General features: G+C 42.8%; 3 protein-coding genes across 5 annotated transcripts; 2 read left to right on the top strand and 1 right to left on the bottom strand.

Moving 5' to 3' along the window:
* Positions 1-5819: 5819 nt before the first annotated feature.
* On the top strand, positions 5820-21985 carry grhl3 (grainyhead-like transcription factor 3). 2 transcript variants are annotated; one of them, XM_071327035.1, is made up of 15 exons: positions 5820-5983; positions 9121-9232; positions 9340-9404; positions 10247-10523; positions 10712-10797; positions 11034-11184; positions 11838-11949; positions 12249-12343; positions 14019-14177; positions 14356-14437; positions 14956-15086; positions 16208-16334; positions 16463-16548; positions 16685-16749; positions 20610-21985. In XM_071327035.1, exons 1-15 carry the CDS (start codon positions 5967-5969, stop codon positions 20725-20727), a joined length of 1683 nt encoding a protein of 560 aa, XP_071183136.1. In that variant the 5' UTR covers positions 5820-5966; the 3' UTR covers positions 20728-21985. The 2 variants fall into 2 exon arrangements, with proteins under 2 accessions (XP_071183136.1, XP_071183134.1); XM_071327033.1 differs by having other exon boundaries at positions 5838-5983; positions 10709-10797.
* Positions 21986-23681: 1696 nt separating this feature from the next.
* On the top strand, positions 23682-38494 carry cldn23l (claudin 23-like). Its single transcript, XM_071327036.1, has 2 exons — positions 23682-24077; positions 36446-38494. Exon 2 carries the CDS (start codon positions 36661-36663, stop codon positions 37324-37326), a length of 666 nt encoding a protein of 221 aa, XP_071183137.1. The 5' UTR covers positions 23682-24077; positions 36446-36660; the 3' UTR covers positions 37327-38494.
* A 4654-nt stretch (positions 38495-43148) lies between these two features.
* Positions 43149-121472, bottom strand: LOC139530547 (connector enhancer of kinase suppressor of ras 1-like). 2 transcript variants are annotated; one of them, XM_071327056.1, is made up of 21 exons: positions 121127-121471; positions 118020-118177; positions 112780-112982; positions 111752-111836; positions 90425-90466; positions 86304-86423; positions 76655-76714; positions 73977-74045; positions 73747-73875; positions 72017-72117; positions 70744-70886; positions 69832-69983; positions 69608-69641; positions 69265-69440; positions 68231-68304; positions 63564-63635; positions 57421-57494; positions 53377-53447; positions 52870-52999; positions 45676-45857; positions 43149-45278 (listed from the first exon to the last, which is right to left on the bottom strand). In XM_071327056.1, the coding sequence occupies exons 1-21, from the start codon at positions 121176-121178 to the stop codon at positions 44856-44858; spliced, it is 2550 nt and encodes an 849-aa protein (XP_071183157.1). In that variant the 5' UTR covers positions 121179-121471; the 3' UTR covers positions 43149-44855. The 2 variants fall into 2 exon arrangements, with proteins under 2 accessions (XP_071183157.1, XP_071183158.1); XM_071327057.1 differs by lacking the exon at positions 86304-86423 and having other exon boundaries at positions 121127-121472.
* Between the last annotated feature and the right edge of the window lie 11741 nt (positions 121473-133213).

A 133213-nucleotide genomic window follows, 5' to 3' on the forward strand; every position in this document is an offset into this window, starting at 1 on the left:
TATTTGCTTCTCAAATCAATCTACCATCGGGAGAAAAAAATGTCAAACTCGCCATCTCTTCTCATCAGAAGTTTCAAGAAAGATGTAGGATTGAGACAACAGTGGGAAAGTGTTGAGGCTAAAGGGTGGTGGGTGTCTGACAGTATGCAAGGTTGCTTTGACAGTAAGTTGTTATTCTCTTTGTTGTATTTCTCTTTGACTCATTCCAGCTTGCATACCTGATTTCATATGTTATGCTTCATCTCCACTGAGGGGTTGAAAGTAACTGTAAAGGATCCTGCTAACATCCCATAATGTTTTAAAAATATATATATTTTATAGTTTTTTTACAAGGGGTAAAAAAAAAACCAATTTCGTGGTATTGTTATAGTCTTGTCCCATCGCTTCAACTCCCGTATGGACTCCAAAACACAACCCAGCCAAGCCGCACTGCTTCTTGACAATGCCTGCTTAACCCGGAAGCCAGCTGCACCAATGTGTCGGAGGAAACACCGTACACCTGGCGACTGTGTCAGCGTGCATTGTGCCCGGCCCGCAACAGGAGTCACTAGGGGGCGATTGGACAAGAACATCACTGCCGGCCAAACCCTCCCCTAAGCCAGACGACGCTGGGCCAATTGTGCACCGCCCCATGAGTCTCTCAGTCACGGCCGGCTGCGACAGAGCTTGGACTCGAACCAGGATCTCTAGTTGCACAGCTAGCACTGCGATGCAGTGCCTTAGACCACTGCGCCACTTGGGAGACCCAACATCCCATAATTAAGGAAAACGGCTTAGTGAAAGATAAACACGCCGTACAATAATGTCTAGCTCAATACAGGCCCTGTAGAAACATCAATTCAGAAGTAGGCAAAGTGATTGAACGGAAACCAGATCACTAGTTGGCTGAATAATTGCACACAGATCTGTGGAGAATTCTCCATGAACAATCTATGTTCAGGCATCTTTACACGGTATGCCACTAACAAATATTCTGCTATGTAGAGAGCCCTGTCGCGCCATACATTCAAAGATGCTACAGTATCTAATTCAAATCAGTGTCTGCAAACAAAAAATTATCATACAGTGCAGTGGAGACTGGTGACTTGGAAAATTGAGGAGGAAGGGAGATCTACGGTACAGGTGCAGACCACTGAGACGGCAAAGCGTGTTTCAAAAATCGCCAAAGACTAATTATCTTAACCTAAACAATTGAATAAAGACATTAGTAGTACAATATTATGGGGAATGGGAATGAGAGAGCTTCTTACACAGTGTTGGGAAGGGATCACAGCAGTGATTGAATGAGGGTATGAGGCATGCGTTGAGGTGTTCAGAGGCTTGACTTCAATGCAGGACAGGGTTTGAGGTGTTCCTTGGCTTCAGAGCAGGACAGGCTCGTCATGGATGGATGGTGTTGAAGAAGAGCTCAACTTCCACTGAGGGCAGGACAGGATTTGACTGGGAAGACAAAGAAAAAACAATAACACAACGCACTACACAGTTAGACAAAAGAGCTAAGAATGAGTTAGTCCAAGCAAGGAGTAAAATTATTGATGTGTAATAATGTGATTGTGTTTGCGAATGTGATTGACCACATACAGTGACGAGAGAAAATGGACAGGTCTACTCACATTCAATGTGCCAGTGGATGAGCAGGTACATGAGACGTGGCTTCAGTTCATGTCAGGAGAGAGTTGACAGTGATAGTGGAGTGGAGTGGTCATCACCTCTTAATCAGGGAACAGGAGGGGACTTAGCTTTCAATACAAATAGCAGATACGTTCCATTAAAGCAAATCAAATCAGTACCCTCATAGGTTTGGGCAACACGTTTCTCCATGAAGTTAAAACGCAGACATCTCAGATGTCACAATGTCAAACACAGACCTGCACATCTCACCCACTTGATAGATCAAAGGAGCCCAAGAATTGTTCCTGAATATAGCCATGATCATCCACATACCTGACAATAACTGACAACTGTGAGCAGACTGGTGGCACCGTTGGTCCCAGAGTGGTAGGGCAATTCCCCCCCCCCCCCCCCCCCTTTTTCTTTATCTGGTAACCTAACCAGGAAAACTCTGGACCCTATAGGGTATTACATTGATGAATTAGTTGTTAAAAGGTTTTATATGGGCTATGATAGGACCAGTTTTTCTAAATCAGGTCACATGGTTTAAAAAACTCCTGGGGAAAACTCCTGGCCCTGGGGAGGATGAAAACCCTGTCAAACTGCAGCAACCTTATACTAGTTCATATGAATTATATTTAGACTAGACTAAGGGCGGGTTTCCTCTACCCAGACAGAGAGACAACAACTGATAGACAATTTAACTCACAGGGCTGAGCTTGCTTTATGCACGTTTGCATCATGCTGGCCTATGCAATAACATGAACTCACAGTCTATGATCACTATTATGTTGACTAATTCCAGGTAATCATTTTGGATTGAAAAGGTATAGGTAGCCTAGGCAGCCCAATTCTAAATGGATCACATTCACATTTTCTCATGACAAATAAATGGAGTATAAATACATAGAGTTACAAATTTGTTTACTCTGACCAGATGGACAGGGCGCATAGGCTGTATGCATCTGCTCTTATTAGTAGCCTACAGTTGATCAGACTGAAAAATTGTCTTGTTTTCAACCAATACAGCATGTCAGATCTCTAATGTTTAAGTGTAGCCTCGGCCGCTGCAACATTTATGAAATGAGTTTTTGCTTTTGTGTCTGTCTGGAGTAATTATGTGTTGTCACCTTTGCTAAATAAATACCAGAGGGAAGTGGAAAGCCTATGCGCTGCGTCAACCTCTTTTTAATCTCACTTTTAATGGATGATGCGATGGAAGCGGTCAAATCACTCTGAATTTGTTTTCGACACCCCAAAGAAGACATTAGCAATGTCCATATGCTCAGCAAGTAAAGCATCGTAAAACGCAATTACCTCTGCAAGTTCCTTGTAGTTGCCCTTGTTAGCCGAACTTTCCCTCTCATTGTGGCCCTAAAAGCCAACTCTTGCCGATAAGCTGCTTGTGGCCGTTTCTTCTTACCTTCTCGTTGTGTTGCGCAGTTTGAATATGCAGACATTCGTCCATTACATGATCGATGCAGCTTTTTCCAAGAAGCTTGAATCTGATGTGGGCAATGAATGGGGTTCTTCAACAAAAAAATCCAATACATTGTTGTTAGCGTTAGCTAGCCATTCTGGCTGAGAAAACTGCACTCTGGTAGCTAGCTAACATTAGCAATTGCTACTAAAGTTAGCAATGCAACTTGAAATAAATGGCACTAACCCGACACAAAAATAAAACTTCAAAAATCAAGAAAACAATATTTAATCTACCTCCTACATCTCCTGTAGTTTGAACAAACTAATTTGAATTGAATAATATCCTAAAAATGCTAAACTATCACTCTTCATTCTCAATGTCTATCCAATATGTCACCAACTCACCAAGCTTCTCAACACATAGAACCCCCATAATGCTCTGTGGTACAACCCCAATACACCACACTAGGTTCGTTCATCCAATCCTATGATTGGATGGACAACATGTCAGTTCATATCGCAAAATCTTTGATTGGTTGGAGGACGTCCTCCGAAAGTGGTCATAATTACCATGTAGGTCTATGGAAGGGGGTAAGGCTTACGAGCCTCCTAGGTTTTGTACTGAAGTCAATGTAGCCAGAGGAGGACAGGGAATAGCTGTCCTCTGGCTACACCATGTTGCTAGCCTAGAGTGAGTTGTTGAGACTACTTTAGACCTTCATTGCAAAACAGTGTTTTAATCAGGCATTTGGTGAAATGTGAATATATTTAGTATAGTTTTATCTTAAAAGGATAACTTTTTTAAATGTTTCATAATTTCTTATTTTGCTGAACTAGGGAAAGTAGATACCTAGTCAGTTGCACATCTGAATGCATTCAACCGAAATGTGTCTTCCGTATTTAACCCAGAGGTGTGTCACTCAGTGCATTTTCTCTCTTTCTCTTTTGATCTGATTTTACATCCAACTTGCCCTCAGGCCTCGGTGTGTGTGAGGGTGTGTGTCTCTGTGTGTGAGAGGGTTTGTGTGTGAGTGGGGGGCGGGGGGCGGGGGGGAGGGGCAAGTCTCAGAGCACACACCCTTATGTGTCTCCACGCCAGATGCCCTGAGGTCCCAGGAACAGAAAACACACACAGACACACGTATACACACACAAAAGCACGCACGCACACACACACATGCATACACACATACAGACAGAGGGACACACACACATACAGTATACACCCTTACAGATGCATGCATTACATATTAATTTATCTTCAGTGCACAGATGGTCAGAAAGGCATGTTTACGCCAGAGTCCGGATCAATTACATTTTAATTCCATCCATCCATTAATCATATTTATTATGATCTAAAAGGCACAGCTGATCCTAAATCAGCCCCTCTACTCTGAGATGCCTATGTGTTTTTCTTTTTGGTAATTCAGAAAGGAACGGAAACTGTGTGGGTGGATGAGGCCAGTGCACGTTTGCTTGGAAGAGCCGTATCGTTGTAACAATCTAAGAAGATCCTGATAAAAACACAGATTTCTGTTGGTAACTCAATTCATAACTGATTGTGAAATAATTGTGAAGAAAGTAAGGTATCATATCATTTGTATATTGTGGTCTGTGCTGGATGGGCTGACCCCCTTTCTTATTCATCTGTCATTTAGTTTCCTCTGTAATCACATGGTAATAAGCCTAAAGAAATACACTACATTCAAATATAATATACAGTACCAGTCAAAAGTTTGGACACGTACACATTCAAGGGTTTTTCCTTTATTTTTTACTGTTTTCTACATTGTAGAATAATAGTGAAGACATCAGAACTATGAAATAACACATGGAAATAATACATGGAAACATGTATAAATCCAAATATATTTTTGATTTTAGATTCTTCAATGTAGCCACCATTTTTTTTGTTACTACATGATTCCATATGTGTTATTTCATAGTTTTGATGTCTTCACTATTACTAGAAAAACCCTTGAATGAGTAGGTGAGTCCAAACTTTTGACTGGTACTCTATGTTTGTGATATTTCATATTATATGTGAAATATGTAAAGATGTACTGCTTTTGAGAATCATGAACTCTCACTCGGATTTCTTTCCAGATTTGAAATAATACATATGTCACCTTTATTGAAATGCAAAATTCAAACCAGAAAAAATCCTAACCTAATTCTAAAAAATGTAAATCAGCAAATGTTTTTAGTAAACTATAGCAGAAATTCACTAAGCACATGAAAATGACTTTCTTTATAGGGAACATATTCTAATCTTTATTATGTGCCTCTTTTGGATAATTCAATATGCAATGTAACACATCCTTACAAATCCTACTCAAATATAAAGTATTGAACCACTACCCCCAGCTACTCCCATCAAATAGTTTTGCCAATGATAATGACAAACACAAGGGCACCAAAACCACCAGTTCACAACACTGTAGACTCAGAGAGAGAAAATAATGATACTGAATTAACGTTACCATTTTAAAGCCTAGTTCCTGCAAAAACTCTTTGGTTTACCACTCTAAATAAGAAGCATTTCACACCTTGGAGAAGCCAATCTCACTATTTTCTTTAACTCTCAATGAGATGCGTGAAACGCTGCCCAGCATTGTCCTGCTAAGTACCCACCACTCACATCTGGTTTCTCACCAGCACTGAAACAGTTAACCCATCCACACCTGTCCTATCAGGCACCTGTCTCCAGAGCCCTCGGCCAATCAGGAGTGAGTGAGGAAAGCTACCTGTCGGCATGAAATAAATGTTGGGAGCCGGTGTGGACTGGAATCAAACAAGCTCCCTCAGCGGGACAAGTCTGCCTCTCTCTGCTAAGACTGACTGACAGCCTTTCAAAAGATCACACAAAAACATACACACTAGAGGAGACTTTACCTAAAGAAGCCTGAGATCTACTGTCTTGGAAAGGAGTCATGACCAAAGAGATTGAGTAAGTTGACCATTTTTTCTGTGACATGCTATGGGGTTGGAGTTGGTGTTTCATGCCAGAATGTGTTATTTAAGGGAAACGTGTTTGGAATTGTAATAATACATTTTATTTAAACGCTTTTAACGACACCCAAAGTCACTTTACATACACAAGAAAATCAGCAGGATAAAAATAGTTAAAATCACACATTAAAATAAGTAAGTATATAAAAGAACACTAAACATGAGGACAGACTAACCAGGGAGAACACTAAACATGATGACAGACTAACCAGGGAGAACACTAAACATGAGTACAGAATAACCATGGAGAACACTAAACATGATGACAGACTAACCATGGAGAACACTAAACATGATGACAGACTAACCAGGGAGAACACTAAACATGATGACAGACTAACCAGGGAGAACACTAAACATGATGACAGACTAACCATGGAGAACACTAAACATGATGACAGACTAACCAGGGAGAAGACTAAACACGATGACAGACTAACCAGGGAGAACACTAAACATGATGACAGACTAACCAGGGAGAACACTGAACATGATGACAGAAAGTGAACTAGATGGAGGATTAGAGCTAAGACGACAGAGAATCCGGGTTAGCAGGTGTGAAGAGCTGTGTCTTTTAGTGTGGACTTGAATTTATGTATGGATTGCAAGGTTCTGACATGGAGCGGGAGGGAGTTCCAGAGTTGCACTGCTAAAAGCCAGGTCTCCCATGGAGCGGAGACTGACGCGAGGGATGGTGAGGCCAGTGTCAGAGGAGCGCAGTGAACAGGTGGTAGTGAAGGGGTGCAGGAGGTCAGTAAGGTATGTGGGCGCCAGTCCATTAAGTGCTTTGTAGGTGAGCGTGAGCAATTTGAATGCGATCCTGATGTGAACCGGGAACCAGTGGAGTTGAGGGTGATGTGGTCCCCAAGGTTTGGTTTGTGTGAGGACCCGTGCAGCTGAATTTTGATATGTTGAAGTCTGCCCAGTGGTTTTGGCGGGGAGTCTGTAGAGAATGGCGTTGCAGTAATCCAAGTGTGATAAAACAAAAGCATGAATGAGGGTTTCAACAATGGGGTCAGTGAGAGAGGGTCTGAGTCGTGAGGTGTTGTTGAGTTGGAAGAAGTCTGATTTTGGTGATGTTCCGGATGTGGGGTTGAAATGACAGAGTGGGGTCAAATAAAACACCAAGGTTCCTGACTGTGGAGTTGGAGTGGATGGTGCAGCCCTCGATTCTCATGTTGAGTTGACCCAGTTTCCTGATGAGGGAGTTGGGGGCCCATGAGCATGATCTCTTTTTCTGTCGTCGTTTCGTTTTAAAAACTTGCTCATCCACGTTGACATTTCAGATAGTCAACAACAGAGGGGGGGGGAAGTAGTGGAGTTAGTTTTTCATCTGGCCCCAATCTGACTTGTGCCTTGTGGTTTAACTTCCAAGGTGAAATGCAACCAGTCGTATAGTCAAGTGTATTGGTTGGTTAGAATGACCAGATGTAAGGCCTTTGGCTGAAACTGCTGTTGATTCTGCAACATTTTTCCCTTCCTTTTATAATTTTCATCTAATCTTTTATGCTGAGGGCCAGAATCGAAAATTATGCAAGCGTTGACTTGTTCATTCATCTTCTGTTGTACAGTAGTTTGAGCCACTTAGACTTCCAGCGAGAGGGTGAGAAATCAGGCACTCGGGGGCCCCCCTTCTCTTTCTCTCTTTACATTGTGTAATGAGACCCCCATGTGAAAGGTGTGTTTTCAGAAAAGTGTGCGTGTGTGTCAGGTTTCTCCATTTTATATTTGACATTCTCTCTCTCCCCACTATGTTGTGAATTTAAGCCGGCCGGTGATTTAAACTGGCCTGTCATAAGCCGTGTTGACACTAACCCAGGGGGTACAACACACAATGGGTAGAGAGAAACGGGTATCCCCCGAATGTGTTAGAGGGGCTGGTTAATGACAATGTGTAATGAGTTGAATTACATAACAGTGTAGTAGTGAAACTCTAGACCGGGATTCTCTATTGTAACATCTGTATTGAGCATTATTTAGGGAAAGGAGAGTAGCTAATGAGATATATTGTGGTGTTACAGTGTACTGAGGTGAGTGAGCGTACAGGGAGAGACAGGTGTATCTTAGAACAGTGGTGGGTTGCAGTTTTGAGATGAAGCATTTTAGTAAACAGTTGTATGGAATTATATAAGACGTATAGGTGATCACACGGTCTTATTTGATGCTAATATATCTTATTGTGACAGTCATTAAGAGTTTGAGTTGGATCGTAATAACTTAGGTATTTTTCTTTCCATTCTCCCTCTCTCCTAATCGAACATAGTCGGGTGTCAATGCCTGGAGTCTTCCTCTGTTGTTAGCACATGATGTGGTAGCCCATAGGTAAACCTGCACTGTTTGCATGCTGGCCATTTCAGGACAACTTACAGGAGAAGGTTTATCCCATTCCCAGTAGCAAGGAAATTCCCAAAACAAATCCTGCTTTTCTCTCTGTTTATCCTGGTCTGAGGAGTAACTCATCCTTCCCCTAAATCCCTTGTTTTGTTTCTGGCCTTATGGAAGTATTGAAACCCAGGGACTCCCAGGTGAGCGCTCCGGTCCTGAAATGTTTACTTTAGAAATCGTTATGCTCCCAGGAAGGGAAAGGCTCAAATCAAATAAGTTGTTTCTTTCTTTCCTAAAAAAAAAAAAACACCATACAAGTTCCGAGGTAACTTGATCACGTCGAGGTCGTACAAGGCATGTTTGTGTGTACATGAGCTCTTGGCCCCTGGCATGTTGAACTTCTCTGACACTTGCAGCCAAATCTTATTACGATCTGTGGTTTTGCAATCGAAACCCTCCAGAGGCAGGTATGTGCAGTACTTAAGGTTGTTATTACCATGCAGATGATCACACTGTAAAAGCCTTGCATTTCTAATGCACAGGTAAACAGGCCCTTCTATAGCCAAAACATGCTCATTGTTGCCTTTCTAATATATTATTTTACAATTTTAAAAAAAAGAAGAGGAATTGAATTACTAAACCCTTCACTGTCATGCCACATTCTGAATGGGAAGCCTACCATTTTGATTTGTAATAAATCTATAATGTAAGTTTATGAATGTGATGTTTCTCCTGGTCTGTTCGCTGCAGGACTCTGGGACTGGTCCTTCAGAACGAGAGCTTCAACTACCAGCGCTACAATAACTACATCATGGACTCCTGGGCCTACACAGACAGCCTACTCACATACGACCAGTGCAAGGTAACTGTGTGTCTGTGTGTTATACCACCTGTTTAAGTTCAACTTTGAGTCCTATGTATAGATATTGTGCTGTATCAGTACTCACGGTTGTTGTTTCACTTTCACAGACACCCAAAGAGCAGAAAATGGTTGCATGCAGCCGAGGCAGTAGTATGTACAAGCCATCGGAGAGGTAAGATTGACTTCTGAGCCATTATTAACACTACCAAGAGTATGGACTTGATTGAGATAGCCACCTGTCAATCTAGGGAGAGAGGCAGAGACTAAAGGGGTGTGCTTATGGGACAGATAAAGGGGTAAAGGGATTTTAAGTGGTTGCCGGGTGGTATTAGGAGTTCCCATGTCATGAAGTCAAGCCCATTGACATGGAGTCAAGCGGTAGAGGCAGGGCAGGGCTTTGGTGAGGTTAGAGTTGGGTGAGCTGGTGGCTAATCCCCATGTCAAACAGAGCCCCAAGGGATTATGGGCCGTGGTACACCTCCTTCTCATCATCCTCCTCCCTCCCCCGAACAACACTCTGACTCACAAAGGAGGAGAAGCAGCCCCAGCTCTGCCGCTCTCTCACCCTCTCTTTTGTCTGGGTTGGAAAATGGCCGTCGGTGGGGCACGCTGTTGTCCCGTCAAACACAGCAGTCAGTCCCACAGAGAAACTTATAGAAAGAGAGAAAACATTCCAGGATTAGGCAGTAAACAGTTCCTGCCCAGCCCTGTTTAGTTCACTTTCAGTAGCATTGTGTGCTTAGTGGACTCTGAGAACTAAACTGGCTTTCTTCATGTTTTATTGACTTTGACACATATTTTGAGTCTGTAATTGTGTGCATGTGTGCTGCTGTATCTGCTACTGCATAAAAGAGCTGGAGTTTATTCGAAAGAAGGAAGTACTATTGACAATCAGTGTTTCTCACGAGAGTACTATTTGTCAAACAACCCCATTGATTTCATTGAGTGTCAATCAAAGGGGTGGCGAATTGGGTTGGTCCTGTATCTAAACTCCTCCCCCTCCCCCCAATCCAGGACTATGATTGGCTCCTCCCCCGAGCTCGTCTCCCTGGAGACGCCAGCCAACATTATGAAGCTGCTGCCCGAGAACATTTCCTCCAACCACCCCCAGGAGGCGCTGGAGCTGAACAGCAAGCTGTCACCCCTCTGTCCCCCCTCTGTCCCCCAAAACCCTCTCCCTCTCACCCCCAGTGCCGACACCTACGACAAGCAGGTCATCAACAACATCTTCGACTCCTTGCTCTCCCAGAAGTGGTCCACAGAGACAGCCTTCCCTGAGGCCACCACTGAGGTAAGAAGATTAGCCATCTTGTTTTTTTTGTCTATATCACAACTGGTGTTGTCCTTTGTACATTTTCATCTCTGGCAATGTCTCATCTCCCCCTTCACTTCTAGTTACCCTCCCTCCATCTCTCTCTTTCTTTTTGTCCTTTTCATATTCCCTCTTCTCACATTTCTTCCTGTGTTGCCCTGAAGCAGACTCTACCCTACAGCGATCCATTTGCCGAGCAGCACAGCCCAGTTTACTCGGACTCTTACAGCAAATCTCCTCCAGAGAGATACAGGTAGCTATTTGCCCCGAGAGTCAGATCAAACTAGAACACCTGTGTGATGACTTCGAAGTCATCACGTCAGCTTGAACACTGAACTATTGTACGTCCAGTATCGCTAATGCTTATTAAGCTAAAGATAATTCATATAATTGAGCTGTGTATAAATTATAAAGCAACAGGGGTCAAATTCCAATAGCAAAGCATAATGCTGTGCATTAACAATCTTCTCTGTTCTTTTCTGTCTCCAGGAACAATTTCCAGTTCATTCTGGGAGCCCCTCAAGCCATCCAGCACAAGTCGTCCGAGCTGCCCATGGTTTACCTCAACAAGGGCCAGTTCTACCCCATCTCCCTTCAGGGGGTGGACAGCTCAGCCAGCCTGATCTCCAACAAAGTCAAGGTGAGTCAAGCTTTGATGACATCACCCAAGAACATTTCCTCTACCCATAGGATGTTCTGTCGGACACAACCCCAGTGAAAGTATGTTCCTTAGGAATCTCCTGAGGAAAAAATTATATCTCGGTTCAACATTGTTGACAGTCTGAACCAAGTCGTGGTGAATTGGGGTGGGAAACTCTTTCTCTCTTTCTGTGCTGAGTGATTTCGGGTTTGGAGTTCCGCCAGGCTCAGTACTCGGGCCATTGCATATTTCATCTGGCGGGGCCAAACCCAATGCATGTTAGCCAGTTAGTCAGGCCCTGAGTTCTTTGTGACTAAGTGACTAAGTCAGAAGGAGAACAGGGGGAGAGGTGTGGTGCCAACGGCCTGGGTGACAACCCTCTCTTTTGTCAAGTAAAAAGAGAGCACACACAAGCCCTGCTAATAGTTGGTGACAATACCAGGAGAGAACTGAGGATTTAGAATTATGATAACAGGGTCTGATGTCTGAATAAAACGTGCCCAGTTGTGCCTTTCTCAAAGTCGACGACGCACCAACAAAGACGTATAACCTACCCAAAATGTACCTTGCCTGATGGCTCTCGCTCGCTCTCTCTCTCTTTCCCTATTTTCTCTTCTTTCTCTCTCTCTTTTGTTGTGTCTCTCTTTCTCCAGACGGTGGTCATGGCGGTGTTTGAGAACGACAAGAACGCAGAGATTCAGCTGAGGTGCTGGAATCACTGGCACGCACGGCAGCCGACCGTTAAGCAGAGAGTCATTGACATCGGTATGGCACCGCAACGTTGACCGTCTTACAGTATAGAAATAGTATAGAAACAGACAGTTACGAGACTTTCCCCGTTGTCTTCTCTGAAGAATGTCATGGATAAAAGCCATAGGTCAACATCTACAACAACAAATGCCAGCGACTGGAAGATTTTTTTATCAGTTGTTGTTTTTGCTGTTGCTTTTTGTAAGCCTGTATCTTTTCAGAGCAGATAACCACTTCAACGAAAGACAATAACTATTCCAATGGTTCCAGAAATTTCTCGGAACTAAATCAATATCTTTCTATTTATCTTCTAGCTGACTACAAAGAGGTATTCAGTGGCATCAGCCACGTGGAAGAGGTAGCCTTCAACGCTTTGTCCTTCATCTGGAACCCCAATGAGGAAGCTAAGGTAAAAGCGGCGAGGAAACTGAAGCAACAGTGGAAAACACGCACACTGGCACACACACAGATGATGTCGTAACGCTTGGCGCACCCCTATTATGTGCCTAGCCGCGCTACCCATTGAGCTGAAATGGGGCGATGAAGGAGCGCTGAGGGTTGGGAGGGGAGGAATCCCTGGCATGCGGCTGCCCCGGTGCGCCTGTCACCACAAGGGAAGAGCGTCACGTCGAGAGCGCTTACTGCAATCTGCACACTGCCCCCCAGGGTATAAGGGTGGGGCAATAAAACTCACTGCAGGTGAGGGAGAGGGAATGAGAATGAGAAAGAGAGAGAGAGAAGGGAAAGGACGGGTTGGAAGGAATGTCACAACCATCCCTTTCCACTCCTGGCCGATCACAATAGTATGTTCAAATCAATGCCTCTCATATCCTAAAACCTTACCAAGACCCGACCAGTGTGGAAACATTCTAGACTTTTCTGCTATACTGTACCTCTGTACATTTGTCCACATTGGAGGGGGTTTCCAATCCAAAAAGGTGTCATTACACCATGTGTCCATAGACTTCTAGCGTTTGCTTAGTAAAACAATTGCGAATTGTGTCAACGCTACCAATGTTCCTTATAGGAAACATCACTGCACTCTATACTCCTCTGTAAACTGGTCATCTCTGTATACCCGTCGCAAGACCCACTGGTTGATGCTTATTTATAAACCCATTTTAGGCCTCACTCCCCCCTATCTGAGATATCTACTGCAGCCCTCATCCTCCACATACAACACCCGTTCTGCCAGTCACATTTTGTTAAAGGTCCCCAGCTAGCGACTGGAACGAGCTGCAACAAACACTCAAACTGGATAGTTTTATTTCAATCTCTTCATTCAAAGACTCAATCATGGACACTCTTACTGACAGTTGTGGCTGCTTTGTGTGACATATTGTTGTCTCTAACTTCTTGCCCTTTGTGCTGTTGTTCGTGCCCAATAATGTTTGTACCATGTTTTGTGCTGCTACCATGTTGTGTTACTACCATGTTGTTGTCATGTTGTGTTGCTACCATGCTGTGTTGTCATATGTCGCTGCCTTGCTATGTTGTTGTCTTAGGTCTCTCTTTATGTAGTGTTGTGTTGTCTCTCTTGTCGTAGGCCGTCACTGTAAATAAGAATTTGTTCTTAACTGACTTGCTTAGTTAAATGAAGGTTAAATTTAAAAAATGCTTTAATGATTTTTAAGGTTCCAATTGCTGTGCAAGGACCTTTAACCTTTTACTGCAGTGGGCTAAATCAGGGTCACACAGAGTGTTTCTTGGTAGTCTTAAACAAATCTACAGTGAAACAAAATATACACTTCCCACACATGGTTATGGGCCTACAAAAAAGAAGACACCTGTACCATGTCAGATATAGAGTTGAAATGTATTCAATGTTGAGTTTGCATCCCAATATTACACTTTACATAAATCAAAGAAGACTGAAATATAGGAATACCGTTTGACAAAGATACACTGTATTTTCTGCGGCTTTTTAAAAATAATGTTCATTCATTATGAATAACATTTCACCCATGAGGCCAGTAGGTCATTTGACGACAGGAAAGTGCTACAGGGCAGCAAAACTGTTCTAGAAAGTTCCAATTCGACTGTTGTCTGATATCCTGTTAACCCTCTTCTTCTCTCTCCTCCAGGTGTACATTGGCATTAACTCTCTGAGCACAGACTTCTCCTCTCAGAAGGGAGTGAAGGGGCTTCCTCTCAACCTCCAGATCGACACATATGATTTCAGCAGCGGCACCAACCGCCTTATCCACAGAGCGGCCTGCCAGATCAAAATCTTCTGCGATAAGGTCAGTAAAGATCTCTACCCACTGTGCTAGCTATGCTCATCCATGACATAAACATAGATTTATTTGTTTTTTTTTGTTTGTTTTCAAAGAAATGCACCTGTTGTACGGCTGACTCATTTTGTTAAATGAGGAGTAAAAGTGTCAGAGTAGAGTTGTGACCGTCTGTCTTTTTCCTCAGGGTGCAGAGAGGAAGATGAGGGATGAAGAGAGGAAGAGGAGCAAGAGGAGGGTCAAGACAGTCATTGACTCAAGCAACAACAGTAAGTCTACCTCAGGCTCTTATTACTAAAATAATGACACCCTACATCCACCAACAAATAATCCACCAATACATCATGGTGTGTGTCAGAACATGCAAATAAGGAATTTAATTACAGTTTGGGTATCTTTCAGCAATTTGTTTTTATCATGAAGCTTGGCCTTCCCAAGTCCAACTCAACTCCATTACGTGATTGAAAATGTACTCTGACTAGATCAGCAGTGGAGCAAGACACTAACCCAAGCAAGAAATACATCCTGTATTTTAAGCCTGTGATTGTAATTTAACACCATGGGTTTCTAACAAAATTAGAATTTGGGGATTTAGCCCCATTTGAATAGCATCCTATTCTTTCTTAAAGAGAATAACTAGTGGTGCATTACAATGTCATAGAGCCAGTTTCCTACACTCAGGTAAACCTTACTCATAGACTAAAGAGCACCCGGTAAACCAGTCCTTTATATCTTAGGCCAGTCTATAATGCCAATTCTAACCCAGTGTTCTCCTCTCCCTCCTCAGCCAACAAGTCAGTAGTGTCCAGCTCAATGGGAAGTGGCAGCACCTTCTTCAAGACCCTGGAGGACCACGTCACCAACCCTGTACTCTTCATCCCAGAGATGCACCTCTCCAACATGCAGCGCTGCGGCTTGGTAGGTTCCCCCCATCCCTTATCCACGCCCCCTTTATTTTCCTTTCTCTTTTTCTCTCTCTCTCTTTTTCTGGGATTGAGGGATCTTGGAGTTCACCACCACAACAGTGAGTTGAGTCATGTTCCCTGCTATCCCTGGACTTTAGCTCCAGGCTGTGGCACACAGAGGGGGGGAAAAGGGATAGTGTGGGAAAAAAATGTTGTGGGAAAAGTGGGTTGGGATGGGGAGAGTGTCAGGGAGAGTGAGGAGAGACAGACGCCCGAGATCAGACGATCTAATTGGTGGGTCGTTCAGTTTCCTCGACTCGAAACTCGACTCAAGTGTGACTGACACACGGATTAACCTGCGGGGGCTTAGACAAAGACACACACACACACCTGGCACACACACAAGTCCCCCTTTTCAGTGTTGTTGACACAAGCCAGTGGAAGTGGTAAGGGCTGCTGTCCTGACAGGCCTTTAGTTCCCACAGTCTGGGATTTAGGGAGTGGGGAAGGAGAGTGTGTGTGTGTGCTCAGTCTGCCTAGTAAGGTCTGCATGCCAGCCCCTTTCCAGCCCTTTACAGCATTATTTCCCTAGTGTTAATGAACACACACTTACTAGACAGTACATAGATTATATACATTTTCACAGCTTTAAGAGAGGAAAGTAAGGTGGAGATGTGACCTAATTTAGGCTAAAGGTGAAGGGGGATACCTTGCATTTTGGAGGTAGGGGGGGGGGTTTCAAGACTTGAGTATCGTAAATCATTCCATCTCTCAAAGAAAATGTCTTAGATAACTTTCTTAGAAAAGGTCAGCTTCTTTAGAGGGGAGGGACATTAGCATTAACTTGACTCGTAAAAGAGTCTGGAAATGTTCTGTCCTATAATATACAATGTTGACTCGCTGACAGGTTGTGAAACAAACATCTCTGGTAGTTAGACGAACGTCTTTGGTCGGGAACCTTTTATCTATCTGCATCTGCGTCACCATTCATGTGCACATCTACAGATTTATGATAACAGCATTCATACTCATGACTGTTGCAACCATACAATGACTGGGATGGGAAATGAAGCAACAGTATTCGATGGAGAAGTTGTACCCAATCGTTTTACTTATCTCCTTTTCTCTGTGTAGGCACCCCCGAAAACGTTGGAGGAGGTTGAGAAGAGCTCACTGAAGAGACTTTACCGTGATAGACTGGAACAAAGCAATGGTAGCCCGCCACCAAGCAAGCAGGCCAGATGCGAGGAGCAACAACGAGGTAAAGAAGAATTGTTGAATTGAAAATAGTGTACTTCCTGAATTGAAATGGACTTGGCAAAACAAAGTACTGCTGTGGTTCTTGTCTGGCGCACACAACCTGAAGTATTTTGTTATCTTGTTTTGCAGTGCTTCTGTACGTGAGAACAGAGTCGGAGGAAGTGTTCGATGCTCTCATGCTCAGCAGCCCAACCCTGAAAGGTCTAAGACAAGCGGTAGGTGGTACATTCACGATACTTATTCCTTCCTTACCCAGCCTTGTTGTCATCCTCCAAGCATCTCATCCAGCAACCAGGAGAAGATACCGTGGAGTTGACAGTGACACTCATCTCTCGCTTGTTCCTTTCTCAGATTTCTGAAAAGTACGTCATGCAACAGGACACCATTGGGAACATCTACAAGAAATGCAAAAGAGGGTAAGTTACTTCTTAAACCGAGGCCGTGCATTGATCTGTGTTTTCCTGTTGTTGTTTTTTTTTTACATCAGGAGGAATAAGTGTCAGCATTAGCTATGCTACATAATTACCAATAGTATTAGCATGTAACGTTAGCAAGACTGAGTTGAAGGGAAATTGTTCGTATTTGATTAAAGGAAAACTCCACCCCAAAAAGAATGAGTCTATTGTTGACATAGTTCCAAAAAGTGTTACTTGTCAGCAATCATGTTTTCAAGATGCACTGTATATACAAAAGTATGTGGATACCCCTTCAAATTAGTGGATTTGGCTATTTCAGCCACACCTGTTGCTGACAGGTGTATAAAATCGAGCACATAGCCATACAATCTCCATAGACAAACATTGGCAGTAGAAGGGCCTTACTGAAGAGCTCAGTGACTTTCAACGTGGCACCGTCATAGGATGCCACATTTCCAACAAGTCAGTTAATCAAATTTCTGCCCTGCTAGAGCTTCCTTGGTCAACTATACATGGCGTTATTATGAAGTGGAAACGTCTACGAGCAACAACGGTTCAGCCGCGAATTGCTAGGCCGCACAAGCTCACAGTACGGGACTGCCGAAGCGAGTAAAAATCGCCTGTCCTCGGTTGCAACATCTCAGTACCGAGTTCCCAACTGCCTCTGGAAGCGACATCAGCACAAGAACTGTTCTTCGGGAGCTTCATGAAATGGGTTTCCATAGCCGAGCAGCCTAAGATCACCATGCGTAATTCCACGCGTCAGCTTGAGTGGTGTAAAGCTCGCCGCCATTGGAAACGCGTTCTCTAGAGGGATAAATCACACCTCACCATCTGGCAGTCTGATGGACAAATCTGGGTTTGGCGGATGCCAGGAGAACGCTACCTGCCCGACTGCATAGTGCCACCTGTAAAGTTCAGTGGAGGAGGATAATGACCTGGAGCTGTTTTTCATTGTTTGGGCCACACACCTTAGTTCCAGTGAAAGGATTTTTTAAAATCTGTTATTTTACCAGGTAAGTAAAAGCAACAACCTGGGGAATAGTTACAGGGGAGAGGGATGAATGAGCCAATTGTAAACTGGGGATTATTAGGGGACCGTGATGGTTTGAGGGACAGATTGGGATCTTAGCCAGGACACCGGGGTTAACATCCCTACTCTTACGATAAGTGCCATGGGATCTTTAATGACCTCAGAGAGTCAGGACACCCATTTAACGTCCCATCCAAAAGACAGCACCATACACAGGGCAGTGCCCTGGGGTATTGGGATATTTTTTAGACCAGAGGAAAGAGTGCCTCGTACTGGCCCTCCAACACCACTTCCAGCAGCATCTGGACTCCCATCCAGGGACTGACCAGGACCAACCCTGCTTAGCTTCAGAAGCAAGCCAGCAGTGGTATGCAAGGTGGTATGCTGCTGGTGAAATCTTAATGCTAAAGCATACAATGACATTCTAGACTTCTAGATTTTGTGCTTTCAACTTTGGTAACAGTTTGAGGAAATCGATTTCCTGTTTCAGCATGACAATGACCACGTGCACAAAGTGAGGTCCATAGAGAAATGGTTTGTCGAGACTCGTGTGGAAGAACTTGACGGGCCTGCACAGAACCCTGACCTCAACCCCATCGAACACCTTTGGGATGAATAGGAACACCGACTCCGAGCCAGACCTAATAGCCCAACATCAGTGCCCGACCTCACTGATGCTCTTGTGGTTGAATGGAAGCAAGTCCCCGCAGCAATGTTCCGACATCTAGTGGACAGCCTTCCCAGAAGAGTGGAGGCTATTATAGCAGCAAAGGGGGGACCAAATCCATATTAATGCCTATAATTTTGGAATGAGATGTTCGACGAGCAGGTGTCCACATACTTTTAGTCATGTAGCGTATATAACTTTCAAAATAGTGAAATCATCCCTGTATAATGCTGCAAAATGCATCATACGGGATGAGTTCTGTATTTTGAAAGTTACATATCTTGATAACTTGATTGTTGACAAGCAAAACTTGTCAACTAGGTTGAATCTAAGTTGAATTTTGGTTGAATTTTGGTCTTTCCTCAGTAAGGAAGGCAGCTAAAGTTGACAGACCGGCTAGGTGAGCTAGCTAGCTCTGTCTTCTGGAATGTGATAATTGCAGCTCTTCCAAAAAACACAGGACGGAAAGATTTTAAAACTAGGCTGGATGAGTCACCCTATTCTTTTACTTTACAGTATTTATGTTCCTCTAATCTGATCTACCCATCCCATAGCTACACCAAGAAGTGTTCTGGTCTATTTACTTCAGAGAGTGAAAAGAGGGTGGCGCCTTATTGAGCAACAATGTGGAGGCCAGGTGGTTGACATTAAATAGGACTAGCCTTTGAAGAAGAGCTGGTCTCCCTATTGGCAGCATGTCAACCATGAAATTAAATAATGGTGGCCATTTTGTTTTCAATGCTTGAGCCTTAGGCCGTGTCCGAAATCGGTCTTGCCAAATATTTACTAAAATGTCATACTATGTACTCATTGTACTACATACTATTTAGAACGTACTGTTTAGTAAAAACGAATGCAGTTATCAACAAATATCAACATAATAGGCTCACCCATCCTGAGAACCTGTCATCTAATGTGCAATTGCGTTGATTCCCGCCATTCGTTCATTTGGTCACAGCGCGTCCGCTTATTTCATTATCGAAGGTCTTTATCAAACACACACAAGTCTGGAAAGACAATTATTTTCCTTAATAGTGTGCAGCAAGTTCTACTAGATGAAAACCAGTAATGAGTATAGCATCCTGGCATTTAAATCTGCAATATGTAACTTTTTGGGCAACCTGATCAAATTCACATAGAAATGTGAGGTATATAGATCTGTCATTCTCATTGAAACCAAGTCTAAGTGGTAGATCTGTTCTATGTGCGATATTTCTATGGTTCCCGTTATTAAGTTTAGTTTTTGCATCTTTTACATTTGGTTTTGTACACCAGCTTCAAAAAGCTGAAAATACAATATTTTTGGTTGTTGAAAAAATATTTCACAGCACTTAAGATGGTACAATGATTCACTACGCTTGTTTTGTCACATTAACTATTTGAATTTTAGCAACCAGAAAATGGCAGAACTGTTTGTGCATATTGCACCTTTAAACCATACTCGATTTTTAGACATTTCACATACTATAAAACATACTCTTTTCGCATAACTAAAATGTCTTCTATTTAGAACGTGGCGTATTTGGACGCCACCATAGTCTTTGGGGGAAAAAATCTGTACTATTCTAATTTTATAGTGTACATCGAAGGTATTTATTTTTACTGAATAGCTGACATTTCCCTAAGCTTCAGATCTACCACTAGTAGTAAAGTAGGTCTGCTGTATGTGTCTTCACACAAGCATTCATACCAATGAAGATGTGTAACTAACATGTTCCGAGGCAGTAATCTGTTGAAGCTGACTTGATGGAGTAGATCACTGTCACCTAGAATGTTGTGTGGTTATTCTGTCACACTGTCTGAAAGGCTTTAATAACTTAGACTGAAGTGCAGTTTGCCCTGAGGTTTGAATGGAGAACCCAACAGGTTATGTCTCATTTCGCTTATAGTCTTCAATCAGTCCCTTCCCTCCGGGTAGCGTGAGCAGGCAGTTCGCTTGATTATCAACAGAGCTTTACTTACCGTAAAGACAGGTTGCCCTATGGGAAAAGGAGTCTGGCCTGATTAATTGTCTGCAGCATTGAGGGAATTGTAGGCTTCTCACTCTTTTGTTTCGTGACTACAAAATGTATCAGCCAGACAGCAGAAAACTGGTAATTTACGTAACATGTTTCCCCCCTACAAGACATGAATCTGTTATTTGTCTTTTTTGTTTTTCAGGATTTTCGTCAACATGGATGACAACATCATTGAACACTACAGCAACCACTCAGCATTCCTCATAGAGATCTCTGAAATCATGTGCGGTCAGTTCCAGGTCACTCTCATGGAGTTATGAAGAGAGGGTGGCGGACATTTTTGATGTTTGGGCCCACCCCATTGCAAAGCGTGGCCAATCAAACTGCCTGCCGATTTTAACTTTTTAAGCACTACTCTGTGAGAGACTCTATTGGCTAGCCCAAGAGGGCAAAGACCAATGGGGCCAAAGAAGACAAGCTACACCCACCATCAGTTCAACCATCGAACCGACTTCAGACCAAGAGCTTTATACCGATGCCAGTCACTGCCTTTGTAAATACAATTTAACCCTCTTTTGACTTTTTACTGTAGTATATATTTTATAACAGAGCGATTCTGATGAATTATGCTGTAAATATTTGATGTAAATAGAAATGAATATGACATATGAGTTGTCCCTTTGAGGACACATACAGCGATAGCATAACCCATTTTCCACAAACATCCAAAGCTATGCATTTCCATTTCAGGAGACATACCGTCCATGTATGTTGTCAACTTTTCCAAAGACTGCCATTCTTGCTGCTTTTCATGTACTTATAATTTCTTCCAAGGGATCTCAAGTAATGGGAATGATGCCATTGTGTTGGATTATATATGTTTTTCATTATATTACAGATGTAGGATCTTAATTTGTGCCAGTTTGCTACAGCAGGAAAATAATCCTGCAGCAACAGGGAATAAATTTACATTTTTGTAGGGGTTGATACATTTTGCGTAAGGGAAAATCAAGTGACATTTCTAAGTGGAAGTTACAAACTTTAAAAACCCTTTTTAAACCTCAAATACACTACGAGTTTAAAATTTCCTGTTAAGATTTCCAATTTCCAATTAAGATCCTACATCTGTGTACTTCTCTGACCATAATGTTTTCTATAATAGTGCTACCAATAGTATAATGCTGTAGCCGGTTAGTTTCACACCCTAGAATTCTCCAACCAGGGACTTTTTTAGAACCAAAGTCACACATTTCCCACTTCAGCAAGTATTGCCTTCACAAAAACCTGAGTGGCCTTCTTTCGTAAAGGACTGTACACATTTCTAGGTTGTATTGTAACCATCACATTTTCCCCCTAAGCCACTGTGCCTGAACCACTTGATACCTGATCAACCCCTGTCAAAATCTTTCAGTTAAGTTTATTTGTATGTTTTTGCAACATTTCAATTCTCTGTCTATATCCCTGTAGTGTATATTATGATTTTAGCATGGCGATCCTTTTGTATTGATACTCTTCTTAGTTTTTTTGTTTTTGAAAGAAAATCAAAAATATACGAAATAAAATCTTTTAGTGGTTTTAGTATGCTAAAGTTTGAAGATGACTTAAGATGAATTCACGTCAACTCAAATCTTACTGAATGAGGACATGATAAGAATACCCTAGACCAGTGCAGGCCTATAGCCTATAGCACAGGCCCTTTACAGCTAGCACATAACGTTCTGAGAACTATATGTTTCTTCGAGGTTGGTGAGAGAGTGGTTGTCCTATGGTTATTTTGAATACAACCTTCCCACAACATTCTGGGAACCATATGTTTCTTCGGTGGAAATTTCAGTTAGAAGTGTTATTATGTCTTAGTGAAACATGTTCTCAGAACGTTATTTAATTACCTTCAAATAACCAATAATTTCCATTCTCAGAACCTCCCTGCAACCAAAAAATGAACGTTCCCAGAACAGGCAGAATTTTCACTTACGGTCTCAGAATTTTTTTTAAACGTTCAATTTTGCCGGTCAGGAAACGTATCACTTCGTTCCCAGAACCAATGGGAAACCAAAAACATACGTCCCCACAACATCCAAGGAACCAAATGTGCTAGCTGGGTTAATACCAGACAGATTGCTCAAGAGTGACTTCAAAATTGCATGTCTATCCATGTCCTCAGGATGTCGGGAAATGCCTTTAAAACCGGCTACTAGGGGCAACAGTGAGCACTAAATCAAATCAAATCAAATCAAATCAAATTTTATTTGTCACATACACATGGTTAGCAGATGTTAATGCGAGTGTAGCGAAATGCTTGTGCTTCTAGTTCCGACAATGCAGTAATAACAACAAGTAATCTAACCTAACAATTCCACAACTACTACCTTATACACACAAGTGTAAAGGGATAAAGAATATGTACATAAAGATATATGAATGAGTGATGGTACAGAACGGCATAGGCAAGATGCAGTAGATGGTATAGAGTACGGTATATACATATGAGATGAGTACTGTAGGGTATGTAAACATAAAGTGGCATAGTTTAAAGTGGCTAGTGGTACATGTATTACATAAAGATGGCAAGATGCAGTAGATGATATAGAGTACAGTATATACATATACATATGAGATGGGTAATGCCATCACTATTGCCATCAAGTAGGCTTGGGTTTTGCCAATAATCCCATGACTCTGGATCAGAAGGTTGAGTGTTCACTCCATGTTTTTTGGTTTTAGACCTATCCCAAACGTTAACCCTTAACCTTACAAATTTGACATTTGGAGCAACTTCAAAATGTGATGTTTTGAGAAACGCAATGATACTGAGCAGGAGGACTCTGAAGGAGTCAACCCAGTGTCAAAGACACTTCGAAATTTGACGTTTGGAGAAACACGGATAAACATCCAATTCTGCAGTGAGACTGTGAGAGCTTGTTGCTTAATACATAGTACAAGTGTGTGTCTAGCCCTGTCTGCTTATTTTATGTCAGACATCACAAACCAAATTCTTATTCCGTTAACAATAAGGTTAAGTATCTCTATCCTCTTGAGCGTGTGTGTCTATACATGAGTGTACTGTATGCGTGAGTCTGTGTGTATGTGCACGTGTGTGCCTGTCTGTCTGTTTAGCCAGTTTATTGGATGAACCCTCTTGCCTCGTCCTTATCCTTACCCTTTTGTTCCAGCATGCGAGCTGCTTCTAGTGCGGACACAACTTATATAGCAGGCAGCACACGTACCTATGTGGAGTGTTTGTGCATCCTTCACTGGGTACCGAAGAGGAGACAGAGAGGGGGAGAGGGAGCGAGAGAGGGAGATGGAGAGAAAGGGAAGAGAGAGGAATAAAAGAGAAGAGAAAGGCAGCAAGAGAGGGTTTGTGAATCCGGTGGGTACCAGAGATGAGAGAGACAGAAGGAAAGAGAGAGCGAGAGACATAGAAGTGGGAGAGAGAGAGAGAGAGAGGCTGAATGCACACTCGGCTACATCTGAAATCTAACACAGCCATCCTCCTGTGACCCGTGATCGAGACAAGAGAAAGAGGGGAGGAGAGAGAAAAGGGTAAGAGATGCATAGGGCAAGCATAGGATCCTACTAGAGAGAATAGCGTAAGGCGTACAGACGGACAGAGGAGGAGGAGCAGGAGCAGGCAAGACGTGGAGCCCGCTACAGCCTCACCTGAATGGTAAGTGTGTCCTTCTAATTATATTTGTCTTGCAGTGCAATCAATATGACAGCTAATGAGAGAACGAGTGTGTGTGGATGTAGGATGTTTGTGAATCATAGAACATTTCATGAGAAACAAAACACGCTTAGAGAGAGTATTGAGTCGTCACAATGATACGCATATAATGACGAGAAGTCTCATGTCAAAAAAATGGGATTCGCTGTCCTCAGAGAGGAAGAGACGAAGCGATACCATGTGGAACCATTCTAGCCAATGAGAAGGAAGATAGTGTGAAAAACAGGCACAACGCCATATAAAATAGTTTTTCTAAAAGTTGCCGGTATGCCACGTGTGTGTACTTATATTAGTACATTCGTAACAACCTAAACATCACACAACTTCTATTCAATCAAATAAGCCTCACATAGCAAATAAGCCGTTACAGTTTCTGGGGACCAAATTCGACATTCTCTCATTGACCTCCATACAAAAACGACTCGCTTGGTGGGCAATTTCTTTTTTTTAAACTCCACCTTCTGGAGGAGACCGATTGTGGACCGAGTTACCCTTTTCGCTTCACCTCTTCCTCTCTGGTCCTCACCTTTCAATTCAAACCTTAATCGCATTTCTAATAGTTTCGCCTGATTATTATTCTGAAAGTTGCTATGCCAACTCCTGTATCTTATGTAAAATGTGTCCTGCTACTCAGTGTCTTAGGCTGCATTTACACAGACAGCCTTTACACAGACAGCATTTACACAGACAGCCCAACTCTGATCTTTTGGCAGAATATCCGAATGGGGTTGCCTGTTTAAACACAGCCTTAGAGACACACGTGTCATCAGGGGCCGCATTTGTTCATTTGTAAGTGATCATCTTTGGGTAGCCATGAAGGTGAGCATGTCAAAAGAATGAGAGGGAAAATGATAGAAATTACTTTTAAAAGTTTGGAACTTTCTATGATTCAAAATGGTAAATTACAGTGCCTTGCAAAAGTTTTCATCCTCCTTGGCGTTTTTCCTATATTGTGGCATTACAACCTGTAATTTAAATAGATTTTTATTTGGATTTCATGTAATGGACATACACAAAATAGTCCAAATTGGTGAAGTGAAATGAGAAAAAATAACAAATTTAAAAATAATTTAAAAATAAATAACAAATTTAAAAACGGAAAAGTGGTGCGTACATGTGTATTCAACCCCTTTGCTATGAAATCCCTAAATAAGATCTGGTGCGACCAATTACCTTCAGAAGTCACATAATTCGTTAAATAAAGTCCACCTGTGTGCAATCTCAGTGTCACATGATCTGTCACATGATCTCAGAACAGATACACCTGTTCTGAAAGGCCCCAGAATCTGCAACACCACTAAGCATGGGGCACCACCAAGCAAGTGGCATCATGAAGACCAAGGAGCTCTCCAAACAGGTCAGGGACAAAGTTGTGGAGAAATACAGATCAGTGTTGGGTTATAAAAAATATCTGAAACTTTGAACATCCCATCCATTATTAAAACATTTTAAGAATATGGCACCACAACAAACCTGCCAAGAGAGGGCCGCACACCAAAACTCACAGACCAGGCAAGGAGGGCATTATTCAGAGAGGCAACAAAGAGACCAAAGATAACCCTGAAGGAGCTGCAAAGCTCCACAGTGGAGATTGGAGTATCTGTCCATAGGACCACTTTAAGCCGTACACTCCACAGAGCTGGGCTTTACGGAAGAGTGGCCAGAAAAAAGCCATTGCTTAAAGAAAATAATAACCAAACACGTTTGGTGTTCACCAAAAGGCATGTGGGAGACTCCCCAAACATATGGAAGAAGGGATTCTGGTCAAATGAGACAAAAATTCTGCTTTTTGGCCATCAAGGAAAACACTATGTCTGGCGCAAACCCAACACCTCTCATCACTCCGAGAACCCCATCCCCACAGTGAAGCATGGTGGTGGCAGCATCATGCTGTGGAGATGTTTTTCATCGGCAGGTACTGGGAAACTGTTCAGAATTGAAGGAATGATGGATGGCACTAAATACAGGGAAATTCTTGAGGGAAACCTGTTTCAGTCTGCCAGAGATTTGAGACTGGGATGGAGGTTCACCTTCCAGCAGGACAATGCTTTAGCATACTCGAGTGGTTTAAGGGGAAACATTTAAATGTCTTGGAATGGCCTAGTCAAAGCCCAGACCTCAATCCAGTTGAGAGTCTGTGGTATGACTTAAATTTTGCAGTACACCAGCGGAACCCATCCAACTTGAAAGAGCTGGAGCAGTTTTGCCTTGAAGAATGGGCAAAAATCCCAGTGGCTAGATGTGCTAAGCTTATAGAGACATACCCCAAGAGACTTGCAGCTGTAATTTCTGCAAAAGGTGGCACTACAAAGTATTGACTTTGGGGGGGTGAATAGTTATGCACGCTCAAGTTTTCAGTTTTTTGTCTAATTTCTTGTTTGTTTCACAATAAAAACTATTTTGCATCTTAAAAGTGGTAGGCATGTTGTGTAAATCAAATGATACAAACCCCACAAATAATCCATTTTAATTCCAGGTTGTAACAAATTAGGAATAATACTTTCACATGCCACTGTAATAACATTTCTGGTGAATATGTCACAGTTTCCAATACCTGCCAGAGTGAAAGTGTAAAGTAGGTTAAAGTAATTGTCCCAAGAAATCTTATTTTTAAAAGCTCATTCTGTTAACTCATACCCAAATAAAGTTGCTGATTCGTCCTTTACTTGCAGAAAAAAGACTGTTTCAAAAAATGCTTGAAATCTGCTTGCAACATGACATTATGTTCTTTGTTTAGAAGCAGTTAGCTAGAACGGTGGCAAACTTAGCTATACCGAACAAAAATATAAATGCAACATGTAAAGTGTCGGTGCCATGTTTCATGAGCTGAACAAAAATAAATACATGTTTTTTTTCTTATGCACTAAAAGCTTATTTCTCTAAAATTTTGAGCACAAATTTGTTTACATCCCTGTTAGTTAGCATTTCTCCACGTGTAACCACACAAGCCCAGAACCTCCACATCCAGCATCTTCACATGGCTGAGACCAGCCACCTGGACAGCTGATGAAACTGTGGGTTTGCACAATCGAAGAATTTCTGCACAAACTGTCAGAAACTGTCTCTGGGAAGCTTATCTGCGTGCTCGTCGTCCTCACCAGGGTCGTGACCTGACTGCAGTTCAGCGACGTAACCGACTTCAGTGGGAAAATGCTCACCTTTGATGGCCACTGGCATGCTGGAAAAGTGTGCTCTTCACGAATGAATCCCGGTTTCAACTGTACTGGGCAGATGGCAGACGTATGGCGTGGTGTCGGCGAGCGGTTTGCTCATGTCAACGTTGTGAACAGAGTACCCCATGGTGGCAGTGGGGTTATGACATGGGCAGGCATAATTACGACCAATGAACAAAATTGCATTTTATCGATGGCAAATTGAATGCACAGAGATACTGTGATGAGATCCTGAGGCCCATTGTTGTGCCATTCATCTCATGTTTCAGCATGATAATTTAAGGCCCCTTTGTTGCAAGGATCTGTACACAAATCTTGGAAGCTGAAAATGTCCCAGTTCTTCCATGGCCTGCATACTCACCAGACATGTCACCCATTGAGCATGTTTTGGATGCTCTGGATCGACGTGTACGACAGTGTGTTCCAGTTCCCGCCAATATCCAGCAACTTCGCACAGCCATTGAAGAGGAGTGGTACAACATTCCACAGGCCACAATCAACAGTCTGATCAAGTCCATGCGAAAGAGATGTGTCATTCTGCATGAGGCAGATACTGACTGGTTTTCTGATCCACGCCCCTACCTTTTTTTTTTTAGGTATCTGTGACCATCAGATATCTGTATTCCCACTCATGTGATATCTATATATTAGGGCCTAATGAATTTATTTTAATTGACTGATTTCCTTATATGACTCACTAACTCACTCAAATCTTTTTAATTGTTGCGTGTTGAGTTTATATTTTTGTTCAGTGTAGCTGGCTAGCCAACAAGAAAGCAAGTCAAGGCAGATCCTCCACACAGCCATCTCGCCATTCCCTTCTATTTCAAATCCTGTGGTTTGTAGCTAGAAGTTGGATGTCAAGATGAAACCTATTAAGCTGTTGATTGCCAAAATAAAGGAAACACTTGAGTAAATGAGGGATACAAAGTATATTGAAAGCAGGTGCTTCCACACAGGTGCGGTTCCTGAGTTAATTTAGAAATTCAAACAAACCATCATGCTTAGGGTCATGTATAAACATGCCCAGTTGCCCATTCTTTTGGATGGCATGGCTAGAAGAGATCTCAGTGACTTTTAAAGAGGGGTCTCACTCACCAGATCTCAATCCAATTGAATACTGAGACAGTGTTTTCCACCACCATCAACAAAACACCAAATTAAATCCCTTCCATAGATTTCCAGACACTTGTCGAATCTATGCCGAGGCGCATTGAAGCTGTTCTGGAAAATCGAGTTAATTCATATTGTAATTCATTTTAAAGACCCAGTGCAGTCAAAATTCAGTTTCCCTGTGTTTTGTATCATATTGTACAACAGCTGATGATATGAACACTGTAAAAGTCCGATGTTTTTTAACAGTGATATTTCCTGATAGTTGCTCATTGAAAATACAATCTACACAAGACATTCTAATCAGCAGGTTTGCATGGGCAAGAGTTTCGGCTTTTCATTGTGAGATTATCATGCAGTAAATAGACCAATAACAAAGAGATTTCCAAATCTCTCTGCCAATAACAGCTAGTTTCACATTTTCCCCTCCCCACCACTCCCAAACAGTCCTAGCAAAAATCTTGACAGAGACATTTTAGCAAAAAAAATTGTTTTATTGGAAATCTATTACTCCATTGTTACCCAGAAATTATTTGATATTGATATAAAAACCGCTGCATTGAGGACCAATATAAGTCATATTTCTCAGCTATCTGGAACACGGGACAGCTACTTTAATTGGTCAACAGCGGTCATACTGTATGTGCTGAATTTGTGGTATATCATCCATTATTCAGTGATAATGCCAGGATCAAAAATAAACGACAACGATAAAGCCAGATGCTGTTCGTGAAAATGTCACTGCCCAAGTGCCCATGTTCACCCAGTGCTAGATTCTATCAGATCCGCGCTCACCGACACCCGCATAGGGTTGTTTTGGCCACGTCTGAGTTGGAACTAGATTTAGAGCTGTCAAATCCACAAGCGGCTCCTTACGCTAGTTAATCGCGGACACTCCTATTGGATGCAACAAAACCACCGACTTTATACGACAAATCTCATGCAGCCTCATTAGAATTTCATGCAGCTGCGCTACACGTTCAAACACTTAAATGCGTGATGCTCTGTTGTTTAAGACAGATAAGACTGATAGGCTATAAATCCCCCATCAACTAAACATGAAAACATGCATTAGCCTACACTTTCTATCGCCATTTCAAACTTCTAACGTGGTAGGAATAATAGGGGAGTGTTTTGACACAAGAGCAGCCGCTCACCTATTTGTCTGCTCATACCACAGTCACACCTCCAACCCCACCAAAACTTCCACTATGCGGATGAATGCGGGTTAACGCTCAATCTGATGGAATCGAAGCCAGTCACAGGCAGGGCTCTAAATTAATATTTTTCATTGGTATCCCTGGTGCTCCTAATTTAAAAAAAGTTTGGAGCACTCATAAGAGTTATGAACACCACAAAATATTTAAGTGCCTTTGAACGGGGTATGGTAGTATGTGCCTCGAGGGCAAGGAGCGGGCCGCGAAGGTGGAAATCACGGATGATGTTGGCATCCAGAATGTCCTCCACCGGAACCCAACACCGCTCCTCTGGACTGTGCCCCCCCTAGTCCACCAGGTACTGGAGCCGACCTCCACAACTTCGGGAGTCCTGTAGGGATCTGATGGCATAGGTGGGACCTCCCTCGATGTCCACGGGGTGCGGAGGGGTGTCGTGGGGATAGCCTCAGCCAGGGGACTAGGAACTACTGGCCTGAGAAGGGAGACATGAAAGGAAGGTGAGATACAGTAGTCACTATTGAGTTGTAATCTATTCATCACCTTGTTGACCCTCCGGAGAACCTTGTACTGCCCCACAAACAGGGGGCTCAGTTTCTTGCAGGGCAGGCGGAGTGGGAGGTTCCTGGTAGAGAACCAGACGTGGTCACTAGGATGGAACATGGGAGCCTCCCTGTGGTGGGCATCGCTCCACACTTCTGCATGTCTTAACCACTCATCCACCGCAGGAGCTTTCGTCGGGCCCCGGGGTCCACGGAGCAAGGGCCGGCTGATAACCCAGAACAGACTGGAAGGGAGTCAGCCCATTGGAGGAGTGACGTAATGAATTCTGGGCATACTCCGCCCAGGGAAGGAATCGGGCCCACTTCCCCTGCTGGTCCTGGCAGTGGCTCCTCAGGAACCTTCCCAGCTCCTGGTTCATCCGCTCCACCTGCCCGTTAGACTGAGGCCTATCCCTGGAAGAGAGGCTGACCGTGACCCCGATCATCTCCATGAAGGTTCTCCATACACGTGATGTGAATTCGGGGCCACGCTCGGAGACGAGTCCTCCGGAAGGCCTTAATGCCGGTAGACCTGCTGGAACAGTGCCTCGGTGACCTGGAGAGCAGTAGGGAGACCAGAGAGAGGGATAACACTACAGCATTTGGAGAATCTAGCCACAACCACCAAAACGGTGGTGAAACCATCAGAGGGGAGATCAGTGACAAAAATCAATGGATAAATGAGACCAGGGATGCTGAGGCACGGGAAGGAGTTTCCCTGCTGGAGCGTGCCGGGGGGATTCACACATAGAACAGGAGTTGACCTAGCGAATAACGTCCTGGGCCAAGGTGGGCCACCAATACTTTTTGGAGAGCTTGAAGAGTACGGGTGATCCCTGGATGACCAGCAACAACAGCTGTGTGCACCCAGGTCAGCAGCCGATCCCTTGTCCCTGTGGGAATGTAGATGCGCTCAGGAGGTCAGGTAGTGGGTGCGTGTTCCCTCTCCAGAGCCTGGTGAATGTCAGGGGCTACGACTCGAGAGGGGATGGGAAGCAGGTCCTCCGGCATTCAGTTGCCCAGGCCGTGATTCTCATCCTCGACTTTGAGATGGTGGGATTATGGTGTCAGAGCCATGGGAGGCCAAGGATGATCTTGTGAGCTGGTGCACTAATGATGAAGGGAATGTTTTCATGATTAATGGACTCCACGGTGAGGGTGAGTGGTGTGGTGGTGTGTGCCGGATCCTAGTGGACAATTATCAAGGGCTGAAACCGGAAACGGAGAGGGGGTATGAGGTGATGTTCAGAGAGGAGGCAAGGGTCTGGTCAATAAAGTTCCCCGCTGCACCAGAATCCACTAGCGCTGTAGAAACAGTACATGAGGGACAGCTAGCTAATGTGAGCGACACTAAAAAGGGTTTGGCAGAAAATGATGAAGATGGGATACTCACACCTTCCCCAGGAGGTGGAAGATCACGAGACCATCCTTCTGCTCTTGTGTATCCCGAGTTGTGACGTACCAGACACTGCTGAAGCTGGTGCCCCCCTTGACCACAATAGGGACAGAGCCCCAGCTGTTTCCGTCTGCGTCGCTCAGCTGCAAGGAGGCATGTGACCCCTACCTCCATGGGTTCAGGCTCTGATCCAGAGTGGTCACTGAGGGAGGGAGAGAAGCGATGAGGGTACCGACGCTCCTGAAGTAGGTTATCCAGACGGATGGCCATCGCAATGAGTGCATCCAAGGAGAGGTTGTCATCACAACATGCCAGTTCCGTCTGGACCTCCGCTGGCTCATTCCATCCGCTGGATGCTGCTACTGTCCGGAAGGTGAGCGCGTACTCGGCAGCGGTCTGGTCATCCTGCCGTAGTTGGAATAAGTGCTCACCCCCCTCTCTGCCCTCCAGTGGATGATCGAAGATACCTCTGAACAGAGCCAGATGGCCATAGCCCACTCCAATGCCCGCCCAGCCAGCAGAGAAATAACCGTGGCAAACATGGGAGCTCCCACCATCGAGAGGTCCGTCTGGTGCGTAAAATAGAGGGCGCACTGGAGTAGGAAGCCACAGCATTTAGATGGGGTTCCGTCATTTGTCCGGGAGGTACAAACGGGCATCGCTAACCTGGGCGGGCTGCTGAATGGACTGGTGTCCTGGCTTGCTGGGTTGACTGGTGGTAGAGTATCTTCCGCTAGTTGAAGGTAACACCTCTCGGGTATGTTCGAGACGTTGAAGAACGCAAAGGACCTCCTCCATAGCCGTCCCAGTTGCGCCAGCTGGTCGTGGTGCAGATGAAGTAGATATCCCTGTTCGTCGACCGCCTGGGAGATGTTCTGATTCCCTGCTGCTTCCATTTGTTGAGGCAGTGTTCTGTGACAGAGACGCTCGGAGTCGAGAAGCAGGGGGTGAGTTTAATAATACATGGAACGATACAAACCAAAAGTAGCATCTGGACATGGATCACATAACCAATACTACCTGGGGAATGGGAGTGACAGATTTAGGGGAGGTAATCAGTGAAATGGTGGGGTCCAGGTGTGTCTCATGATGAGGCGCAGGTGCGCATAACAATGGTGCTAGGTGTGCGTAATGAACGTTGTCAGAGCCAGTGATTAGTAAACCGGCAACGTCGAACACCAGAGAGGGGGAGCGGGAGTAGACGTGACAGAATCATAAAAATAGAATGATTATTGGCATGGTTATTGGCTACATTGGCATGTTATTTGTTATTTGGCATGACAACAAATGAAAAAGCCAGGTGGCAGTAATGACAGGGTAGGAACCAAAGTGTTGGTCAATGGTTCCCAGGGGACCCTAATCACATTCGAATAGGTGTTACATTTAAACAAAGATTTTAAAATAGGCTATTTGATTCAGAACATGCCGTTGCACAAACAATGCTGATCTACACCACCACTGGTAGCAACCTGTATTAGATGTAAGGTTTGCTTTGTCCTTGATAATGCATTTAGCTAAATAGCATTTAGCTAGCCAGCCATAATAGCGATTAGCATTATGTTTGGCTCATGTCATATTTTGCAGAGAGAAATACACAGAAACTAATAGTAGCCTATAATAGAGATAATATCTGGATTTATGCTTGCAAGCAACGTGGAAAGCAACATCATTCTTGTTTTGTAAGAATCTGTTGTGCATGAATTGACAGCATGCTGAGAGAATAAACAGCATGGAGGAACTGTGTGCGGTCGTCACTAGTTACCACAGCCACAAAGTCTTAACCCGTGCCTATTTCTACAATTTCTCATCTTAAAATGTCCTTTTGAACCTAAAATGAACCCTAACCTTAACCACAATGCTAACATTATGCCCAACCCTAACCTTAAATTAACACCAAAAAGTGAATTTTTGTTTTCATTACTTATTCCAATTTTGACTTTTGGCTGTGTTAACTAGTGATAACCCGAGGAGAGAGGAGTATGCAATTGAGTAACCATTTTTTAATTAACAATTATTATATAATCTCCCCAGAGCATCAATGTACTCTCATCCACCCAGCATCCAAACCCACAGATCAACAATCTGCCTGGGAGGCTGCAGACAAACTCCCATTGCAATCTCCCCATGTTGTCTGTAATTAGTCTGATCCACATACAGACACACACAGCAGCGTTAGGGGAAATATAAATACACAACAAGGTTATTTCAAAGTAGCGGGAGTGAAAATGCTACAAACACACACATGCGTGAATGCACACCCACGTGCACGTACGCAATCACAAATTCATAAACACACACACTACCAGTGGGAAGGGGCTCAGTAGGACTTCTTCTTCAATAAATAAATCACCAGAAACAGTGAAGAATTAAAGAGACACAGACCGAGCAACTGTTTCTAACACCCTACGCTGCAGCCTAGCAGCATCTGTATCTGCTGTATGGCAGTCATAGAAAAATAATTACCAGTCCAACCATTATGGCATAATTGGCTTGAATGGGAATGTCCCTTCTAGTAATTCTATTTCTATGATGGCAGCCACTTAGATGCTAATATGATAATGTCACACACAACGCAATTAGATGCCTTGTAGCACTTTACACAATGTATCAAATGTCTAATGCATGTGTGGTAATTGCTATTATGTGGCAAATCATGAAGGGAATACTTTTAGATTGCTATTAACTAAGAGGGTAATTATCTTGGGGTGGATAAAAAACTGTCACATATTGTGTTATCGGGCACCAAGTTGAGAAAGAAAATCTGAAAATAAGGAGGGACCACATGGACTTGACTAATAAGAAATGCTCATTTTTATTTTCAATTTCAAATCACTTCAATATGGTGTGCCCTACTGACCATGGCCTTGAGGTCTTCGATTAGAACACCTCTTTATAAGTACACGTTTGTCATGCAGCCCTACGCATCATATGATGGTGACTGTATAATATATATACAATATAACCAAGGTATATAACCACAATATAACCAAGGTCACTACTCACTGTTCTTCACTATCCCTACCAAAAAGTATAACACACACACACACACACACACACACACACACACACACACACACACACACACACACACACACACACACACACACACACACACACACACACACACACACACACACACACACACACACACACACACACACACACACACACACACACACACACACACACACACACACACACACACACACACACACACACACTTGAAGTCGGAAGTTTACATACACTTTAGCCAAATACATTTAAACTCAGTTTTTCCACAATTCCTGACATTTAATCCTAGTAAAAAATCCTTGTCTTTGGTCAGTTAGGATCACAACTTTATTTTAAGAATGTGAAATGTCAAAATAATAGTAGAGAGAATGATTTATTTCAGCTTTTATTTCTTTCTTCACATTCCCAGTGGGTCAGAAGTTTACATACACTCAATCAGTATTTGGTAGCTTTGCCTTTAAATTGTTTAACTTGGGTCAAACATTTCAGGTAGCCTTCCACAAGCTTCCCACAATAAGTTGGGTGAATTTTGGCCCATTCCTCCTGACAGAGCTGGTGTATCTGAGTCAGGATTGTAGGCCTCCTTGCTCGCACACGCTTTTTCAGTTCTGCCCACAAATTTTCTATAGGATTGAGGTCAGGGCTTTGTGATGGCCACTCCAATACCTTGACATTGTTGTCCTTAAGCCATTTTGCCACAACTTTGGAAGTATGCTTAGGGTCATTGTCCATTCTTATGGCGGTGTTGGAGTAGTGGCTTCTTCCTTGCTGAGCGGCCTTTCAGGTTATGTCGACATAGGACTCGTTTTACTGTGGATATAGATACTTTTGTACCTGTTTCCTCCAGCATCTTCACAAGGTCCTTTGCTGTTGTTCTGGGATTGATTTGCACTTTTCGCACCAAAGTACGTTCATCTCTAGGAGACAGAACGCGTCTCTTTCCTGAGCGGAATGACGGCTGCGTGGTCCCATGGTGTTTATACCTGCGTACTATTGTTTGTACAGATGAATGTGGTACCTTCAGACGTTTGGAAATTACTCCCAAGGATGAACCAGACTTGTGGAGGTCTACAAAAAAAAGAGGTCTTGGCTAATTTCTTTTGATTTTCCCATGATGTCAAGCAAGAGGCACTGAGTTTGAAGGTAGGCCTTGAAGTATATCCACAGGTAAACCTCCAATTGACTCAAATGATGTTAATTAGCCTATCAGAAGCTTCTAAAGCCATGACATCATTTTCTCGAATTTTTCCAAACTGTTTAATTAAGGCACAGTCAACTTAGTGTATGTAAACTTCTGACCCACTGGAATTGAGATACAGTGAAATAATCTGTCTGTAAACAATTGTTGGAAAAATTACTTGTGTCATACACAAAGTAGATGTCCTAACTGACTTTCCAAAACTAGTGGTTGAAAAACGAGTTTTAATGACTCCAACCTAAGTGTATGTAAACTTCCGACTTCAACTGTATGAATATACATGCACTCACACACACTCATTGACTAATGTATCTTTCAATCCGAGTTTCTAAGTGTAATAAAGCAGCTGTGAGACTGGCCAGGTTAGTGTATCTTAGCAACAGAGGGGCATCAGATTCTCCTAGCCTCCAGCAGACCACTGAAACCATATGAGCTCTCTCTCTCTCTCTCTCTCTCTCTCTCTCTCTCTCTCTCTCTCTCTCTCTCTCTCTCTCTCTCTCTCTCTCTCTCTCTCTCTCTCTCTCTCTCTCTCTCTCTCTCTCTCTCTCTCTCTCTCTCTCTCTCTCTCTCTCTCTCTCTCTCTCTCTCTCTCTCTCTCATTAATTGGAGTTTGTGGTCAGAGGACAGTCGGTCATATTTGCGTCAGTGCAGGTTTTGTACTGGGTGAGGTAATGTCTTATGTCTCCTCTTTCCTCCTTGTAGCTTGACGGTGTCCATACCTCAAGGTGTGACTGACGTCTACTGTCTGTGACTCACCTGGCCACCATCTCAGATCCACCATCCCTTTTCTCTGAACAAGGTCAACCTACACCACAGGTCGACCTTCATAACCACCATCACTTAGAGTCGAACATTACCCAGAAGCCCATCCAGAACTCCATTACCCAGAAATCCCTCCGAAACTACCCAGCAGCAGCATGCAAACCCCGGCCTCCATGGTGATGGGCATCGTGTTCGCCCCTCTGGGCCTGGTGCTGATCTTCATGGCAGCCATCACGCCCCAGTGGAGGGAGGGGCAGACCCAGCTAATGGGTGTGGCCGGGGCTGAGCCCCACCTCCTCCTGCGCACCGATGGCCTATGGGAGAGCTGCCTACAGGTGGCCCACTCGGAGCTGAAGCAGTGCTGGCCAGTAGAAGGCGCCTACCAGAGCGACCCACAGGTGAGGCTGGCGCAAGGCCTTGTGCTCAGCTCCTTGTTCCTGTGTGGTGCCGGCATTGTGCTGGCCAGTGTGGGGGTGAGGTGCTGGACCGACCTGCCTCTGAGAAGCGTGGTGGCGGCGGGAGGCCTGCTAGTGGCGCTGTCAGGCCTGCTGAGTCTAACCGCCCTGGGGGTGTACACACACAACCTGGGAATACTGGGGATGGAGCAGACACCCCCCCACAGACCTCATCATAGGCTGCCACAGCTCACTCTACACCCGGCCGGGTCGCTCTACTTCGGCTGGGTGGGGGGATGTGTACAGGTGGTGGGAGGGGTGGCGCTACTGCTCAGCTTCAAGATTCGGCCCAGATGTCCCTCCTGTACCTTATGCTCACAGCTGAAGAACAAGCAGGACACAGAGGTGTACGACGTCAGCTGTTAGTGGAGCCTGGGGGAGAGTTACTGTGAGTGAAGATGATAGATTGGATTTACCCATAACACTACAAAGCCAAGCCGAGCAGAACCGAGCTGTACTGCAATTGCTTGGTATGTTTCCACCATAGTTGCTAGAACAATGCTGGAAAGGACATTGTGAAAAGAAAATATCTAAGCCAACACAGTAAGGTTCAGGTCGACACCAGGGGTAGACTGGGACCAGAGATTGGCACTGGAATTTCTAAAACACTGGCCATTGTTTTCCTCAAGGCCCCCAAACCGGACAATTTTTTCCTTAAAGCCCCCATTATTAGCTAAATAATGATCAATTTGTGCAAAAAAAACAAGCTAGAAAGGGATACTGGTCTAAAAATGTACCCGAAAAGCCAACTGGCCATTCTGCCCCTGGTAAACACAATAGTGTGAAAAGGGTATTTGTGGGTGGTTTGGGTTCAGTGGTGGGAGTCTTTTGTTCGTTTGGCACTAAAGTATAATTGAGGGTGTAATGAAGGATGATGAACTTTAACTTTTGTAAAGGAAGCTGTATGGCACTGTTGTGTTTTACTTGGAGATGCTAACCTTCAAAAAGTATTCATGTTGCCTTTAACTGCAAAAAAAAGTGTATAACTGTCACAAAGCAATGTTTTGATGTCAGCCTTACAGGTAGTTGTAGTAGCCTACTACCCATGCCTTTGCCAACTCTTTTCCCTTTGCCTAATACTATTTCTGTTTTTGTCTTTCTTTCCTGATTTTCATTAAGTCATAGTTTCTGTCGGACACAATATTTGAACACACAGTAGACCCTACTACTTCTGTATCAAACTAAATGTATATGATTTAGGGATAATCTTAGATCTAAGGGCATATTTAGGACTTAAGCTTTAGAAGCAGTGTTAGTTGTTGACCATTTTTTGACAATACCTCAATAAAGAATTAAATCACGAATTGTATAGCATTTTAAGTCAGGCATACATTACAGATGCCAAATCCTATTGATAACTGGGAAGATTTGATCAAGATGTTTATACTGTTTGTAGTGTAGAGATAATATAAGGGGAAAACATATTATTTCGATGTCATTTGGAACTGTATAATAGTTGTCAGTATGTAATGTATTGCTACTATGATTCTACTGTGAATAAAGAGGTTTGTTAACTGTGCAACAAACACTGTCATCGGAGTTTGTAATGATTATTTAGTAAAACTGTAATATTCACAATTCACACTGTCAACACTGGCTGAAAAGCCAACAATAACAGTGTCTGTGTGAAGACGGAACTGGCACGCACGCACGCACACACACACACACACACACACACACACACACACACACACACACACACACACACACACACACACACACACACACACACACACACACACACACACACACACACACACACACACACACACACACACACACACACGCACGCACGCACACGCGCACACGCGCACACACGCACACACGCACACACGCACACACACACAGAACATTTAAGTGGAAGCAGGGCAGTAGCTCCACCCCCTCTCTTTGCAAGGTATGGGCAAGTCTATGGCCCAAATGTCGCCTCCCCTTCTGAAATTCCAAAGCTGCAAACACTTGCGAAATCTTGATTTTTCCAAATGATCGAGAGGGGTCCACCTCATCTCTCAGGCCCCTCATTTCTCAGGCCTCTCTCTATACTGACACCTAGTGGAGACCTCATTTCTCAGGCCCCTCACCCTCATCTCCCATGCCCCTCTCCCCTTGTCATCATCCAACATAATTTATAATATTTCAATAATACAAAATATGGTTAAAGTCCTTGTCTCCCAAATATAATGAAATAAACAAGACAATAAAAAAAAATGAGATAGTGACACAAACAGCCCTCCACGAACTAAAAGACTTATAAGCATATAAAGCAGGAACTGTAGGATATTATGATTCAGATAGGCAAATCGAAATTAAGTTAAAAAATAAATATGGCTGCTTCTGCGACCCGTAGAACGAGGAAGTAGTCACAAGCCAATAGAAAGAGAAGCATCCAGGAGCTAATTGAAAGAGGGGATTTGTTTTCCCTGGTCACTGAGCGCCTGAGGGATGAGGGGGAGGGGCCTGAGAGATGTGGTCTCCAGTAGGTGGTAGTATACAGAGGGGGCTGAGAGATGAGGTCTCCAGTAGGTGGTAGTATACAGAGGGGGCTGAGAGATGAGGTCTCCAGTAGGTGTTGGTATACAGAGGGGGCTGAGCGATGAGGTCTCCAGTAGGTGGTAGTATACAGAGGGAGCTGAGAGATGAGGTCTCCAGTAGGTGGCAGTATACAGAGGGGGCAGAAAGATGAGGTCTGCAGCATTGAAATTATTAGTGTTGAAAAACCAGTGCACTCCTGTGGTGGACTTATTGCATCCCACGTCCTAAAATACCAGTTGTGTTACATGCGTCTGTCCATGAGCAATGCACAGAATTAACTATTATGGACTTTTTAATTACAGAGCAAATATCTGAAGAACTCACGTCACTGACCTATGGGACACAGAAATCCACATCCATTGCGAGAAAAGTGATTTCAAAATATGCCCCACTGAAAAAGAATGGGTCATGGGTATTTCATTGAAACTGACTAGTAAACATGTGACAAGACCTTGGAAGAATCTAGCATGTACTTACAATTATAAGCCCTACTTACACTAGGCTACACCTAGATTCCTGGGCCTGTATTCATTAAGCATGCAGTGCAAATCTAGGATCAGTTTACAATAGACATTTAGACCACAGGGACCTTATCATAGAGCAGCACTCCTACTCTGAGATGCTTTATGTTTACAGGTCCTGCTGTGTGACGGGCCATTTACACTAGGAAGCGCCAATGCACGGTGAAACATCGGAAGCCATTCACTTTCAATGGAAGGAAAGCGAGAGAAGCGGAGTGGGCGGGCCCAGATGCGAGCATGAGCGAGGGAGCTGAACAGGGCGGGACTAAAGTTGGGGAAAACGGAACTGTATTCAAATCCTCCGCAATATCGCGAGTGACCAATCAAAGCTCACCATAACTTCCAATCCCTACTGGACTGGCTGACAATGGCTGTTGATATGTAGCACTACTTAGCTTGCTTGGTACCCACATGAGGGCGAGGCTAGCATGGCTAGGCGAGTGCCGCTTGTATAGTGTAAATGCTATGTAATCCTCTAAGCACAAGCTGCCCTCAGGGACTAACGATAAAGAAAGCTAATTATAGGCTAACTTTCAACAGGCTGTGAAGTACTGTAGCCTAGTTAATTGAGCCCTATACGGACATCCTGTTTTGAAACCTGCAAAGAGGGTAATTATTAATGAAATATGTTTAAGTGTCTTTAGACACATGGAACGGGTGGGTTTGTAAAGATATGCGCTACCACTTTTATCTTAATATTTGTGTTCTTGGCCCAGCACAAAGATCCTTTTGCCAATTCAAACAATGAGGAAGAATTGCCAATAAAAACCCAAACACATTGCTCATCAAAATTCATACACACTGGCACCCGTCCTGTCCATTGACATGTACAAGTTTTTGTCGGGGAGGTAACCATCACAGCAGTGGTGCCTGGAGAAGTGGGTATACTCTAATTTTGCCAACAATTCTCCAAACGGCCCACCCGGCGAAGGAAAGACGCCCCCATGTTAAAAATTCTATAACAAACAGTGACATACACTCTGGATTACCGAAGATTATAAATCCCATATTGGTCTTTCACAGTCAAGCCAACCTAATCTATACTGTGAAAGTTGGCTAATAGTAGGCTATTATTGAAATAGATCAATGAAACTGTCAACTGAGTCCGAAATCCACAGGTTTCTGTTTTTCAAAATTGTTCAGGTTTTCGCTCTCAAAGTTAAACCACATCCGGGAGACCACTTTTGAGGTCTGGGAAAAATCCAATACATTTACCTGATTTTTGTGGTGTAGTTACCCTTTAATTCAACTGTGCAGGCACCTACAGCTGTTGTTTGTGTAGCACACATGAGCATTTATATTTAAAAATATATATATATTCCGATTTTTCAGGGGGTGCTGCAGCACCCCTGCTTCCCGCGGCTATGCACGAGATGGAGTTTGCAAAACAAGTGGCCAAAGATTGATGCAAACAATCATGACATCATTCTGCCAGGAAGGCATATGCTACTTTGTAGCTAGTTAATATTTAATTCAGAACGTTTTTGAAAGCCTTTCCATCTACCAGAAGACGGTTAGGTCTATCATTATCATCACTATATTTGTCCTGTTTCTTAGTTGTTTGAAACCTTGATGTTTTACTTCATATTATGAGGCATGTCTTACCTTGCTGCAAAGTAGACTATAGCCGAAATCCCACCATAGAAAAACTAAGGCAATTATTTGAAAGACTTCCTCATATGGCTATTCTGTTCTATTGGTTTTCAAATGAACTTTCTTTCATTGTCTTGCAGCCAAATGCATGATCCTAGTCATATTAGCAACACATGAATGTTGTTTCATCTATTATTTCACCTCTTTCTAAATTTAGAATGGATATTTCCGTCTGTCTATGAAACCGCTGAGCATTTTGGCATTTTAGAAACTTTCCTGGGTCCGCGTTTCGGTTTTTGCCCCAACAGCCGATTCTAATAACCAACTCATCATCAAGCTTAGATTATTTGAATCAGCTGTGTAGTGCTAGGGGGGGGGGAAACACTAAACATGCCCCCAGGGGGGCACCAGAACAAAGTTGGAAAACCCTGGACTACACCACTGTATGGCAGCGAGTGTCTTGGAGAACTATTTGAGGAGGAAACGTAGGGAACTAAACAATATTCAAACCTGTCAGTGATAAAATCGATCTAACAGCACAGAAATGTATACTGAGCAAAAATATACAGTTCATGTAAGGAAATCAGTCAATTTAAATACATTCAATAGGCCCTAATCTATGGATTTCACATGACTGGGCAGGGGCGCAGCCATCGGTGGGCCTGGGTTCGGTCTTCCCCACAAAGGGGCTTTATTACAGACAGAAATACTCCTGTTTCCTCGGGTGGCTGGTCTCAGACGAACCCACAGATGAAGCAGCCGTATGTGAAGGTCCTTGCACGTGGTCTGCGGTTGCGAGGCCAGTTGGACGTACTGCCAAATTCTCTAAAACGACGTTGGAGACTTATTGTCCCAGCACAAGGTGCACCTGTGCAATGATCATGTTTAATCAGCTTCTTGATATGCAATTACCGGTCAGGTGGATGGATTATCTTGGCAAAGGATAAAATGCTCACTAACAGGGATGTAAACAAATTTGTGCATTACATTTGAGAGAATTCAGATTTTTGTGTGTATGGAACATTTCTGGGATCTTTTATTTCAGCTCATGAAACAGGGGACCAACACTTTTCATGTTACGTTGATATTCAGTTCAATATATTTACTGATAAATTACATGGTAATATTGTATACAGCAACAATCTATTAACCGCTTGTTTGTTTGAGGTTCATTACCAAAAACAAGTAGGCACCAGTTGATACTAGAGGTAACAATGTTGTTCCCAATTGTGTTGATTTCCAAAGTAATTATCAGAAGGTGCCCTCTGTTATCATGCACATTCTTAGCAAATACCCTGTATATACAGCCAAGTTACTCATTGTGTATTCATTCCTCATGGTATTACCTTTTTTTCTTTCTGCATTGTTGGGAAGAGCCCATAAGTAAGCATTCCACTGTTAGTCTACACCTGTGGTTTACAAAGAATGTGACAAATACAATTTGAGTTTTACCACAACCTTGTCAACACTTTCCTCATCACTTTTTTCAGCAGTGAATGCAAAACTAAAGTCCCAGACAAATATCAATACAAATTTCATCAATAATTGTAATGTCATTTTATTGACAGTTTCATCATCACATAGGGCATCACAACACACACAGCTGGAGCAGACACCCCCCCCACAGACCTCATCATAGGCTGCCCCCAGCTTACTCTGCACCCGGGCCGGGTCGCTCTCCTTGGGGAGCGGGGGGTGGGGGGGATGTGTACAGGTGCTGGGTGGAACGGCGCTGCTGCTCAGCTTCAAGATTCGGCCCCGAAGTCCCTCCTGTACCTCCTGCTCACAGCTGAAGAACAAGCAGGACACCGAGGTGTACGAGTAACTGTGCATGTAGATGGACTGAAGATGGTCTTTGACCCTTGGAAGAACTCTTTTTGGTTACAGGTAGAACTGTTTTTTGAACCCAAAAGGGTTCTACCTGAAACCAAAAAGGGTTCTTTCTCCCTGGAACCAAAATGGGTTCTCCTATGGAGACAGCAAAATAACCCCTTTGGAACCCTTTTGTTCTAAGAGTGTAGGACGATGGCTACTTGAATGACATCATTAAACTTTTAGCAAATTTAAGCGTTCATCATTTGTTCTTTACAGCATTCGCTTGCTCAGTCACCAGTGAGGATCGCTATTGCTCAATCAGAATATATTGAATCAATTTACACTGAATGTACAAAACATTAGGACATGGACTGATCAGGTGAAAGCTGATCCCTTATTGATGTCATTTGTTAAACACACTTCAGATTAAGGGGAGGAAACAGGGTAAAGAAGGATTTTTAAGCCTCAAGACAATTGAGACATGGATTGTGTATGTGTGCCATTCAGAGGGTGAATGCGCAAAATATTTAAGTGCCTTTGAACAGGGTATGGTAGTAGGTGCCAGGGTTTTCACACCCAACAGTTTCCCAGTGTGTATCAAGAATGGTCCAGCACTCAAAGGACATCCAGCCAACTTGACAACTGTGGGAAGCATGGGAGTCAACACGGGCCAGCTTTCGACACCTTGTAAAGTCCATGCCGAAGAATTGAGGCTGTTCTGAGTGCAAAAGGGGGTGCAACTCAATAGTAGGAAGGTGTTCCTAATGTTTTGTACCATCAGTGTATTCAAGATGCATTGGACAAACCCAGCTGAAAACAAGCACGTTTTCACATCTTGGAACAGTCTTCAACGTTAACCTCAGATTAAAATGAATAATTGTCTTTGATCTATAATAACAATTTTCATTACGTGGCAAGATCGGACATTATTCTGTGCAAAAATACATACAATCTAAGTTTAAAAAACGCCAATGCATGTTCTTACATGACATTTAAAATTCTATGTACATAACAGGCATAAAGCACATAGATATAATTTACCTGTAAAATCTCCTTTAAAATCTGCAATAATAATGAAATAGTAGAAAACTAAGACAGCCCATAATATCCCATGAATACAGTATATATCGATCAATAGAGTGATACTTGGCAAAATTGTTAGTTTTTTGCTATATGAATACCGAATTCAGATTTGGATAGGCAAAGCCCGTCTTTCCTATATCAACAAAAACCAAGCAAAAATCCTGAGGGGCCACACTTTTTACTGAGCACTTTTTACTGACCCAGAAAAACCTCAATAGAACGTATCACAGCTGTAACTAGAGCCATGAGTTTTTCCTGCTTAGGTCATATGGTTGGGAGAAACACCAGGCCCTTATAATAATCACTGATGGAAACTAGAAAAAAACATCATCAGATCAGTCCATTGGTGTCTCATATGTAGAAGTAATTATCTGGGCTAGCTTGACTAGCTACGTCGGCTGTGTTGCTGCTCTGTTGGTCTGCGCTGCTCTCAGCAGTCGATGAGTGTTCCGACTGTGGCTCCACATCCAAGTCACCCACATTCATCACCGGGCTCAACAACAACGGCTCCGCGTCGACCAGCATCTCCCCGTCACTGAGGCTCAGTCCACACACACCCCCCGTCTCCACGGCGACCTGCTTCCCGGGCGACGGTTCGGGGGGTGTGTCCTGGTCCTCTTCATGCCCCGCCCTTGCCTTGGCCCGTTGGACAGCCAGTCTCTCGATCACCAGGTGAAGGTCTTCGTTATGTTCTTTCCACTGGCGGTACTTTTGTGACGTCAGACCAGAGTCCTCCAGAACCTTGTTAAGGAGTTGGAGCTCCGCCTCTTTATCCTAGAAGCACATTCAGAACAGATGGTCATTCGCATTTTTTTGGCATCATAATAGTAAATGAAATGTTCATATTTGTACACTATAACTGGGGCCAGGAGTTTTTCGCAGGTGAAGTCACACAGACAGGGCCATACCTCCTGCTGCTATAACTGTTCCTTTCACAACATTCTAGGTCATGGGGAAAACCACTTGTGGAAAGAGATCTTCTTTCAAAGACAACCCAATTTAGAAATTGCTCAAATTGTATGTAAGAGATTGTGGATATAATACCCATATAGGGCACTTATACAAAAGCGTTCAAATAAGGAGTACACATAAGGAGCAGACATAAGGAGCGATGTAGGTCAAGTCCAGGGGACACTGCTTAGCTGAAGAAGCTCTGAGGGTCGACCCGAACCTTGAGGGTGCTCTGCAGCACGCGGAGTGTGTGGGCCTTCTCGTTAATGACCGGGTTCTTGTTGCGCCGGATGAAGGACTTGCGGAAGTGGTCGTGAGTTGTGAGCTTGTCACTGCCGATCAGGGACACGCCACCCTCATTCAGCCGGTGGAACAGCACGCCCATCTCATCCTCCGGAGCTCCTGGTGGGAGGGGGGATTGTGGGTAGAGAGGGGGAGAGATGTACAGAGAGAGACCTTTTGTCTTTCTTTAATGATACATCCTCATTTCATTAAAACTGCACCACCCCACCCCTCTTTAAAAAAACAAACATCCCCCGTGCTGCATACTCACCTTGCCCTCTACCTCACGATACAAAACAAAATCACACATCACTATATCCAAAACCTCACCACTTCCATAACCGTATATCCAACCCATCTTCCCCAGCGATACAGATGGCTTCCCCGACACACTTTTAATCATTTTAAAGAACTCATTAAATACTAGTAAAGGGTCTGTTATCCCCCCACCTTTGACCCCGTTCCTCCTTGTTCGCCAAATAGCCAACTTTGCCAGAGCAAACAGAAAATTCAACACACATTTGTCCTTTTCTTTATTCAAATACATGTACCCCATTATAAACATCCCGACAGTGAACTCCACCCCCAACCTCTCACACAGACAAACTCCCCCAGGCTCGGAGTATTAAAGTCCAACAAGTCCTCCATACCCCCTTGCCAGTCCCCAGTCTCTGCCGTCAAACATTGGTGGCCCCTCCCCCTTTGGCAGCTCAAACACCACCCTTACCGGCTCAGACAGTGCCTCCTGGACCTCCTCCAGGAATCTCTCTAGCAGCCTAAGAGATGTTAGTCCTGTTTGTTGTGCCAGAACTTCCGGGGTTTTCCACCCCTCCTCTCCCAGCAGTCGCAGGTCACCCAGACTTAGTAAACCCGCTACTGCCATCAGTCGCTTCTGCAGGGTGGCCGACTGAACCGATCTGAAAAGGATGGCAGGATTGTGGAAGATAGGCCCCTCCCACACCCACAGCACAGGCCCCGCACCCCCTTCTAGTGTGGGCCTTAGCAGCTGCCAGGCCCTCAGCGCCGCAGAGTAAAAATCAGAGAGACCTGCTGTAGTCAGCCTCTCCTGCGGGTCCAACCCTAATCCGCCAGCTGTCCTCAGCAGCGCGCATGCTGGTTCCCTCCAGCCGACATCAGTATGGTACAGCAGTCTCTGTGCCGCCTTTAGTCGGAATGCAGCCACTCTGCTCTCCAGTTCCACCAGTCCCTGTCGTCCTTCGTGGACGGACATGTACAACACTGCCGCCCTCAGCCAGTGATGGCCCAACCAGAAAAAAATCCACCAGCTTGCGTTGCAGATCTGCGGCGGGGGGGTTGACGACAGCCAGTTTATGCCACAGGGAGGATGCCGCCAGGTTGTTGATTATCAGCACCCTCCCTCTATATGACACTTGGGACAGGAGCCACCTCCACCTGGCCAGTCTTGACACCACTGCCTGTTGAGAGCCCCTCCCAGTTTTTCTTGACCCACCTCTCCGAGCCCAGGTACACCCCCAAAATGTTAAAGCCCTTCACAACCCCACGCAAAAGAAGTCCAGTCCAATTATCCCCCAGAATGTTTTTATAAAACTCCACTGACTCCATCGACCCCAAGTGCACGGCTGGGGGACAACAACTGGCCTCTGCCAGTTCATGGGACAACAGGGGAATGTCCATTTCATTCCTCTGTGCCAGAGAGAGCTTAGGGAGTTCTGCAAACAAAACCTGAGCACACACACAGGATGACACAGTTCTGCCCTATAGAACTATATAAAACTCCACAGTCCGCTCCCGCATCTCCCACACCACAGAGGTCACCCGCCCATCCGACATCCGCAGACAATGCAAACCCTTGGCTTCCCCGCTCTGTCTTTTCAAACCAAAGAAGTAGGAGCTGGGAGCGTCCATCTACTTGAGCATGGAGAAGCTAGCTCTTACCTTTGCTTTAACCTGGGAAAAAGCTACCCAGGTCCCTAAGTAATTCAGCTAAATTAGCCTGAAGGCCTACATTGCCTTGCCCCACCATCTCTACCTCCATCTTACTAATACAACGCTCAAGTTCCCCCAATACCTGACACCCTAGACCCACTCCAATTTGCTTACCGACCCAATAGGTCCACAGAGGACGCAATCGCAACCACACTGCACACTGCCCTAACCCATCTGGACAAGAGGAATACCTATGTGAGAATGATGTTCATCGACTACAGCTCAGCATTTAACACCATAGTACCCTCCAAACTCGTCATCAAGCTCGAGACCCTGGGTCTCGACCCCGCCCTGTGCAACTGGGTACTGGACTTCCTGACGGGCCGCCCCCAGGTGGTGAGGGTAGGTAACAACATCTCCACCCCGCTGATCCTCAACACTGGGGCCCCACAAGGGTGCGTTCTGAGCCCTCTCCTGTACTCCCTGTTCACCCACGACTGCGTGGCCATGCACGCCTCCAACTCAATCATCAAGTTTGCGGACGACACTACAGTGGTAGGCTTGATTACCAACAACGACGAGACGGCCTACAGTGAGGAGGTGAGGGCCCTCGGAGTGTGGTGTCAGGAAAATAACCTCACACTCAACGTCAACAAAACAAAGGAGATGATTGTGGACTTCAGGAAACAGCAGAGGGAGCAACCCCTATCCACATCAACGGGACAGTAGTGGAGAGGGTAGTAAGTTTTAAGTTCCTCGGCGTACACATCACGGACAAACTGAATTGGTCCACCCACACAGTCAGCGTTGTGAAGAAGGCGCAGCAGCGCCTCTTCAACCTCAGGAGGCTGAAGAAATTCAGCTTGTCACCAAAAACACTCACAAACTTCTACAGATGCACAATCGAGAGCATCCTGTCGTGCTGTATCACCGCCTGGTACGGCAACTGCTCCGCCCACAACCGTAAGGCTCTCCAGAGGGTAGTAAGATCTGCACAACGCATCACCGGGGGCAAACTACCTGCCCTCCAGGACACCTACACCACCCGATGTCACAGGAAGGCCATAGAGATCATCAAGGACAACAACCACCCGAGCCACTGCCTGTTCACCCCGCTATCATCCAGAAGGCAAGGTCAGTACAGGTGCATCAAAGCAGGGACCGAGAGACTGAAAAACAGCTTCTATCTCAAGGCCATCAGACTGTTAAACAGCCACCACTAACATTTAGTGGCTGCTGCCAACATACTGACTCAACTCCAGCCACTTTAATAAGGGGAATTGATGGAAATGTATGTAAAAATGTATCACTAGCCACTTTAAACAATGCCACTTAATATAATGTTTACATACCCTACATTACTCATCTCATATGTATATGTATATACTGTACTCTATACCATCTACTGCATCTTGCCATCTTTATGTAATACATGTATCCCTAGCCACTTTAAACTATGCTATTTTATGTTTATATACCCTACATTACTCATCTCATATGTATATACTGTACTCTATACCATCTACTGCATCTTGCCTATGCCGTTCTGTACCATCACTCATTCATATATCTTTATGTACATATTCTTTATCCCTTTACACTTGTGTGTGTATAAGGTAGTAGTTGTGGAATTGTTAGGTTAGATTACTTGTTGGTTATTACTGCATTGTCGGAACTAGAAGCACAAGCATTTTGCTACACTCGCATTAACATCTGCTAACCATGTGTATGTGACAAATAAAATTTGATTTGATTTACACTCCTAGCCTCTGAGGATGAGAGAGCTGAATACTGTTGACAGAAAAGCTGAATTTGGACTTTTCCCACATCCCACCATTGACTCAAAGACTCTACTCCTCTTTTCGCTGCCCCCACCTTTCCCGAAAAATCTGGAAACCTGAGCAAAAAGGTGGCATCTTGTAAGAGCTTTACATTAAACTTCCAATAGGATACCTGCCAAGGCCCTGGTGAAATAGACAGCCGAACCATGGTTATGTGGTGATCCGAAAAACCCACCGGGAGAATGGTAGCGCCCAACAGCCTATTGCTCCGATTCCTGGACATGTAAAATCGATCTAGTCTGGCTGCACTCATCCTAGCCCCAAAGACCTTCACCCATATATACTGTCTTGTGTTGAGATGTCTAACTCTCCAAACATCCACTAGGTCAAACTGCTTATTGATGTCTCTTATAACACCCCCACTGAGGCTGAAGGAGGCTCCTCCCCATTTCTATCTTTCGTAAAAGTTCCAGTCCCCGCCGACCACCAGCATCTCCTCAGGCGCGATATCTGTGAGAGTTCCTGTCTAAGATACCCAAACAAACGCCCCCTCTCTCTCCCTGTGTTAGGTGCATACACATTAATAAGGACAAAACCCCTGTTAATTTCTGCTTTTACTACAAGCAGTCTACCCCTACACACCTCCATTGGAGGAGCACATTTTTACAGCCAGACCCGGTGCAAAAAGGACTACCACCATTTGTTCCATGGCTCAGTACAGTGGCCCCTTTCCATCAGAGCCCCCAATTGATTTAATTCACCACATCACCGTATGTCTCCTGCAGAACCAACACCTGTACTTTTTTTTGTTTTACATATTCACCCAACAGACTCCTCTTTCCCACATCTGTGGTGCCATTTATACTAAGCGAGCCGACCCGAAGAGCCTCCATATGAAGTGGGAGAAAATTCAGGAAAGAGAGAGGCCAATAGCAAAGCTCAAAAACCCCCCCGAAAAACTATTAAATCTCAACAGCATCTAAAGGTAGACCCTTACGCACATTTGTGACCCATTTCCTCAACCTAAAACGTTTCCTGGGTGAGAGGACACCATGCCCCTCATTTTTCATAGCGTGATGTACTGATCTTACAAATTTTCCCGGATCGCAAAAAAAGCTTCCAAGATGAACCTTTTTCTCTTTAGTCTCATTCAGGAACCTTGACAGTTCCTTCACTGTGTACTTTGACCCCTCTGCCTGAATGACTGTCAACTCCGTACCCATTGAGGATTAGTCTGAAAAGAAAGCCTCCTCTTCCTCAGACTCACCTTCCTCCTCCACCACCTGCCCTTTCTCTCTAGTCGGGGCCTCCCCCCCAGCACGAGGCAAAGGTTCCTTAGTGCCATCGACCACACCAGGGTCTACACTCCCACCTTTCTTCTCCCCCTTTTTCCTCTTCCGCTTGACACCCTCCTCCACCGCCCCTAGTCGCTTGCACTTCCCCACTATACTCTCCTCATTCACGAGCATAACCTGACTAGGCCCAGCCTCATCTACACCACCATCCATAACCTGACTAGACCCAGTATCATCTATACCACCATCTATAACCTGACTAGGCCCAGACTCAGCTACATCACCATCTATAACCTGACTAGGCTCAGTCTCAGCTACCCCATCATCCATAATCTGACTAGGCCCAGTCTCAGCTACACCACCATCCATAACCTGACTAGGCCCAGTCTCAGCTACCCCATCATCCATAACCTGACTAGGCCCAGTCTCAGCTACCCCATCATCCATAACCTGACTAGGCCCAGTCTCAGCTACCCCATCATCCATAACCTGACTAGGCCCAGTCTCAGCTACCCCATCATCCATAACCTGACTAGGCCCAGTCTCAGCTACCCCATCATCCATAACCTGACTAGGCCCAGTCTCAGCTACCCCATCATCCATAACCTGACTAGGCCCAGTCTCAGCTACCCCATCATCCATAACCTGACTAGGCCCAGTCTCAGCTACCCCACCATCCATAACCTGACTAGGCCCAGTCTCAGCTACCCCATCATCCATAACCTGACTAGGCCCAGTCTCAGCTACCCCATCACCCATAACCTGACTAGGCCCAGCTACACCACCATCCATAACCTGACTCAGCTACACCACCATCCATAACCTGACTAGGCCCAGTCTCAGCTATACCACCATCCATAGCATGACTAGACCAAGCCTCAGATACACCACAATCTATAGCATGACTAGACCCAGCCTCATCTACACCACAATCTGCATCTCAAGGCCCACTACATGTTGACCTCAATTTTCCCCACTGGCGCTTGTACCCTCACCTTGTCTACGGCCTTTATGTGGGCACGCAAAGCTCTTATGCCCCCAAATCCCCACACTTAAAGCAACGTAGACTATCTGTGCTGGCAAACCCCGCGTAAAGCCCCTCTCCATGCCTCACTTTAAAATTCACATTTAACTGTTGCTAATTTTTTATTCAGAAACATGAACACTTGCCTCCGGAACTAACAACATGCTAAACGGCATCTGCCTGAAAACCTGCCGACAGTACACGAAAACCGCTAGCAAACTTACCAAAACCAACTCGGCTCTTTAAGCCGTAATAAACATTATCAGATTCGCAACTACCACCCTAGTCGAAGGAGTGAAATTGGCACCAACACATCCCTTACAAATATTCCACTAGCAATCAGCTTACCCACCAAATGTACTCTTATCATGAACACAACCACAGCTCTGTTCATTCTGGATGCGGAATGTTTAAATTCAGATCCTACCTGTTCACCGACCGTGAGCAGAACCTTATCCACCTTAACTCCATCCTCAGGAACACACCTGATTCCATGCCGTAACGACAGTGTCTCCGCCGTGCTAGGCCGCGAGGCCATCGCGGCACACCACACCATTCAAAACCCCCAGGAAACTAAAATTCCGTCCTCTTCCTGCCTAACTTTGAAAAAACAAAAACAGTGGGTACGCTAAACTAACAGTGCGTTAACCCTCCACCATATTTTATATATATATTTTTTTTAAAGAAATGACCATGGAAAGAATCAAGAAAATAAGTAAGGACAGATTCCTCCACACCACCTGTCAACTACAAAACACTCCTAGCATTCACTGAGCGAGAGAGAGAGAATATGGTGTTGTTGTAATTCACTTTTGGCATTGTATTTTGTCATGCTTTCGACACCAATACGACTTATTGAGAAAGAGGGGGGGCTGATTAGATATCATGACACAAAGGAGGCAGACAAATAAACACATTATAGAATCCCTGGTGGCACAATTTGAAGACACTGGGGAAAGACAGGCAGACAACAGCCATGATGAAGCTGGCGAAGCCCCCAGAACATTGGGGCCATCTGGCGGAAATTAAAACGTATCCATCAATGGAACCCCCTATAGGCCTATATGGACTCTCTTACGCTACCTTGTGGTGAAACCGAAGTGCTGCGCTCTACCATACAGTACCTGGGCTTCTGCTGCGCCCTGTGGGTGGACCAGGAATGTGCATCTTGTCCTTCTTCTCTTTGTCCTTGGCCTTGTCCTTGCCCTTGTCCTTGTCCTTCCTGGACCGAGGCAGTGTGTTGGACAGGGTTTTCTGTTGTCCATCAAACACAACACATTAGATTAGTATGGAACATCACTTGCTTTTTTTATGAGTGGATGGAGGGAAGGACAGAGAGAGAGGTAGAGAGAGAGAGAACGAGAGCAGAAACAGAGAACAGGTAAGTGTGGCAGACTAGGGAGAGTTCTGACTTGGACCTCTATTCTACGGCACTACTATAGCCAAGAGTTTTAGTCGGTTAAGAACAAATTGTTATTTTACCGGTACGATGATGGCCTGGCAAGCAACAAGAGACAAGTGCAGCAATAAACAATCAAATTTAAAAAAGAATAGTACAGTGCAGAATAAGGCAGACATCAAAACCCAAAAAGACAGAAACAATGCATGTGTTTGTGTGTCCTTCTCCTCACCGTGTAGATCTTGTTTCTGTGTGGAGAAGGAGAAGACCCCTCATCTTCTGACTCTGTCTCACTGTAACACTCTGTCCACAAAGACACAAATCAACCTTAGCATTATTATTTCCACTTGTCCACACCAGTTGTCCAGACAATTGCGCTTACAACGCCAAGGGTCGTGGGTTCGATTCCCGCTGGGGACACCTTTACGGGAAACAATGTATGCACACACGACTGTTAGTGGCTTTGGATAAAAACTGTCAGCTAAATGGCATACATTATTATGAATATATACGGTGCATTCGGAAAGTATTCAGACCCCTTGACTATTTCCACATTTTGTTATGTTACTGCCATACTCTAAAATGGATTTGGAAAAAAATATAATCGACACATATAGAACATATTTCAAATGTACGTATGAAAAAATGTAATGTCACAGTCTGCAAAGCTGTCAAGGCAAAGGGTGGCTACTTTGAAGAATCTCAAATATAAAATAAATGTAGATTTGTTTAACACTTATTTGGTAACTACATTATTCCATATGTGTTATGTCATAGTGTTGATGTCTTCAAAATAAAGAAAAACCCTTTTGACTGGTACTATGTACATATATTATTTGTATTTTATCTATGTATTTTTTTTATAACAGACAACGATGAGACAACCTATAGGGAGGAGGTCAGAGGCCTGGCAGTGTGGTGCCAGGACAACAACCTCTCCCTCAACGTTAGCAAGACAAAGGAGCTGATAGTGGACTACAGGAAATTAAGGGCCGAACACGCCCCCTTTCACATGTACAGGGCTGTAGTGGAGCGGGTCGAGAGTTCCTTGGTGTCCACATCACCAACAAACTATCATGGTCCAAACACACCAAGAAAGTCGTGAAGAGGGCACGACAACACCTTTTCCCCCACAGGAGACTGAAAAGATTTGGCATGGGTCCCTAGATCCTCAAACAGTTCTACAGCTACACCACTGAGAGCATCATGGCCGGTTGCATCACCACCTGGTATGGCAACTGCTCGGCATCCGACCGTAAGCCGCTACAGAGGGTAGTACGTACAGCCCAGTACATCACTGGGGCCAAGCTTCCTGCCATCCAGGACCTATATACTAGGCAGTGTCAGGGCAAGGCCTAAAATCATAGACTGTTCTCTCTCTCCAACCGCACGGCAAGCGGTACCAGAGAACCAAGTCTAGGTCCAAAAGGATCCTTAACAGCTTCTACCCCCAAGCCACAAAACTGCTGAACAATTAATCAAATGGCCACCCGGACTACTTGCATTGACACCCCACCCCACTTTGTTTTTACACTGCTACTACTAACTGTTTATTATCTATGCATAGTCACTTTACCCCTACCTAAATGTAGAAATTACCTCAACTAACCTGTACCCCGCAGAAAATACCTTGACTAACCTGTACCCCGGCACACATAACAATAACACATTGTTATTTTATTGTGTTAATAATAATAATAGAAGTATTATTATTATTGCATCTTTTAACTTTAGCTTATTTAGTCAAAATAACTATTTTTAAAACTGCATTGTTGGTTAAGCGCTTGTAAGTAAACATTTCACGCTAAGGTCTACACCTGTTATATTCAGCACGTGACAAATAAAATTTGATTATTATATATATACATACACATATATACAGTTGAACTCGGATGTTTACATACACTTAGGTTGGAGTCATTAAAACTCGTTTTTCAACAACTCCACAAATTTCTTGTTAACAAACTATAGTTTTGGCAAGTCGGTTAGGACATCTACGTTGTGCATGACACAAGTCATTTTTCCAACAATTGTTCACAGACAGATTATTTCACTTAAAAGTCACTGTATAACAATTCCAGTGGGTCAGAGGTTTACATACGGTAAGTTGACTGTATTTAAACAGCTTGGAAAATTACAGAAAATGATGTCATGGCTTTAGAAGCTTCTGATTGACTAAAATTATGTCAATTAGCCTATCGGAGGTGTACCTGTGGATGTACTTCAAGGCCTACCTTCATACTCAGTGCCTCTTGCTTGACATCATGGGAAAAGCAAAAGAAATCAGCCAAGACCTCAGATTTTTCTTTTTGTAGATCTCTACAAGTCTGGTTCATCCTTGGGAGCAATTTCCAAACGCCTGAAGGTACCACGTCCATCTGTACGAACAATAGTACGCAAGTATAATCGCCATGGGACCACGCAGCCGTCATACCACTCAGGAAGGAGATGCGTTGTCTCCTAGAGATGAACGTACTTTGGTGCGAAAAGTGCATATCAATCCCAGAACAACAGCAAAGGACCTTGTGAAGATGCTGGAGGAAACCGGTACAAAAGTATCAATAGCCACAGTAAAACGAGTCCTATATCGACATAACCTAAAAGGCCGCTCAGCAAGTGTAACGGATGTGAAATGGCTAGCTAGTTAGCGGGTACGCGCTACTAGCATTTCAATCAGTTACGTCACTTGCTCTGAGACTTAAGTAGGGTTTCCCCTTGCTCTGCAAGGGCCGTGGCCTTTGTGGAGCGATGGGTAACGATGCTTCGTGGGCGACCGTTGTTGATGTGTGCAGAGGGTCCCTGGTTCGCGCCCGTGTCGGGGCGAGGGGACGGTTTAAAGTTATACTGTTACATTGATGCTGTTGACCCGGATCACTGGTTGCTGCGGAAAAGGAGGAGGTTGAAAGGGGGGTGAGTGTAACGGATGTGAAATGGCTAGCTAGTTAGCGGGTACGCGCTACTAGCATTTCAATCAGTTACGTCACTTGCTCTGAGACTTAAGTAGGGTTTCCCCTTGCTCTGCAAGGGCCGCGGCTTTTGTGGAGCGATGGGTAACGACGCTTCGTGGGTGTCAGTTGTCGATGTGTGCAGAGGGTCCCTGGTTCGCGCCCGTGTCGGGGCGAGGGGACGTACTAAAGTTATACTGTTACACAAGGAAGATGCCACTGCTCCAAAACCGCCATAAAAAAGCCAGACTACGGTTTGCAACTGCACATGGGGACAAAGATCATACTTTTTGGAGAAATGTCCTCTGGTCTGATGAAACAAAATAAAACTGTTTGGCCATAATGACCATCGTTATGTTTGGAGAAAAAAGGAGGAGGCTTGCAAGCCGAAGAACACCATCCCAACCGTGAAGCATCATGTTGTGGGGGTGCTTTGCTGCAGGAGGGACTGGTGCACTTCACAAAATAGACGGCATCACAAGGAAGGAAAATTATGTGGATATATTGAAGCAACATCTCAAGACATCAGTCAAGAAGTTAAAGCTTGGTCGCAAATGGGTCTTCCGAATGGACAATGACCCTAAGCATACTTCCAAAGTTGTGGCAAAATGGCTTAAGGACAACAAAGTCAAGGTATTGGAGTGGCCATCACAAAGCCCTGACCTCAATCTTATAGAAAATGTGTGGGCAGAACTGAAAAAGTGTGTGCGAGCGAAGCGGCCTACAAACCTGACTCAGTTACACCAGCTCTGTCAGGAGGAATGGGCCAAAATTCACCCAACTTATTGTGGGAAGCTTGTGGAAGGCTACCCGAAACGTTTGACCCAAGTTAAACAATTTAAAGGCAATGCTACCAAATACTAATTGAGTGCATGTAAACTTCTGACCCACTGGGAATGTGATGAAAGAAATAAAAGCTGAAATAAATCATTCTCTCAACTATTATTCTGACATTTCACATTCTTAAAATAAAGTGGTGATCGTAACTGACCAAAGACAGGGAATATTTCTAGGATTAAATGTCTGTAACTGTGAAAAACTGAGTTTAAATGTATTTGGCTTAGGTGTATGTAAACTTCTGACTTCAACTAAATCTAATCTATCTCTCTTTTTTTTTTTTTTTTTACACATTTGTTTGGTTACCCAGACAAGCAAAATCATGCACAATGGAGAATCTCCATTTAAACTAGTCCAGTAGTAGGCTGGGAAACCAGCCTCTAATGTATTTTTTGATTTGGCTACTGTCAGGGACAACTAAGATGGAAAATGGTGACAAAATACACATCTTCATCCAATCAAAATCTCAAGATTTCATGTAAAGCTTCTCCTACCCTCTTCGCTGTCAGGTGGCCCTTTGTGGAACTTCTTGTGTTTTTGGATGGCTGAAATCAGACAGTTGATCCACCTGCAGAGGAAGAGACAGCATTCACTCCAGGGCTTGTATTCATAAAACTATTAGGAGTACTGATCTAGATGGAAAGGTCAAATGCTTTATTATCTAAAATGCTGAGTGTGTGTGGGCGGCAGAGAGAAACAAAATGGTGCAGTTTGAGGCCAAGTGGTGTAGAGTGATGCGGTGCTGGAGATATGGGGGTGTGAGCAGGTGGGTCTAGGCAGGGGTGATGATGTGTATGTTTGAGTGCGTCTGTATGTTGTCGTTTGTACAGTTGAAGTCGGAAGTTTCCATAGACCTTAGCCAAATACATTTGGTACCTTCAGGTGTTTGTAAATTGCTCCCAAGGATGAACCAGACTTTTGGAGGTCTACAATTGTTTTTTCTGAGGTCTTGGCTGATTTCCCCATGATGTCAAGCAAAGAGGGACTGAGTTTGAAGGTAGGCCTTGAAATACATCCACAGGTACACCTCCGATTGACTGAAATTATGTCAATTAGCCTATCAGAAGCTTCTAAAGCCATGACATCATTTTCTGGAATTTTCCAAGCTGTTCAAAGGCACAGTCAACTTACTGTATGTAAACTTCTGACTGACTGGAATTGTGATACAGTGAATTATAAGTGAAATAATCTGTCTGTAAACTATTGTTGGAAAAATGACTTGTGTCATGCACAAAGTAGATGTCCTAACCGAATTGCCAAAACTATAGTTTGTTAACAAGAAATTTGTGGAGTGGTTGAAAATTGAGTTTTAATGACTACAACCAGGTGCATGTAAAACTTACGACTTCAAATGTACGTGGATGTACTGTAAGAAAAATAAATGAAGAGGAGCTTTTTAGATCATATTGAATATGAACACACAGACGGGGGGGAAGCTGATCCTAGATCGGTACTCCTACTTTGAGACACTTTATAAATACGGACGCGGGCCATCAAGCAGCAATTAGCACTCATTAGAAACGCGGAGAAAACACTGGAGGGAAGAGTTCCGAAAAAGACCACATGTTGAACGAATGACCGTGAGGCTAAGCAGGCAGGTACTGGGAAAACAGTTGTTTTTATGTAGTTATGCACTATGAACTTCCTCCAAGCAACCAACTACCCCACTGTGATCATTTCAGAAAAGAAAATTCAGCTTATGCCCACAAGTCTTTATTTTAAACTGGAACAAAAAAAAAACGGATGTAATTCTCTGCCTATTTCTGTAGTACTAACAAACCACTAGGTGGCAGCGAAGACTATTGTATTTGCTCAGAAGTCAGTACTCATACCTCGCTTTACCTTACCTGCCTGTGATCAAACCACGTGTGGTCTGAGAGATCAAGGCTCTGCTTTAAGCTTGTGTGTGTGTGCGCGAGAGAGACAGCACCAGACCGTGGCAGAGACAGGGATAACAGCGGTGTAATGTTTCAGAGCAAGACTTAGTGAGTGGGATGGAGAGATTCAATCTATTGTTGATTCTGTCACACAGCAGCGATTATAGGGGAGTGGAAGTGGTATCAAACAACCCATGCCATCATAATGTTCCTGTTTAGAATTGGCCTCTATTGAAAATAGGTGGATACCATCAGCTTTCTACAGGCTAGGCCTACTAAAAAAAAGAAACGTCCTCTCACTGTCAACTGAGTTTATTTTCAGCAAACTTAACATGTGTAAATATTTGTATGAACATCACAAAATTCAACAACTGAAACAAACTGAACAAGTTCCACAGACATGTGACTAACAGAAATTGAATAATGTGTCCCTGAACAAAAGGGGGGGGGTCAGTATCTGGTGTGGCCACCAGCTGCATTAAGTACTGCAGTGCATCTCCTCCTCATGGACTGCACCAGATTTGCCAGTTCTTGCTGTGAGATGTTACTCCACTCTTACAACAAGGCACCTGCAAGTTCCTGGACATTTCTGGGGGGAATGGCCCTAGCCCTCACCCTCGGATCCAACAGGTCCCAGACATGCTTAATGGGATTGAGAACCGGGCTCTTCGCTGGCCATGGCAGAACACTGACATTCCTGTCTTGCAGGAAATCACACACAGAATGAGCAGTATGGCTGGTGGCATTGTCATGCTGGAGGGTCATGTCAGGATGAGCCTGCAGGAAGGGTACCACATGAGGGAGGAGGAACGCACAGTGTTGAAATTGCCTGCAATGACAACAAGCTCAGTCCGATGATGCTGTGACACACTGCCCCAGACCATGACGGACCCTCCACCTCCAAATCTATCCCGCACCAGAGTACAGGCCTCGATGTGACGTTCATTCCTTCGACGTTAAATGCGAATCCGACCATCACCCCTGGTGAGACAAAACTGCGACTCATCAGTGAAGAGCACTTTTTGTGCTCGCATAGGCGACGTTGTTGCCAGTGATGTCTTGTGAGGACCTGTCTAACAACAGGCCTACAAGCCCTCAGTCCAGCCTCTCAGCCTATTGCGGACAGTCTGAGCACTGATGGAGGGATTGTGCATTCCTGGTGTAACTCGGGCAGTTGTTGTTGTTGCCATCCTGTACCTGTCCCGCAGGTGTGATGTTCGGATATACTGATCCTGTGCAGGTGCTGTTACACGTGGTCTGCCACTGCGAGGATGATCAGCTGTCCATCCTGTCTCCCTGTAGCGCCGTCTTAGGCGTCTTACAGTATGGACATTTCCATTCATTGCCCTGGCCACATCTGCAGTCCTCATGCCTCCTTGCAGCATGCCTAAGGCACATTCACGCAGATGAGCAGGTCATCTTTCCTGGGCATTTTTCTTTTTGTGTTTTTTAGAGTCAGTAGAAAGGCCTCTTTAGTGTCCTAAGTTTTCATAACTGTGACCTTAATTGCCTACGTCTGTAAGCTGTTAGTGTCTTAATGACCGTTCCACAGGTGTATATTCATTAATTGTTTATGGTTCATTGAACAAGCATGGGAAACAGTGTTAAAACCCTTTACAATAAAGATCTGTGAAGTTATTTGGATTTTTACGAATTATCTTTGAAAGACAGGGCCCTGAAAAAGCGATGTTTCTTTTTTTGAATTATACTCAACAAATAAAAGGTACTTATTCATATTTGATTATTTCTCCTTTTATTTAGAACCTTTGTGCAAATTTTCAATTAAGCATTTTAACAAAATATAAATGTATGAAATCTTTAAAAGGTAAATAGAAACACTTCAACTACAGTTGCAAACAAAATAAATATAGGCCTAAAATATAAATATATTTTTGGGTGCTTGCCTGTTTTGCATGTTATTTTGGTATTAATATGTGTCACATATCAATTTGCATATGGTACCTTGGGTCGAATGTTAGCACCAACTCAAGAAACCCCCGTTTCTCGACCGTGTAAATTGGGGCCATGTCTTTGCAGATGTAAGTTGTAATGGCAGCTGTTATCTCCTTCCAACTTCGTGATTCTTTGCCATATGGCGTGCCGTGGGCAAAAGCCTCTTGCAACGTCTGAGTCGGGGGTTTGTTTTGAGCACTCGGTTTTACTTTTTTGGGTCTCATCCGTAGACTCCCCGTACTGTTCCACATGATTCTTGCGTAAGTGGAAACTAGATTTGTGGTGTTTGAGCCTGTTGTCGGGACCGGCCTGCGGCATATTTTGCAGAGGGCGGTTTTCTGGTCCGTGTCAGACTTTTCATACCCAAACCACGTCCATGCGGCTGAAGTAGCCCCTATTTTACGTACGAGCTCAGTGTCTCCGTGATCTGTGTCACGTTCTCTCTCCTCCATGTTTGTTTGTGTTGCAAAGAACGCAAAGAGCCGTCCAATTGACGAAACATATTGCCGTAAAGAGTGTGACTTGCGACACAACGAAATAAACGATAGAGCATAATATGAAACAATAGACGTTTTTCTATCGTTACACGATATATATCATCATATCGCCCAGCCCTATTTCCTAATATAAAGCACATTGCTTTGCTTTACAACAGTAGTATAGCCTACCTGGCTGGCATGAAAATTAATAATGGGTAAGCGTCCTCCATTCGCTATTTAAGTACATAGATGACATGTATTTTCTTCCCCATGCCCCTGTTCCTAGACAGGTGCATGATAATGGTCCATTCTAAATCAAAACTAATATCACACATACAGTACCAGTCAGAAGTTTGGACACACCTACTCATTTAAGGATTTTTCTTTATTTGTACTATTTTCTACATTATAGAATAATAGTGAAGACATCAAAACTATGAAATAACACATACGGAATCATGTAGTAACCAAAAAAGTGTTAAACAAAATGTTTGGATTCTTCAAAGTAGCGACCCTTTGCCTTGATGACAGCTTTGCACACTCATGGCATTCTCTCAACCAGCTTCACCTGTATTGCTTTTCCAACAAGCTTGAAGGAGTTCCCACATATGCTGAGTACTTGTTGTGTAAGGGCTATTTGACCAAGGAGAGTGATGGATGACTGCATCAGATGACCTGGCCCCCACAATCACCTGACTTCAACCCAATTGAGATGGTTTGGGATGAGTTGGACCGCGGAGTGAAGGAAAAGCAGCCAACAAGTACTCAGCATATGTGGGAACTCCTTCAAGACTGTTGGAAGGCTGCAGTCAGCTTGTGCAATACGTTAAGAGATAAAGCATTTCACCGGTCACATTTTTTATTATAAAACTTACCTGTAGTCCCCAGTCACGTTCACAAGCACACAATGACAAGAGACCGGAGCCTTAAGTCACTCACTGTTCTGCAGCACGCACCAGGTGATCTAGCTACAGTATGGAATTGACAGGTAAATGTTTGCCAGCTAGATATCTTATACAGTGAGCTCCAAAAGTATTGGGACAGTGACATTTTTAGTTTTTGCTCTGTACTCTAGCACTTTGGATTTGAAATGATACAATGACTACGATGTTAAAGTGAAGCTTTAGCCTGTCAGCTTTCATTTTGGGGTATTTTCAACCATATGGTGTGAACCATTTAGAAATTACAGCACTTTTTGTACCTAGTCCCCCCCCCCCCCCCATTTTAGTAGACCAAAATTATTGGGACAAATACACTTATGTTTATTAAAGTAGTAAAAAGTTAAATATTTGGTCCCATATTCTTAGCATGCAATGATTACATCAAGCTTGTGACTCTACAAACTTGTTGGATGCATTTTATGTTTGTTTTGGTTGTGTTTCAGATTATTTTGTGCCCAATAGAAATTAAATGGTAATTAATGTATTGTGTAATTTTGGAGTCACTTTTATTGTAAATAAGAATAGAATATATGTTTCTAAATGCACATTAATGTGGATGCTAGAATAATTACAGATAATCCTCAATGAACCGTGAATAATGTGTGAGAAAGTTAAGGACACACAAAAATCATACCCCCGTCCCCGAAGAATGCTAACCTCCACCGTTATTGAAATGGTGAGAAGTTAGCATGTCTTCGGGGTATGATATTTGTGCGTCTGTAACACCCGACGTGGATGAAAATACCTTCAAATTAAAGCTGTCAGTCTGTACTTTAACGTCATCGTATCATTTCAAATTCACAGTGCTGGAGTACAGAGCCAAAACAACAAACAAATGTGTCACTGTCCCAATACTTTTGGAGCTCACAGAAATGTCCTAAATGCTCTGCAGTTGTGCATTTGGTTTGCTAATTTAGTAGCTAGTTATCTAGCTAGCTAAGTGGTTAGCTTCTCGCAAAATCAAGCTTATTAGTAAGAGCAGAGAATCCCTTCCTGGATCAAGAGCCTTGCTGTCTAATATATGTTTTGTGCGCGAGGCAAACTGTGAGTAGCATTTTCGAGTTACTTTTATAACTTTATGAGTTGGGAAATAATTGATGTCAGAGACTGTATAAAATGTTTGCATGCGCTCATGAGCATTTAAGCTAGCATTTGCTATGGTTTTTCCCATGAACTTGTTAGCATGGGGGGGCTGCATCATTCGTGGGCGACGGTGTGTTTACTGTTGCCTTGTTTTTCCTAAAGAATTAATACTCTCGCAAGCAATCGAATACTAGCATCCGTTTCGATATTCGAATTAATCGTGCCCATCCCTAGTGTGTATGTGCGCACGTGTGTGTGTGTGTGTATTAGCACACTGTGTGTGTGTTCATAATCTGTCACTTACTTGGTCATGTCATTGACGTTCTCGGCGGCGAAGAAGAAAGTCTGGAAGCGCTGGTGGCACATTTGGAAGACACTGGGAGAAGGAGAGCGAGAGGTAGAGAAACAGAGGGAGAGAGCGAGAGAAATTATAATTAAGTTACGGGTCCACAGCCTCAGAGGATCTAGATACTTTTTCTAACCTCTCTGGATTACAACCAAATTATGATGAGTGTACTATATTACGTATTGGATCGCCCCCTAAAAAATGTTTTACATTACCATGTTGCTTACCAATAAAATGGTCTGACGGTGATGTGGACATACTCGGTATTCATAACTTGAAATAAAAATAATAAGTTCACTACAATACATTTTTATCGAAAATCTGCAAAAATAGACAAGATCTTGCTACCATGGAAAGGAACATACTTGTGGAAAAATCACCCTGATTAACTCTTTAGTCATATCCCAGTTTACCTATTTGCTTATGGCCTTGCCTACACCTAGCAAAATGTTTTTTTAAATTATATGAGCAAAAAATATTCTATTTTATTTGGAATGGAAAACCAGACAAAATTGAAGAGGCCTATTTATATCATTTATATGAATTTGGAGGGTAGAAATGATTAAATATTAAAACATTAGACCTCTCACTAAAGGCGTCAGTCATTCGAAAGTCATACTTAAAGCCAAACTGGTTCTCTAGCAAATTAGTAAGAATGTCTCACCCCTTGTTCAAGAATGGTCTTTTCCCTTTATTCAGATTACAACATCTCACTTTCGGTTATTTGAAAATGAAATCATCTCCAAAATATCCCAGTTTTTAAAGACAAGACATAGAAAGTTGGTTGTATTTCAGTTTAATTTAATTTATGAGCCGATACACAAAACAACGTCGGATTCAAAACTTATAATTTTCCAATTTATATTATGATACATAATTCTTGCAACCAATAGAACGGTATATACAGTGCATTCGAAAAGTATTCAGACCCCTTGACTTTTTCCACATTTTGTTATGTTACATCCTTATTCTAAAATGGATTCAATAGTTTATTCCCTTCATTAATCTACACACAATACCCCATAATGACAAAGTAAAAACAGGTTTAGAATTTTTTGCAAATTTACAAAAAAAGAAAAACAGAAATATCACATTTACATAAGTATTCAGACCCTTTACTCAGTACAGTACTTTGTTGAAGCACCTTTGGCAGTGATTACAGCCTTGAGTTTTCTTGGGTATGACGCTACAAGCTTGGCACACCTGTATTTGGGGAGTTTCTCCCATTCTTCTCTGCAGATTCTCTCAATCTGTCAGGTTGGATGGGGAGCATCGCTGCACAGCTATTTTCAGGTCTCTCCAGAAATGTTAAAATCGGGTTCAAGTCCGGGCTCTGGCTGGGCCACTCAAGGACATTCAGAGACTTGTCCCGAAGCAATTCCTGCGTTGTCTTGGCTGTCTGCTTAGGGTCATTGTCCTGTTGGAAGGTGAACCTTCGCCACAGTCTGAGGTCCTGATCACTCTGGAGCAGGTTTTCATCAAGGATCTCTTAACTTTGCTCCATTCATCTTTCCCTCAATCCTGACTAGTCTCCCTGCCGCTGAAAAACATCCCCATAGCATGATGCTGCCACTACTATGCTTCACCGTAGGAATGGTGCCAGGTTTCCTCCAGACGTGACGATTGGCATTCAGGCCAAAGAGTTCCATTTTGGTTTCATCAGACCAGAGAATCTTCTTTCACATGGTCTGGGAGACCTTTAGGTGCCATTTGGCAAACTCCAAGCGGGCTGTCATGTGCCTTTTACTGAGGAGTGTCTTCTGTCTGGCTACTCTACCATAAAGGCCTGATTGGTGTAGTGCTGCAGAGATGGTTGTTCTTCTGAAAGTTTCTCCCATCTCCACAGAGGAACTCTGGAGCTGTCAGCGTGACCATCAGGTTCTGTCTCTGAGCTCTACGGAGAATTCCTTCGACCTCATGGCTTGGTTTTATCTCTGACATGCACTGTCAACTGTGGGACCTTTTCAAATCATGTCCAATCAATTGAATTTACCATAGGTGGACTACAATCAAGTTGTAGAAACATATCAAGGATGAGCAATGGAAACAGGACACACCTGAGCTCAAATTTCAAGTCTCATAGCAAATGGTCTGAATACTTATGTAAATAAGGTATTTCTGTTTTTTAATACATTTGCAAAAATTTTCAAAAAATCTCTTTTCACTTTGTCATTATGGGGTATTGTGTGTAGATTGATGAGGATTAGAATACGGCTGTAACGCAACAAAATGTGGAAAAAGAGAAGGGGTCTGACTACTTTCCATATGCACGGTATATGGGAGATACAACCATCCTAGCTCTGCAGATTTTTCTGCGACGAGACAACCATTCGATAATTTGTTTAGGGTTAGGGTTACTGCTGGGTGATTTGAAAAGTTTTAGTCAATTGATCAATAATATAAACATTTTTGCTAAAAGCATTATCTTTAAATTTACTATATGTAGAAACTACGAGACTAGAAAAAGGCTCAGAACTTTTGTGAAACATCACAGCACATTTGAAAAATATGTGGAAAATAGACATCAAAACTGGATGGTCTTCAGAAATAGATGGGATGGGATGGGTTGAGGGTAAGTGAAGGATGGCATAAAAATACATTTTAAAAAGGTAACTATTGTAAAATATATTGTGTCCGTAAAATATACATAGGCTTCTACTTCCAGGTTATACATACTAAGTGCTGTTGTCCATTAGTTTACTCCAATTAGGGGAGGGGTGGTAGGTTTAGGGGAACATAAAAGGAAAATATATTGGAAAATAAAATATGTATAATGCATCTAAATACATGTACAATGTATTTACAAAAAATATAAATGGGGGATTGGAAATTATACAGACAATTACATTGATGGAAGCTACAATATATCTGCAATATTAAAGCTGATGTAACGGCAGTCTATTTCGTCCTCCTCATCGGACGAGGAGAGGCGAGAAGGATCGGAGGACCAATTTGCAGAGTGGTAAGTTTCCATGATATTTAATGTACACGAAAACAATACACGATACAAAATAACAAACGAACATACAGTAACAGTCCCGTGTGGCACAAACACTGACACAGGAAACAAACACCCACAAACCAAAACGTGAAACCCCAGCTGCCTAAATATGATTCTCAATCAGGGACAACGATTGACAGCTGCCTCTGATTGAGAATCATACCAGGCCGAACTCAAAATCCCAACATAGAAAACACACATAGACAACCCACCCCAACACACGCCCTGACCATACTAAATAAATACAAAAACAAGGGAAATAAGGTCAGGAACGTGACAGCTGATCTACCCCCCAAAGAAAAATATGAATTTTGATTGAATATGAATATGATTTTGAGGCTGATTCCCTGACCTGTCAATGTTTTTAATTTGCTGTTTTTGATTTTGTTATACTCTTGTGAATGCAATGGTTTTTACTAGATTACTTGTAGTTTTTCATGTTGTCTGTCTGTAATTTTTGTAATGACTTGGTGCTGCCTATCTTGGCCAGGACGCTCTTGAAAAAGAGATTTTAAATCTCAATGAGCCCTTCCTGGTTAAATAAAGGTTAAATAAATAAAATAAAAGTTATGACTACGCTAGCTACCCCTAAGTTAGCTAGCTAGCTACCCCTACAATAAGAGATGGGGGATGTTACTACTTATTCCCACTTTGACAGAATGGTATTAGTAAGAAGGTCTGCTAAATTGATTCCCTTTACCTTCGGTAGATATGACATTTCAGTGTTTGCCTCTGACCAACATTTTTAGAGGCCCTACTCTTTGCTGCAGAGACAAAGTGTAGCTGTTTTAAAGCTAATGTGCTGCAATTCTCCAATTTTGCCATGGCTTATGCCATGTTCTTATGCTATCCGAGTGACTCAAACATAACAAAATCAATGTGTGCCCCATGACATGACATTTTTGATTCTCCCGGACTATCTAAGTTTATTTTGGTGATTGTTAGTTTCAAAGATGATCTTTAAAAAGATATGTGGCTCCATTATCTTTACTACATACTTTATATCTGGTTTTAATTGCTTATACACTGAAAAAGTTACCATTCAGAACATTATTTTCAACAAAATAATAATATATTTTTATTTTATTTTTTGGAGTAGCGGCAGCTAAATGAATATAGGGGAAATACTGCACTCTTGGAAACGTATATAGCAGTTCCCTTTTTTGCTGATGTACATTACAATGGGCTTGCATTGCAATCTAATAATATAAGGGTTAAGTCCAAATCTGGTTTAAAATAATATTCAAAATATTTAATTTGCGGCTGTCTGGAGTGTCAGATGGATGGGACTTTCAAATTTAGGATGATTCCATTGCGCCTGATTTCATACACCCAGATGGGACTCCAGTAGGTCAGGTACCATCAAACAGTGAATCCTACATGTTATTTTTATTTAACTAGGCAAGTCAGTTAAGAACAAATTATTATTTACAATGAAAGCCTTGGAACAGTGGGTTAACTGCCTGGTTCAGGGGCAGAACGACAGATTTTTACCTCATCAGCTCGGAGATTCGATCTAGCAACCTTTCGGTTACTGGCCCAACGCTCTAACCACTAGGCTACCTGCCGCACCTAAATAACTTGTCTTATCACACTAGACACTCCATCCGACATGAATACTCACTACTTCCTCTTGTGTTCTCCTGCACCCTCTATGTTGTAGCTGGAGATCTTAACCAGGCCCTCCGCTTTCTCCTCCTGACGATTACAAAGAAAGAAATAGGTTAATCAAACACAACTACTGCAGCCATGATAGCCTGGTCACTCCACAATGAACCCTATGAGTGTTCAGTCCACTTTAACCAGGAAACATATTTTCTAACATATTTTGCGCATTGGCAATTTTGATAAGGACTGCCTCCTAAGAGGCAATGCTTATCACAATTACCAGGCATAAAATACATACAGATAATGCCAAATCACATTGCACAGTGTAAACCTGTTGAGCTAGATAAAACAGAACCGTTTGCAACCACAACCAAATGCAATAATACCATCAGTCATCTGTCATAGTGATAAATGCAACTATCTGAGCCATGTTATTATTGGGCCTCCATCACATTATGTGCATAAACCTGCCAATGAGATACAGTGTATAATATGATATAATAGCACATTGTCTATTATCTGCTGTAGCCTGTCCAAGGACTTCAGATGAAAATTAACGTTTATGGCTAACACAAGCACTTTTACTGTACATTGACGTGAGGCGTAGAATGCCGATTCATGTGCATTGTCTCTGTCAACGCAATAAGATGAACGAACTTATACGACGGTGTTCACTTGGGGTATGTTCAGTGAAGTGAAACCTTTCCATAGAAATGTTATGAATAAAGCTGCCACGACTCAACATATTCTTCATGACAGACAATCCTACCTATTCTACACAATACCATACAATCTACACAATTCTGTATGCACCCTCCTGAACAATTATCAAGTCCTGGAATATTAAAGCACCTTACATGATTGTGTAGGTTTGTGTATAAGTGTTTTCTTCCCCTGACCCTTTTTGAGGGGGGATGAGTGGGGAGTTGGGGGGGGCTCAACTGGGTTAGCACTGGTAACATAGTTCTAACTAATAAAACAGTTAATACATTCAATTAAACAGTTAATAGAACAGTTCATATTTATAACAAATGAAACAAAGGACCTCACCTGCTGACTGGTGTACCAATAGAGAGAGGGGCCCTTGAGGACGAACCAGAAGCGCTGCCACTTCTGGGTCATGAACACACTGCTCTCCTTCCTCTTCTTCCACAGCCAGCCGTCACACTCAGGCCGACTCAGCTCACGGCACGACACACGCCGCCTGCTCATCGCTTTACGTGTTCCTGGGTGGGGGGTGGGGGGTGGTGTGTGTGTGTGTGTGGGGTGGGGGTTAAACGGGAGAGGGTGTCAAAGTTATGGTAACACAAAGTACCTGCTGCGAAAATAAGTACAGTACAGGTAAAGTACTCTAAATAAATAAGGAAAACTGATTTTTAAAACCCAAACTTACCTTTTGTAGACCCCATTTCTTGTTCTTTATCCTCCTAAAATTAAAACAGCAGAGAACTTGTCCTCAATTCAGTCTAAAAAAAACGTAATTGTCTATCCAACTGGTCTTTCCAAAAAGCTCAAATGTAACCCATTAAAACATCACATGTAGAGAGCGACTACAGAAACTAACCTCATCGCCATCATAACCACCACCAAAAAATGGAGTGTGTGTCTCTCTCTCACCATGTGTCCGCCCATCTCAGGACAGGAACTGATGGAACTGATGCTCGCTCTGCCTAGTTCTATTACCCGGGGGGACGGACTTCTGGAGGGTGCAGAGCCCTTTCCGTTCGGCCCGGGGCTGAACCTGGACCCCTCCAAACCCTCGGCTTCTCCTAGGACACACACATGCACACACAGGTGAGAACCCTTTTTATACAACAACACAGCACAATTATGATCACTACTAACAGCAACAACTAACATTCTGTCCCCAACAGTCTAACTTTAGCTGGAATTTAGTGTCATGTTCAGTAGCAAAAATATTTTGAAAAGTTTTCAAAAAGGACAAATTCCTCCTTTTATTGGCTTAATTCTTCAATGTTCTTCCCTGTTTTTCTCTTCTTTTTTTTTGTTACCAACTGGTTTTGGATGCCGAGAGTAACTGAACAGGGCCCTGGTAGGCTATCTACTGAAACATGTTATGGCGATAAGCGGTGTCGTCTGATAACCACTTCAAACTGTACTTATTTCTGATACTTACTTGAACGATAAATAGTGACGCTTGTTCAAATGACAAAAGGAATCAATAAAAGTAACTATTATTACCATTTACTGTAATGCCAGTTCGGCTATTCCTTCTAAAGCTTATCATGTTGGCCTATGTGCCCCGGCACAAGTTCAACCAGATCGTCACTGTCTGGCCAAGTTGCAAAGGCGGATGCCCAGGCTAGTTGTTCTACAATTTCTCTTCTGTAAATTGGATATTAAACCTAACCCTAAACTTAACTACACTGCTAATCGTATGCCTAACCTTAAATATAGACCAAAAAGCTACATTTTGTTTTCGTAAATGTTTACAATTTAGCCAACTTTGACCTTTCAGCATCAAGTGGGAACCCTTCTACCATTTATGGTCATGTCTATGGTTCCGACCTGATGACAGGTATGAGATGTCCCCCTGGGATCCCCTGGGACATAAGTTGTATGTCAGGCTGCCGTCCAATCCCCTGTCGCTGGACAGCTCCGACTTCTCCTGGCCCATGGGCTGGATATCCACTGGCCCTTGAACTGCAGCCCTACATACAGGTAGAGGGGTCACACTTTACCACACTCACACTATCCATCCACAACACTATGTCAGCCCTGCACACCACACATGGGATGGAGGGGAAGAGGGAGCTCACTTAGTCACACTAACACCAAAGATGGTTTAGAATGAAGATATGTAGAAACGGCTTCTAATAGAAATTCAACATTGCGCATGTAGTTGATGTCATGGCGACTAAGCTCATGCGCAGAAACACATCCTCGGGTGTAATGGTCGAACTGCGCATGTGCAGGCCATCGAATCAAAAGGCACTCCTTTCGATATGAAATTGTTCTTGACGAAAAATGAAAACGTGTCAGTTTGTCACTTCCACGAGGTTGGCGTAGTAACATGTTCAGCTACTTGGCACAACCTATATTCGAGCCTTTAGATTGAGAAAATTAACAACTTAAGAAAGAATGTTTCACTTCTCAAACCCCAATCTGGTCTGCAGAATCGGCTTCGCAAGCTTTCCCGGAAGTCATGGGATGTTGGGCCTCTGGGTTTAGAAACTCACACACGCACCGCACCACACGCACACAAAAGAGTGGGAGGGGCCAAAAACTATAGCATTGATATAGAACCCTGAAGCAGGAAATACAAATGCAACACATGAAGTTAGGGTATTTTTTCGAGGTGGTGAATATGAACTAATATCAATGTAAGACCATTGTGGAGGTTATGAAAGCAACTGACAAACTTTCATTTTAAGGTAAACTTCCCCTTTAATAAAGTGCCATTAAATTTGGATATATCATTTCAACAAAAACTCATCAGTCGTCAGAATTCATCTACACTCCCATAGGAAATCAGTAGCACAGGACACAACATAAATGTATTGCTCTAACGCAACAGGCCTTTGTTGGTTTCCAGTATTCTGTGGGTGGGCAAATATTAAATGGTCTTTGACACAGTCTTTGACACAGTCTTTGACAGCCTTAATAGCATTTGCAACATGACCTCAGCCATTGGTCTATTACAGAATCATGCTGCCTGTTGCCGACACGTCAGACAAAAAATATGTTCAAATGGTTGTGTAAAATGGAGTATTTCAGCACTATATATACATACACACAGAAGAAGTACTGAAGCATTCATGTCTGGTGTGTGTGTACTCACCTGAATGACAGGGACCTGACTGAGGTTGCTACTCTCTCAAATAGGGAGTGTTTCTGGTTGCCCTCTTCTTCTTCCTCCTCCTCCTCCTCTTCTTCCTCTTTCTGAAAACCAGCCAGCAGAAAATGTGAACCCCCCCCCACCCACTTCAGATGAAGAGATAGGGTGTGAAGTTGTGAACTCTGCTCAGTTCCTTTTAATACGGTGTGTGTGTGCGTGAGCTGAGCCACAGTGCGCCATGTGGACCGAGCCCACAGGACAAATGTCAGCTTTTATCATCCACATAAACTCCTAGTCTTCAGCCTCCACTCACACACAAGCAACGCGCCTGCCCCGCCCACCTGAGGATCTGTCTTTTTCAGCCATATATTTCCTGTGTTTGAGGGGTGCAAAATCCACTTCTCATTTACATCTCGCTGGATTAATTGATTTTATTTTACTCCTGCGACCTTTTCACACTTTACGACCGTGGAAATGTTTGTAATGACCTGTCAAACACACCCCGGTAATGGCTGAAATGGGCTCAATGGAATACACTGTCTTTCCGTTGCATCTATAAGAATGCTAAAGCTTCATCGGGGACTTAGTGCACTGTCTCGAGACACATCACAAGAAAGACAAGAAAGAGAACTATTTTGATGGGTGTACAGTGTGGATTAGAATTTTGAAATGTTCATTAATTAGATGCGCTGAAATGAAAGCAACATCCGAAAATGAACACTCGGATTACGGTGATATTACGTCTGATCTCGCAAACAATGTAAAGTATGTTCCGATAGGTATAATCTAGAGCCAAGCGTGTTGATTTTTAATCCAATGGTATTGTGCTATTGACACATTTGTTAAATTATGCAAGAGAATGTGACAACACTAATTAATGAGGGAGTCTAGACAGCACAGCTGAGTGCAGGTAGGGTAGAGAGAACAAGTTGTCGGTGGTTACAGCCCTGCTCCACCCCTTTATGTTAATATTCATATATGCAAATACACCAGGTGCGTTTTATGCAAATTAGGTACATATACCTTTATTTTAACACAATATATATAAAAAAAAGAATAATAATACCTGATATAGTAAGAAAATCTATATAGGAGTGCATTCTAAGATAATTTTTTATTTTATTTTACATTTGACAAATTGAATACCTGAATTCCATTATTTGTCCATGCCAGTAAAATGTTTTATGTGCTTATAATTATTATTGGATTATAAAAATTATATGTTTGGAGTATCGCACACACACACATAGGCCCTGAGCAAGCGTCAATAAACACGACTGACTGACATGGCTCACTGTCTCAGTGTTCAGACTACAGCACAGGCTGGCTTTAACACGTTGAGTCATGTCACGAGAGGTGGCGGAGTAGTCAGCTGTGTGTGCATGATAGAAGAGTGTGTATGAGAGGGAAAAAAAGTGTGTGTGTGTGCACTTGTCCGTGATTTGTTTTTCTGTATAGACAGAGACAAGACAGTCGGCAGGGTGAGAGCATGAAGGCGGGGATAACAAACAGTTAAACCCAAGTGACCAGAGGTTATCCAGAGGGAATCTGCTCTATGAAAGCCTACAGGTCTAAATGGATGTGTTTCCTTGGTTGAGTATGTGCTGGTGCTGGTGGGTGGGTGGGTGTGTGTACATGCCTGAGTGTAAACGTGTGTGTGTGCATCCTCGTGAATGTGTGTGAATGTATGTATGTATGTAATGTATGCTTCCCACTGAACTCCAGCAGCCTACCTGTGGCGAGGGGGGCTGTTGGGCTGTCTCTTTGCTTCTCAGTGACACAGGGACCTTCTTGAGGACCAGCGTCACCCCACCGGGGTTCTCCTTCAGTTTCTTCACTAGGTTCTTCCTGCTCCAGCCAACCTGACAATGCAGAGCACCATGGGAGTTGGAGTTCATATAAAGTTGTGCTTGGCTAGGCCAGACTTGTTACTTGGAACCACACAAGCACACAAAATACTCACCACAATCTGGTCATTGACTTGGATCACCTCGTCCCCAGCCAGTATCTTCTCACAGATCTCAGCGGGTGACTGAAATACACAAGCCAATAATTAAAACACACAAACACACATTACTATAGATGTATGACAGATGTAACATTATGGCCGGGATTTGACGTCTGACCTTAATTGGTTTAAAAGAGTAATCAAATCAAATCTTTTTTGGTCACATGCTTCGTAAACAGCAGCGAAATGCTTACTTAGACTTTTAACCTCTGACCCTGAGTGGGCTTGTGTACTAAATCATGCATACTGTACGTGCACAAGTGCATGCACTGTGTATGCATTCTAGAGAGAACAGCACATGCACACTGAGTGCTTCAGATAGACTCCAGTAGCAGTAGCCAGGGGAGTCAGTCTATATTCTGATCATGACATCATGGAAAAACACATGTCTATCCCAGGCTGTCCCAGAGAAGAGACCATCCTGTACTAAAGCTTGGTTCCCTCGATCCTTTCCCTGGCAAGCCTTCATCTAACTGTGAGAGTAATAAAATAGCCAAGCCCCCAACCTATTTATTGATTTTATTTAACTAGGCAAGTCGGTTAAGAACAAATTCTTATTTTCAATGACAGCCTAGGAACAGTGGGTTAAACTGCCTTGTTCAGGGGCAGAACGACAGATTTTTCTTTACATTGTCAGCTCGGGGATTCGATCTGGCAACCTTTCGGTTACTAGTCCAACTAGGCTACCTGCCGCACCACCTATCACCTAGGAATGATCAGAATTCTATTTTATATGTGCATTTGTATCATTTAGCAGATGCTCTTATCCAGAGAAACGTACCATTAGCGCATTCAAGTAAGTTCGGAAAAAACAACCGCCTATCACAATCATTGCAGCCATTCCATTCAGGTCTCTGTACATGTACTGTAATAGCAGACAGACACAGCCAAGTCAGGGCGGAGTACATATGTGAACCACCTAAACTGACAGGGAAAAACTCCTGGCCACAAAAAGTGACCTGCTTCAACCAGTCAATATCATCATTAAGCAAGACATTTCACTTCGATATTTCACGAACGACCATTCAAGTTGTCACGCACACGTACGGCAAAATGCTTAACTTGCGAGCCGTTCCACTAATGACCATTAAAGCGGCGTTCTCTTTCACAACACTAAATCCCCAATAATCAACCTAGATAACGTATCGAATGCAGTAGGATTAGTTACAACCACATTGGATCCCAAACGGCACAAGATTCCCTATAGCGGACTACTTTTGACGAGAGCGGTGTGAACAACCCTCCCACTGTAGCAGCCTGTGATAAACATTATGCCTTTATAGTGAATAGTGGTATCATTATACTGGCTTACAGCCGATGCCATGAGGTCCATGTTTTCTGATGATTCTATCTACCATGGTAATCCACTGATATTTGTGGTTTTAACAGAGTACTTGCACTTGGCAACGGTCCCTCTACAGAATGGCAGACTAATGTTAGCTAGATTAACTAATGGTTATTTAGAAATCTACAGTGCACACAAAGAAACACACACACAATGTATACGGCGGGTACTAAATTACTGACACCCTTGATAAAGATGAGCAAAAATAAATAATTCAAATACTGAGCTATATTGTATGCACCAAGAAAATGGGGGAAATGATATTATACTAATACAATTGCTCAGAGAAAGCGATTTTGTTTAACAGTTAATACTTTTTTCTCAAAAAAGTAGGGGTCAAAACTAATGACACCCCTAAAGATTCCCGTAAATAAATGTTGTCAAAAGTTTAGTATTTGGTCCCATATTCCTAGCACACAATGACTAAATCAAGCTTGTTGGATGTATTTGAAGTTTGTTTTGGTTATGTTTCAGATGATTTTGTCCCCAATAAAAAATAAATGGTAATGTATTGTGTCATTTTAGAGTACATTTTATTGTAAATAAACTTCTACATTAATGTGGATGCTACCATGATTACAGATGCCCCCAAGACATGCTAACCTCATACCATTACCAATTACAGGGGAGGTTAGAATGTCTGCTATTATCTTGGGGGTATCTGTAATCCTGGTAGCATCCACATTAAAACGTAGAAGTGTTTAGAAACATATTCTTATTTAAAATAAAATTGACTCCAAAATGACAATACATTATTTACCAAGTATTTAATATTGGGCAGAAAATATTCTGAAACACAATCAAAATGAACTGCAAATGCATGCAACAAGTTTGTAGTCACAAGCTTGATGTAGTCATTTTGTGCTAGGAATGTGGAATCAAATACTAAACGTATGACCACTTGATTTATAGGAATCTTTGTGGTGGTCAACAATTTTGCTAAACAAAAATCGCTTTCTCTTAGCAATTGTATTAGCATAAAAGTATATAATTTCCAAATTTTATTAGCATACAATATAGCTCAGTATTTGAATCATTTATTTTATACAGTATTATACAGTATTGCTCATCTTTTTCAATGGTATCAGTCATTTCAGACCCGATTGTACACCCGCCCACCCACACAGTACAGCAGACCGTCTAAATGTCAAGGTAACGCAAACCATTAGTCCTATGGGGTTTGTTTAAAGTAAAGTGCATTTATATGACAATGTTTGGTAAGAGCCCATGGCATTGGGCTCTGAAGGACGGGGTTGAGAGGGGGGAAGAGGAGAATAAAGAGTCTGACCTCTGAGGTGGTGCCGGTGATGTAGTGATTACTGGAGCCAGTGGACGTTATCTCAATGCCCTGGAAGGGAGACAGCATGGTCATGTAAAAAACATTAAAAAGAAAGAAAGAATGAAAAAAAACAAGATAGCTAGATAAGGAGAAACTCCCTGCGTTCTGTGCCCAGCTAATCTGATGTCAGTATTACAGTTAAAATCGCCCATCATCCATCAACCTGCCACAACAACACAATACCTTCTAGTACTGCAGTGCCGATGTCATTCAACGTCTCACACAGCAATCAAACCTCCAATCCTATGTCATTCTACTCTAGCTCTAATGTATGCACAGGTGCATACTGATTCATAGTGATCTGCCTGTATGTCATGTCATGTCTCCCTTGGGGTCCTGTTTGATATTTGCGCAGGTACGCTAAGGGGAGCCGTGTGGATCATGATCATGCACGGCCCAGCCACGATCAACACACATCACATGATTCCTGGGGCTTGCAGACATGCCTCTAATAATGACTTATTGACTGGAGCAGATTTGAAAATAGATCTGAATCTGAAAGGCCACCGCCGCGTCCCTCAGACTCCAGGGTTGTATTCATTAGCCCGTACAACGTAGCAAAACGTTTTGCAATAGAAACGAAGACAAGCGGTTCTTATTGGACATGTTCAGGTAGTCCTTCCCTCTTTCAGTATGTTTTCTTACGTTTAGTGCCTAATGAACATGGCCCAGCTCTTGTTTACTGAAAATGAAGGGAGAGATGATAATGATGGTCAGATGAGACTTGAACAGACCTGGGTATTATTTGGGTCGTTCCACCAAATTAGTAACTTTTGCATAGTGTTTAAGATACGAGTGCGTTGCCCTGTTACGATCAACCCTGTTACTTTATTTGGCACTTACTATCGGATTTGTTTTATACACCCTCTTGAGATGTGTATGCGTTTGTGCAACAAATGTTAGTGCATCGAATTGCATCAATTCGTTCCTCTAATCAAACCGAATCGCACCAAATTGTTTAAAACTAAAACGGATCATTCCTGTATCATATCAGATACGTATCAAATCGTCTTGAAAGGGAAAGATGCTGTATTGGGAATTTTAAAACCAATTTCTGTGTTCATGCAAGTGGCTGACTGAACGAATCCTCACTATCAGCAGCTGCAATTTGGCAGTACGCCCAGACCTTGTTTTGAGAGCGAAAGATCTGTTTCAAGGTCTCAGTTTAGAGAGAAGACTCGTGAGGTATTGGTCTGTCACATGTTATGAACCAGTATTGGTCGGTCACATGAATGAAACCAAACGGTAATGATGAATTAATTATGCTAAATCATGCAAATATAACTTGTCTGTGTATAGCCGTATATAAGACAACTGCTGGGACTGCCCCGGCAGAGCTCCTGATAGACGTGTGTACTATGGTGCATTGAGTTGATTGGAACCTCTCTAGCACGCTGACAATAAACAGGATGATTGACTGAGTGTCCCTGTGTAAGAATTTCCACAACAATTTGGCGTCAACAAACAGGATGATTGATTCTGCCTGCTGAGCTTTCCAGCGGGGGTCTGCGAGGAAAACCGGGGGCACATTTTTTGAAGTCTGAGGGAAATTCCCGCCTGACCAAAAGACGAGACCCGCCCAGAACAGACCCTTACTGTGAGCTGCCCAGGAGGAAACGCATCATCCGCGAAAAATTGAGGGACGGCAACTGATTTCAGTAAGTCAATTTATATGAATCTGTATAATATATATTTTAAATCAAGGCCTGTAACGCATAAAAAGGTACACATAGTCTTATAGAGAGAAGACTATTCACTAGTTGTATGAGAAGACTAGAGCAAGGGCGTAACGGTACCATGGAAAGCCCCGCTGAGAGCTGTCTGTAGGCATTTAGAAGACATGTCTTTGTTGTCTGCAGCCACTACAAAATAACAAGGTATTTTTGAATACGGGGTGTTATTTATATGTATAGCAGGTAGCGGCAAGAGAACCGTTGATGATCCATATGGATCACAGCAAGTAATGACAGGAGAGAATCATTGACGATGCACATGGGGTAATGAGGAGATTACCGAGTGTGTTTGGGAATACAGTGATCCCTCGCCACTTCGCGGTTCACTTATCGCGGATTCGCTATTTCGCGGATTTTCATAATGCATTTTTTTTTTTTTTTTGGTGCATTGTGCTCTGCATTCTGATTCGCTAAAAACTCACTCCCGCTTCTTGTATCAAAACATGCTACGAATTGTGCTATCATTTTGTCGTCTCGTGCAGTTATGTGTACGTACATAAAACAGCTTGGCAAATTTACATTAAGTTGGCCAAATTATCTTGTAATTTCGAACATCTCCTAAACCCATAATGTCGACGAAACGGCCTACACGTGAGTCACTGTATTTGTATACATGTAATAGTTGCTAATTGTAAAAAAAAAAAAAGTTTTCTATTTCGCGGATTTCACTTATCGCGGGTCATTTTCGGAACGTAACCCCCGCGATAAACGAGGGATTACTGTAGTACTAAGTGAAAGTTGTGTGATTGTGAGATATGGAATAAACTGAAATATACATATTTGGATAACAAGAGCTGATTGAAATTTGGATAATACATGGATTGAAATTTAGCTATTAAGAATTGAGTGATTGAGAGCTGTCAGGGGACTAGCTCCAGTGTGAATATGGAGTGAATGTGAGCTGCGTTTTCCAGTTGTGTGGGAGTTGATCATAACGTTATCTAGGGGTCTGTCCAACACAGCTGTAGGATCTAAAAGGTAGAGATAACGTCTCAGAAATGTCACATGTAAAATGTCTCAGAGGATAACGTGTCTCGTTCGTAACGAGGATAACATGTCTGAGGTTAACATGAGAGTGCGCCATGTATATACGTAGTAGATTGAGAAGGTCTTCCTATTGGGAAGAAGGGAGTCAAGGTTGAAGTAAACAGATTATGGAGACTAATGAAAGTACCAAAGTGAATGGTAAATGGCTTTCAGATAGCAATCCAATATTTTAGTAATTTGAAGAAGTAAGACAGAGGGATTGAGCATTGCGACTTAAATTAGAGGCCACTCACTCTTCAAGGCTTGGTCCACTGCTCTCGTGTTTAAGTCATCTGTTGTTTGTGATTTAAGATAAGCTTTTTGCGGAACAGTAGTTAGCCGCCAGTAAACGCTGAACTCAAATAGGCTGTGAGAGACACAGTGGGGAAATTTGGAACAGTTTGTACATAATTGTATGTCAATGCAACAGGTCAAAAGGATTAAGATTACAAGAGAATTGTTTACTTTAGAATGTGTCTTATTCAAGTTTACAGGATACCGTATCATCTCATGTGTCTGAAGTATAATTCTGTATATGCATGGGTTAATTAAGACTTCCTGCCCAAGATGCAGTAAACTCGATTGACTTCTTATGGCTGGTTGGCAGTATTGAGTAGCTCGGATGAAAAGGAGCCCAGAGTAAATGGCCTGCTACTCAGGCTCAGAGGCTAAAGATATGCATATTATTAGTAGATTTGGATAGAAAACACTGAAGTTTCTAAAACTGTTTGAATGATGTCTGTGAGTATAACAGAACTCATATGGCAGGCAAAAACCTGAGAAAAAAATCTAAATCCAGATCCAATTAGCCCTCTGACTCCCTGACCTGTAACTCTGCAGTGAGATTGCCAAGATGATCAGGGAGTATAAGCCAATTGGGGGATGGGGGGGGGGGTGGTTTCAGCTGTGTGGTGTTATTCTCTTTTACATTTGTTTTAGGAAGTCTGGATTTCCTGAATCAGATAGTAATAATAATTTGCCATACAGTAAATTAGAAATGCCCTCAACTACTGTTGTTCTGGTCTGTCCTCTCTCGAGGTTATGGCGAAGGTGACCATAGATGGTATCTAGATGCATGGAAGATAATTTGACCAAGAACAATGTGAACCTCAACACACCCTCCAACCGGCTGAAGTAATGGCGACAATGGCGTTCAAAATGGTCCTTCACCACTTCTACCGTGAGACCTGAGTCCGAGCCAGCAACCTGTACACAGCATCCAGTCGAAGCTATCAACTGTCTTTTCTCTCATGCTTTTTCTCTCAGGAGTGCAACATGGGTCCTTGGAGAGAGATCCAGTCCAAACGTCTCTCATGCTGCTGGTGTACTGGTAGGAAAATGGACAAAGACATAATGGACTGTAAAGGATAGTGGCGGCTCAGGTGAGAGACATTATCAAGGGCCATCCACTTTGAACATGTGCCATTAAAAGGACGAACTGAAACCCTTTCTGAAGAAGAACATGAAGAAATGGCAGGAAGGACGAGTGCCTTTGGTCAACAGTGCCCGTAATTGATTTAGGCTTATCCAAAATTGTTTATTTGGGGTATCAGGTTGATTGTGGAGGTCTGCACACTGAAATGTATAGTAATTTAGACTAAGAACGCATTGAGATACCAATCTATCATTACCACAAGTGATGAGAAAAGTTAATGCAAGAAATATAAGATGAATATACTGTATGTCAACGTAAATGCACATTCTGTCAGTATTGGTGTGCCAAGTTGAGGTTCTTAAATGAAAGTAATAGAACCAACGTGAAGCACTAAGGACTGTCATTCTAAATTTGGGTTTGATAATTTATCAATCGTTATAATTATGATTTGGAAAAGGTGAGGCTTGGACTAACCATGCCCCAACCTCATTCTTATCAAGGTTGGTGTGAAACTTATAACGTGTTCTCTCTCTTCCCTGTGAAATGTTATTAACATGCTGTAAGGCGATCGGTGCCTCTCTGGCTGATAAGATTTCAGCAGCTATCATGTTTTCTGCTCCTCCAGAGGATGATGAAACTAATGAGCTGCCTACTCTGGATGAGCTCCTATTTCCCCCTGCAGATACGGACGATGAGTAATGATGGAAGGATTTTTTTCATTTTAACAAGTTGAGGGTAAGGTCATCTAAACCCTTAACCGGTTTACATTATGTGGAACACTGAGCTGATAAGCAAGCACCAACCTTTTGAAAGTCTTAGCAGAATTGTTAAACAACTGGGTTTTATATTTTGACTAAGTTGATGTCCCAGGGACAGTTAGTGAAAAAACATATGACAATCCAACCCGATTGTGGTAAGAGATATGGAAACAATGGTTAACACAAATATGTATTCACCTCTGAATCTACAGATCCCTTGAGCATGTGTGTGCATTTGATACTCACCCCCATTAATAGAAATATAACCTTTATTATGATTATAGTATTACCATAATAATTTGATTGTACAACCCAGAAGGAAGGGTTTGAAATTATGAATTGTCTGTTTTTTTTGTGTTGAGTTCCCTCCCTTAGGAGTATAGAATATTTTGATATAGAAGCTAAAATCTAAACTCTTACATAAAAATAAAATGATTATTATCACACAAGTGATAAGAGGATGGAACGTAATGGGAATTTTAATGTTTGTGCTTTTCTTATAACTCATTTCTATGTTCTATTCACGTGCTGTTCAATAAACCAATTTCTGTGTTCATGCATGTGGCTGAATCCTCACTATAAGTACCTGCAATTTGGCAGTACGCCCAGACCTTGTTTTGAGAATGAAAGATATCTCAGTTTGAAGGTCTCAGCTTAGAGAGAAGAAGCCTCGTGAGCTATTGGTTTGTCACATGTTATGAAACAAAATGGTAATGATTAATTATGCTAAATCATGCAAATATAACTTGTCTGTGTATAGCCATATATAAGACAACCTCTGGGACTGGGACTCTATTAGAAGTTAAATGTTTCATTTGAAAAATATATTTCAAAAGGAATAGTTTCAAAAGGAATTCACGTAACAAAGTTGACCTTGAAATTAGGGACAGGCATTTGGGACAGGATTATAATCACATGAAATAAATAAGAATCTTCAGAAATGACTGTCAAAGCAAAACAATAACGAGGGGCTTACAATGTTGGTGAAAACTTGCCGAAATGTTGGGGTTAAGCGGGTTAAAATCTTCCGAGAAGTCACAGAAGGTGCACAGAGGGACATGTCAAAATGCTGAATTTTTCACTTTAGGAAGTATTTTTTCATGTAGAAAATCTATTTATTGAATTTTCCATGTGGTCTATATTAAAAAAGGGCACTTCATTTAAAAAAACTGACATATACAATTCTATATTGGTGTGAAAGGGTACTGATTTGGTGGAACAACCCATATGTTTTTTTTCAGGTGCTTTAGCTGCGCTTAATTGAGCTTGCCTGGCGCGAAGGAACCAATGGAAGTTGCAAAACTGCAGATTTGGCACTCCAGGCAGGCTCAACCAAAAATGAAAAGGACGGGAAAGAATACAGATACTATCTGAACCCAGATCTGGGTGAGAAAGAGACTGTTGGGCAGCTAGAGCAGATCAATCATAGAGCTTCTATATTCGGTTTCTCATTATCAACATTTTGGATTTTTAAAGAAATTCTATATTCATTTTTTTATGAGATTCTTCTGACTGTGGATTTAAAACACAACAGGGTTTTAAAATCACTGCAGTGCAATGTGACATGCACCAGACTGCAGTAAATCCTCTATGCCAGCCAAGTTCTAATACCAATGATCCATTCTAACCAATCACTCTTTGACAGGTCACCGCACCAACGGTAAACTGACTAGACTTGGGGGAGTATAGGTCCATAATCATCCTCCAATGGTCAACTAAAGGGGGAGAATTAACCGATTTCCACCTTTTCAGTTTACTTGAGCACATGAAATGGGCAAAATCGGTACGATATTGATATTGTTTCTTTACATTACTTGAAATATGTTTTCCTAGGTGCCTGTCCATTGGTTTTCACCATTTTGATGAAAGGTCAACGCTTTAATCCTCATTATAAGTAAGTATAATTTATAAGAATATACATTTCTAACTTGAGCTTATTTTTTTTCTTGCAGAGCAGGAAATGAGCCTTCTTCCCCTCATGTAAACTCAAAATATGTCACACTCAGTATGTGTCTTGGGTTGTGCTGTCTCCATGGCAATAACTCCATGGCACAATGCTATAGCACTACGAAAATGTCAGAGGAAGGAAACTGAAAATGTGAACAGAAAGAGAACCAGGGAATATAAAATAAAAAAGTGGGGTGTTGGTGAAACATGACGGAGTGAAAACGAAAAACTGAGTCAGAGCGAGAGAAAATGGAACAGCAAAGAGAAAAGTGGACACCTACAGTGCCTTCGGAAAGTATTCAGACCCCTTGACTTTTTCCACATTTTGTTACGTTACAGCCTTATTCTAAAAGTGATTAAATCATTTCCCCCCCCTCATCAATCTACACACAATACCCCATAACGACAAAGAAAAAACAGTTTAGACATTTTTGCTAAAAAATTTAATATTACATTTACATAAGTATTCAGACCCTATACTCTGTACTTTTTGTTGAAGCACCTTTGGCAGCGATTACCGCATTGAGTCTTCTTGGGTATGACGCTACAAGCTTGGCACACCTGTATTTGGGGAGAATCTACCATTCCTCTCGACAGATCCTCTGAAGCTCTGTCAGGTTGGATGGGGAGTGGTGCTGCACAGCTATTTTCAGGTCTCTCCAGAAATGTTAGATCGGGTTCAAGTCCGGGCTATGCCTGGGCCACTCGAGGACATTCAGAGACTTGTCCCGAAGCCACTCCTGCGTTGTCTTGGCTGTGTGCTTAGGGTCGTTGTCCTGTTGGAAGGTGAACCTTCGCCCCAGTCGGAGGTCCTGAGCAGGTTTTCTGGAGAAGGTTTTCATCAAGGATTTTGATGTACTTTGCTCTGTTCATCTTTGCCTCGATCCTGACTAGTCTCCCAGTCCCTGCCGCTGAACAACATCCCCACAGCATGATGCTGCCACCACAGGGATGAATGCCAGGTTCCCTCCAGACGTGACGCTTGGCATTAAGGCCAAAGAGTTGGCTTCATCAGACCAGAGAACTTTGTTTCTCATGGTCTGAGAGTCTTCAGGTGTCTTTTGGCAAACTCCAAGTGGGCTGTCATGTGCCTTTTACTGAGGAGTGGCTTCAGTCTCGCCACTCTACCATAAAGGCTTGATTAGTGGAGTGCTGCAGAGATGGCTGTCCTTCTGGAAGGTTCTCCCATCTCCACAGAGGAACTCTAGAGTTCTGACAGAGTGACCATCCGGTTCTTGGTCACCTCCCTGACCAAGGCCCTTCTCCCCCAATTGTTCAGTTTGTCCGGGCGGCCAGCTCTAGGAAGAATCTTGGTGCTTTGAAACTTCATCCATTTAAGAATGATGGATGCAAAAAGCCTCCCGGGTGGTGCAGTGGTCTAAGGCACCGCAGTGTTGCAGCGTCACTACCGCCTAGGGTTCGATGCCAGGCTGTGTCATAACCAGCCATGACCGGGAGTCCCATAGGGTGGTGCACAATTGGCGCAGCGTCATCTGGGTTAGGGAAAGGTTTGGACGGTGGGGCTTTACTTGGCTCATTGCGCTGTAGCGACTCCTTATAGCGGGTCGGGCGCCTGCAGGCTGACTTCGGGTCGTCAGTTGAACGGTGTTTCCTCCGACACATTGGTGCAGCTGGCTTCAGGGTTAAGCGAGCAGGTGTTAAAGAAGCGCGGCTTGACGGGTCATGTTTCGGAGGACGCATGACTCGACCTTCGCCTCTCCCGAGCCCGTTGGGGAGTTGCATCGATGAGACAAGATCGTAAATCACAAAATTGGGGAGAAATTATTTAAATATGGAGGCCACTGTGTTCTTGGGGACTTTCAATGCTGCAGAAATATTTTGGTACCCTTTCCCAGATCTGTGCCTCGACACAATCCTGTCTCGGAGCTCTATGGACAATTCCTTCGACCTCGTGGCTTGGTTTTTGCTCTGACATGCACTGTCAACTGTGGGACCTTATATAGACAGGTGTGTGCCTTTCCATATCATGTCCAAACAATTGCATTTACCACAGGTGGACTCCAATCAAGTTATGGAAATGTCTCAAGGATGATCAATGGAAACAGGGTGCACCTGAGCTCAATTTAAAGTCTCATAGCAAAGGGACTGGATACTTATGTAAATAAGGTATTTCTGTTTTTAAAAACAAAATGTCACTGTCATTATGAGGTATTGTGTGTAGATTGCTGAGGAAATGTTTTTTAATCCATTTTAGAATAAGGCTGTAATGTAACAAAATGTGGAAAAAGTGAAGGGGTCTGAATACTTTCAGAAGGCACTGTATAACACTGGAGGTTGAGTGAGGACTAATTGCATAGAGTGAGTGAGTGAGAGCTGGAGGAAAGTGTACAATAAGTTTGAAGAAATTATCAGAGAGGATGATTAAACAGAAGGGAAATAAGGAGGACAGAGAGTGAGAGAAGTAATATGTTCGAAATGTAGAGCAGAGAGAGATGGAGACAACATGAGTCATCCCTAAAGGACGACCAGGCTGACCTAAAGGACTTATGTCAGATTAGTAAGATATAGAGGTAGAGACAGAAGGTAGAGGCAGGAGGCAGAGGCAGGAGGCGCTCAATAGAAGGTGTTCTGATTTTCTCTGTCTCTGAACAACCTGCCTAACCAAAAGGTAGAGGGAGACGTGGCAGAGGTAAAGGAAGAAACAGACAGAGCCCAATAACAGTTGATTGGTTAGCCAAAGCCGGTCCCAGATCTGATTGGTTGGTTAACATTTTTGACATTGACAGTGGGCCAGTTACCAGGTGGTCGCCGGGGGAGACAGGCACCAGGTCAACACTCTCCAGCTGGGCAGTGTGGGTAAGGAGCGCCTCTGGACTGCAGTTCAGGATCTCGTCACACACTGCCTCCAACTGACGACACTGACGGGACAGACAGATGTTGTATATGAAAAACGGTTTCACTTCTATTTGATATCTTATATGGGTCTACAATTTGATTTCTACAGATCTTATCCAGAGTGACTTACAATTAGTACATTCACCTTACGATAGCTGGGTGAGACAACAACATATCACAGTCGTTTCAATAAAGTACTTATCAGTAAAGTCAATACTACTAGGATTTTTTGTGTGTGTGTGTGTGTGTGTGGGCGGTGGGGTTCTCCGGGATTCATTTAAGATACTATTTGAAGAAGTAGGTTTTTAGACATTTCGGAAGGTAGGCAGGGATTCTGCTGTCCTAGCGTCAAGAGGAAGCTGGTTCCACCATTGGGGTGCCAGGACAGAGAAGAGCTTTGACTGGGCTGAGCAGGAGCTGACACCCATAGGGTTTGAGCATAGCCGAGTGCGTGTGTTGCGGTGTAGGGTTTGAGCATAGCCTGAAGGTAGGGAGGAGCAGTTCCCCTTGCTGCTCCGTAGGAAAGCACCATAGTCTTGTAGTGGATGTAAGCGGAGGAGCGGGGCGACATGGGAGAATTCGAGAAGGTTGAGGACACGAGCCTGGATTAGGACCTGCGTCGCTTCCTGTGTGAGGAAGGGTCATACGCTATGGATGTTGTAGAGCATGAATCACTGCTTTGATTTTTGCAGAGAATGACAGGGTGTTGTCCAGGGTCATGCCAAGTTTCTTTGAACTCTGGGAGGGGGATACCGAGTTGTCAACCGTGATGGAGAGGTCTTAGAGCTGGCAGGCCTTACCCGGGAGGAAGAGGAGCTCTGTCTTGTCGAGGTTGAGCTTAAGGTAGTGAGCCGACAACAAAGTCTGCCAGGCACGCAGAGATGCGTGTTGTCACCTGGGTGTCAGAAGGGGAGAAGGAGAAAAGTAGTTGAGTGTCATCCGACAGCAATGATAGGAGAGACCTTGCGCAATAAGTGACTTTGTGTATAGATAAAACGAGGGCCTAGAACTGAGCCCTGGGGGACACCAGTAGTGAAAGCATGTGGTGCAGGCTCATATCCTCTCCAAGTCATCTGCTCGGAGCGACCTGCCAGGTAGGATGCAATACAAGAGTGTACAGAGCCTGAGACGTCTAGCCTTGAGAAGAGGATGGGATGCTGCTGTGTCAAAAGCAGAGGATACATCTAAAAAAAAAGCTTGAAATGTAGAGAGATAGAAAGCAGCTTTAGCAGGGCATACAAAGCAAGAGAAGGTAAAGAGGAAGGATGATAGGTACTCAGGAAGTTTAGTTTTCCTCCATTTCCGCTCAGCTGCCCGCAGCCCTATTCTATGAGCTCGCAGTGAGTCACTCAGTCACTGAGTAGGAGTGGAGGACCGAGATGGTCAGGAGCAAAGGGGACAGTGAGAGTCAAAGGATGCAGAAAGGGACAAGAGTAAGGTTGAAGAGGCAGAATTAGGAGACAGGAGAGAAGGATTTAGCAGAAGGAAGAGATAATAGGATAGAAGATGAGAGAGTAATGGGAGAGAGAGAGCGGAGATTGCAATGGTGCATGGCCGTCTGGGTAGGAGCTGAGTTGGTAAGGTTGCTGGAGAGAGGGAAAGTAAAATAAACAAAGTAGTGAGCAGAGACACAGAGGGGGGTTGTAGTGAGATTAGTAGGCAAACAGACTCTAGTAAAGATGAGGTCAAGCACATTGCATGCCTTGTGAGTGGGAGGGGACTGGGAAAAGGAAAAGTAAAAAAAGGAAAGGTGAGGAAAGAAAGATGCAGAAAGAAATTCATCGAAGCCAGGTGTTAGGATGTTGAAGTTACCCAGTACGATGAGTGGTGAGCCATTGTTGGGAAATTAACTCATCAAGGTGTCAAGCTCATTAAGGAAGAGCAAATGTTGGGTGATAGATGGCAACAATATAAAGCTTGAGTGGACAAGTGACAGTGACAGCATGGAATTCAAATGAGGAGATAGACAGGTTAGAAAGGGGGAAAATATAAAAAAATCTTGACTTCGGAGAAATTAGTAGCATTGTGCCACCAGCGCGACAATCCAGATGCTCTCGGGCTATTAGGGAACACTTAGTCAGATGACGATAGAGCAGCTGGAGTAACAGTGTTCTTTGGGGTAATCCATGTCTCCTTCAGCGCCAAAAAGTGGAGGGATTTAAGGGCAAAATAGGCTGACATGAACTCAGCCTTCTTGACCGCAGATTGGCAGTTCCAAACGCTGCCTGATACTAGGAATTCCACATGGGTTGTGCATGCAGGGTAGACTAAATTAGAAGGGTTGACAGCCAAGGGGTGGGGAACATGTGTAAAACCTACAGAAAGAGGAGTGAACAGGGATAGAAAACACACATAGTTGACAAAGCTACAAAAGAGTAAAATGAGAATCTGAAAATAATTAGGTAATATACTCAAGTTAGAGAGTGATGTGCAGCCTTCCTCTTTTTCCTTCCTCGAATAACTATGCAGAACAACTCGCCAGAAAAGTCTTTGTTTTGGGTGACGGTCTTAGTTTTGGCGAAGAGACCGCCTCTGACAAGACTGCTGCTGATATGACGAGCTACGCTTACTTATAATATACTTTTCTTTTACCATGTTTCATTCCTATATTTTGATGTATAAAATCAAATGCTTCAAATTCAGTTGCTGTTAGCATTATAATTAAAACAATTACAATAAAAATAGTTTTGAGGGGTTGCACTGCACATCTAGTACTATACACACTATATATACCAAAGTATGTGGACACCCCATCAAATTACTGGATTTTACTATTTCAGCCACATCGGTTTCTGGCAGGTGTATGAAATCGAGCACACAGCCATGCAATCTCCATAGACAAACATTGGCAGTAGAATGGCCTTACTGAAGAGCTCAGTGACTTTCAACGTGGCACCGTCATAGGATGCCACCTTTCCAACAAGTCAGTTCATAAAATTCTGCCATGCAAGAGATGACCCGGTCAACTTTAAGTGCTGTTATTGTGAAGTGGAAACGTCTAAGAGCAACAACGGCTGAGCCACGACGTGGTGGGCCACATAAGTTTACAGAACAGGACACCCGAGTGCTGAAGCATGTAAAACATCGTCTTTCCTCAGTTGCAACACTCACTACCGAGTTCCAAACTGCCTCTGGAAGCAAAGTCAGCACAAGAACTGCTTGTCGGGAGCTTGATGAAATTGGTTTCCATGGCCGAGCAGCCGCACACAAGCCTAAGATTACCATGCGCAATGCCAAGCGTTGGCTGGAGTGGTGTAAAGCTCACTGCCATTGGACTCTGGAGCAGTGGAAAAGCGTTTTCTGGAGTGCTGAATCACGCTTCACCATCTGGCAGTCCGACGGACGAATCTGGGTTTGGCGGATGCCAGGAGAATGCTACTTCCCCAATGCATAGTGCCAACTGTAAAGTTTGGTGGAGGAGGAAAAACTATCTGGGGCTGATTTTAATGGTTAGGGCTTGGCCCCTTAGTTTTAGTGAAGGGAAATCTTAACACAACACCATACAATGACATTCTAGATGATTCTGTGCTTCCAAATTTGAGGCAACAGTTTGGGGAAGGCTGTTTCCTGTTTCAGCATGACAATTCCCCTCGGCACAAAGCGAGGTCCATAAAGGAATGGTTTGTCGAGAACGGTGTGGAAGAACTTGACTGACCTGCACAGAGGCCTGACCTCAACCCCATCGAACACCTTTGGGATGAATTGGAATGCCAACTGCCGAGCCAGGCCTAATCGCCAAACATCAGTGCCCGAACTTCACTAATGCTCGTGGCTGAATGAAAGCAAGTCCCTGTAGCAATGTTCCAACATCTAGTGGAAAGCCTTTCCAGAAGAGTGAAAGCTGTTATAGCAGCAAAGGGGGACCAACTCCATATGAATGCCCATGATTTTGGAATGAGATTAAGACGAGCAGGTGTCCACATACATTTGGTCATGTAGTGTATTTGAGTAGGGAGAGATTTAATCAATGAACTAATAATTAGGAACAGTTTTTAGAAAAGGCAGTGGCTATGAGTGTACTCACGATGGAGATGATGTCCTTTTCTTTCTCGTAAACTGTTGAATCCTGTCAACAGAGCACAGTGAAAACAACAAGATCAGGGACAGGCGTAAACCGTACAAATAATATACAAACACCCGCTGAGACAGAAAAACCATTTGCAGAGAGCAGTATAATGTGACAATTGGACGATCTGATGGTTTCATGTCCCACTTTCTCTGTTAAAAAAGGCCTGAGGCATTCCCAAAGACCAGGAAGTGGACAATCCAAGAGTACTAGGAGCACTACAAAACCCACAAGCCTCTCTGCTAACACTAACTGAGACACATGCCATCCAGGCCACTCACGGTATTTACCTTACTCGTCATTTCATTGACAAACACACCTTTTTAGAGAGGCAGACCATTTGTATTCAAAGTCACTGTTACGCAATGTGGATACCAGGTTATGTCAACATAGAGGTACATTTTTTCCCTGAGATACAGAGTGTGTGTGTGTGTGTGTTTAACTGGGTTGCCCTGTGAGGGAGGGTAAATCCTGTGAACTCCTGTAAGCAGTGAATGCTAGGATTAGAGTTAGCGAATTAAAGCTTGTGTGGCGTGAGAGAGAAAGCAAGAGATAAAGGGAGAGAGAAAGAGTTACTTGAGTTGGATTCATTTACATCAGAAGGTAGTCAAATTTCATGACGAGGTCCACACCCCATGCAATTGGTTGTATATGCCTCAGCGCGAAGAACCACACATCTGGAAAAACATTTATTCATTTCGGATTGTGGCATATAGCTGCATCTACAAAACAAAATGGTCTGGGACATGGACGATCTACATTAGACCGCTTTTGAGCTCTGAACACATCGGTCAAACTTTGGTTTTGGAGCGGAACGTCACTTTAAAATTAGAAGTGAAAGGCAACACCTTATACCAAATACCTACAATTTGCGATGTATACATGTACCAGCCAGGAAAACCCCAATACCCTAGCAATGGGTTAATACCATCGAAGGAGTAGGACTGGACGCATTGTAGCATAGCTCTATGACTGATATTGATTAAACTTCCCCCTAAGGCTGCTAATGACAACTTCCTCTATGATACATTTTTCTTCTGTATTTGTGAACCCACAGAACAGGATATGACATATCTGGGCCTGTGTCCCAATTGGCACCCTACTCCCTACATATCCCTTCATACATAGGAAGTACGGTACCATTTGGGACACAAACCCGGGTGAACATCTGCCTGCCCTGAAACTACTCTTAGGTGTGGTGAGAGAAAGCACAAGTGTAAATCTACGCTCACTTCTCAGTGTCACTTCCTCTTTGTGTACTGCATGGATACACGCCAGACCCAAAGCACCACAGCACCCACCACCCAGCCCTGTCCATAACAGGCCCCTCCACTTCTCTGTTCAAATTTTCCTCAACATGAGTTCCGCACAAACTGTGGTTGCGTCTTAGCCGAAGAGTGAATATTAAAAGACTCCATTGCTTTTATAATAAATAAAGCCTTCGTGAAACTTGGTCTTCGGGCTGTGTGCAGTCTCACACACGGACCGCGCCTTCATTGGAATTTAATGAAAGATTGAGTAGGAACTGTTAGATACATGGAACAAGTTTCAGAGAAAATATGTGTCTGTGCTCGCAGCAAATCAGACAGTCCCCCCTACTCTAACACAAGGTTAGGCAAAACTACTCAAACATTATGTTCACTTTTCCCATATAGTTATGTCAAATGTATTTATTTTACCCTTATTTTACCAGGTAAGTTGACTGAGAACACTTCCTCATTTAAAGCAACAACCTGGGGAATAGTTACAGGGGAGAGGAGAGGGGGGGGGGTGAATGAGCCAATTGGAAGCTGGGGATGATTAGGTGGCCATGATGGTATGAGGGAAAGATTTGGAATTTAGCCAGGACACCGGTGCTTCATCTACATGTGTGGTATCGATGTTGTGTGTGCTTCGTAGTTGTCTAGGAAACAGATGTGGTTAGTAAAAAGTAAAAAATACCCTAAAAAAATTTAAGTATCTGTACTTTTCTTTTTATATTTTTGACAACTTTTACTTCACTACATTCCTAAAGATAAATGTACTTTTCACTCCGTACATTTTCCCTTACACCCAAAAGTATGTTACATTTTGAATGCTCAGCAAGACAGGAAAAATGGTCCAATTCACACACTTATCAAGAGAACATCCCTGGTCCTCTCTACTGCCTCTGATCTGGGGGACTCACTAAACACAAACGCTTTGCTTGTAAATTATGTCTGAGTGTGCCCCTGGCTATCTGTAAATGAAAAAACAAGAACATGGTGCCGTCTGGTTTGCTTAATATAAGGAATTTGAAATGATTTATTATTTAAACTTTTGATACTTAACTATATTTAAAACCAAATACTTTAGAGCCTTTTACTCAAGTAGTATTTTACTGGATGACTTTTACTTGAGTCATTGACAATTGGGTACTTTGTCCACCACTGCATGCATAGGTACATGAATATCAGTATCACTACTCATCCAAATAACTTGCATAATTGCATATGGCTCTCAGGTGAATCATGTGGCTCATTACGCCGTGTTTGATATGGTATGTTCACCACTTGGGATGAGATCAACAGTACTAATAATAATAATAATAATAATAGTTTAATTCACATTGCCACTCATATGGCAGCAGGTAGCCTGGAGGCTAAGAGCATTGGGCTAGTAACCGAAAGGTCGCCGGTTCGAATCCCAGAGCCAGCAAGGTGGAAAAATCTGCTGTTTTGCCCTTGAGCAAGTCAGTTAAACCCCCCCCCCAACAACACTTGCTTCCCGGGCCGCCAATGACATGGATGTCGATTAATGCAGCTCCCCGCACCTCTCTGATTTAGAGGGGTTGGGTTAAATGCGGAAGACACATTTCGGTTGAATGCATTCAGTTGTGCAACTGACTAGGTATCCCTTCTCTCTTCCCTAGAGAACACAATCTAATCTGTATCAGTTACAATAGAAAATATGTTTCTATCAGACCTTTCAAATACTGAGAATTTGCTTTAGCCTGCCTGCCTGTCGTGGTTGATGTTTGCACTTTTTGGGACTTGAATCCATTGCAACAGGCAAAACTCAATCAAGCACAGCTATAATATTTGAAATGATTCAGCAAGCAAAGAATCCACAAACCATCACTACCATGTTTGACCGTTTGTATAAGGTTCTTGCTGTGGAATGCAGTGTTGGGTTTTCACCAGGCATAAATGGGACCCATGTCATCCAAAAAGTTAACTCAAGTTTGCCAAAAAGCACCTTGAAGCACCTGGATGATGATCAAGACTCTTGGAAGAATGTTCTACGGACAAATGATTAAAAAAATAGAACATTTGGATGACATTGGTCCCATTATGCCTGGCGAAAACCAAACACTGCATTCCACAGTAAGAACCTGTGTACGGGGGCAATTACTTTTTCACAAAGGGGCATTGGATAACTTTGTTTCTGAAATAAATTAAATAAGTATGTAATTGTTGTGTTATATGTTCCCTCAAGTTCCCCTTATCTGATATTTTTCAGGATGGAAAAATGCTTTCAATGCTAACTATTTTTCCACTCCTCAATTGTCCAGTGTTGGTGATCGCGTGCCCACTGGAGCGGCTTCTTCTTGTTTTAGCAGATAGTAGTGGAACCCGGTGTGTCTGTTTGCTGCAAAATAGACCACCCGTGACAAGGACCAGCGAGTTGTGCATTCCGAGATGCCATTCTACACACCACTGTCGTACTGTGCCGTTATTTGCCCACCTGTTAGCTTGCACGATTGTTGCCATTCTCCTTCAACTGCTCATCAACGCCCACAAGACTGCCGCTGACTGGATGTTTTTTGGTTGTCGCTCCATTCTCGGTAAACCCTAGACAGACTGTCTGTGTGAAAAGCCCAGGAGACGTTAATGAGATACTGGAATCGGAGCTTCTGGCATTGACGATCATACCACGCTCAAAGTCGCTTAGGTCACTTGTTTTCCCCCATTCTAACATTCAATCGAACAGTAACTGAATGTGTCGCTGCCTGCTTCATATAACAAGCCATGGCCATGTGACTCACTGTCTGTAGGAGATAACCATGTGTGAACGGGGTGGTGTACCTAATAAACTGGCCACTGTATATTTTTTAAAGAATATAATCTTTGACAGCAAAGGACACATGAAAATGTCCAAAACAATGATTTTAGCAGTATAGATTTGGTTATTATGCTTGAGCAAAAGAACACAGCATTAGCCATGGCAAAATGCATGGAATTGCAGAAAATATGCTTTAAAACTGCACAATGTTCTCTCAACTGCATGGCAATATCTGTAGAATTGCAGGAAATTTGCTTTAAAAATGACAAAAATGTCCCTGCGCGTTAAAGGTAGACTCAGCGAAATTGTGTTGCTACGAGCAGCACCGCAGACATTGAAACTAGAGATGCAAGACTTCGCTCTAACACAGTCACACACAGTATCTGCGCAGGTGCAAGGTGTGGAAGCCAGGGCACCAAAACAGTGGAGAAGTTGAGCCTAATGCTTCAACACTCGTAGTTGTTGCGCAAATTGACCCACTATGGCATTTACTTTCTGCATCTACATCATATCGCTAAGTATACCTTAATTGGGGAACATAAGAACAATCCCCCCAAAAATGTGATACTGTCGCAAAGCTAGTCAAAAAGCAGCATTCCCCAAGAGAGGGTGGCTTTCAGTTCAGCAGTGCTAAATTCATGAACTTCTTTGACGAAAAGATCATGATCATTAGAAATGAAATTACAGACTCCTCTTTAAATCTGCGTATTTCTCCAAAGCTCAGTTGTCCTGAGTCTGCACAACACTGCCAGGACCAAGGGAGAGTTTTTAAATCCAATATCTCTTGACACATTCATGAAAATAGTCATGGCCTTCAAGCTGCATACTGGACCCTATTCCAACTAAACTACTGAAAGAGCTCCTTCCTGTGCTTGGCCCTCCTATGTTGAACATAATAAACGGCTCTCTATCCACCGGATGTGTACCAAACTCACTAAAAGTGGCAGAAATAAAGCCTCTCTTGAAAAATCCAAACCATGACCCAGAAATATAAAAACATAAATAAAAAATAATAATAATAAAAGTGTAATAAATACAACAACAAAAAAAATACAACAAAATATTTTTAAATTAATAAAATAAAAAAATGTAATCGGTATATATCGAATCTCCAATTCCTCAAAAAGATTTGAGAAAAGGCTGTTGCGCAGCAACTCACTGCCTTCCTGAAGACAAACAATGTATACGAAACGCTTCGGTCTGGTTTTAGACCCCATCATAACACAGACTGCACGCATGAAGGTGGTAAATTACCATGAAGGTGGTAAATAAACTTCAGTTAGTGCTAAACACGACTGCTAGAATCTTGACTAGAACCCCAAAATTTGATCATATTACTCCAGTGCTAGCCTCTACACTGGCTTCCTGTTAAGGCTAGGGCTAATTTCAAGGTTTGACTGCTAACCTACAAAGCATTACATGGGCTTGCTCCTACCCATCTCTCTGATTTGGTCCTGCCGTACATACCTACACGTATGCTACAATGGTCTGCCTACCCATGTGAGAGACGCAGACTCGGTCTCAACCTTTAAGTCTTTATTGAAGACTCATCTCTTCAGTAGGTCCTATGATTGAGTGTAGTCTGGCCCAGGGGTATGAAGGTGAATGGAAAGGCACTGGAGCGACGGACCGCCCTCGCTATCTCTGCCTGGCCGGTTCCCCTCTCTCCACTGGGATTCTCTGCCTCAAACCCTATTATGGGGGCTGAGTCACTGGCTTACTGGTGCTCTTCCATGCCGTCCCTAGGAGTTGTGCGTCACGAGTGGGTTGAGTCACTGACACGATCTTCCTTTCCGGGTATGCGCCCCTCTCGGGTTCGTGCCGTGGGGGAGATTCATTATATTCAGGCTTGTCTTAGGGTAGTAAGTTGGTGGTTTAAAGATATCCCTGTGGGGGCTGTTATATCCTGCCTGGTTGGCCCTGTTCGGGGGTATTGTCGGACGGGGCCCCTGTCTCCCGACCCCTCCTGTATCTGCCTCCAGTATTTATACTGCAATAGTTTGTGTCGGGGGGCTAGGGTCAGTTTGTTATATCTGGAGTAAGTATCCTGTCTTATCCGGTGTCCTGGGTAAATTTAAGTATTCTCCCTCTCTCCCTCTCCTCCCGGAGGACCTGGGACCTTGCCTCAGGACTACCTGGCCTGATGACTCCTTGCTGTCCCCAGTCCACCTGGTCGTGCTGCTACTCCAGTTTCAACTGTTCAGCCTGCGGCTATGGAACCCTGACCTGTTTACCAGACGTGCTACCTTGTCCCGGACCTGCTGTTTCCGACTCTCTCTACCGCACCTGCTGTCTCTAACTCTGAATGCTCGGCTATGAAAAGCCAACTGACATTCACTCCTGAGGTGCTGACCTGTTGCACCCTCTAGAACCACTGATTATTTGACCCTGCTGGTCTTCTATGAACATCTTGGCCACGTACTGTTATAATCTCAACCCTTAAAAAAATAAAAAAATCTAAAATCTTTTTCCGAGCCACCATGCTTCTACATCTGCATTGTTTGCCGTTTGTGGTTTTAGGCTGGGTTTCTGTATCACACTGTGACATCAGCTTATGTAAAAAATGACTTTATAAATACATTTGATTGATTGATTGGAGAAATTGTCTTAAAATGCCAACATTTCTCTACATAGCTAAAATGGGGGCCTCTACAATTTACCAGGGCCAACGGGCCGACCGCATCCCCTGCCACGCCCCCTGCCACGTTCACCACCTACAGTGCCTTCAGAAAGTATTCTCACCCCTTGACTTTTTCCACATTTTGTTGTTACAGACTAAATTTTAAATAGATTAAAATGTCGATTTTTTTTGTCACTGGCTTACACACAATACCCCATAATGTCAAACTGGAATGATGTTTTTCGATTCTTTTTATAATTAATACAAAACAAAAAGGTTGAAATGTCTTGAGTCAAAAAGTACTCAATCACTTCGTTGTGGCAACTCTAAGGTCAGAAGTAAAAATGTGCTTAACAAGTCACATAACAAATTGCATGGACTCAATCTGTGTGCAATAATAGTGTTTAACATGATTTTTGAATGACTACCTCATCTCTGTACCCCACACATACAATTATCTGTAAGGTCCCTCAGTCGAGCAGTGAATTTCAAACAGGAAGGTTTTCCAATGCCACACAAAGAAGAGTACCTATTGGTAGCAGACATTGAATATCCCTTTGAACATGGTGAAGTTATTATTTACACTTTGGAAGGTGTATCAATACACCCAGTCACTACAAAGATAGAGGCGTCCTTCCTAACTCAGTTCCCGGGGATTAAGTATTTCTGGATTTCACCATGATGCCAATGGTGACTTTAAAACTGTTACAGAGTTTAAAACCTGTTGAGGACAGAGGGCGCTGTTTTCACTTTGGGGGAAAATCGTGCCCAATTTAAACGGCCTCGTACTCAATTCTTGCTCGTACAATATGCATATTATTATTACTATTGGATAGAAAACACTCTCTAGTTTCTAAAACCGTTTGAATTATATCTGTGAGTAAAACAGAACTCATTTGGCACAAACTTCCTGACCAGGAAGTGGAAAGTCTGAAAACGATGCTCTGTTCTAGGGCCTGCCTATAAATGGGCATGATACGTATTAGTATACATGCACGTCATACACCTTCCCCTAGATGTCAAGAGGCAGTGAGAGAAGAAATGATGTGTTTATCTTGGTCTGATGTGGAATAAATCCTCTTGGAATGACGTGTCACCCATTTCCTGTTTTCTGGAAAGTGCGAGGATGGACCTGGAATTGCCTTCTGAAAAGCTGTCGTTATAGGCGACTACTATCTCCGGCTTTGATTTTATTTGATACATGTGACAATATCATCGTAAAGTATGTTTTTTCAATATAGTTTTATTAGATTGAATTTTTTTCGGGACGTTAGGCGTGTTGCGTTGTCTGTGTTTGTTGACGATGGAGAGCTTCGCGCCACTTGGCTAGTGTGCTTGCTAATTCAAGAGGGAAAAAGGACGTTCTAAATCCAAACAACGATTGTTCTTGACAAAGGACCTCTTGTACAACATTCTGATGGAAGCTCATCAAAAGTAGGACCCATTTTATGATGCTATTTCATATATCTGTCGAACTGTGTACTATTAGTTTTGCGCCCAGGTTTTGGGCACTGTCTCGCCATAACGTAAGCCTTATGTCGTAATGAAGTTATTTTTAGAATTCTAACACAGCGATTGCATTAAGAACTAGTGTATCTATCATTTCCTATACAACATGTATTTTTTTGTCATGTTTATAAATAGTTATTTGGTCAGAATATGTGAGAGTCAGAAAAATATCCGGACGTTCTGGGAAAAAGATGCTACGTTAGCACAATGTATAACCACTGATTTCAGCTCTAAATATGCACATTTTCGAACAAAACATAAGTGTATGTATAACCTGATGTTATAGGACTGTCATCTGATGAAGGTTAGTGAAAATTAATATATTTTGCTGGTTTATTCGCTAACGTGCCTTGATGAATGAATGCGGTAGTGTGGTAGGCTATTGTAGTAAGCTAATATAATGCTATATTGTGTTTGCGCTGTATAACACTTTTTTTAAAAATCGGAAATATTGGCTGGATTCACAAGATGCTTGTCTTTCATTTGCTGTACACGATGCATTTTTCAGAAATGTTTTATGATGAGTATTTAGGTATTCCACGTTGGTCTCTATAATTACTCTGGCTGCTTCGGTGCTATTTCTGACGGTAGCTGTGATGGTAACTGCAATGTAAAACTGATTTATAGCTCAAATATGCAAATTTTTCGAACAAAACATAGATTTATTGTGTAACATGTTATAAGACTGTCATCTGATGAAGTTGTTTCTTGGTTAGTTTGGTTGGTTCTTGGTTAGTTAGGTTGGCTTTGTGCATGCTACCTGTGCTGTGAAAAATGTCTGTCCTTTTTTGTATTTGGTGGTGAGCTAACATAAATATACGTGCTGTTTTCGCTGTAAAACATTTCAAAAAATCGGACATGTTGACTGGATTCACAAGATGTGTATCTTTCATTTGCTGTATTGGACTTGTTAATGTGTGAAAGTTAAATATTTCTCAAAAATATTTTTTGAATTTCGCGCTCTGCCTTTTCAGTGGAATGTGGGAGGAGTTCCGCTAGCGGAACCCCGGGGCCAGACAGGTTAATGGCTGTGCCAGGAGAAAACTAAGGATGGATCAACAACATTGTAGTTACTCCACAATACTAACCTAATTAACAGAGTGAAAAGAAGGAAGCCTGTACATAAATCAAAATATTCCAATAGCATCCTGTTTGCATTAAGGCACTAAAGTAATACTGCAAAAAAAGTGGCAAAGCAATTCACTTTTTGTCCTGAATACAAAGTGTTGTGTTTGGGGCATATCCAATACAACACATTACTGAATACCACTCTCCATATTTTCAAGCATAGTGGTGGCTGCATAATGTTATGGGTGTGCTTGTAATCGTTAAGGACTGGGGAGTTTTTCAGGATAAAAAAAATGAAAAGGAATGGAGCTATGCACAGACGAAATCCTAGAGGAAAACCTGGTTAAGTCTGCTTTCCACCAGACACTGGGAGATTAATTCACCTTTCAGCAGGACAATAACCTAAAACACAAGGCCAAATCTACACTGGAGTTGCTTACCAAGAAAACAGTAAATGTTCCTGAGTAACCCAAGTTACAGTTTTGACTTAAATCTGTACTGAACAAAAATATGAAACGCAACATGGAAAGTGTTGGCCCCATTTTCCATGAGCTGAAATAAAAGATCCCAGAAATATTGCATACACACAAAAAGCTTATTCCTCTGAAATGTTGTGCACAAACTTGTTTACATCCCTGTTAGTGAGCATTTCTCCTTTGCCAAGATAATCCATCCACCTGACAGGTGTGGCATATCAAGAAGCTGATTAAACAGCATGATCATTACACAGGTGCACCTTGTGCTGGGGATAATAAAAGCCCACTTTAAAATGGGCAGTTTTGTCATACAACACAATGCCACAGATGTCTTAAGTTTTAAGGGAGTGTGCAATTGGCAGGCGGACTGCAGGAATGTCCAACAGAGCTGTTGCCAGATCGTTTAATGTTAATTTCTCGACCATAACGTCGTTTTAGAGAATTTGGCAGTACATCCAACCGGCCTCACAACCGCAGACCACACCAGCCCAGGACGTCCACATCCTAATTTCTTTATTTCAAGTGACTAATTTCCTTCTATGAACTGTAACTCAGTAAAACCTTTAGAATTGTTGCATGTTCTGTTTATATTTTTTGTTCAGTATACATACAAATATATGGCAAGACCTGAAAATGGTTGTCTAGCAATGATCAACAACCAATTTGATAGAGCTTGAAGGATTTTGAAAATAATAAATGGGCAAATGTTGCACAATACAGGTGTAGAAAGCTCTTAGAGACTTACCCAGAAAGACTCACAGCTGTAATCACTGTCAATGTTGCTTCTACAAAGTATTGACTCAGGGGTCTGAATACTTACAGCACCAGTCAAAAGTTTGGACACACCTAAGGGTTTTTCTTTATTTTTACTATTTTCTACATTGTAGAATAATAGTGAAGACATCAAAACGATGAAATAACACATATGGAACAATGTACTAACCACAAAAGTGTTAAACAAATCTAAATATATTTTATATTTCAGATTCTTCAAAGTAGCCACCCATTGCCTTGATAACAGCTTTGCACACAGAGTACAAATAAAGAAAAACCCTTGAATCAGTAGGTGTCCTAACTTTTGACTGGTACTGTATGAGATTATTCTATTTCATTTTCAATAAATTTGAAAACATAAATTTATTTAAAAAATGGGTATTGTGTGTAGATGGGTAAGACATTTTTTTAAATGTTTTATGTTGGATTCAGGCTGTAACACAACACACGTGGAATAAGTCAAGGGATATGAATACTTTCTGAAGGCACTGTAAGCCCCTTCTTGATCCAGAAAAAAAACGGGTATTTGAACCCATGTCTGTTTTCTATGTACCTCTGTTCACTTTGTCACTGTGCCTCTTCGTGTGTATTTTTTCTCTTGACCTTAAATTAGACAGAACGTGTTCCCTGTTAGCAGGGCAGACAGGAACAACCTATTAAAAGACAGAGGGTCATACCTAGGGTGGATCTCATTACACTTCTTCAACACACTAACACCAAACAACCCAGACCTGGGTTCAACAACTATTTCAAATATTTCCAATATATTTAGCGTTTGCTTCAGACTGTCTAAAGTACCAGATGGGTAGGGTTTGCTTTTTTGCGACTATTATATTACTTCCATTGCGCCAGGCAAGCTCAATCAAGCCCAGCTTAAGCATTTTAAATGAATTCAAACCGTATTTGAACCCAGGACTGCACTGAACCAACCCATGTGAAATATTAGGAGCATATATCTCTTTAAATGATGGTGAAGGGACTACAAAAAGCAAGAGTTCATTTTCTCCTTGCTCTATATTTGATCATTACTTTCGACATTTCCTAACTCAATTACTCCAAATACTAAATACAATAAAACTTCACCTTAATGAACGACAAATGCTAACTTATGATGTAAGGCAAAGGCTGTAGAACGCTTTGCATTATCGAGAAACAATTAATATTTTAAATTCAAAATGTCTCATTTCCCTTCATTGTATACTGTAGCATGAGTGATCAAAGTGAGGAGTCGTCGTTGACACTGGTGTCGGATTTAGAATCCTTAGGAGTCTATTGACTCATGTACGTCAATCTAAGTAACTTCATAAAAAAATCCCCACTAAAATGACAGCTTTGCAGACTCTTGGCATTCTCTCCACCAGCTTCACCTGGAATGCTTCCAACAAGCTTGAAGGAGTTCCCACATATGCTGAGCACTTGTTGGCTGCTTTTCCTTCACTCCACGGTCCAACTCATCCCAAAACATCTCAATTAATTGAAATGCATTCCAGGTGACTACCTCATGAAGCTGGTTGAGAGAATGCCAAGAGTGTGCAAAGCAGTCATCAAGGCAAAGGGTGGCTACTTTCAAGAACCTCAAATATAAAATGTATTTTGATTTGTTTAACATTTTTTTGGTTACTACCATATATGTTATTTCATAGTTTTGATGTCTTCACTATTACTCTACAATGTAAAACATTTTAAAAATAAAGAAAAAACCTTGAATGAGTAGGTGTGTCCAAACTTTTGACTGGTACTGTACATATGAGATGAGTAAAGCAGCATGTAAACATTATTAGAGTGACTAGTGTTCCATTATTAAAGTGGACAGTGATTCCATGTCTATGTATATAGGGCAGCAGCCTCTAAGGTGCAGGGTTGAGTAGTCGGGTAGTAGCTGGCTAGTGATGGCAATTTAACAGTCTGATGGCCTTGAGAAAAACAGCTTCTTTCAGTCCCAGCTTTGAAGCACCTATACTGGCGGTCCGTCAGGAAGTAAGACCCAGAGCTCAATGAGCTTGGAGGGTACTATGGTGTTATAGTGAATGAACAGCATTCTGACGTAGTTATTCCTCTTGTCCAGATGGGGTAGGGCAGTGTGCAGTGTTATGGCAATTGCATTGTCTGTTAACCTATTGGGGCGGTAAGCAAATTGAAGTGGGTCTAGGGTGACAGGTAAGGCGGAGGTGATATGATCCTTGACTAGTCTCTCAAAGCACTTCATGATGACAGAAGAGAGTGCTTCGGGGCGATAGTCATTTAGTTCAGTTCCTTTTGCCTTCTTTTGTACAGGAACAATGGTGGCCATCTTGAAGCATGTGGGGACAGCAGACTGGGATAGGAGAGATTTAATATGTCTGTAAACACACCAGCCAGCTGGTCTGCGCATGCTTTTGAGGACACGGCTAGGGATGGTGAAATCTCAAAATTCTGAGATTTCCATACCCAACTATAACACTTTCCGTCAAGATAGAACTGCCAAAGGGGGGGGGAGTTGCAATCTACTGCAGAGATAGCCTGCAAAGTTCTGTCATACTTTCCAGGTCTATGCCCAAACATTTCGAACTTCTAATTTTAAAAATGAATCTCTCCAGAAATAAGTCTCTCACTGTTGCCGCCTGCTACCGACCCCCCTCAGCTCCCAGCTGTGCCCTGGACACCATCTGTGAATTGATCGCCCCCCATCTAGCTTCAGAGTTTGTTCTGTTAGGTGACCTAAACTGGGATATGCTTAACACCCCGGCAGTCCTACAATCTAAGCTAGATGCCCTCAATCTCACACAAATCATCAAGGAACCCACCAGGTACAACCCTAAATCCGTAAACATGGGCACCCTAATAGACATTATCCTGACCAACTTGCCCTCCAAATACACCTCTGCTGTTTTCAGGTTCAGGATCTCAGCGATCACTGCCTCATTGCCTGTATCCGCTACGGGTCCGCGGTCAAACGACCACCCCTCATCACTGTCAAACGCTCCCTAAAACACTTCTGCGAGCAGGCCTTTCTAATCGACCTGGCCCGGGTATCCTGGAAGGATATTGACCTCATCCCGTCAGTTGAGGATGCCTGGTCATTCTTTAAAAGTAACTTCCTCACCATCTTAGACAAGCATGCTCCGTTCAAAAAATGCAGAACTAAGAACAGATATAGCCCTTGGTTCACTCCAGACCTGACTGCCCTCGACCAGCACAAAAACATCCTGTGGCGAACTGCAATAGCATCGAATAGTCCCCGCGATATGCAACTGTTCAGGGAAGTCAGGAACCAATACACGCAGTCAGTCAGGAAAGCAAAGGCCAGCTTTTTCAAGCAGAAATTTGCATCCTGTAGCTCTAACTCCAAAAAGTTCTGGGACACTGTAAAGTCCATGGAGAACAAGAGCACCTCCTCCCAGCTGCCCACTGCACTGAGGCTAGGTAACACGGTCACCACCGATAAATCCGTGATAATCGAAGACTTCAACAAGCATTTCTCAACGGCTGGCCATGCCTTCCTCCTGGCTACTCCAACCCTGGACAACAGCTCCGCCCCTCCCGCTGCTACTCGCCCAAGCCTCCCCAGCTTCTCCTTTACCCAAATCCAGATAGCAGATATCCTGAAAGAGCTGCAAAACCTGGGCCCATACAAATCAGCTGGGCTTGACAATCTGGACCCTCTATTTCTGAAACTGTCCGCCCCATCTCCAGCCTGTTCAACCTCTCCTTCGTATCATCTGAGATCCCCAAGGATTGGAAAGCTGCCGCGGTCATCCCCCTCTTCAAAGGGGGAGACACCCTGGACCCAAACTGTTACAGACCTATATCCATCCTGCCCTGCCTATCTAAGGTCTTCGAAAGCCAAATCAACAAACAGATCACTGACCATCTCGAATCCCACCATTCCTTCTCCGCTGTGCAATCCGGTTTCCGAGCCGGTCACGGGTGCACCTCAGCCACGCTCAAGGTACTAAACGATATCATAACCGCCATCGATAAAAGACAGTACTGTGCAGCCGTCTTCATCGATCTGGCCAAGGCTTTCGACTCTGTCAATTACCATATTCTTATCGGCAAACTCAGTAGCCTCGGTTTTTCTAATGACTGCCTTGCCTGGTTCACCAACTACTTCGCAGACAGAGTTCAGTGTGTCAAATCGGAGGGCATGTTGTCCGGTCCTCTGGCAGTCTCTATGGGGGTACCACAGGGTTCAATTCTCGGGCCGACTCTTTTCTCTGTATATATCAATGATGTTGCTCTTGCTGCGGGCGATTCCCTGATCCACCTCTACGCAGACGACACCATTCTGTATACTTCTGGCCCTTCCTTGGACACTGTGCTATCTAACCTCCAAACGAGCTTCAATGCCATACAACACTCCTTCCGTGGCCTCCAACTGCTCTTAAACGCTAGTAAAACCAAATGCATGCTTTTCAACCGGTCGCTGCCTGCACCCGCACGCCCGACTAGCATCACCACCCTGGATGGTTCCGACCTAGAATATGTGGACATCTATAAGTACCTAGGTGTCTGGCTAGACTGCAAACTCTCCTTCCAGACTCATATCAAACATCTCCAATCCAAAATCAAATCGAGAGTCGGCTTTCTATTTCGCAACAAAGCCTCTTCACTCACGCCGCCAAACTTACCCTAGTAAAACTGACTATCCTACCGATCCTCGACTTCGGCGATGTCATCTACAAAATAGCTTCCAATACTCTACTCAGCAAACTGGATGCAGTTTATCACAGTGCCATCCGTTTTGTTACTAAAGCACCTTATACCACCCACCACTGCGACCTGTATGCTCTAGTCGGCTGGCCCTCGCTGCATGTTCGTCGTCAGACCCACTGGCTCCAGGTCATCTACAAGGCTATGCTAGGTAAAGCGCCGCCTTATCTCAGTTCACTGGTCACGATGGTAACACCCACCCGTAGTACGCGCTCCAGCAGGTGTATCTCACTGATCATCCCTAAAGCCAAAACCTAATTTGGCCGCCTTTCCTTCCAGTTCTCTGCTGCCTGCGACTGGAACGAATTGCAAAAATCTCTGAAGTTGGAGACTTTTATCTCCCTCAACAACTTTAAACATCTGCTATCTGAGCAGCTAACCGATCGCTGCAGCTGTACATAGTCCATCGGTATATAGCCCACCCAATTTACCTACCTCATCCCCATACTGTTTTCATTTATTTACTTTTCTGCACACCAGTATCTCTATTTGCACATGATCATCTGATGATTTATCACCCCAGTGTTAATCTGCTAAATTGTAATTATTCGCTCCTATGGCCTATTTATTGCCTACCTCCTCATGCCTTTTTCACACATTGTATATAGATTCTCTTTTTTTTCCTACTATGTTATTGACTTGTTTATTGTTTACTCCATGTGTAACTCTGTGTTGTTGTCTGTTCACACTGCTATGCTTTATCTTGGCCAGGTCGCAGTTGCAAATGAGAACTTGTTCTCAACTAGCCTACCTGGTTAAATAAAGGTGAAATAAATAAATAAATAAAAATGGTATCTGGGCCGGCAGCCTTGCGAGGGTTAACATGTTTAAATGTCTTACGGAGGCCACGGAGGAGAGCCCACAGTCCTGTTCGATCGGGTTCAAGTCCGCGCTCTGGCTGGGCCCCTCAAGGACATTCAGAGACTTATCCCGAAGCCAATCCTGAGTTGTCTTGGTTGTATGCTTAGGGTCATTGTCGTGTTGTAAAGTGAACCTTCACCCCAGTCTGAGGTCCTGATCTCTCTGTACCTTGCTTCGTTCTTCTTTCCCTCGATCCTGACAAGTCTCCCAGTCCCTGCTGCTGAAAAACATCCCCACAGCATGATGTTGCCACCACCATGCTTCACTGTAGGGATGGTGCCTGGTTTCCTCGAGACATGACGCTTGGCATTCAGGCCGAAGAGTTCAATCTTGGTATCATCAGACCAGAGAATCTTGTTTCTCATGGTCTGAGAGTCCTTTAGGTGCCTTTTGGAAAACTCCAAGCGGGCTGTCATGTGCTTTTTACTGAGCCGTGGCTTCCGTCTGGCCACTCTACCATAAAGGCCTGATTGGTGGAGTGCTGCAGAGATGATTGTCCGTCTGGACGGTTCTCCCATCTCCACAGAGGAACTCTAGTCACCTCCCTGACCAAGGCCCTTCTCCCCCGATTTCCAGGCAGACAGCTCTAGGAAGATTCTTAGTGGTTACAAACATCTTCCATTTAAGAATGATGGAAGCCACTGGGTTCTTGGGGACCTTCAATGCTGCAGACATTTTTTGCTACTCTTCCCCAGATCTGGGCCTCGACACAATCCTGTCTCAGCACTCTACAGACAATTCCTTTGACCTCATGGCTCGGTTTTTGCTCTGACATGCACTGTCAACTACGGGACCTTGCATAGACAGGTTGTGTGCCTTTCCAAATCATGTCCAATCAATTGAATTTCACACAAGGTGGACTACAAATCAAGTTGTAGAAACATAAAGGATGATCAATGGAAACAGGATGCACTTGAGCTCAATTTCGAGGGTCTGAATAATTATGTAATTACGGTATCCGTTTAAAATTTCTAGAAACCTGTTTTCACTGTCATTATGAGGTATTGCGTGTAGATTGATTAAAAAAAATATATATAATCAATTTTAGAATAAGGCTGTAACGTAACAAAATGTGGAGGAAGTCATGGGGTCTGAATACTTTCCGAATGCACCGTAGTATGTCGACCAGACCACTAACCAGACCTCCCTGATGTAGAGGGGTCGGGTTGAACGCAGAAGACACATTTCAGTTGAATGCAGTTGTGCAACTGACTAGGTATCCCCCCCTTTCCCCGTAGTAAGAAGCTCCAAGCTGCATAACATCTTAGAGAAGCCATGCTCAATGTTCTAAACTACAATAGCCTATATACTGTCAAGCTTCTGTATTATTACTATCGGGCCATTTGGAAACGTATCAGATGTAAAAACTAACAGCTTTGCATTATGTTAGCCATCTCCTTCTCACATACCTCAATACGACTCCTTCAAGCAACTCTTGCTTGATCCTCTTTCCACGTTTAAATTAGCTGAGTTCAGAATTTCTGTTCTCTTTCTCTCCCCCCCCCCACACACACACACACTGTCCAGTTTGTACCTCTCTCTGTAGCGGACTTTGCTTGCTGTTGCCCTAACCGGTTCCGGTCCGATCTTGTCCTGTACTCTCCAGTCCTACAGAGTTAGAAGTGTACCGAGTGAGCCTATCCACTGCATTCCTACAGAGCCACTAGTCAGTGGAGCACTATAGGATCACAGCAGCTTACTCCCGGCCCAACAAAATCCTTCAGGGCACCAAAGAAAATAAACCCCGTGAGTGGGGAGGGAGGGAGGCGGGCGAACATGCACTTACAGAGAGAGCGATAGAGAGAGAGAGAGCGTGCGCACACACACATAAAACACACACACAAAGACACATGAATGCACCACACATGCACAAACCTCTGTTTTCATACATGCTGGAAATGAAAGCGAGTCCTTTATTTTCTATGAGGACCCTGAGAGACATGGTTTACGTCCCAAATGGCACCCCTATTCCCTACGTAGCAAGGAAACAAGGATGACCCATAGGGCTCTGGTCAAAAGTAGTGCACTATATAGGAATTGGGTGTCTTCTGGGACGACACATGATCTGTCTGGCCCTTGTCACAGATTAACCAATTCTCTAGAAACAAGCAACGTAATAATCATTGAAAGCATCAGTCTCTGAAACAAGGTCACATGAGATTTGACATTTGCGTTTTGTTGCCAAGAGCTAATTTGTTGTACGTAGAGGAGGGGGGGGGGTCCGTGTATTCTGCTGACCTTAGAGCTATCAACTTGATAAATGATGCTTTGAGAGATGGGCAGAGAGGACCAAACCCACCTGTGTGGATGTCCTAAGTTATTTTGATTGAGTGTAATAGAAATTCTTATAAAACTTCAGACATATACTGTACGCTTTTTTTTCAACGACAAAACCGCCGTACAAAACTGCTGTGAAGGACATCACTCCGTCCTTTCTGTCTTATAACTCTCAGCTACCTTGCCTTGAGACTCGAGTGATTGTACTGACAAATCTGCCTTCTGCAAGCACCCGAGTCTTTTATCCTGTCCCCTAATATCCAGCATCTCTCAATGATACACATATTCCTACTTATGATAGAGGCCTATGACTATAGGTATGACTATAGGCCTATACTAAAGGTCCTCTGTAGCTCAGTTGGTTTCATTCCCGGTACCACCGGTACCTAGAATGTATGCACGCGTGTACAGTAAGTCACTTTGGATTTAAGCGTTTGCTAAATTGCCTATATATTTATTATTAGGGGAGAGTGGGGTAAGTAGAGCGATTTTTTTGTACATTTAGCATCCCTCCGTCAAGGGAAATATAGTATTCTTTCTAACAATGTCTACAATTGTTAGGTAGCTATAGTCCTACCTAACAATTCCACAACTACTACCTTATACACACAAGTGTAAAGGGATAAAGAATATGTACATAAAGATATATGAATGAGTGATGGTACAGAACGGCATAGGCAAGATGCAGTAGATGGTATAGAGTACAGTATATACATATGAGATGAGTAATGTAGGGTATATAAACATAAAGTGGCATAGTTTAAAGTGGCTAGTGATACATGTATTACATAAAGATGGCAAGATGCAGCAGATGATATAGAGTACAGTATATACATTACTCATCTCATATGTATATGTATATACTGTACTCTATATCATCTACTGCATCTTGCCATCTTTATCTTTATGTTATTACTGCATTGTCAGAACTAGAAGCACAAGCATTTCGCTACACTCGCATTAACATCTGCTAACCATGTGTATGTGACAAATAAAATTTGATTTGATTTGATTACATATATTTGAGCAGGTTGTGCATCCCTGGAAATAATCAGAATTCATGTGAAATTTTTTGAAACATTGCTTTTGTCGGACAAGCTGTCTCTTGGCACAACTTACCCCGGGTATGGGGTAATTAGAGCCGAGGGACAGGGTAAGTTAAGCTGCCTACACATTTCTGTACTGAATGAAATATTCCCAGTAACTTTTAAACCCATGTCTAATAAAGCGTCTTCATTTCCCAAACAAAATTCAACACAAATCGTTTTTTTGTCTTTGAATCATATTAAGCATCTTTTAACACGGGCTTAACACCTAACCAACACTTTGTACTTTTAAAATTAAATTATGCATTTTGTGTACGGTTTCCTAGAAACAAGGATGGCCCAATTTACCCCTAAGCACACAATAGAAGCGGGCAGTGGTTGCTCACTGGGTCCAAAAACAGGAACCAACCAAACAATGACTTCAGCGTAGAACAATACACCGTCAAAACAATCTGGCGTAATGACGAAGTCTGACAAAGTTTCACTTACTAATTACTTTTAAGTCTCATGTTTGGACAGACTTCAGACAAAAACAACAAGCCAGAATTTGGCTGGACAAAATACCCTTAGAAATCATCAACATCCCTCAAGGGCCTTCATTGTACTAACGCAGAGCCCATCACACACTCACTTCCCACCTTCCTTCCCTTCTGAGGGGTAGTGGGTTCTTACCATAGAAATAGTATGAGTAGACCGTAGATTATATTTCTATGCCGCTTTACTCAGAGAAAGTCCATCATATTCATGAATTGGCATCAACAACGTGCTAGTATTACCGTTGGAACACAGTGAATGTGCTGAATGAGTGTGCATCGCTGCAACACTTTTGAGTCCGTTTCAAAGAGCTTTGTATTGATCTGTGAAGAAGAGGTAACGTCTATTGTCATGCCTCTTGTGTTTTGTGCGAACAACTAAAAGAGGACCACAAAAAAAAGCAAGAGAGCAAACAAAAAGCAAAGCAATTTTCGAACAAGAAAACAAACTTAAAATGATGGAAGACTACGTCCAAATTGACGCAAACTGTGCAAGCAGACAAACCAGTTAGCTACTGCAGCGCAGTACAGAAAGAAACAAAGCAGCTAAGAGGTGTAATTACCTACTTTGGCTGGAGACAATCCAGAGTTGCAAATAGGGCTGTAAGTAAGAGCACTACATATAAAACCCTGGGTCGTCTTTCTCTCCCTCTGTCTGTCTGTCTATCTGTGTCTCACGACTGCACTGCAGGTCACAGCAGGTGAACTACAGGGAATTACAAGTTGAGTTTCAGTAAACCCTTGAATCAGCTCTCTCCCTCCCCCGTTAGCTAGCTCTCTCTCCTCCCCCAGGCACGATCTACGGAAAAATCCAGGGCTCGTCTTCCTCACGAGTCACAAGTAACCAGTTTAACCATCCATTAAAAACATTCATCCATCTGCCTCACTCTTACAAAATTTCCCCATCACAAAAATACAAACACAGAATATCAACAACAGCAAAAACTCCTTCGGCAGTCAACCTGTGCTTCTTCAGGGTGCCTAAACCTAAACTATTCAAAGTATGCTGGAGATAAAGAATGCATGCATGGTCGGCGCTTATACAAGCATTCCACAATAGCAGAGGAGTGAGATTACTGTTGTTGTGCTGTGTTCAGTGGCCGATTAAACGAGCAAACCAAAAAAACACAGTGGTGGTTCCTCTTTGGAAGGCGTTTTAACCCACAAGCAGCTGGCCTGCCTCGTGTACGCTTCCTCTAAAAACAAAAATGTTCTGGTATGTATTGTTTGGTCAAACCAGAATATTTAGGCCACTCATTCAATGTGTACTTTTTCAAAAAGGCCTAGAGTTTTTCCTGGTTAGGTTACTCCTACCTAAAAACAAAGTATTTCTTATTTCATAAAAACAAGTGTTTCTCCTGGTTTCCGTCTGTTTTGTTTGATTCCTATTGGAGCAGTAGACGTACCTTGTGTACTGTGGTCCCCAGCTCTTTACAGTGGGTGATGATGTTCCTACTGGTCGTGTAAGCACTCAGCTGGGCAAACTGGTACCTGGACACAGACAGTGAGCACAAGACGACGAAAGATATATGTCTCTTTAATGGTCTTTTCAACCAAAAACACGTATTTTCAACATAGGGTGGACAAAATGAACGGGGAAAGAGATAAATGAATGAATCTGGAAATCAAAGCAATGGCTCAACTGAATGACGCATTCATGAGGGAGGATAAGCAAATCAGGTACAGTATAATGATAGGGTTGGAACACAAACCATGGGAAATATCATAGCTACATAACTTTAGGATAGAGGTGGGTACGAATGAAAGGAAAGGAGGTAGAGAGAGAGAGGGGGCTGCAAAGAAAGAGATTAATATCAGCATTCCAAAGACCTCCATTGAGTACCCAACAAGGCGTGACAAATACGCTAAGAACTTCCACTATGTGTACACCCAAAGCAAAAAGGCCTAACAACAACTTTAGCCCTCCCAAGTCCCAGCACGAGAAGTAGGATGACTCTCAACGTATCATTATCTCGCGGCCTCTAAAGGCTGTCCAATCCCCTTACCCAAAGGGAGAACCACTGTGCTGTCACCCTAGTAACGGCTGTTACCCAACCCATGTCCGTACAAAATCGAAGCCACACTACAAAACGTAGTAGGCAACATGTTGTGCTTCTACGCAAATGTAATACCTTACATGATGGTATGGCATCATAGTGATTGGTTACAGCCTAAGAGCATATATTAACCCTAACCCTTAATATTATACATTGAAGTTATAAACTACTACATACATTACACCCCAAGACTGGGGTGAAACTCAGTCCAGTGCTCAGGCAGCCCAATTCTGATATTTTTTCCACTAATTGGTGTTTTGACCAATCAGATCAGCTCTTTTGCCAATAATTGGCCAAAATATCAGAATTGGGCTGCCTGTATAAAACACAGCCTAAATCATCACAGAAGTGATGTAAAACAGGGTTGTTTAATGTACCTGTTGAGCAGAGAGAAGAGGCCCTTGGCGGAGGTGATGAGCTCCAGCACCACCTGCAGTACGCTAGCCGGCAGCCTGGTGGCAGTCTGCCCGTCGTAGGGGTTCACCCTCCAGCGGACCTGAATGCCCATGGTCAGGGAGTGGACCACAATGCGCAGCTTCTCTGTCAGGCAGCGCAGGCTCTCCCCACCCATACCGTATGTCTGGGGAGGGAGACCGGGAGGGGAACACAGTGTGAGGCTGTTGAGATTGAGACAACCAGGGGCCAAGTTTGCTGGGAGTTCACAGACAGGTGTGTGCCTTTCCAAATCATGTCCAATCAATTGAATTTACCACAGGTGGACACCAGTCAAGTTGTAGAAACTTCTCAAGGATGATCAATGGAAACAAGATGCACCTGAGCTCAATTTCGAGTGTCATCGCAAAGGGTCTGAATACATGTAAATAAGGTGTTTTTTTATTGTGATTACATTTGCAAAGAATTCAAAAAACCTGTTTTCGCTTTGTAATTATGGGGTACTGTGTGTAGCTTGATATAGATTATTTATTTAATCCATTTTAGAATAGGGCTGTAACGAAACAAAATATGGTAAAAGGGAAGGGGTCTGACTACTTTCCGAATGCACTGCACGCACGCACGCGCTGTTGTGAGGGCAAAAGGGGGTTTGCTTATTTGAGCTGTTCTTGCCATAATATGGACTTGGTCTGTATACCACCCCTACCTTGTCATGACACAAACTGATTGGCTCAAAAGGAAAGAAATTACACAATTAACAAGGCACACCTGTTAATTGAAATGCATTCCAGGTGACTACCTCATGAAGCTGGTTGAGAGAACGCTTTGCACACTCTTGGCAGTCATCAAGGCAAAGGGCGGCTACTTTGAAGAATATTTTTATTTTAGAATTTGTTTAACACTTTTTTGGTTACTACATGATTCCATATGTTATTTCATAGTTTATGTTTTCACTATTATTCTACAATGTATATATATATATTTTTTTTTTTTTACACGAATGAGTAGGTACACTATTATTTCAAACTTTTGTTTAACTATTTTTCTTCAGGATTTTAGGAATTCTCCCACGACCCCATTTTCATATCAGACGACCCCGTATGGGGTTGCGACCCCTAGTTTGGAAACCACTGCAATAGATAATGTTCGGGAGAGGTGTGTGAGAGAGACCGATTAAGGTAATGAATAACGTTTGTGGCAATCAGCTTTGAAATCAGTATTATTTTGCATTACGGTTTGCATATTATCACAAAGTACCAGTGTAATGAATTGATGATAGCTGTAAGCTAGCAAAAGCTGGAAGCTACCGGCATCTCTTCGCTTTACAGTGTTCTACAAACAGTAATGAACAGTTTAAACATTTCTACATGCCTTGCCGCATTTGTCAAGTGTGTTAACTTCTGTGCAGCATGAGCGAGGAGCTAACATTATGCAGCCCAGACTCCCAACGCAGACTAAAAGTGGAGAGCAAGGAAGCGCGCACAAACACTACATGTTAACATAGTAGCCCTTCATCTCAATATGAGTCCTTTGTAGTTCATAAACTTTACCTCCATTAGGCTAACCATAAGCCATAACAGTATTACAGTAAATACCAGCCAAGAGCTGGTCAGACCTTACCCAGTCACTAAATGCTGGGTCCATTTATTCAGACCACAGGAAAGACCAGGGTCTGTATTCATAATGAGAAGGAATGCTGATCTAGGATGAGTTTGGCCTTTTAGATAATAATGAATAGCGTTACAACGACAGAGGAGACACAATGCTAGATGAGCACTCTTATTCGGAGATGCTTGATACACACAGCCCCTGGGCCTGTGAATCTAGAGTGCTGATCTCGGATCAGTTTTGCCTTTTAGTTAATAATGTACAAGGTCACAGGGGGGACTTGATCCTAGATCAGCACTCCTTCTCGGAGACCACTTCATTAACTCATGAAGGCCAGAAACCCTGTTAGGTTTCTGTTCTTTCTGCAACACACTTTTACAAGCGGATCAACAGCTTAGCCGTGACATCGGCGGTTACGCCACTCAAACCCACAGGCCCTGGCACCGTCTGTCAATTAATCCTCCCAGGGGAAACAAAAGCATGCTGAAACTTGGAAGTGGTGCAACAGAGTCCTCTGTTTACATTAGTGTCCTGAGAGTGACTCCCCAGAAAGTATTCGGAGAGAAAAAGCAAGTAATGGAGAAAGGAAGAAGACAGAATGCCAAATTCATTATACCAACATTTGAGGAGCAAGAGAATGAAGGGCATCTTAAAAAGAGAGAGAAGAGGAGGAAGTGAGCGTTTGCCAGTGACAACAAACTATCCCCCATACAGTCATTTGCATGAGAAGTATTAAGCGGTAGCTTCTTTTGTGTTCGGGGAATAATCGCTTTTGATGGCAGGCGAAGCGTGTCTACACAAACACACACGCTCTCACAGTCTCACGTCAGAATTAGACATTCACGCATGTTTCTCAAACATCACATTTCGAAGTCGTTCCAAACTTCAAATGTCAAAGTACTTCAGGTTAAGTTTAAGCATTAACTCTGAATGGTTAAAATAAGGGTTAAGGCTTGGGATAGGCTTCAAACTAAAACATAAAAAACAACTTTCTATCACTGGATTCGAAGATCGAACCGTTGGCACCAGAGGCAGGTGCTTACGCCCATCCTCCATCCCCATACACAACACCATAGCAAAACCGAAAACCTACTTGAAGGTAACAGCGCTTACTGTTGCCCCTAGTGGCCAGCTTCCACATCATCTCCCGACATCCTCAGACATGGACGGACGTTGAATACTGACTTGTATCACGGGTGACCTGGCTGCACATACACATCTCAACACACACACACAGTGCTCACACACAGTGCTCACACACAGCGCTCACACACAGCGCTCACACACAGCGCTCACACACAGCGCTCACACACACAGCGCTCACACACAGCGCTCACACACACAGCGCTCACACACACACACACACACACACAGCGCTCACACCCACACACAGCGCTCACACACACACACACACACACACAGCGCTCACACACACACACAGCGCTCACACACACACACAGCGCTCACACACAGCGCTCACACACAGCGCTCACACACAGCGCTCACACACAGTGCTCACACTTCACTGCAAGCAAAGTGAGAGAATAATGAAAGGATATTAAATCCCCAGAGGCAGCATGAACTTAACTCAACTCTCTGATGCAATCTAGAAATAGTTGGTGAATGTCAGAGGAGTACTTGTAAGGTTAAAATAAAACCAGTTGCTTATTTTGTCTGGTACAGGCCCAGAGTTGTGTTTCTGCTGCTGCTACAGCTCTGTTTCTTTTGCCCAAATGAAAATGGTGCCGTACCGCTGTAAATACCCCACTGCATGCCATACGTGGAAGAATGGTGTTCAGTAGGCACGAAGTGTAAGAAAATGGTCCAAAATGGGGGGAGGTACTACCTAAAATTGTCCAATTAAATTGAACATCCATATGAGGCCGTTTGTTAGGTAAAGCCACGGTTGTGTTCATTAAGAGCTTGTTTTCGTTTTCCAGTGTAAAGCATTCAGCTACGATGTTCCATAATGAATACAACCTATAAGGCTTTACCTAACTAACAGCCTCACATGGATACTTCATGTTCATGATCCGGTTTAGGACCCTTGAAGCAAATACAGTACAGGAGTAGAAAGATGAGCTGTAGAGTGAAGCACTCGGGTGTTGCTCTCCTCCACTCAGCTCAAGGTCTCTCTAGCGCTTCCCATCATATCAAATTTTAATCGTCACATGCTTCATAGACAACAGGTATAGACTAACAGGGAAATGCTTACTTAGGGGTCCTTTTCCAACAATGCAGAGCTAAAGATCAGATTTAAATAGTCGCACAGTGAGTAACGAATAACAATAAAATGGCTATATATAGGGAGTAGAAATTAACAAGGCTACAGTTGAACTCGGAAGTTTACATACACCTAAGCCAAATACATTTAAACTCAGTTTTTCACAATTCCTGACATTTAATCCTAGTAAAAATTCCCTGTCTTAGGTCAGTTAGGATTACCACTTTATTTTAAGAATGTGAAATGTCAGAATAATAGTGGAGAAAATGATTTATTCCAGCTTTTATTTCTTTCATCGCATTCCCAGTGGGTCAGAAGTTTACATACACTCAATTAGTATTTGCTAGCATTGCTGCCGCTCTATCCTGCCGATGCAGAGAAAAACCAGTCTAGATTTATTTTAACCGTGTCCTCGTCCAGCCACGACTCGGTAAATCATAGGATATTCCAGTTCTTCAGGTCCGTTGATAGGATAGTCTCAAACAGAGTTTGTCTAGTTTGTTCTCCAGTGATTGTACATTTGCCAATAGAACAGAGGGCAGAGGCGGTTTACTCACTCGCCACCATAGTTTCATCAGGGTGCCCCACGTTGCCCTCTATATCGGAGTTTCATCAGGGTTCCCCACGTCGCCCGCTAAATCGTCATCTTTTCCTCCTCCGAGTGTTGGGGATTAGGGCCTGGTTCCCAGGTGAGCAGTATGTCAAGGTTAGTGATTTCAACGTACGGAAGAAAAAAAAGGAACGATCAGCGCAAAAAGGACACAAAAATGGTCAAGAGCGAATAAACCGTCCGCTATACATCCCGGCGCCATTCCATATAGCCATACAATGCACACACTGTACCACCAGCCCTAGCCTACTATAGAACCCAAGAAGAATGTATAGTAGTATCCCCTATGGCAAATGGCCTTTCTAGGCTGAATCCTAACTTAAGAAACATCAATGCATGGATGTCAATGGCAGATTGGGAGGGTTCTGGACTTTATTGCCAATCTCCTCCTTCCACAAATAGCCATTACCACCTGGAAAGCAGTGGCGCTGTAATGGGAGATTATTTTAGTGCCGGATTAAAATGACATGAAATGCAAAGAATGTCAAAATTATTTGATTATCTCCTGGAATTAGTTTAGACCAAGTTATCAACTCTATGCACATCTCAAGTTAGTCTTGGGCCCTCTATCAATATATAAAAACAATAATATTATACCATTTAGCAGCCGCTTTGACCCAAAGCGACTTAATCACGCATGCATACATTTTATGTTTGGGGTGGTCCTGGGGATCGAAGCCACTGTCGTGGTGTTGCACGCACCATGCTCTACAGTAACAACTAGGCTATAGAGGACCACTATGAGACACCCAGCCCCTAGAAAGCAACAGCCCAGGCCTCACCAGGGAGCACAGCTTCTCCACGGCCTCGAGGATCAGCTCCTGGTGGCCAATCTTCTGGACGCCCAGACGCTCCAGGTCCTCGGAGGAGAGCTGAAGCAGTTCCAAACCAGTCACCTGCCACTCTGTGAAGGGATACTGCTGGAGAGGGACGTCCAGACCTGGAGAGAGACCACACATGGATAATCATAGCATTTTTCAAGCTTTTATTAACATAAGTGACAAATGTGTACATTTTAGTTTTTGCCCTAGCACTAACACACTTGATTCGACTAATCAACCAATTTTGGTTGGTCCGGACCAAATCTGAACAAGTCTATGTTTCACGAGCTTGAATATCAAAGTAGAGCGCATTACAGCTCAGTAGAGTACAGCACAGAACAGTAGAGTGGATAAAGTTCAGTTTCAGTAAAGTACAGTAGAGTTCAGTACATTATACTCAACTCTAGTGTGCTCTACTTTTCTGTACTAAACTCTAATCAACTTGTTTAAACTTCACTGTACTCAACTGTGCTTTACTCTGTTTTCTAATGTAGGCCTACTGTACTTTGCTGTCCAAACTTATGAAACAGACATCTATGATTGGTTTCTTAAACAAGGCAAATAATGTGTCAAAAACGAAAAATAAGTGTTTGATATTAGTTGCCAGGGGTCTTTACAATCAACATTATTGTTTTGATCCATTTCTAATACACTTTAAGACTTTTTCTGGTTGATGTTTTCTAAGACCCCTTTTCCATCTGTTCGATCAGAAATCAAATGGTTGAAAAATGAATTATATATATGCCTTAGTTTCTCAAAAATATAGACTCTTTGCTTTCATTTGACACCCAAGTTGACATGCTCTGATGAACTTTAAAATGTTGGTGCTCATAGGTCTGTTTACATGGAAATGCCCTAAACTCGTTTATAATATGAGCAAGCAGACCCTCCAATAAAGTGTTAACCATCTCTCTCATCATATTTGTCCATATCACAACAGCATTACCGGGGTCATTATCTGTATCCTCATCATCACCGTCAGGGCCAGCCCTGGTCATAAGCGGCCGCTAGGGGCCCTGACCTCCAGGGGGCCCCCATTGATTTTATTAGTCATTCTCACTCAGATATCATATTAACATGGCATATTGCATGACAAAATGTGTACAATTGCAGGAAATTAGCTGTAAAACTGCACATTTTCCTCACCGCCCCATGGAAAAATGAGTAGAATTGCATGAAATTGATTCTAAAATTGCTATATCTTCTTCCCGCCCCATGACAACTTTTTTAGAAGGTCTGCAAACTTGCTTTAAAACTGCAAAAATGTTCTGCGACCCATGGCAAAATATGTAGAATTGCAGGAAATGAACTCTACAAATTCAACTTTCCTCTCTGCCGTCAAGAGGGGGTCCATTTAAAATGTTTGGAGGTGGGGGCCTCCAAACAACATTTTGCTTAGGGCCACCAAAAGGCTAGGGCCGGAACTGATCACCATTATCGTCATGGCCATCAGCATTGCATTATTTTCAACACAGAGGAGAGGATGCCTCATGATTTACTTAATCCAGTATTGCGATAGTTACCCAGATATAATAATTACCTGTTCCACGCATGGTAAAACAGGAACTGTTTACTCCGTCAGTGGCTAATTGGTGTGCTAATGCTAATCAAATGAAAAGACTGTAGGGTCACTTAAAGGTCGGCGGACAGCCCTTCAAAACAGCCTGGGACTCCATCATAATGACTGGTCGTACATCAGGTTGTTTACGCCAATCAGCACTCGCTTGCTTCGGTCTAATGCTAATTAGTGCTAATTAAGTGGATGGATGCAAGCTCTGGGGGCAGCTAGCTATCCTTATGCTACATTGTAATAAGCATTAGCATAGCATTCTCAGGTGCCATAATGGTAAGGTGAGAGCGGGTAAATTAAGTCAAAGGACACTGAACAAATGTCTAATCTGAACTTAAATTTGAAAAAAATAGGGTGGCATTAATTTACCATGCAGACAAAGAGGTTAAGCCAAAGGCCAAACATGTTTGATATACAAATCACATAACATACACTGGAGGGTGAGTTGCTTTCAAATGTCAAAGACTATCTGGAGTGTTTTAAAGATTTCTCTCTGTTCCCTGGTACAACAAAAAGCATATAATCACAATGTTCACATGTTATACACCAGGGGTCTCGAACAGGTAGATCGCGAGCTACCAGTAGCTTGCAGCCCACCTATCAATTCTGAAAGTACATACATTTTCTATGTGTTCCTTCGAAAACTCCCATTAACATAAAGCTTCCCAGCTACTATCCATTTAAAGCCACATTGACAATATCCCACCCCTGGTTAGCGACTATACTATTGGATTAAAAAGCCAAACGTTACACAATATCTGCAAACAAATTTCCAGTTTTATTGACAGTTTGTCTGTTAAATGCACGCATGTCTATCACTCTGTATGTAGCCAGTTCGCGATACTAATGATAACCGCTCGTGGGTAGACAAAGACTTTCCCCAAAAACCTAAATTAAATGTTAACAGTAAAGTACGTTAACCTGACAGTTCTATAGCACGATTATTTGCATCAATTAGGTGGCGATTGTTCTGCAAATTCTGCCATGACATATGCAGCAGTAGGCCCAACATGTTAATCATATATGGAAAAATGCTCTTATGACAAAAAACATTAGCCTACAAGCAAATGAAAGAAACTTTGAAGCTGTGTAACTTTACAGGCTTGAACTGTAATAACATAATTGGTGGTAGTTTCTAAGAATGTCAGAAACATTTGAGTAGCCAGTCCGGTTTTCTACTCAGCATTTGGTGTAATTTAGACTCGTTTGGCTGCTTTAATAAAACAGCACACTCCAATAGTTATACATAATCAATAACTGATACATGTAGGAAGTGAACTATTGTCGGCCTATTCGCGCTTTGGTCAACTTGTCCTCCTTGTCGACACAGTACAAAACATACGATCACTTTATGAAATGGCCATTATCAACTTCACTTCCTCATTCCACCTACACCTCCCCTTCCAAGCGGATTTGTGTCGGTTTTACTTAAGACTACCTGCGTGCAAACCGAATTAAACGCACCTGGCAAACACAAAAAGCGCCGTTAATAGCCTACCTTTGAGCCAGTCGCTTACTCTCTCCTTGCTCCACGACGTTATAGGCTCCATGCTTGGAGTCCTGGGAACGTTGATTCAGTTATTCCCAATCGAATTCCTCAACGGATTCTACAAGGGATCAGAGGAAGGAACAATTCATCTCGACAACAACGATGATGATGATGATGGGCACTCCCATTTACAGGTAAATCCCCAGGGAACCAATAGCATGAAGCTGTCTGCCCGTGATTCAGATGCTCATATTTTCTTCACACTCAGTTTGGAGCGGTGGGAGTGGTCGAATTAAATAATATTAGTCTAAAAGAAAAAAAATCCTTCAAACTTTAGACTATAATTTGATGAAGGATTAAACGAAAGCACAGGAACGAGTAGTGAAGGCTGGTCTTTATTTGTCGACTTAATCCTTATTCCTTAATCTTTCCCAAAACAGTGCGTTGCTTTCGGGAATTGGCTTTGTTTGTCAAGAGTGGAGTGAGGAGTTTTTTCTATTTTAGCCTTGGTGCTAAGTGTAATGCAGCAACTCTACTGTAACTATACTACTAGTTATTAGGCATGCTCTGTAATATAGTTTACCATTGTATGTGAGTTGTTTTGTTTAATTATTTATGTACTAACATAGGCTATTTAAGCAATAAGGTACGAGGCGGTGTGGTATATGGTGCCTGGACACAGCACTTAGCCGTGGTATATTGGCCATATACCACAAACCCCCGAGGTGCCTTATTGTTATTATAAACTGTTTTCCAACGTAATTAGAGCAGTAAAAATAAATGTTTTGTCAGCCAATCAGCATTCTGGGCTCGAACCACCCAGTTTATAATCATGCATAACGTAACTGACACGCTTCAGTTGGGAACATGCACATGATCAACACATAAAAAAATGTACCCATCATATCCAATAATGATAAGTGCGTCTCCTAAATAAATACAACGTCAAATGTAATGAACATTTTCTGTAGAAAATAACTTACTGGTATTATAGACTTTATTATTGGTGCCTGTCAGTTCATAGTTGGACTCAGTTTGAATTGGAATAGTAAGGAAACAGTTGTGAAATGTGTTGGGGAACCATTACAAAACAAGTACAGTACTGAATGAACCTCAGAAATCAAAGCTGGATAAAAGGCCAAGGCATCAAAGACTTCCCTCTGATATTTGGCACCCCCTGGTGTTTCTTTCAAGTGAGGCATGACGATAGAGGGAGAGAGGAACTAGAGAGAGCCTTCCCCTTTCAAGCCCAATGCCATAACGCCCCTTTGCCATATACAGTAAATGCCAAGGTGTTCTTATATTTGTATTGTATCAAAAATAGTGGATTAGCATCACACTAATATGTTCACGTTAGGCTTTCATCGATCCATTCATGCTATTTGCCCTCATTGTCTTCCGACGGGTGGCGTCACACCTAGGTGACTATCGTCCCTCAACCGACAGTGCAGAGGGATTTGTCGCACTATTTGATGTAAGACATTGATTTACCTAATAACATTTCCTTTCATGTCTGCATAGAGGCTACTCAAAGGACAGACTATAGTGATTGCTTCTGTTTGATTTAAGATTGTAACAGAGCACAGACCAGGTCGCCGTGGCCTGCATTGGATTTGGTATTATTTTGGATCCCCATTAGCTGTTGCAAAAGCAGCAGCTACTCTTCCTGGCGTCTACACAAAACATGAAACATAATACAGAATGACATAGTACAGAACATCTATAGACGAGAACAGCTCAAGGACAGAACTACATACATTTTTTAAAAAGCACACATAGCCTACATATCAATGCATAGACACAAACAAATAGGGGAGAGACGTTGTGCCACGATGTGTTGCTTTATCTGTTTTTTTAAACCAGATTTGCTGTTTATTTGAGCAATATGAGGTGGAAGGAAGTTCCATGCAATAAGGGTTCTATATAATACTGTACGCTTTCTTGAATATGTTCTGGATTTGGGGACTGTGAAAAGACCCCTGGTGGCATGTCTAGTGGGATAAGTGTGTGTGTCAGGGCCATGTAAACAATTTGGGATTTTCAACACATTCATGTTTCTTATAAAAATAAGTGATGCAGTCAGTCTCTGCTCAACTCTTAGCCAAGTGAGACTGGCATGCATAGTATTTATATCAGCCCTCTGATTACAATTAAGAGCAAAATGTGCCGCTCTGTTCTGGGCCAGCTTAGGGCTGGGCGATATGGCCAAAATATTATATCACGGTATTTAAAAAAAAATTGGATGGTATTTGACGGTATTTTTAGTTGTTGAATAATACAAGTTCTACATGTGCTTTATGAGTAGTGAGTGATCCTAGAGTGGCAACACATACAGTCTAAGTAATGTCTTTCTCCATTCTGATTGTTTTATACCGTTCAATTCAACTTCAACCAAAACACATTTCAGCACTTTTATAATTTCTGCACTTCCTGCACTCATACGTTAATAGAAAATTACTCAAGTAAAAGTGAAAGTCACCCAGTAAAATACTACTTGAGTAAAAGTCTAAAAGTATTTGGTTTTAAATATACTTAAGTATCAAAAGTAAATGTAATTGATAAAATGTACTTAAGTATCAAAAGTAAAATAATTTCAAATTTCTTATATTTAAGCAAACCAGATGGCACCAATTTCTTGTTACATTTTGTTTTATTTACAGATAGCCAGTGGCACACTCCAACACTTAATTTACAAACAATGCATTTGTGTTTAGTGAGTACTCCAGATCAGAGGTAGTAGATGACCAGGGATGTTCTCTTGACAAGTGTGTGTATTGGATCATTTTCCTGTCCTGCTAAGCATTCCAAATGTAATGAGTACTTTTAGGTGTCAGGGAAAATGTATGGAGTAAAAAGTACAGTATTTTCTTTTAGGAATGTTGTTAAAAATAGTAAAGTACAGATACCAAAAAAATTACTTAAGTAAAAATACTTTAAAGTACTACTTAAGTGCTTTACACCTCTGCTCAATTGAGATCATTTCCGCACTGCCACGTTGTCACGTCCTGACCATAGAAAGCTTTTATTTTCTATGGTAGAGTAGGTCAGGGCGTGACTGGGGGGTTGTTCTAGTTTATATTTTCTATGTGGGGTTCTAGGTTCATTTTCTATGTTGGTGATTTGTATGATTCCCAATTAGAGGCAGCTGGTTATCGTTGTCTCTAATTGGGGATCATACTTAAGTAGCATTTTTTCCACCTGTGGGTAATGGGATATTGTTTATGTTTAGTTGCCTGTTAGCACTGCATTGTCGTCACGATTCGTTTATTCTTTATTTGTTTTGTATTTGATAAAGTTTCACTTTATTCTGCATTAAATTATGTGGAACTCAACGTACGCTGCGCCTTGGTCCGACATTCATTATTACGAACATCGTGACACACGTAGGGCTGCACGATATGGGCAAATCATCTAGGACTTATTTTTAACCAAATGTTGCAATTGTGATTTGACTTGCGAAATAAAGCAAAACTGTTGGAATCATGGAAATAGAATGACTTCTAATTCTATAGTTAGAATATAATAGTGGGCACTTTGAATACAGTGTTGTTTGAGATGACAACTAATTAAAATGCCAGGGAGGAGTTATTGTGACAGAGTAGGAACTAAATTGTTAAGTGTTTCTTAGGGGACCCTATAATTGCATGTTTTCTCTTAGCTAGGTCATGTAGCTAACATATTCTTGCTTTGCATATTCCTCTTTGATTTAGAAGGTACTGTTGCACAAACAACATGCTGATTTAGATCTACACCATCACTGGTATTATCAGGCTGTATTAGCTAGCTACGTTTGCTCTTACCCAATACATTTATTAGCTAGCTAGCTATTAGCATTAGCAGCTAACAATTTAGGGCAACTTGCAAAGAAAAGACAAACTAGCTGTTTGCTGATGTAAGAAACACAAACTAATAGTGTCATTATAGAACGCTAGTGGATTTATATTAGGAAGCAAAGTGAAAACAGCATTGTTGTCATGAACATTGTTGCATGGACAGTATGGCGCCGACAGAGATGGTCGCCTCGCTTCGCGTTCTTAGGAAACTATGCAGTATTTTGTTTTTTTATAATTACTTCTTACACTGTTACCACAGGAAATCTTAAGTCTTATTACATACAGCCGGAAAGAACTATTGGATATAAGAGCAACATCAACTTACCAACATTACGACCAGGAATACGACTTTACCGAAGCGGGTCCTTTGTTTGGACCACCACCCAGGACAATGGATCGAATCCCAGTAGGCGACCCAAAAAACGGCGCCGCAGAAGGGGCAGACAGAGCGGTCTTCTGGTCAGGCTCCGTAGATGGGCTCACCGCTCCCGAGTATACTACTCGCCAATGTCGTCTCTTGACTACAAGGTAGGCGAAATTCAAGCAAGGGTTTGCCTTCCAGAGAGACTTCAGAGATTGTAACATTCTCTGCTTCACGGAAACATGGCTCACTCGGGATACGTTATCAGAGTCTGTACAGCCACCCGGTTTCTTCACGCATCGCGCCGACAGAAACAAACGGGGGTGTATGCCTTATGATTAACGAGTCGTGGTGTGATCATAACAACATACAGGAACTCAAGTCCTTTTGTTCACCTGACCTAGAATTCCTTACAATCAAATGCCGACCGCATTATCTACCAAGAGAATTCTCTTCAATTTATAATCACATCCGTGTCTACCCCCCCCCCCCCCCCCCCCCCTCCCAAGCCAACGCCTCGACGGCCCTGAAAGAACTTCATTGGACTCTATTTAAACTGGGAACCACATATCCTGAGGCGGCATTTATTGTAGCTGGGGATTTTAACAAAGCTAATCTGAAAACAAGGCTCCCTAAATTTTATCAGTATATCGAATGTGTGACCCGGCCTGGTAGCATTCTGGATCATTGCTACTCTAACTTCCGCAACAAAGAAGAAGTCTTCCCTCGCCCTCCTTTCGGCAAATCTGACCACGACTCCATTTTATTGCTCCCAGCCTATAGACAGAAACTAAAATAGGAAACGCCCGTGCTCAGGTCTGTTCAACGCTGGTCCAACCAATCTGATTCCACGCTTCAAGATTGCTTCGATCACATGGACTGGGATATGTTTCGGATAGCCTCAGACAACAACATTGAGGTATACGCTGATTCGGTGAACGAGTTTATTAGCAAGTGCATCGGTGATGTTGTACCCACAGTGACTATTAAAACCTTCCCCAACCAGAAACTGTGGATTGTTGGCAGCATTCGCACGAAACTAAAAGCGCGAACCACTGCTTTTAATCATGGCAAGGCGACCGGAAACATGACCGAATACAAACAGTGTAGCTATTCCCTCCGCAAGGCAATCAAACAAGCTAAGCGTCAGTATAGAGACAAAGTAGAATCGCAATTCAACGGCTCAGACACGAGAGGTATGTGGGAGGGTCTACAGTCAATCACGGATTACAAAAAGAAAACGAGCCCCGTCGCGAACACCGATGTCTTGCTCCCAGACAAACTAAACAACTTCTTTGCTCGCTTTGAGGACAATACAGTGCCACTGACATGGCCCGCTACCAAAACCTGCGAGCTCTCCTGCACCGCAGCCAATGTGAGTTAAACATTTAAATGTGTTAACCCTTGCCAGGCTGCTGGCCCGAATGGCATTCCTAGCCGCTTCCTCAGAGCATGCGCAGACCAGCTGACTGGTGTGTTTACGGACATATTCAATTAATCCCTATCCCAGTCTGCTGTTCCCACATGCTTCAAGAGGGCCGCCATTGTTCCTGTTCCCAAGAAAGCTAAGGTAACTGAGCTAAACGACTATTTTATCCATAGCACTCATTAAGTGCTTTGAGAGACTAGTCAAGGATCATATCACCTCCACCCTACCTGACACCCTAGACCCACTCCAATTTGCTTACCATCCCAATAGGTCCACAGACGACGCAATCACACTGCCCTAACCCATCTGGACAAGAGGAATACCTATGTAAGAATGCTGTTCATCGATTACAGCTCAGCATTTAACACCATAGTACCCTCAACTCGTCGTTAAGCTCGAGACCCTGGGTCTCGACCCCGCCCTGCTGGGTCATGGACTTTCTAACGGGCCGCCCCCCAGGTGGTGAGGGTAGGAAAACATCTCCACCCCGCTGATCCGCAACACTGGATCCCCACAAGGGTGCGTTCTCAGCCCTCTCTTGTACTCCCTGTTCACCCATGACTGCGTGGCCATGCACTCCAACTCAATCATCAAGTTTGCAGACGACACTACAGTGGTAGGCTTCATTACCAACAACGACGAGACGGCCTACAGGGAGGAGGTGAGGTCCCTCGGATTGTGGTGTCAGGAAAATAACTTCACACTCAACGTCAACAAAACAAAGGAGATGATCGTGGACTTCAGGAAACAGCAGAGGGAGCACCCCCCTATCCACATCGACGGGACAGTAGTGGAGAAGGGGGCAAGTTTTAAGTTCCTCAGCGGTTACACATCACGGACAAACTGAAATGGTCCACCCACACAGACGGTGTGGTGAAGGAGGCGCAACAGCACCTCTTCAACCTCAGGAGGCTGAAGAAATTTGGCTTGTCACCAAAAACACTCAAACTTTTACAGATGCACAATCGAGAGCATCCTATCGGGCTGTATCACTACCTGGTATGGCAACTGCTCCGCCCACAAACGTAAGGCTCTCCAGAGGGTAGTGAGGTCTGCACAACGCATCACCGGGGGCAAACTACCTGCCCTCCAGGGCACCAACACTGGAGGTCGACCGATTAATCGGAATGGCCAATTAATTAGAGCCGATTACAAGTTTTCATAACATTCGGTAATCGTCATTTTTGGACACCGATTATGGCCGATTACATTGCACTCCACGAGGAGATTGCGTGGCAGGCTGACTACCTGTTATGCAAGTGCAGCAAGGAGCCAAGGTAAGGTGCTAAGCTACCATTAAACGTATCTTATAAAAACCAATCAATCTTAACATAATCACTAGTTAACTACACATGGTTGATGATATTACTAGTCTTAGTCTATCTAGCTTGTCCTGCGTTGCATATAATCGATGCGGTGCCTGTTAATTTCTCATCGAATCACAGCCTACTTCGCCAAATGAGTGATGATTTAACAAGCGCATTCGCGAAAAAGCACTGTCGTTGCACCAATGTGTACCTAACCATAAACATCAACGCCTTTCTTAAAATCAATACATAAGTATATATTTTTAAACCTGCATATTTAGTTAATATTGCCTGCTAACATGAATTAACAAGGGGAATTGTGTCACTTCTCTTGCGTTCTGTGCAACAGAGTCAGGGTATATGCAGCAGTTTGGGCCGCCTGGCTCGTTGCCAACTGTGTGAAGACCATTTCTTCCTAACAAAAACAGCCAACTTCGTCAAACGGGGGATGATTAAACAAAAGTGAATTTGCGAAAAAAGCACAATCGTTGCACGACTGTACCTAACCATAAACATCAATGCCTTTCTTAAAATCAATACACAGAAGTATATATTTTTTTAAACCTGCACATTTAGTTAAAAGAAATTCATGTTAGCAGGCAAACTTAACTAGGCAAATTGTGTCACTTGTCTTGCGTTCATTGCACGCAGAGTCAGGTTATTTGCAACAGTTTGGGCCGCCTGGCTCGTTGCGAACTAATTTGCCAGAATTGTACATAATTATGACATAACATTGAAGGTTGTGCAATGTAACCGGAATATTTAGACTTATGGATGCCACCCGTTAGATAAAATACGGAACGGTTCCGTATTTCACTGAAAGAATAAACGTTTTGTTTTCGAAATGATAGTTTCCGGATTTGACCATATTAATGACCTAAGGCTCGTATTTCTGTGTGTTATTATATTATAATTAAGTCTATGATTTGATAGCGCAGTCTGACTGAGCGGTGGTAGGCAGCATCAGGCTCGTAAGCATTCATTCAAACAGCACTTTCTTGCATTTGCCAGCAGCTCTTCGCAATGCTTCAAGCATTGCGCTGTTTATGACTTCAAGCCTATCAACTCCCAAGATTAGGCTGGTAATACTAAAGTATCTATTAGAACATCCAATAGTCAAAGGTATATAAAATACAAATGGTATAGAGATAAATAGTTCTATAATAACTACAACCTAAAACTTCTTACCTGGGAATATTGAAGACTCATGTTAAAAGGAACCACCAGCTTTCAAATGTTCTCATGTTCTGAGCAAGGAACTTAAACGTTAGCTTTTTTATATGGAACATACTGCACTTTTACTTTCTTCTCCAACACTTTGTTTTTGCATTATTTAAAACAAATTGAACATGTTTCATTATTTATTTAAGACTAAATTGATTTTATTGATGTATTATATTAAGTTAAAATAAAAGTGTTCATTGAGTATTGTTGTAATTGTCATTATTACAAATATATATATAAAAATCGTATAAAAATCGTCCGATTAATCGGTATCGGCTTTTTTTGGTCCTCCAATAATCGGTATCGGCGTTGAAATATCATAATCGGTCGACCTCTAACCTACACCACCCAATGTCACAGGAAGGCCAAAAAGATCATCAAGGACAACAACCACCCGAGCCACTGCCTGTTCACCCCGCTATCATCCAGAAGGCGAGGTCAGTACAGGTGCATTGAAGCTGGGACCGAGAGACTGAAAAACAGCTTCTATCTCAAGGCCATCAGACTGTTAAACAGCCATCACTAACACTGAGTGGCTGCTGCCAACATACTGACTCAAATCTCTGGCCACTTTAATAATAAAAAATTGGATGTAATAAATGTATCACTAGTCACTTTAAACAATGCCACTTTATATAATGTTTACATACCCTACATTACTCATCTCATATGTATATACTGTACTCTATACCATCTACTGCATCTTGCCTATGCCGAACGGCCATCGCTCAACAAAATATTTACACGTACATATTCTTATTCATTCCTTTACACTTGTGTGTGTATAAGGTAGTGGTTGTGACATGGTTAGATTACTTGCTAGATATTACTGCACGGTCAGAACTAGAAGCACAAGCATTTCGCTACACTCGCATTAACATCTGCTTACTATGTGTATGTGACCAATAAAATTAGATTTGATGTGCTGCATTGACCATGCAGACTGAACCCAAGTGTCTCGTGGTTGAGGAACATCCAATGCGCTCCTTGAGTGACGGGGGGCGGGGCTAGGTCTGTGTGGAATGTGGCACGGAGAGAAAGAGCGGAGAAAGATGATTCAAGTAGAGAAGTAAACTATACAAATTGACATGACACATGGCGTATCACATTTTAACAAACCAAAAATAAAGGTTACATTTAAAAATAGTTTTTTAAAAATTAACTAGGTCTTTCCTTGCAGCACTGGACCTCACGACTGGACAATAATCAAGATTAGACAAAACTAGAGCCTGCAGAACTTGCTTTTTGAAGTGTGGTGTCAAAAAAGCAAAGCATCTCTTTATTACGGCTAGACCTCTCCCCATCTTTACAACCATTGTATCTATATGTTTTGACCATGACACCTGACAATCTAAGGCAACACCAAGTAATTTAGTCTCCTCAACTTGTTCAACAGCCACACCATTCATTACCAGTTTCAGATGAGGTCTACCACTTAAGTAATGATTTGTACAAAATTCAATGCTCTTAGTTTTAGAGATGTTCAGGACCAGTTTATCACTGGCCACCCATTCCAAAACAGACTGCAACTCTTTGTTAAGGGTTTCAGTGACTTCATTAGCTGTGGTTGCTGATGCGTATATGGTTGAATCATCAGCATACATGGACAGACATGCTTTGTTTAATGCCAGTGGCAGGTCATTGGTAAAAATAGAAGAGAGTAGAGAGCTGCCCTGCGGTACACCACACGTTACATATTTGACATGAGAAGCTTCCATTAAAGAAAACCCTCTGAGTTCTATTAGATGGATAGCTCTGAATCCACGATATGGCAGAGGCTGAAAAACCATGGCACATATGTTTTTTCATCAACAGGTTATGGTCAATAATATCAAAGGCTGCACTGAAATCTAACACTACAGATCCCATAATCTTCTTATTATCCATTTCTTTCAACCAATCATCAGTCATTTGTGTTGAGTGGCCTTCTCTATAAGCATGCTGAAAGTCTGTTGTTAATTTGTTTACAGAGAGATGGCATTGTATTTGGTCAAACGCAATTTTTTTCCAACAGTTTGCTAAGAGCTGGCAGCAAGCTTATAGGTCTGCTGTTAGAACCAGTGTGGTGGTTAATTTATTTTCTATCAAATGAGGAGAGACAAACTTATCACACAAGTCAGTTATACTTAAACTAAATCTTTAATCACTTATTAATAAGGGAGCAGGTCAATACAACTCACACATATAAAGTGAATCGATTGAGTGCTCTACGATAATGATGGCTGGTTGACAAATCACGCTCAGATGATTTGTTGAGAGCCCCGAGACAAAAGTAAAGGTATTTTATAGCCAAGATACACCCCTTTCAACCTACATGACGAACAAGGTTAAGATTTGTATGAAAGATACTGTCTGCTGTGAATTATAGGTATCTGCGGTGTCAACAGTTTTCATTGTGTAGAGACTAGTGTCTGGCCCCCCCGACTCCATACTGGAGCCATGTCTCCCTGGTACCGTATACAACAGAAACATAAACTCATGCTCTGGAATGCGGTATCCCCAAAGACATCATAGGCCCATCCTCAGTGGAACACACACACAATAGTTACAAGAATCCTATATTCTGTTGCATAAAACAGCCATTTGATGCAATAAAAGTATGAAACCTTAATCTAGCAATTTTCCACAATACCAGTAAAGGCCACTTTACCACTCTTGGATAGCGGATCTACTTTGGCTTCCCTCCAGGCCTGAGGACAACGACTTTCCTCTAGGACAAATACTTTTTTCTCTAGGACAAAGACTGAGGACAAAGACTTTCCTCAGACTAAAAATATGACAGATAGGAGTGGCTATAGAGTCAGCTACCATCCTCAGTAGCTTTCCATCTAAGTTGTTAATGCCAGAAGGTTTGTCATTATTGAGCGATAACAATAATTTTCCCACCTCTCCCACACTAACTCACACATATAAAGTGAATCGATTGAGTGCTCTACGATAATGATGGCTGGTTGACAAATGGCTGGTTGACAAATCACAAATTTCACTGAAATTACAAAATTAAAACTTGCAATGCTTTTCTTTCATTGTGTTTTTTTATGCATGAATACAATTGCTCACTGTTCGTTGTTGGCATTTCCTGCCTAAGTTTGCCCACTTTGCCAAGGAAATAATCATTCAAATAATTGGCAAATCAAATGGTTTTGTGATGAATAAGCCGTCTGATTCAATGAAAGATGGAGTTGAATTTGTCTTTCTGCCCCACATTTTATTTAAATTACTCCAATGTTTTTTTTCTCATTATTCTTTATATCATTGATCTTGGCTTCATAATAAAGTTTATTATTTTGTTGAGTTTAGTCACATAATTTCTCAATTTGCAGTAAGTCAGCCAGTCAGATGTACAGCCAGACTTATTAGCCACTCCTTTTGCCTCATTTCTTTCAACCATACAGTTTTTAAATTCCTCATCAATCCATGGAGCCTTAACAGTTCTAACAGTCAGTTTCTTAACAGGTGCATGTTTATCAATAATTGGAAGAAGCAATTTCATAAATTCATTAAGTGCAGCGTCTGGATGCTCCTCATTAATCACATCAGACCAACAAATATTTTTAACATCATCCACATAAGAGTCACAGCAAAATCTTTTGTATGATCTCTTATTCACTATTTTAGGCCCAGCTGTTGGAATTTGGCTTTCCTGGATATAGCCTCTATATTGTGATCACTGCATGCAATTTTTTATTTTTTTATTTTACCTTTATTTAACTAGGCAAGTCAGTCAAGAACAAATTCTTATTTTCAATGACGGCCGAGGACCAGTGGGTTAACTGCCTTGTTCAGGGGCAGAACAACAGATTTTTACCTTGTCAGCTCGGTGATTCGATCTTGCAACCTTTCGGTTATTAGTCCAACTGTCACGACTTCCGCCGAAGTCGGTCCCTCTCCTTGTTCGGGCGGCGTTCGGCAGTCGATGTCACCGGCCTTCTAGCCATCGCC

This window comes from Salvelinus alpinus, chromosome 9 (assembly GCF_045679555.1).
Source record: "Salvelinus alpinus chromosome 9, SLU_Salpinus.1, whole genome shotgun sequence".
NCBI lineage: Eukaryota > Metazoa > Chordata > Actinopteri > Salmoniformes > Salmonidae > Salvelinus > Salvelinus alpinus.

Coding starts and splice junctions, on each gene's coding strand:
- grhl3 (XM_071327033.1), top strand. Junction 14,178..14,355: donor TCAAAATCTTCTGCGATAAG/GTCAGTAAAGAT, acceptor CTTTTTCCTCAG/GGTGCAGAGAGGAAGATGAG. Junction 15,087..16,207: donor ACATGCAGCGCTGCGGCTTG/GTAGGTTCCCCC, acceptor TTCTCTGTGTAG/GCACCCCCGAAAACGTTGGA.
- cldn23l (XM_071327036.1), top strand. CDS start 36,661: ATGCAAACCCCGGCCTCCATGGTGATGGGCATCGTGTTCGCCCCTCTG.
- LOC139530547 (XM_071327056.1), bottom strand. CDS start 121,178: ATGGAGCCTATAACGTCGTGGAGCAAGGAGAGAGTAAGCGACTGGCTC. Junction 74,046..76,654: donor TCACCGGCACCACCTCAGAG/GTCAGACTCTTT, acceptor TGTGTATTTCAG/TCACCCGCTGAGATCTGTGA. Junction 45,279..45,675: donor TGCTGCAGAGCACCCTCAAG/GTTCGGGTCGAC, acceptor ATGTGCTTCTAG/GATAAAGAGGCGGAGCTCCA.